Genomic DNA, 132,199 nt, shown 5'->3' with positions numbered 1-132,199 from the left:
AGGCTGCAGATGCAGATCTGTGAAGCTTTGCTTCATACTCAAACCATGGTGTTACAAAGTCAGGGTTATGTAGAGCAACCACAGAGAGAAATTTGGCCTCCTGCTCCATAATTATCTGTAATTGATAATTGCAGTTATCTGTAATTATCAAGGTTCCACCCAATCCGGACATCAGAGGCACAGCTGACACATCTGCACAAGCTGAGTATCAGGTAGACACGCTAATTGCCTGACAGAAAATAATTTATTTGCTTTTTATAAGCTGTGCTTACAACAAAGGCCTGCTGCGTAATGCCGAAATAGCTGACTCCTGGTGAGGAGAGAGGGTTTTTTAAGTTACAGGCCACAAAGGTTAGATAAGGGAAATCTTGTCCTTCAGCGATAGAACTGACCCAGACCTGGGGGTCCTTCAAGGCAGATTGAACTTTCCAGCATGTGCCACCCCTGACATTGTGCTCCGCAGATGTTCTGATCTGCGAAGGAAATGTCCTCCCTTACTGAAGGACACTGGTGCGCTGGGCTCAGAAATAAACTCCCTGCGTCTTCCCAGGAAAACGTCACCATAACAGAACTGACCCCTCTACTGTCCCATTAGGAAACAATTAGAAATTTGGTAAACTTCATTTTATGTCAAACTTTGATTTCTGCATGCTTGCACTGCCTTCCTTTGGCAGTGGTTCTGAGCGCTCTAAGCTACAGAGACAAATGACAAAGGGCTTCATCAAGCACTTCTGAGTGCATCAGCTGCCTGCTGCTGTGCTCCTGGAACTCCTTTCCAATGTCCCAGACTGCAAAGTGATTCAAAAAGCCGATGTTTAAAGAAATAACAAATCACCGGAAGGTAACTCTTCCTTCTTCCCTGAGCAGGCAACATTCGGATTCCCAGGCTCCTCTCTAAATCCTGCCAAAATTTGTGGAGAGGCACCTCTGGGCTTGGGGCTGGACAGGGGAGCAAGTAAAGGACATTTCCTGTCTCCAGAGGAAGCCAGCACTCACTTTCAGACACGTGAAATTACTGAGATATCTGGACTTGCAAGTACCATTTTAGATTGAGGAAAATGCCATATGTTATTTTTAGACGTTTTTATTGCTCCTCAGCTGTACGATGGAAATGAACTATGGCTCTTCTAGCTTAGCAGACTTTGATTCTGTAAATGAATATGAGAACTTTTCTTCAGTGTTTGATACCGAGAAAACCTGAGAGTACAACAAGTAACCCAGTAACAGACTCTTGTGTTAATAAAAGTTTTACATCATGCTGTCATGTTTTAACTGCTTTTCTAACCCCAACTTTCTTATCCATCTGTTACAAGTTAAAAGTTTGGAACTGAGTTAAATTGACTCTTGCTGGTAAAACATAATTCATATTGTTAACAGCAATCAACCAGAACAAAACGTAGATGATTGGAACATTACATTAGGGATCCCAAAGTGATGCTGATTAATTCAATAAACAAAAGTAAAATCCAATAACCAAAAAACTTATTGTGATACGTTCTTATCTCTTTTACAATCAATCACTGAATCTTTGGATTAGCTTGTATTCTTCTTGCAGCATCCATCTTGGAGAAAAACAGTGGGCAAATTTGTTAATGCTGACTTCAGGATATCTAGGATTTCACTGTGTTCACCAACAGGAAAGCTTTCCTCCTGACTAATTTGTTTTGTTTTTATTATTATTATTTTTTTCCCATTGATACGTTAAGGCTCTGCTTTTACTCCCATACATTCTTATCCTTTTTAAAGAAGCAAAAAGCCAATCCATGCTCTCAGCCCAGGTATTTTCACATCTTCTCCACGAGTTCTATCGATTTTTCTAAATTCTGTTGAAGGGATCCATTGTTTTATACTGCAGCATCTATGTAAAGATGTTAGTTATGTTAGTTTCTCTACGATGTTTAAAAACTTGCTTTTTTTGTTTCAAAATTTAAAAATGTTTCTTCACTGTAGAAAATATCCAAGTCTGAGAAGCACCTTTCCTGTTTTTGTTTGTTTTTGGATAAGGTAGAGTAGCAGACACAGAGAGTCAAGAGATGAAAAAAAAATAAAAATTAAAGTTAGGCTGTTCCTGCCCTTGTAATGAAGCGCCTTCCTTTGGGGAACGAAGACTTAAAACATGTCCTTCACTGCAACGTTTTTCCTTAGTAAAGAAGCCACTGGGCAAGAGATTTGCTTGATGTTCCTATCACTTTCAGCAGACATTGTTATTGGCGACATCACCTCATCTCACTGTTCCTCAGTTTCCCCAACCCCAAGCAGCACAATATGTTAATTATAAAGAGATAGAAACAGTGTCCATGGAGGCTACATAATTATCAGATCATGGTCTGCAGGTTTTCCCTCACACAAGCAGTAACAGACACTTGAAGCAGAATAGCACATCATCTTTCATATGCAACCTGACAATAATCCAGTAATTCAGTGCATGCAGATGTTAAATAATGATTACAACATCACTCTAAACTAACATCTTTTAGCCAGGGATAGACTGAAGAATGGCACAAAAGGGAGAAACCTTGGATTAACAAAGATCTGCATAAAACAGTCTTAGTGATCTTTTGGCAGCTTACAGGTGTTGGATTTACTTTTTTTAAGAAGCTGAATCACAGAGAAGATTGAAGGAGAATGAAAGCTGGCATCTCATTTACATGATCCTAGCTATGCTGCTGTCATGTTTTTATATTATTTTTAGTATGATTATATCCAAATATATATACCTATGAATATGATTATTCAAAAATAATACTTTACATTTAGTTAAACATCGCCATGCACTCTCAAGATGGAAGTTAAAATCTCCTGTCTAGACACAGATTTTGAAACACCTTACTAGTCTGGCTAACGAGCCATGCTGTGATCTCAAAACTCCTTCCCTCCGTACCTGCTGAGAGAGAAGGAGTGTCACGCTGGTAAAGGAATCAGAACCCTTTTGCAGTGGCTTCTGACTAGCTAGCACATGTAATGCTTTTTGCTCTTACCATTGTGGAAGTGGGTAATTTGCTCCCACAATGTCAAGGTCTTTTTGCTAATTAGGAAGAAAAATTTATCACCGATTCCTTCTGTCTCTCTGAGTTTTTGCTCTGGCTGCCATGGCTATAAGCTGAGCCTTCAGAATTATTAATACATTTAGCTTCACAAATCCTTTCTGAACTAGCAAAAGAAGAGAATTAAGGCTCAAAGAGAAGGAAGCGTCTTGCCTGAGGTCATCTGGGCTGCCTGTGGCATGGAAGAACCGGTATCTTTCACAGAGAGTAGGACTAAAGTCATTAACCTATCCTCTCTTCCTCCATTTACAGAAAATAATGCAATCATTATCATTCTCAAAATAGTCTTTTAATCTTTTTTTTTTTTTTTTTTTTTTTTTTTTTTTTGAGGGGAAGAGATATTAGAGAGATATTTTTTGCTCACTCAATAGTTCCACATCAGTCTATCCAGCTGTGGAAAGCTGCTTTGTGATGTTAAATGACATTCACATTATTCTTTTCAGTATCTCTGTTGTCTGCAGGGTATAACAAGCAGTGAAGCTCATGGGAATAGCATCGGTTTTTATTCCAAGCCTGGCAGACAAAGATATGAACACTTAATTAGGATTTCTTTCATCTCACGAAAATAGCCCTGAAGATCTGAGCCTGACATGAGAGCTGCCAGTGATACTGGTGAAGGCAAAGTGTCCATCTGGAGGATCCTCGTTCAAGAACTTGCCCTCACATACTGTAACACCTCTTTAAACTGAGAGTGGGATCTTGGTGCTTCCAAGCGAACGTCCTAACCCAAGCAAGAAACTCCTGATTTCTCTTGGGACTCGCTCTAGCCCTTGAATTCATCTTTCACGCAGGGAAAGACCAACGGGAAGCGAAGTCTCTCTTAGCTCTGCAGCAATGATGCGATCAGCTCAGACGTGAGTGCTGCAGAAATAGTCGGCTTAGGCTTCCCAACATGCCATCTGTGAGGAAAATTATTTTTAAAATGACTGATTGCAACAAAATGCACATTCTTTTTGTATTTATTTACATATGTACATGTTTATTGATTAAAATTAGTCCGGTTTTGTTACATTAAATCAGTCTGTTGATTACTAAGCATCTGTGCACAGGGAACATTAGGAACACTAAGGAAACAAACAATAGCTTGTAATAGGACCATTAGAGCAGTCTTAGCAGCACTTACAATATGTTTATTCAAAAATGAAATATGCCCTCAGGAAGAAAAACACCAATTATGGAACACAGGGGATTTAAAATAAAAAGGTCAGTTTTAAAGCCTTTAACTAAATCATTTCAAACGACTCAGCAACAGTTCATGTTTAAAAATAGACTAAGTAGCTAAAACAATAACATGCGTTAATTGTAGGATCTGGAATGTATCAATAGGACAAGCACAGTCACCCTCGTTACCTTCTCATTGTTCAGAGTGAAAAAACAGTATTAATACTGGCAGATAACATACATCTTGGTATATACACACACAGCAAATATTTATGTTCTATGAGTGTCTCAAATCAGTTGTGTGCAGCCAAGAAGGAAATACTCGCAGCTGCACCAGGGTTAAAATAAACTGTGTGCGTATCTGTATCAACAGTGCGAGGCTCCAAAACCCGCTGATGTCACTGGGTCAGGGGAAGTTTATGGGTCCCCCTCTGCATGTGAACAGGAGCTTTTGCTGCTAAATGCTGGAGCAGTCTCTTATCACGCGTACGGAGGCAGCACTCAGATTTACACACATTATTTCTCATTAACACGTGTGTCTGGTAGCACCTGCGACTTTCAGTGAGACTAAATGTTGGAATATTACTGGAATGGGCTGCCCAGGGAGGTGGTGGAGTCGCCGCCCCTGGGGGTGTTCAAGGGAGGGTTGGATGTGGTGCTTGGGGACGTGGTTTAGTGGGTGACAGTGGTGGTAGGGGATGGTTGGACTAGGTGGTCTTGGAGGTCTTTTCCAACCTTTATGATTCTGTGATTAATATTATACGCTCTGAAACAGGGAATTTGACTCACAAAAAAAAAAAAAAAAAAAAAAAGTCTCTGCGAACTAACATGTTCCTCTTCTGTTTGCGCCCTGATTCCATAGCCGCTCAGCACGTAACGCACAACACCAGTAATTTAATCCGAGGATTTCGTGAAGAAATAAAAAAAAAAAAAAAAAAAAAGGAAAAAAAGGTTTAAGCGAATTAAACTCGCTAGAATTTGGCTGAATTTCAGTGGAAGCCGCGGAACCCGCCCGGTGCGCGGGCAGCCTGGGCGCTGAGGTGCGCGCAGGGGGCGGGGGGTCCCGCCCCAAAATGGCGGCCGGGGGGCTCCCGGCCCGCCCCAAAATGGCGGACGAGGGGTGTGGGGGGGCGGGGGCGGCGCTCACCGTGCCTCAGGTAAGCCCCGCCCCGCCCCTCCGCAGGTGAACGCCAGGGCGTCGCACCCGGTGCGCGCCGATTGGCCCAGCGCGCCGCCAATCTCCCGTCGCCGAGGCAACGCGTGGGCCCTCCCGCAGGCCCCGCCCCCCGCGCCCCCTCTGCCGACTCCTGATTGGCCGGAGCGGCGGTGACGCGCGAGCGGGGGTTCTCCAGCCCCCAGCTGAGGGAGAGGAGCCCGGCCAGAGCGAGCGGCGGCGGCGGCGGGCCCGGTAGGCGGGAGGGAGCCCGGCGGTGTCGCTGCCACCATGACGTTCAAGCGGAGCCGGGACCGCTTCTACAGCACCCGCTGCTGCGGCTGCTGCCACGTGCGGACCGGCACCATCATCCTGGGCACCTGGTACATGGTGAGAGCCTGCGCCCGGCGCGGGGGGCAACGGCGGGGCGAGCGCGCATGCGCGGCGCCTCGGGTCTGGGGTGGGAGGGGGGGTGTGAGGAGGGGGCAGCGCGCATGCGCACTTGGGGGGGGGGCTCCTGAGGGGAGGGGGACATTGGGGGGGGGGGGGGTTTGGTCCCGTCAGGGCTCGGCCATGGGGAATGGGAAGGGAGGCAGAGCCCTGAGGCGTCGTGCTCGGGGTCTTGTTGCTGGTCCTGGCTCCTGTGTCCGTCCTGAGGCTGGAGGGGTGCCGCCTTGACGCGTTTCGGGCGGTGCTGAGGGTGCCCTTGGCAGGAGAGCTGATAAAGTGCTTGGGGAGGCTGGAATGTGGGGCATGTGGGGAGTGAGGCGATAAGAAACGGCCTCCCTGAGCGGCGTGTAACCCCCGGGGGGAGGTGAGGGTCCCGAGCAAGCCGGTACCGAGGTCGTCCCGAGGAGCTCGGTGGGAAAGGGGAGCTCTCCGTCCTTCCACAGGGTTGTTGGGGAGCTATAGAAACAGGTCTGTTTTTTCCAAAACACTTCCTGTTTTCTGACTCTTTCTCTAAGAGAGAACTCGGCTATTAAAGATGGTTTTGAACTAGAGTGAAATAAAAACGCAAAAGCAGTAACATTGAGTTCAGACATGGGCCAAGCAAGTTCCCCTTTATTGAAGTCCTTTCCTCATCTTTCCTTCCTGTTACCCTAGTGGGCAGTAAAAATGTGAGGATGATTTAAACATGTTGCATCAGAGCTTTTCTATTCTCCAGAGCTGTAACCAAAGCCTGTATTTTCCTTTACCCTTCCCCAGATGGTAAAAATAGCAAATGTTGCATTCTTATGCTTTGGTGTGGAGGAGCCATGCACTGAAACTACTGTTACAGTAGGAGAAATAAGTGGGGATTTAACTTTCAGAGAGCCTATGGTCTCTCTTCAGCAAGTATTGAGAGATTATCTTTTTAATTTTTACCCCTTTTGTGTTTTTTGCCCCTCTCAGTCCTTCCAGGGATAGAAGGTGGTTCTGGCAAGTGATAAAATGGCAGGAGAAAACTGTGAGAAAAGCCACAGCACGGTGTGAAAAGTATAACAAAACTCAAGGAAAGAGATATCTTAATATTTTTGAGTAAAAAATCAAGTTTGAAAAACTGGAAAGCTGACCTAGTGTTGATTAGTTTCTGTCTTACATGAACTAATATTAGAACTTAGTCCTTTGCTGTATTGAATATTGGACTTGTTTGGGAATCCTGTAAAACTTGGGGAATGCTGGTACGTCAAGGAACAGCAGAAATCCTTAACAGGCAGGAGGCAATCGTGCTTGTTATGAAACAAACGCACCTTGCTGCATTCCCCACTTTCGTTTCCTGTTAGCAGGAGTGTGTGGAAACCCAGGAACCTGGAAGGGGCATGGCTGTGCTTTCTGGCGCAGCGTACTTGGAGCTTTTGCCCTGGTTTGCTGGGAGAAGGTGACACACACCTGTCTGCCACCTGCTAGCTGTCTGAGCTGAAAGAAGGCTCCAATTCTGAAGTGGTCTTGTCTTGCCTGTTGCTTTAAATTGAAACTTAGTCAGCCTTCAAAAGGGATAAATTATAACTACAATTCAGACGGTGAAAATAAAACTAATGTTTCTGCCGATAATTTTTTCCTCAATAAATTAAACAGTTTGTGGTGTGTCAGTTTGTTCAGATGTGTTAATTAGCGAGCCGTGTATGCGTATCATTTATCACAAGGTAGCGTCTGAAACACTGAAATTAATGTTTCTATGTCAATTTAATGATCTAGACCTGTAAGTTAGGGTGGCAAGAGGTAATAACTTTTCTCGTTTCTGAGGGAGGCAGTTCTTTGTGGAGGAGAACACTTAGCTCTGCAATAGTTTTGTGTTAGTGAAGATCTTGGTCAGCCTGTATTTACTGAATGCACTGATCTCGTGCTCTGCAGTCCTGAAGGAATTTGATACCAAGCATAAAATGGAGTCCCATAGCAATCTACTCCAGATGTTTCAGTAAGATAAGGGTTCTGGCATTATACGTCTGCGTTATTCTTATGTAACTGTTTCTTTAGGCGTTTTCCTGTTCTTTGCCTATGCGTATAGTTCTAAATCTTGCATCAAATGAACTTTGCTCCTCTTTAAAAGTTCTGTATCGCTGTCTTTTCTGTCTGCTTCTGTGAGTCTAGAGAGAACAACAGCCTTATCTTCTAAAATGTCTGTTGGTGCTCTGTGATTAAACTCCCTCTTTTAAGCATGCGTCAGTTCTCTTCTGCCACTGGTTCTGATAAATAGATAAACTTTGTGAAAAAATGAGTTCAGAGTGTTCCTAGAGGACTCATACTTGAGTTTCAGGGCTAGTATAGCTCGGTTTACCCTGTAACGCTCGCTGCTGGTCTGTGTAGGAAGGGAAGGAAACCTCCTATTCCCAGCTTCGTAATTGCAAACATGTGGCTTTGAAGTTTTCTTCCTGTAAACTTTCTTATTAGGCACAGTGCTTTCCAGAAACCGGAAACGTGAACACATTGGCAAAATCAGATCAGAGCTCAATAAACAGTCTGAAAGTACGAGCATTGTTTTGGAGGGAGTGGCTGTTGCGTTCTGGCAGCAAACCTCAGGGATGGAATCAAAGTGATGCAATTGCTACTGCTTACGGGGAGGGTCAGGATGATCTCTGGAGACGTTTGTTCACCGAACAAAACTTCCAAAAGAGACGAAATAGAACTGGTTTCTATCAGATCCTGGCAGTGCTAGGAGCTCTGGAATACCCTGTTTTCGGTATACCAGCAAGAAAAACAAAACAAAGCCACTTTGGTTTGTTTCTTCAAGACTATGTTTAAAGAAAAATACTGGAAAAGTGAGAGGTGGGAAAGTGTAGTTGTTGCAAGGCTCAACTACACTTTCTTTCAACCTTTCTTGCTCATAGAAACAGGAATGTCAGTAGGAATTCTTGTTTCCATCCAAGACTTTTAGGCACTTGGACTTTAGGGTGCTTGGGGAAACTGAGGTTTCATGTTCAGGTCTCCAGAGATAGGAAGCACTTGCATGATTAGCAGGTATACGTGATTATTGGTATACATACCACGGAGATAAGAGCTTGCTAATTAAAAAGCTAATTGCTCTTTATAGTTCCATAGTGTTCTGAGTTCTGATTGTATGGAGAGCTAGTATTTCTGTATTTGTTTGTAATAAGTGTTGGCTTTTTACTTCAATACCAGCTTTTTTTTTTTTTTAAATATATAAGCTATACTGAACTTCTCTTGAGCTCAGTTATTCTGGTTTTAAAAGCAAAATATGCTTCTCCAACTGTTCAGTGTAGCGCTTTCTACAAAACTAATTGTTGTCCTCTTCATAGAACCATCTTTTGATTAAGAATTTAAACTGTATTTTTTTTGACTTCCTAACTAACAAGCCTAGCAAGGGGGCTGCTGGGATTTCTGAGGTGTCAACTCCTCAAGTCCCTATTGAGGGCTGGTTTGTCGGGACTGGTGGCTTTCTTTTTTGTTTTTATTATTTATTAATATTTAGATTGCTCTCAGGTTTCTCTGTGTTACGTGTGTTTTCAGACCACGTTTTCTATTCTGTGCAGACTGCTCATGAATGCATATTTTATTCACAGTGAGTAAATTCAGTTAAAAACTGAAGATGCCTTGCAATCCAAGCCATACTCTTGCAGTTGTTTGTGCTGACTGGGGAGTTGAAACGAGCCTTGTGGTCTTGCTGTTATCAGGCTTTTGTGAGAGAGGAATGGCTGCAGTTAGATACAAGCTCTGGCTTCTTGCTTGAAAGCACTGCTAATTTGGAGTTGTGGTACCTCCTAATTGCCATCCATATGTTGTACATGAGGAATTGCTCAGCGCTGTGATATGATTCACAAAGAGCAGCGATGGCATCCTGGCAGCCCCGGGGCATTCATCGGCAGAGGTGTTTGTTTGTTTCAAGTTAGGATCAATGAGACAGTAAAAATACTGTTCGCATAGGCTGGATTTCAAATGACTCTAATTTTGTATTTTTCCTTGCACACCATTTCCGGATGAGAAAACAAAGCTTTGATGCTCTGAACTGTGCTCATTAACTAGTGAAATTACTAAGAATTATGTATGCTAAATTGGGACCGTGGGTAGGATGAAAATAAAAACCAGTGACAGTCGTAGGATGACAGAGACACGATTCTAAGGCATGAAAGCTTACAATTTTTAAAGATGAAGCTAGCAGCTAAAGTTTCTCAACTGTTTCACTATTTAAGTTAAAAGGGTGACTGTATATAATAAGTGAACTGTCAATAACTGACCAAGTCTGTTTGTGTTTTACAAAGTAGAAATTCGTGTTTCAACAGCCAGATACCTGGACCTCGACATAAGCTGCTTAAAATAAGTAGAGACAAAAGTCATTTTCCAAAGTATAGGTTGATACTTCTGATTCATTCGCAGAGAGGAGGAAATAAAAAGCTTGAGAAGGCATTAAAAGCCAGAGTGGAGAAGCAGGAAACGAGTGGTGAGAGATCATATTCTATACCTTTGAACAATGGTGAAACAAAATAAGATTTAAGCAAAGGGCAGGTGAGCAGCTTTACAGTTTGCCCTGTGGGAAGCCTCTTGTGAGGGGAAAAATAAGCGTATTTCAAGACCGAAGATACTGGTGGCTAAATGTGATTATTTACTGCCAGCTGTACTATTTTTGTGCTACATTTGGCCTTCCACAGCACAAAATTGAGGATCCAAGTAGCTGGAGCTTCTAATAAGTTTGTCTAAAGCTGATGACATAGTGCTATTCCTACAGTTGTCAGCTTTCAATGAAGGGTTCTTTTTGGAGAAAGTGTAAGTAAACTTATCTCTAGGATATCTCAGAAACTTAAAAAAAGGGCAGGGGGAACAATAACGAAACTAGTATGAACTGTGAGTCTTAAAAGCTAATACTCCTTTAAAACATTCAAAAATGATTTTACTTAAAACTTTAGTAGCTGTGCACGGAGTTGCTGCTTTTGGTGGTGTAGACCCCTGGAACCATGGCAGTAGAAGAAATGTTTGGCAAATATTCTTACGTCATGAGAAGCTGTGAACCAATTTGTGGTGGTTTGGTGTTTTTGTTGTTTTTTCCCCCTCGGAGGCTAATTGTAAAAGATCCTGCTGGTGGTAGTGACTGTGCTGAATACTGATTGGAGAAATGACTGTGGCTTGAAAATGCTATTGTGAAGGTTTTTTTATTATGAAACCTTTTTCTTTGGCCTGTCTCTCCAGATACTAGTAACAGAAACTATGCCCCTGTAAGTCCTGAATAGGCTCTAAATGCTGCGAAGGCAGTTTTCCAGAGGTTTCAGCAGCTTTTGACTCTTTGAGCTCTTACTGTTACTGAAAGCATTTCTGGTATGTACCAAAATGGAGAAACAGAAATAGTCTTCAACAGCAGGGTAAGGAAAGGAACTGGTGTGCGTATAGCCAGTGCTGGATGCTTATGGATTTTGGAGTTCAGTCTTAGTGTGAAATTTCTTTAATTTCACCTGTGTTTGCTTAGGCAGTCTGAAGAGGTTTTTAATAAATTATCTAGGTAGGGGAGAGCCAGTTCTACACTGCTTCTATTAAATCTAACATGGGGGAGAAACAGGAAGCAAGCTACGGCTGAGGATTTGAGCTGTAACCTAACTTTTCTCTCATGGTTGGTATTTACTGTGTTGTGTTTGCACATCTCCTTGCACTGCTTGCCCCAAAGAGTAGGGTGCAGTGACTTAGTTGTGCATTAAATCAACTCTGCCTTTGAGGTTGTTGGAGGAAGCAGAAACTCTGTAAATGTGCCTTGTTCACCATTGTACGTTTTCCTTCCTGCTTCTTTTTCTGTTCCCAGTTTTCCAGTCCACATGGCTGTATATTGATCATGCAGTATCAGCTCAGGGCACTTGAATCCCTACAAACCCTATCTGTCCTCTTCATTTGCAGCATTTCTTAATTATGATTCATTGAAACTAGCATCCGTGTAGTGCATTTTTTTTGGTAGGGTTTTAACTGAATCAGCTTGAAACTTCATCTTAAATGGTTCTGTTGTCTGCTTCTCTCCCCCCCCCCCCCCCCCCCCCCGCCAGCCAAATTGCTTATTTCTAACTGAACTGAAAGATTTAATAACGTCCTTAAAATGACCGTAGCTGTAGCAGTGTGAGGAACTTCCAGGTAACTCTGATCTTTCTCAGGTGGTGAATTTGCTGATGGGCATCTTGCTGACTGTGGAAGTGACTCATCCAAACATAGTGCCAACTGTTGATATCCAGTATGAAGTCATCGGGAACTACTATGCTTCCGAGAGGATGGCTGGTAGGTGCACGGCTCGTTTGTCCCACAAAAAAACAAACCATGCAGTATCATAGCGTATGTGCCTTGCTGTAGTGTGTAATACATGCATGCAACTTTTAAATACAGTTTTCTTGCTTTCTGAATGTCTTTCCAATTATTAATGAGTTTTACTATGAATATAAAAAACTTCAATGCAATATTATTTTTACCTCATATCATTAAGCATCTTAAATGATAAGATTGCTAAAAAAAAAATTCTTGGCTTTCATCAACACTCATGTTAGTACATGTGGAACATCAACAATTCGCATTATCTACAAACATTTACTATTCTTGCTGGGTCAATAAAACCAAAAATAGAGCTTATTCTTCAGAAGTGTCTAGGTTTTATAAGTGGTTGTCACAGATCTAAGGAAAGAGCTTTACAGCTGTTGTGTGCAAGCCTGCTAAGAAAAAAGCTTGCCATCTTTCTGAGTGGAAAAATTAGAATGCCAAGTACTTGAAGAGAGCATTATGAGCAAAATTAAAATTACTTCCTGGTGTATTGTTACAGATGAAGTGTATGATGTCTACAAGTGTAGCTGGTGTCAAACCCTTGTCTTTAATGACCAGGGTTTCTAAGTGTAGTATATGATATATAATCTTGTGTACTTTCCTCTTTTTAATGTGGTTTTTACTTGTTTTTAAGTGTGCAGTCGTACGATGAGTGGTACTTCTAATATGTCTAGTCTCCTCCTGTTAAATTATACCAAAATTTAGCAAGGGTTGGAGTGAAGACGAATAGTACAGCACAGGTCTGGATTTTGAGAGTTCCAATTTACGATCTTTGTTCCTCGTTCATGATCTGACGTGAGGAACTGTCACTTCTGTAATTTTGGCTTGTGTTCATTAGTAATGAAATGAAGTGGGGACAAGGATCAAATGCTTCATAAAGCTAACGTACTAAATAAAGTTACAAGAGATAATTGTAAAAATGGTGTGTGTTTTGTAGTGAATGTTGGTATGTGTAGTAGCCGATGACTGATAGATGCTTCTGAAGGTGTTTTCACTACTTTTTAGTGTAAAATGGCTGTTGCCTGTTTCTTGGCATAGACTTCTGTTCCCTGTGTTCTGGTATGGACTGAAAGTTTTTGTGTCTATGAAAGGACTTCATCCATACTCACAATGAAAATTGTACTGTGTGGGTTTTCTTCTGAGAATCTGTCACTACTGGTATGACACTTGTTGGTTATTCACGAGTGCTTCAGGATCTCTGATCAAGGCAATGCATCTCAGACACATGAGGGCCTCCTTGATGCCATCTGTGTGTAGACCGTGTAATGAATTAGGTATGCAAATGTTTCTGTAGTGTAATTTTCAGATCAGTTGCAGATCAGCTCTTTCAAGCATGTGAACCACAAGAGTTTGGCTTCAGCTTCATTTTAAAAAAAAATGAGCTTATAGCATCTATAGACTCACAAGCTGTTTTTTTTTTTTTTCTGTTTAAAAATGTAAAGTGTGCCTGCTGTAGGAGAGTTAGTGTAATCTAACTTGTGGAAAGCAGCTGTGCTTCTGTCATCAGTGACCCTGATGCTTGAGGGGAATCTTTATCATTCAGTTTTCATGAGTGTCCTGGATTCTGCTACCACTTGGCTTCTGTTCAGCTGCTTTTTCTTGTAAATAGTAGGATACCTTCTACACAGTCATTTCCTATTTTCCTTGCTGGTACTTAAGCAGCAGTGCCGTTTCCCCTGCCAATGACCAAATTATATAATCAAACCGTTTTCAAGTAGAAAGGTTGATAGTGTGCTGACTTCACTTAAAACTCTTTCCAATTGTAAAATTAATCACCCACGTACTTTCAACACTGACATAATGCAAATAAGAGTCATTATGTTGCATTGCAGTCGAACTTTGTCAGGCTTCTAACTGATGTGTCTGAGCCTTATTCAGGCTTTCGATTAAGACGGATTTTTTTTCTGAATGCCTGCAGGTTTTCTTGAACCAGCTCTTTTTCCTTCAGTAGAAGACTGAGTTACTCAAACCCCCAACTTCCATTTTGCACAGAGGAAACAGCTGAGTGAGAACAGATCATAATAATAGATAAAACTTGTGTGCTTGTCAGGTGCAGTGTGGTAACTTTAGGAAATGACTGATACTTATCTTGGTGTCTTTTTTAATGCAGAAAATGCCTGCGTTCTGTTTGCCATCTCCCTCCTCATGTTCACAATCAGTGCAATGATGGTGTATGGTGCAATTGCTGTAAGTATACCTATAGTCTACGTTTTTTAACTTGCTACTTCATTTTTTTAACAAAATACTTCATAAGCAGCTTTTTTTTTCTTTTTTTTTTTTTTAGCATCGTGTAGGCTGGCTGATCCCGTTCTTCTGTTACCAGCTCTTTGACTTTGTGCTCAGTTGTCTGGTTGCAATCAGTTCTCTCACCTACTTGCCCAGAATCAAGGATTACCTGGATCAGTTGGTAAGTACTTGTTCAGCTTGTGCTACCACTTACGTTTCAAATTAAACTTTGGTTTGGTAAGTGCTATAAGAGCTATACTCATCCTCCTGTCCCTAAAAGAGGAGCTGGGACTGCAGCAGCCATAGACGATACCTGCTGGGGTGGTTGTGAGAACGAGAGCTTATCAGAGGTGGAAGGACAGAAGGTGGTGGTGTTCTCTAAATGGAAAGCTAGGGAGAGGAGAGAATTAGTTGTGAAAGGAAATGTTGGTTTAATCTGCCTGTAGTTAGTTTACACGTGGCGCAAGTGTGATGCGATGTATGGTCTGCAACATGATGGGGTGGAATTGGGGATTCCTTTTTACGTCCTCTGTGGCTCTTGTTTTGCAGCAAGGGCTTCTGATGAGACCGCAATGGAGTGGTCATTAATGCTGCCTATTTCTGTTTAGTTTTCTTAACTATTAGGAGACTCAGTAGATAGAATAGATATAGAATAGATAGAATAGAATAGTAGATAGAATAGTTGGCATGGATCACAAACTCTTTTCTGGCTGGTGTTTAGATCTGTGCAAGTAGATGCTGAAAAATTCTGCTGAAAACAAAAAATGGCTTGATGCTGGGGAGAGGCTTTGTTACTGTGGTCAGGGAATAAGAAGAGTCTGAAATTTGCAGAAGCTTTTTGGTGTGTTTTGGCCCCTTGTGAAGTTCAGGGGCAAATCTTGTGCTTTCTAGTTTGCATGTGTACATGTAACTGGTTGGACTGGTGAGAAGTAGAGTTGTCAGGCGGGGAGGGCAAATGTTCTGCAGCTGTTAAAAAGGGAATTTCATGGCTGTTTGTATTAGCATGAGATTGAGGAAATGACTTGTAGTATAGAAGTTACAAGGCTTCCTTACAGGTAGCCCCTTTCTGTAGTCATCTCTTTTTGCAGGACAGAGGCAGGATAAGTAGTGTGTTTTGTGGGAGGATTAAGAAGGAGCTACAGAAAACCCGAACTTTTCATTGTTTCTGAAAGAGTTGTTTACACAAGACCTCAATTCACTTGGTGTTAAAGTTTGGGTGTCTCTCATATTTGTCGATGTATGATGCTCACACTTACATTCTCCCTTTTTTCTCCCCCCACCCTATTTGTTTCAACTAGCCGGATTTCCCTTACAAAGATGACCTTCTTTCACTGGATTCCAGCTGTCTCTTGTTTATTGTTCTGGTATTCTTTGCTTTATTTATCATTCTAAAGGTAAGTTACAATTTAACTGTGTCTGTTTCATGAGTTGCTACATTAAGATGCTATTGGTATATGTGAATGTATTGAATTAAGAACTTCTTTGAGCAGAATTGCTAGGATATTCAATTACCAGTATAATTAAAATTATATTGTTTCTTCAACTAGTTTGTACGTTGTGTGCAGCACAGCATGTTTGTGCAGCTCTACTTTTTCTGAATAGAGAATAGAAATATGCAAAGACTTCAAATACCACCTTTTTGCATGTGTGGAGTTACTTTAATATTTATAAATAAGCTTGTAGTGAAACAGAGCTGAGTTATTGCATACAAGGTTTCTAAACTAAACTTAAACTTTAAAAATCTCTTAAACCAGTACACATCCTTTAGGAAGGAGATGATGGAAGGAGGAAATAGTAATTAATTCAGAGCTGCACTATCCTTCTAGAGAAGGGTGATATTACCAGTTAATACTTTTTTGAATATCTAAATAGAAATTAATTTGCATTACAAAAAATGATATGCAGGCAAAACATGCAAGTTAAACAAATGAGTTTGTGATACGCATCGGCCATTACAATATTCTTTTATTGCATTTACATTAAACTTAAAGAAAAAAAGTAATGGAAAAGAATGTTTTCTCATTTTCTCTGTTTTCTCCAAGAGGAGTGTCTGATAGGAGGAAGGGAGTGGAAGCCTAACATAGTAGATCATATTTTTATATTGATTGGGACCTTAATTTGGTACCTTGTATATTAACTAGGTACTAATTTGCCAGTGAAAACTACACTGAGCAATACTGTACAGATTAATAGCAATAAAAGTAATCATGCTCTGACTGTTAGATGGTATATCTTTGAACAGCAGCTAACATTAACCTAAAGCATGGGCTGTTCTCCTCTGCTCTCCTCTCTTGGCACCTCAGGCTGTGTGTTCTCTCCTTTGCCCATGCGTTGGACAAATAACAATGCTAATTTAGGGATGAGCGGGATTGTGCCATTGGCCTGTCCTCCTGCAAGCAAGTTTGGACTGAGATCCGCAGAAACATAAGCCAATTAGGGATTAATTTGCCTAACTCTGCTGAGGCACACAGATTAATTGGATGGATCTCTGAATTCTTGTGCTGAAATGTGTGGCGTTCATCCTCTTTGAGTCACTGTGACAGCAAGACTGAACAGCAACAATATACATGTGTGACTAAATCTGTTAATAAGCAACCATCCCTCGGATAGATATTGACTTAGTTGATTTATGCTTCTTTTTTTGTCATCGAAATGTAATCCGGCATCTAATTTCTGAATTGGCTAATGCATATGAAGTTTTTAAGAAGATAAATCTCTTTTCTTTCAGGCGTATCTAATCAACTGTGTATGGAACTGTTATAAATACATCAGCAACAGAAATTTGCCAGAGATAGCTGTGTACCCTGCATTTGAAGCTCCTCCACAGGTAAAAACCTTTTCTAGGTTGAAGGAACCAGAAGTGTTTAATTTTGAAGTAGAAAAATGCAGTATGCATGCGTGTTTACACATCTGGTCCAGTTCTGTAAACTAAGACTGGGAAGATTAACAGTAGCTGCTTTAACTTCTTTAAAATAGATTGTTTGAGTTACCTTATAACTCATAAAATATGAGTTTTTTATAGAGAAGAGACTCAGAGTGTTTTGTAACGGAGGGAAGCTTTCTGATTGCATGCATCAAAACCTGCATTTCTGTCTTGCAAAACCAAGAGACAGAGGGGTAGAGTTAATGACGTCAGGTTAGGTTCAGTGAAGCACTAAACTGTGTGCCTTTCACTTCCTCAATAGCTTACTAGAGGAATCAGTAAGTTCTTAAAAATATTTGCCTGCAACAGGGAGTTAAATTGCTGATGTGGTATGCATGTTTTTATTATGCTTTTTTCTTCAACCTTCGCCATTAATCTCCTCAAAATGTCTTCTCTCCAGTATGTTCTGCCAACCTACGAAATGGCAGTGAAGATGCCTGAGAAGGAACCTCCACCTCCCTACATACCTGCCTGAAGCAACTTTTATGTTAATTAACATCTGTACCAGCTTCTTGGGGGTTTTGTCTTTTAATCTTGCAAAACTGCTTAAGTACTAGAAATATTCAGGGCTTTAGGAGCAAACTGTTCTGTTTAAAATGTTTGATATAAACTTACTAAGTAAAACATCTGGGAGTGATTTTGTTTGCTTTAATTTTTGTTCTCCTTAATGCTCTTAAACATTTTATTGCCTGAGGGCTTTATACTGCAAGAACTTATTCATGTGACTAACTTGTGGCTTTTAATATCAACTGAGCCAATATATGATTAAAGTTAGCTACAAATATAAGTGTTTGCAGGATCGTGCCCTTAATTTATATTAATTTTTTTGTAAAGTAGTTCATAAAGACAATCTGATTGTGCAGCAGAATGACAGTTTGCCTTTATACAGTTTTTGGAGGGGGAGGGGTTTGAATGTGGTATATACGTGAATTTTTTTACTTTGCACTTTTCTCATATGTTATCTTACCTTCCTGTGTTGTTTTTTGTTTATCCCACGTCCTGAAACATAGTATTTTCAGGAAGAAGCGAGGTTGGCACAGGAGTTGTATTACAATGTGCTGTGAGTGCAAGAAAAATAAATAGAAATGTAGATGATGGTTGCATGCTTCTAATCTTATATGTATTTTCTTCTTTGTGATAAATGATACTTAAATAAATCTTTTACGAAATGTTTACCAGTAGCCTTGACTGGCCTGCCTTTTTTCCTTTTTTAAAAAAAAATTACTTTATTTGAAGTGCTTCAGTGTACTGCAGCTAATATACAGCTTTGCGAACCCTGATTTCCTACAGGGTGGTTTGGTGGTTGATCTGTGTTCTCCAGTAGAAGCAAATCCTCCTTTGGGTGGAGAGCATGGATTCCCTTTAGTGTGTAAGCTTGTTTTGCAGCTTTTGTTGCAGTTTAAGTACTGTCTTCTGATTGCTACTCACGTAAGCTTGGAAGAGGGAATTGTGAGGTGTCCAGCCCTCTGGGCAAATTTGATGTCTGATAAGCTCAGATGGTAAGAGCAGGACAGACACAAGTAGGACTAAAAAGTATTTCCACTGGAGAATGTCCAAAGTTGCTGGACATAAGCCATAGCTTCAGTAGTGTTCTTTAAAAAAAAAAAATCTTTCTACACTTCCTTCTTTGTGGTTACAGATAAAAGCTATTTTAATGATCTGCTAATATAGCTGAAGAGAAACCGGCTTCCTACTACGGCAGATGAAAGGGATATGTGATTAAACCAGGGGAAAGGATTAACACTACTGGAGCATGCAGGCTGTTGATTATTCTAGTCACCTGGAGTACGTACCTCCTCCTTGTCCCTTTGAAGTTTAAAAATGCCTTTGGTCATTACCAAATTTCAGCCATAGGTTCTTTAGTTTTCTTGTTACCAAGCTGCCATCTGTGAGAGCACCTTACACTGTGTCAGTACGTGAACGTCCTGTGCTGCTGTCCTGCACCCTGCGTTTCCAGTTACCCTGTGCACACAGGTGTCCGAACTGCACCCAGTCTCTGCGTTCTTGTGGGCCTGGGGAATCTTTAGGTGCTTGCAGACCGCTAGAATGCAGTCAGTTTTAGTTTCTGCAGGGAAACTGAAAGGATCTGTGATTTTAGGTTGGAAGAGATCTTCTAAATCATCAAGCCCAACTGTCAACCTCATCTACCGAGTCCCACCACTAAACCATTTCCCTTGGGGCTTTGTCCACATGCCTTATATAACTCCAGAGATGGAGGCTCCAACGCTTCCTTGGGCAGCCTGTTCCCGTGTGTGACAGCTCTCTCTGAGAAGAAATTCATCCTAATAACTAATCTAAGCCTCCCCTGGTACAATTTGAGACTGTGTCCTATTACTTGTCACCTGAGAAAAGAGACAGACACCTTCCTCCTTCCTTGCTCCCATCTCCTTTCCCATAGTTAAGAATATATGAAACCAAACTGGTCTAAGAATCACACAGCTGAACCTTTTATGTATTACACAGGCTCCCAATATCAATAACCTCTCAATATTGATCCCAGTGTATGCTTTCTGGTGTGGATCCATCACCACTGGGGAGAATCAGTGTGTTACAGAACAAACCCCAAAATTTCCTCCTTTGTTAGCTTTGTCCCCTGTGAATGGACAGTAAAGGGCCTTGGAGGGGCTGGATGGGGATGGAGAACTTGAGGCTGGATGTTGCAGCCCCACGGGTTGCAGGTGTGATGGTGGCCTCTCCTAGAGTGCTGCCAAGATGGCACTCGCTGGAGGGAATTAATTCTTACCAGAGACTTGATGGTGAGCTGTGAGGGTGTGGTGGCTCGTTCCTGTTCTGCATTGGAGCTTCCTGTTCCCAGCTCAGTTAAAGGAGGAAAGGGCTGGCAGCTCTGCACATGGGCTGCAGCTCAGCCCAGGCGTGTTCTGAGTGGGTTTGTGCCCTAAGCCATAGTTCTTAGGGCTAGAAGGAATTGCCTCACATTGTGCCAGGGGAGGTTCAGGCTGGAAATGAGACGTTTCTGCTCAGAAAGAGCAGTCAGGCACTGGGAGGGGTTGCCCAGGGAGGTGGTGGAGTCACCATCCCTGGGGGTGTTCAAGGCTGGATGTGGTGTTTAGGGACATGGTTTAGTGGGTGACATTGGTGGTAGGGGGATGGTTGGACCAGATGGTCTTGGAGGGTTTTGCCAACCTTAACGATTCGATGGTTCTGCCAAACCTTGCACAGCTTCCCACAGAAAACGGTAGGACTTAGGCAGCCAGGGACAGCATAACCTGGTTTAGGACTGCGAACAAAGGCATCTTTGTGTGCCTCGCTGCGAGCTTTCTCTCCCGTTCTTTGCAAATTCTGCCTTGGGGACACTCAAGCCCCAAAGCGTGAAGTTAGCAGACCCGTGCCAGAAGATTTCGGTGGCGGCCACACGGGTCCCTTTGCATCTGCACCCTCGGAGCCCTGCACCGTCTCCTCCCTGCTGGCGAGGCCGGTGCCCGCAGCCCTTCCCTTCCCTTCCCTTCCCTTCCCTTCCCTTCCCTTCCCTTCCCTTCCCTTCCCTTCCCTTCCCTTCCCTTCCCTTCCCTTCCCTTCCCTTCCCTTCCCTTCCCTTCCCTTCCCTTCCCTTCCCTTCCCTTCCCTCACGCCCCATTCGAGGCGGGGGCAGCCGCCTCCCCCCGGCTTTAAATGCGTGGCGGCGGGGCGGGCAGGGCAGGCAGGGGGGCACCATGCGGCGGCCTCTCGGCATCCTGGGCTGCTGCCCGCTGCTCCTGCTCCTCCTGCTGCTCCTGCAGCCCGGGGCACGGAGCGTCCCGCACCGCCTCCGCCGGCAGCCGCTGGGCAGCGGCTTCTCCGGGAGCCACGGCGCGGCAGGTACCGGCCCTGCTGCCCCCCGGGTCCCCCCCGGCCGGAGCTGCCTCCTCTGCTGGGGGCTGCCCTGCCCCGGGGATGATGCCTGGAGCTCACTGGCTGCCTGCTTTGCTCGCTGCTACCCGGCCTCTCCGGGTGCTGCCTGCCCTGGCTGCTCTTTGGGATTTTTTCCCTGCTTGCTTTTGCAAAGGGGGACTGGAAAGGTGTGTGTTGGGGACATCTTGCTGGAGCTGCAGAGGTCCAAGGGTGTGCTTGTAGGCAGAAGTGGCAACCACTTGGACCGGCTGACCTCCAGAGGTCCCTTCCAACCCCGGCCATTCTGTGATTCCCTTCCCTTCCCTTCCCTTCCCTTCCCTTCCCTTCCCTTCCCTTCCCTTCCCTTCCCTTCCCTTCCCTTCCCTTCCCTTCCCTTCCCTTCCCTTCCCTTCCCTTCCCTTCCCTTCCCTTCCCTTCCCTTCCCTTCCCTTCCCTTCCCTTCCCTTCCCTTCCCTTCCCCTCTTTTCTCCCTATCTACCTGTTTAATTTTCAAACCATCTCTATTTCAGACTCATAGCAACACTAGGCTCCTGAAAAGTTTTGTTCCCTAATCTAAAAAAGATATTTTTTCTACATTTTCTTTAGGATGAACATTGTGCATCTTTTTTCTTTCATCTCTTCAGATACATGTGCATGTACAAATATTTCCTCATATTCCTCCAGGCTTCACAAGAGGCACAAAGCCATTCTTCTCAATGCTTATGCAAACTCTGAGCTATGAGATGCATGTAGAATTGTGTATAATGTACCTGGATGGGATCTTAGATTCTTGCAGTCCATTTCTCTGTCCCAAAGCAAAATCAGCTCTATTGCTGTGCTTCATGGTTGAAGTAAGATGTACACTTGCAAAAGAGAAAAAAGTTCTTTAACACATTGGAAAACAAGCTTTGTTTTCATCTCTGCTTTTAAGAGACTTCTGAAAAAAATGTCTTTTTTTTTTTTTTTTTTTTTTTTTTCTTAAAGCTGGAATGGAATAATAAGTCATACTGATCGTAGCTGGGAGATGTGTATCAGGTTCCAAAAGTTACTCTTCACAGAGTATATTCAAGCTGACTGAACACTTTTTGCTAGGCAATAATACTTGAGCAGGAGCATCTTCTTTGTAGGAACACTGCTTTTGGGCAGTCTGTTTTTTCTTAAACCAGTAGTATAAATCCATACTTGATGATAGAAACTAAGTTCATGATGGCATCAAGGTCAAGCTCCCAGGACAGAGAGCGCTGAGCATTGGTTCCCTGCTGCTTCTGTCTCGATTCTTTTTAGTTTTCCTTGCAGAGATGCTTGTCCTCACTGAGCTATGGCTTTTCTGTTCAGTCTAGATTTCTATGCCAGTGAGAAACTTTAGAAGCTACAAATGTGTGTGTAAATGTTCATTTTGACATGTAAAATTGCTTCATGAATAATAACTTCTACATATAATAACTGCTATAGAAGCTTTAACGCAGTAACAACTGCTTAAGAAGCATTTATCACAGCATGGTCTGCATCATGTTCCTGTTGGTCTTTATTTCTTCTTGTTGTGTACTTTGGATTGTGAATTACAAACAAGAAATAATTTCCAGTCGTCAATCTGCTATATTGTTAACAGCTACTGCTAACAAATATTGTTAACATCTGTTCGCTATGCAATCTGTCCCATTGTTTTACTGCTTTATTTCTGTTCTCATAAAAATGAATTCAAGCTTTATCTGTAAGAAGAAAAAGTAAGTTCATTTACGTATCAATAAAACATCTCTGTGTAGGCTGCTACATGCGAACTACAACCCCTTGTTTCAAGATAGTCGGACATTATCCTGTGGGCTCAATGTGACAATCTTTTAATGCTTGAAAGTGCTCAGTCATGTTCTACTTGTCAAAAGGACTACTTAAGAATTTCTAATGAGTTGCCCCTATAATTTTAAGACTCTTCCTAAAGAATGAAGGGTGCCTGTGTTTATCTGGTGGAGGTAGTTTGCCATCACAGTCCCGTGCAGATGACTGATGTGCTTTCCTTCCCTCCTGACAGACTCTGCCTGCAAGAACCGGCCCCTAGACCTTGTCTTCATCATAGACAGCTCCCGTAGTGTCCGACCTGAAGAGTTTGAGAAAGTTAAAGTCTTTCTGTCAAAAATGATTGACACTCTGGACGTCGGTGAAAGAACAACCCGCGTGGCAGTCATGAATTATGCCAGCACTGTCAAGGTAGAGTTTCCCCTCCGGACCCACTTTGATAAAGCCTCAATGAAGGAGGCCATCTCTCACATCCAGCCTTTGTCTGCTGGCACAATGACTGGCCTTGCCATCCAAACTGCCATGGATGAAGTCTTCACCGAGGAGATGGGTACCCGGCCAGCAAGCTTCAATATCCCCAAGGTGGTCATTGTCGTGACAGATGGACGGCCGCAAGACCAGGTTCAAGACGTGGCAGCGAGCGCCCGGGCAGCTGGCATTGAGATCTATGCCGTTGGGGTAGATCGTGCCGACATGCAGTCCCTGAGGGTGATGGCCAGCGAGCCACTGGATGAACACGTCTTTTATGTGGAGACCTATGGTGTGATTGAAAAGCTGACATCCAAGTTCAGAGAGACTTTCTGCGGTAAGGTGGTCAGTCCAAGACGGTAGTGTAATTTGGCTCCTTTTGGCTCCAACTGTGGTTCCACTCCCTAAGAAAGAAGTTTTTATTTCGAGAAGTGTTATGTATTGCATTTACATATTTCCATTGCCATCGGTTGGGCAAACAAGTCAACCCTTTTATTCAGTGGAGGCCGAGTAATCGCCTTTCACTTTGAATAGTAACCTCACCGTGCAAGGAAGAGGACCGATTTCAGGGGATGTTCTTGTGTAGTTGGCATGATTTAGTGCATGAGAAGGCACTGCAGCCTGGCTGGGATTCAGCTACGTCCTGTTACTGACGTGCTGAGGGCCCACGCTGGAGCTGTGCAGGCTGCTCATTTCTGTTCCCGTCTGGATAGGAAGGAAGGAGGGTGGAAGTGTGGTTCTGAAGAGCTCCTCATAGGTTCAGAGTACAAAAATCAGGTGAACTGCCGCACTAGCTTGAGAAATTTGATGTAGGACAAAGTTTCTGAACACAATGATGTGTTCTCTCAGGATGAGCTTTCACGGGGCAGGTATTCCTGGGCTTTTTTAGTGTGCCGGATTTCCACCTTTCCCTGTTCCTATGCCACTTGATTTTTGACAGCTGCTTCAGCAGCTCCTGGGGGCTAGGCCAAATTAGCTTTGCTCTTTGAGGGCTGCATGTATGTGTGGTTTGAACTCCACTACAATGCTAGGCCAACGTGGGTTGTCATTGTCATTGGCAAAAATCTGTGGTGTACCTGGAGAATTGAGGTTTGCCTATAAACAGCTTTGCCACAGCCCTACCCACAAAGAAACAATGACTTTTTGACAATTAAAGCAACTTGTATTAAGTAGATTTTTTCCAGTAAAATTCTAAGGAAATGCCTTGTAAAATAACTCTCTGGCAAGTAACATCAGGTGTAAAGAACGTTGTGAGAGAATTCAAGTAGCAGCCATTGCCTCAGGAACTTGGCTGGCAAGAATGTGTTACTTCGTTATTTCAGAGCCTTGCTAAAAATTACCACTGTACCTTTTGAATACATTTAGAGTGAATAGACTTCTTTCTCTAGGTATGAAATAAATGTGTAGGACCATCTGTAGGCAGGACACTTTGCCCAATAATTAACATAGGAAATGCTTGAGGTCTGGCTTGACATCATGTTGTGTTGCTGGTGTGACCACATCCTCTTTCTGGTAGCTGGAAGCGGGTACAAGCTCCTACCTACCTGGACAGGTATGCAGGTATGAGCGCTGTGAAAATAGCAAGTCTAGTGAAAGCAAGTCCTTTCATAGCACCAAAGAAAAATCTCTTGTTCTGAAATGTAATACTACTGTTTATTGTGATGAGGCATAGGAATTATTCTCCCGTTAAGCTGGAGGATAAACCAAAGAGAGATCACACTTACATATTTCCAGTGTAACTCTGAGTATCCTATATGCAGTTAGCCAGAATCTGTAGGATTCATGAACAAAAACGGGGTAAAGGCCATGCTTTTTCAAAAGGCTCTTACAAACCAAACGAATCTAAGACAGTCTTGTTATATAGTGTGGGTAAACCAAGTCTTTTCCAGCTCCGAACTGCTTTTTGGACAGACAGAAATCTGGACTCACCAGTGACAATTAGGATGTTCTTTGCGTTGGCCAAGCCAAACAAGTTTGTTTGTGGGGTGAACTGAAAACAGGAAAACTAATGTTCAGGGGCAAAATAGTTGGCTAAGATCAGGTCCTTGATGCATTGAGAGCATCATTCAGTGTGAGACCATCCTGGAGATGGAAAATCTTAGCCTTGAATTGGTGTCAAAGCCTGTGGAAGCTTGCCTTTCCTACCACAAAAATCTGACCAGTTGAATCTGAGCTTCTCAGTTTGTTTGAAAATATCACCCGCAGATTTTGTTCATAAATCATTCATATGAATTTTCTTATTCCCAAGAATATAACAGAATGAAAAGACCCTGGCTTGGTTTCAGATTTTTTTTCCAATAGATGAGACGCACTTTCTGTCTTACAAGGGGATATCTAAATCTTCCATACTTCAGAAAACAAGAAATGTTGCCTCACATTCAGGAATCATGAGAACATTCAAGAACTCTTGTTCGTTATTTCTTATCTCACCACTACTGCTTTTAAGTTGATTTTACCATTATGCCAGATCCACATTGCAGCTATTCATCTCAGTAGTATCTCAGGTAATAACTCAACAGGCTTGTCTCTTCATTTTTCTTTTCTTCTTTGATTCCATCTTCCCTTTCATTCCCATTTATGCCTTCTCCCATTTTTTCAGCTTTCCCTCCATCTTCCCTTCCCCTTTTAATCTCACCTAAATTTAGTCATTTAAAAATCATCTAAGTTTAAGTGAGTATCTAGGTTTCCTTTACAGGCACAGAGGCATCATATCCAAAGCTAAATACACTTGAGAAAAACTGGACAGAGGTTAATTAATTAGGTGGTCAGACCTGTGAATGAAAAGACTGTCAGCACATGTAGCTCATTGCAGAGACAGCCCAGTGTTATCACAGGCATTTTGTCTGCCCTGTCACAACAGCAAACTTATATCCAGCTGCCATCCATCATGCTGCTTTTCATATCGCTGTTTTCTCATTCCGATGAGATAACCTTACTGTCTGCTGGGGAATTAGCCAGTCTGCTCAAATTTCATCTCATTTTGTAGCACACAGTTTCATTTTCTCTAAGCCTTGGGCATTATTTCTGTATTGTCTTTCAGCCAGGAGGTTGCCGTGCTTGTAAAGCTGCCTTACTGTAGGCTTCCCTCCATATCCTCTTTTGGACATGACTTTTTAAACCTGATGGAGCCAGGCAGCTGCAGCTCTCACATGCCCATCTTGCACTGCCTGGGTTCCTCGGTGGCTGATCCGCCTGGACCAGAGTTCCACAAACACTCTTTCTATCCTTAAGACGACAGCCTGTTATCCTAGTGCCTCTGAGTTGTTTTTCTGTTGCTCCTAGTCTTGTTGCTCTTTCTGTTGTAATTTAGTTTATTTTATTGTGCCGTCACATTTCATTTAACATGAGAGGCTTTTTACAGTACAGCAGGAATTCATAAATCAGCTTGTATGCCAGTAAGCAGAGTTTAGTAAGTTAAACCAAGTCTTTTTCATTACCTTCCCATTTCCAACTTAATGGTCCTAAATGCTTAAAATCTCTCCCTGTCTCCCTCCTTTTGCAGATCAATCTTGTCTTTCTGCCCCCTCAGATGTGGAGCTATTTTGGGGTCATTTATGACCTCTTTCTTCTGGTTACCAAATGATGCAAAAGATGACTGCAACTTCTGTGATAGCGACACAGTACTGAAATTTCCTACTACTAATCCAGCAGACAGTGCTAGATGTGAAGTACTTTTGTAAGAGTAAATTATTAATGAACATTTCTTTCCTTTGGGATGACTGAAATGCTTTTTGTGTAAACGCCCTCTGTAGCTGCGAATACGTGTGCGCTTGGGACCCATGACTGTGAGCAGGTCTGCGTGAGTAATGGTGGATCCTACCTTTGCGATTGCTTCGAAGGCTACACGCTGAATCCAGATAAGAGAACTTGCTCAGGTATTACTCCTTTTGTAAATTAAATTAAATCAGAAAACAAAAATAAATCTCTTTTTAATAACACAGTTGGATTTCAGAAGCTACTTTTGTACTTCTGTTGAAACAGCAAACGTCTGAATCCCTTTCAATAATAAATCTAATAATAAATAATAAATAAATACGTCTTCTGCAAGCAATGGTGAGAAGTAGTTCGATTGCCTCACCATCCTTTTTATTATGCCTGTAGAACCATTCATTAGGGCCAGATGCCAAAACAAAGTCTTCAGATGTGGACACCACATAGATATTTTCTCCTACCACTTACTCTAATTCCTTCAATTACTCTTGCCATTTCTGGCTGATTCCAAATTGAAATGCATTTGAAAATGTTCCTCTCGCATGCATTTTGCAGTTGTGGATGTGTGTGCACCTGGGAAACATGAATGTGATCAGATCTGCGTGAGCAACAACGGGTCCTATGTCTGTGAATGCTATGAAGGCTACACCCTAAACCCAGATAAAAAGACTTGCTCAGGTAAGAATTAAAGGCTACTTTAATATACGAAACTTATGGTGACATGGACATATTTTCCAAGTTATCTTCATGGCTTCTAGTTGAAAAACCGCTTGCAGATATCGATTCTTAAAATGAGAATTCACCTGTAGCCTTTCCCCTTGGTTCAAATACCAATAAAATTGTACTTTTATTTAAATGTCTTGAGTTAAAATAAATTGACAAATAAATAAATTGTCATTGACCTACCATTTTATGATTTTCATGGTACTTCATAAATATAGTCCCTGGGAGAGGAGAAACCTAAGCTAGAGATGCCCACCAGCACTGTGTCTCCACTGGAGACCAAGTGCCATTGGTCCATAGAGAACTTAAAACCTGATGATTTTTCCACATCCCCTCCATCTCCACTGTCAAAACTCAGTGTTTTTGTTTGCTTGATATTTTGTTTTGTTTTGTTTTACAACTTGCTGCTTCTGTTTCTAAGCTATGCAGGGCTCCACAATATAGCAACCCCAGCCTTTCACCATAAGCACTTTCATCCTTTCCTTCTCCTTGAATTGTCACCCTGAAAAGTTGGCTTATTATAAAAACTTTTTCCCCCAAGATTTTTTTTTTTTATTATTTTCTGGAGTTGTTCCTTTAAATCCAGAAGTTTTGAGCAGCACCAGCGTTGGAGTAGCTATTTTGTACCTGCCTCTCTCCCTTGGAGAACACATAAGCACACCTCTCACTGAAGTTTTCATACCTCTCATTTCTGAAGAAAGAACATAACCTCCCAGTGTTTCTGCTTTGTTTTTGGCATTGTTGTTGTTCTAACTAGGTTTCATATCTCCTTGCCATTTAACAGTACTTGTACATGACCTCCCTAGCTTTTTGTGCCGGCCTTCAGATGAGAGTATGAATTTGGGTTCATTATCCTTCCTGCTAATATTGCACGAAACAACAACATGGCAGGTTATTGCCCATCTCCGTGCAGTGCTTTAGCTTCAGCCTGCGTGGGGTTATTCGGGGCAGCCAGAACTGCAGATGGAAATCAGCCTGTGCGAGACGTGGTGTAGGGATGTCCTGGAGCCCAGATATCTGCCTCCTGCATTAAATGCTCAGTAACCGAATTCAGCTGTCTGCAGCATAATATGATAATGTAGTAAGGCACTGGTTGGATCCTATTTTGAATCCTAATTAAATTGTGTTTATAAATGTTGAAGTATTTAAAGTACTTGAGTGTCAGTGAGAGATTAATTGGTTCCTTCTCTAAAACATGGTCCTCCACAGCCATGGACTTGTGTGCATCTGGGAGGCATGACTGTGCACAAGTCTGTCGGAGAACCGATGGATCCTACAGCTGCGACTGCTTTGAAGGATTCACTCTGAATCCAGATAAGAAGACTTGCTCAGGTAGGACCTGGTCAAGGAAATATGGTGTTCAGCTAACATCAAATAACTCTTCAAAGTCAGGTCTATTTATGTTACTTTTCTAATAAGTTATGCAAGAGTTTGTAAGACTCCTGAAAGCACAGTGAACTTCAAGTTTTCTTCACGTTTCCAGTAATAATTTGAGACTTGTGACTCTTCAACAGCTGTGTGAAGCGTATAATTGCTGTAATTAAAATGCCACTTGGCATTTCCCTGGGGACTTCGCAATATTTTCACTCTCAAGGGGCATGAATTGCCTTATCCACCTGAGAGAGGAGAAGGATAATATATTTGGTGGGGATATGTCTCATGCACTACCTGTCTCAGGAAGCTCTTCAGCAAACAAGCATAACGAAGATGTGGGAATGAGAGGAAGAAGAGCAGGGGCTGTACTGGAGGACAGACTACAGCCTGTGTAATCACACCATGAGTGTAATCACTCTTCCTGGTGGATGTGTTTGGAACTTAAAAAATACTCCGGCTTTACAGCTCTAGAGGCTGGAGAGAAATGTTCTTTCCCAGTGCTGGTCTCTTGTGGAGAACAGAAGCATTGACATGGTCGGTACATAAGGATGTATATATAAATATATGGTACATATGGCTTAATATGTATTCTGTATCATTTTCACTTGATTAGCATTTGAAGTTCACCCTTCATTTCCTTGTATGTCTCACTGATGATTTATTTATATAAAACCCTTTTTTCCACTTTCATCATAATCCCTTTCCTTACTATATTTTGCGTGACAAACCCAGGCTTCCAATTCCAGGAAATTCCTACGCAAATCCCTCCAATTAATTCACAGCTCTTGCATCTCAAAGAGGCAAAAACGTTTTCTTGATATTTCTTCCTGCCTAGTTTAGGAGCTGATTTTGTAAATCAGTTCCTAAGATTAACTCTCAGCTGGTATTACATAGAGACTGTAAACATCTGTGAAGGAATGTGAATTCAGTGAGGCATCCCTTTTGTGAGTCCAGTCCTCAGTCTCCTTTCATAGCAATGATCATCCCCCTGCATACTCAAATTTCAGATTATTTCTCCAATATGCTTTTTTTTTTTTTCTTTCAACTCTCATTTTTCACTAGGCTGCTTGTGATTTCTCAGCTACCTCCAGGTCTCTGTGATATAACAAAAACAGCCTAGATCCAAGAGGGGCTCTTTTCTTTCTTGTTTACTTGCTTCTTTCTTCCTTTTTCTATTTCTTTATTACTCTCCTTTCTTTCTTCAGTTGTTTTTGCCTTACAGGACCTCCTTACAGCAAAAATATCCAAATATAGGAACTCCTCAACTTGCTTTTTTGGAGTTGATGTGTTAAATTTGGCAGAAAACCTCTGCCTCACACATAAAGTGCCCACTTTGTACTGGCAGTGGGTGCCACGTCTTTCTTTTTTTTTAGCAGCCATGTATACTCTTCTGTTTATGGTCTTTTCACTCCATAAAACAGTGTCTTATCCAACTCCATCAGAGCTGAAAAAATGCCAAATGCTCTCTTAAAACCCAGATATTTGTTCTCTGAAATTCCTTTGGATAATTATTTTGTAACTGGGTCACTGCTAGTTCAGTTCCTTCTGCAATCTGTTACAACACAAAAAAAGCGTTGCTGCAGTTCCAAAAAATCATACGAACTTCATGATGTTGACAGACAGATAAGAACACACTCTGTATACCTTACTGCAGCTAACAGCGTGCTGATGTGCAATGAGAACGTCCTGGTTTGAATCCAGATGGGAACTACTGATGCCAAATAAACAGTCTGAAGTGTGGGTATTGGTTAATATTCTTCTCCAATGCCTTCCTTAGCTGCCGACATGTGTGCACCTGGCAGGCATGACTGCGAGCAGGTCTGTGTTAGAGATGATCTCTTCTATACCTGTGACTGCTACCAGGGCTACACCCTGAACCCAGACAAGAAGACATGCTCAAGTAAGTCCAGATTGCTGCCCCCTGTTCCCCCATGCCCCCCCCCCCCCCAACCAAGCAGATGTATTGGAATCACTCTCAGTATCAGGTTAATGTATTTGTATCTATTTAAGAAACTTAAACTTGCATTTAAGCATTATAAGACAGTTTTGTGTCACTCTGCCTTTTCCTCTTCGAGCATCATGCAGGTACATCAGGTACTTCATGTGCACCAGTGCCATTAACTGTCTAGCATTTGCCCCTTCCTTATCACCCTGTCGTGAAGGCCTTCACTGTATTTCACTAGGTGCAATTATGCAACACTCAGCAAACCCAGAACCGAGAAATAATTGAAGAGACAAGAGCTGGGGTTAGTCACACAGTCACACACTTTGCAGTGCTGTGGAAACTGCATGCCATCATGCAGGAGACAACCTGAGGTGATGTCCTCCCTCCAGGCTGAATTTCATTTCGCTGTTTGTTTCTTTAGCTTCTCAGTTGCTTTACCTTATGCTAAAAATGCTATTATTATAAAAGCCTTCCTTTCCTGCTCAGCATCCTCAATGCAAAGCTACCGTGTACTGGAAAGCTTTCCTAGCATATCTTTGGAGGTGAGCTGGTGCTTCACAACTGGTTAGGTTAGAGAGCTGTGGTCAGCATCACAGGCTGTAAAAGTAAGGACCGAGAGAGACCCCAGTAAAACAACTGGTTTTAGGTCACTGCCCCAAGGCAACATCAGTTACACATCTCAGCAGCAGCTGGTGAGAGTTCATGCAGTATAAGTTCCCAGCATGGAAAAGTACTGCCATTGGGAAACGTTTTAAAAGGTTTTCATGTTTTTGGATAACTGCTTCACCAAAATGCATTTTGTAGGAATCGATGTGTGCGCACCAGGAACCCATGACTGCGAGCAGGTTTGTGTGAGTAACGAGGGGTCGTACACCTGTGACTGCTACGAAGGCTTTACCTTAAACCCAGACGAGAAAACATGCTCAAGTAATGATTTAATATTTTTATTCTGAACATGTTTATTGAAGTACCTCTCTTTAATGTGTTAAATCCTTTCAATCTCCATGAGAAACTTTTTGTCAACTCACTAACTCCCTAAAAGTATAATCCCTTTTCATTCTTTTCTATTTCCTATAATGTTTTGAGCTAGTTTGATCCTTCTTTAGTTATAGCACTTACGGTATTTAAAACTGCACTTGACTCTTACCTGTCACCACACATTTAAGGACTTCATTGTATTTTACTTTTTTTTAAATCTGTTATAATCTGCATTTCCTTATGAAACATGAGTAACTAGGAGTACTGGCAAGGTTGGGTTTTGGGGCATCTGTCTCTGAGGCATAGGACTCAATTGTGTACCAGCATAAAGAGGAGAGTGGGGGCTGGAAGGGAACACAACTGGTGTCAGAAGAACTGCAATGCTAGAGCCCATGCTCTTTTCCACTCCTCCAATTGCATGGGCTATAATGGTATAAACTATTTGCAGAGCCTCTGCAGCATTTGATGCTTAAGGTAGGTTGGAAAGGACATAAGAGGTATCTTGTCTGATCTACTACTGCTTGGAGCAGGAATGATCTGACATTACATGAAGTTGCCCTGTGTATAAGCAATGTATAAAAAGAGACATTTTATATAATGTCTATTATATAGCTAATAAGAATGTAGCTAAACACCATCTACTAAAATAGTAATTTGTGTAGGTCTGGACTTAAACATAAATACAGTGTAAAAAAACCAACTCTGTCATGTTTTGTGTGACTCACTGGGCACCCCAGTAGTAGTGGAATTGCCCAAGATTTTGCATATCAAATACTGGAAGACTCTAAATTTCACAGAAGCTCTGCAGAAGACTTCAGGATACCCTTGGACAGTTGCCGTATGTAAAAGTAATTCGGTTAAAGCAGACATAATTCAAGGAGGATCAGTATCTGTCACTGGAGAATTTAAATGCAAACATGCAAACTTCACTGGCAGTCAGTTGGAAACCAACCACGTTGGTGTGATATTTTGAACTGGCCTTCCTCCAGCTGAATCTTGAACAGCTCTTCTTTGTACATCGGCCATAAAGCCGGCAGGATGTTTCAAAATAGGGAGCTGAACAAATACAGGTTCAGTGGAATCAAAAAGACACCAGTTTCTGTGGTGAAATTCGCAAACGAATTTTTGCACTGCTTGAAATGAATCTGTTCATAGATTATTTTTTTTTCAGTGAAACATTGAATGGACAAACTTTTGAAATTCATATTTCAGTCATTTTCTGAAGCAGTCATCAGTTTCCATGCAAAATGGAAATATCAATGGCATGATAAATAAAGAGAGAAACCAAAATATTTAAGAAAAAAAAATATAAACTATCTCCAGGTATAGTATTCCTATTGTTTTACTGTTAAAATGGTCGCATAATTTGTTTAGTGATTGAAAAAAAAATTAAAAAAAAACAATTGAATAATCTTCTGCCAATGCCCTTGCAAGCAATGTAAAAAACACTTGTATAAGGAAACAGCAATTACATGCAAATTATCTCTTTTTGAAAGGGCATTTCAGAATTGTAGATCTTTTAAGGAGGTGCTGCTTTTGGAAGCTTAGTATTCTGGCCTCAAACGTACCTGGTAATCTCACTATAGTAGCAGTGCTTCAGGAGTTGTTGGTATTATTTGTTCTTAACCTGAAGCAACTGGTGTAGCTTATATATTTCCTTTATTGAGTAGGTGAAGTTAACTTGCCTTTCACAGAGATAAGAATTCGCAGTCATCAGCTGATGACATGTCGTTATGCCACTATCAAATTGTCACCTCTCTGAGCCCTTTGTTTATGAACATTGCTGGTTTTGTGGTAGATTATGGAGACAAAAGAATTCTTGAGGACAGTTGAGGCCCTGGTCCTTGATAAGCCTGCAAGTCTGAGGGCAAGAAGCAGAAACAGATTAATTGGAATCACTGCAAAGGATGGCAATGCTTGCTTCCTCTTCCCTAAGAGGCTGATTTCTCTCTTCCATACTGACTCCTCCATTAATATCGCTGTGCTTTCCTACTAGATTTTAAATTCATTTGAACCCATTTGACCATTGTTGTTCCCTCCATATTCCCTCCATTGATGTGACATTGGATGGACTCATGTCCACACCTCCTGATGAATGAGGAACGATACTCCCTGTGCACGGATATTGCCACTGTTATAAACCAAGAGTACTTGGAAGGTGAAACACGTTGATGACACAGCTGAAACTCTACTGTTTACTATTTAAAATGAATGCACGTGTTCCTGTTATTTTGCATTATTTACAAAGTGGTAAAAGTGCTTGTCCTGCTCCTGGACATAGGACACATATGCCTCCAGCTACGTGCTGGTCCCCATCTCTGCCACCTTTCCCTCCCAACTGCCCTGAGCTGCAGTCCCACAGCCTGGTTTCAGCTTCCCTTGCAGAATCTTGCATTTTCTTGGCTTTTAAACATTTTCCTAAGTATTCTAAATGCTGTTTTCTCTCTTAGGAGCCTCAACAAGCAGTCTTGTAACAACTGAGGAGGCCTGTAAGTGTGAAGCCATAGCTGCACTGCAGGACTCGGTCACTTCACGCCTCCAAGCTCTGTCCACAAAACATATCCTTTTTCTCATGTGTTCAGCGCTTCACTGGTATTTTGGAGGTAGCTGTTTTGATACAAGCCTGGGGGGGGGGGGAAACGCTTCTCAACAGAAAGTATTTTCTTGGTGATTTTATTAACATCAGGGAGTGAAATTTTGCATGTTGCCATTACTGTTACGTTTTCATATTTCCTTTTCATATCAAGGTACAGATAAGATGCACATCCTCACGTCACCAGAATAATATGTGTTACATTGAAAATCAAACATTGCTCTATTTGTAATTCTTTCAGAGGACGTTTACAGCACATGCTCACTTCTGAGCTCTGCTATTAGTAGCCTGTGTATGTCCCCACATTTTCGGACACCTTCACAAGCAGCAATGACAGTCATCTGACCAGCTGTGGTCAGGCTTCCAACTCCGCAGGCAGGCAGGGTCCCAAATAGTTTTCATGCAAGTTCTCTTGTGCAAAAAACTGCTAGCCTATTACTACTCAGCTGCTGGGATATATCAGGCAGATATCAGGAAGAGTGGGAGGGTGCTGAGTGTGGGGTACTGGGCGAGCATCCAGGCTGCAGCGCATCCCAGGCGTGGGCTGCAGGGTTCACTGGCTTCATTCATTGCACTGCGGCAGCAAGGAGAAATGTAGCTGGCCCCCGGATTAGACATTTCACAAACATGTGGGAGGAAAAATAAAAGTGGTGAATTCTGTGGTGTGGTAGCAAACCTGAATGCTGCAATAAATGTCCTCAGCTGGAATGAGAAGAACTAATAACTGGATGTTGGACAAGCTGTGATTCAGCATCAGGCACAATTTTTGAAAGTGAGAGTGGTTGATCACGGTGACCGTTTACCAAGGGTTGGGGTAGGTTTTCAGTGCTGGAAATTTCTGAGACTACATGCTTTTCTTCTGTGAAAGGTGCTCTTGTTCAAATAGGAATTAATATAGGGGAGTATTAGGTCTGTGGTTGCCATCCTGATCCCTGGGGCTACAAAATCAAGGAAGGGGGATATTTCAGATTAATCAAAGCGGGAGACTACTAAGTTTTGTATATTAACTCATCATTTATACAGATAAATGGCTTCTTCAGTTCACCAAGTTTTCTGAAAGCCATATGAAGTCTTCTACCAAATATACAACTTTCCCAGTTCTTGAATAAATTCTAAGTTATTTTTATAGGTCTAAGTGTAAATCCCTCCCTTTGTAGGGTCCCTTGAATTTGCTTTATCTGCCTGGGAAGGGTGAAGGGGAGAATCTAATTTTCCTTGGATCATACATCATTCCAGGGAGTCTAAGTAATTAAAACTGAGTGCCAAGTTAATTAACCCTGTAATGTCATCTTGGTAGTAGCACAATATCTATCTCAAAAGAACAGACTATCTCTCTGTCCCAAAGGACTAATGTTAATTGAGATGGTGGTAGTTTCAAGTTAGCAATACAATCATTACAAAAAATTGATGCTTTCTTTCAAAGTCCTTCTTTGCTGAGCAATTTGTATCCCTAGCTTCCTTTCAAACCAAACTGGAAAAAGCAGCATCACCCGCTACTCCTCAGCCCTAAATGTCACTCGCTCTAACTTCTTATAAGAAATTGGGGTTGTAGAGAAAATTTGGGAAGTTAACAAACCCTGACCTCTCTAAAATGTTTTGAAAGTTCTAGTTCAAGCATGTATTGATCTCATTTAGAATCTGATTTTCTCTGTAAAATGCAGTAATGAGAAACATAAATAAACCAAACCTCATAGCCACCTATTGTATTGCCCTTAACAACTGACCACTAGATGAAGTGTCTGAGAAGCTGCAAGCATATCAAGAGAGACAGCAGGTTGTCTGAGCTACCATTCTACTTAGATAGATCCCAAAATGATCTTTCAGAAGCAATTATTTTTTATTGTGTTCAGCAAGCTTTAATTTGTTGCACAGCTTACAGAACAGCATTTGGTTTGTTATTATTGACAAGTGTCAAGAAGACTTCGGGAAGACAACCGTCTTGAAAATATGCCCTGAGGATCTTCATGTACGGTCACTTTGTAACCATAAAGCTACCTATACCTGCTGTGCTTCAGTCTGTACTGCCAGTAGTACAGCAGGTACCATCATTCTGCAGTAACTGCATTTTTATTCTCTGATTTAAAAGTAAATACAGGAAAGAAAGGAATGGAAAAGTATTCACATCATATAAAACTGTGAAATGGCTAGGCAGAGTAAAAATCGTGCCTCTGGCATTTGTCCATTAAAATGGAAAGTACTTTGTGGTCTTGTAACTTATTTTAATAAAATAAAGTATGATCAGCACACTGATGTTCTTTTTATTAAATATATACAACTTAAAGTATGTGTGTTATGAAATAAACAGTTTAACAAAGGCAAGGAAACAAAACCTCAAAGATAGAAGAGGCACAAATGGAAGAAATCTGCATAATTAAACAGGACACTGTTCTTGAGTCACACAGTTGGAAAAAGAACAGTTTGATTTTGAAACCTACAACTCCTTGTTATTGTTGATAAGAGGGTTAATAGGTATTTCAAAGTTGTTCTACACTTGGAAGGATGAAATACACGCTGCAGTTTAAGGTTTTTATCCTGCAAGATTTACTTACGTTAGCAATCAGTCATTCCTCTTGTCATTCCACAGACTTTCCTGGTGCCAGCTGGGCTTGCAGAAGCTGACAATTTACAAATTTCACTGTTAAAGGAAATCCACTTATTTAGCACACTTGCATGTGTAATCATGCAACTAAATCACAATCACAATTTTGTACATAATCATACAAAATAAATTACACGAAATATTAAATCAGTAGATGGTATGCCAAGGACATATTGTAACAACATTTGTGCTCGTGTCATACCCTGCAGGTTGTACATACAAACTATTTCAAGGAAAATCAGGCAGGAATTCACTCAGAGAGCACGTACAATTATGAATGAATTATGCTGACATGGAGGTTCTCCTAGTTAATGCCTATTTTGTGGTATGTCTCCACTGATACTAATTTGTTGCCGTTCAGTTACAGTCAGCATGGGACAACCTAGTTGTGCTATAGATGCTTCCTCAAAGAGCTGTATGTGCATATTTTTTTCTGTAACTTGTAGAGTTTTATATCCAGCACTTGACTTTGCTTATTTTCATGTCCTCACCTTGAACACGGGTATTATATAAGGATTTATCAGACCAGAAGTATGCCTTGGCCTCCGTAATTGGTAAGAATAAACAAGTTATAAATCTAATGCAAGACTTTTCCACTTCTTGGCAACTGGGATTGTATTACATTAGTCCCATTTACACTAGGGCTGGTTGTCAAATGAGATGTATAATTTTACATGATTGTGGAAAATTGTCCTGGGGGCCAGATCTGCATTGCAAGAGCTGGACAGGCTTTGTTTCACGTGCTAGTATTCATAATGTCATTCTACCTTGCAGATGACAGTATTTAACGTTCAATTCCTCTGAGCAAGTATCTTGTCTTACTTTGTGAGCACCAGACAAAATTCCACGGTGATACAAGAATATTTTTTTAAGAACATAAGAGCACGTCCTATTAAGTGAATTTGTAATATTATTTTATTTTAAATATAGATGTACTCATTTTATGGATGAGTATTTATACTGTTTCACTTATTGAGGCAATAGAACTTGTCTAATGCAAAGAACTGTTATGAACAAGGATTAAAAATCTTTTGGATGATATTTTAAAATTATTTTTATTCTGCTTAAAACATTTTCAAACTTAACTCTAGCCATCTTATTCAGCTTTAAGATACTTTTAGGAGCTCAGCCTGATTTGTTTCATAGTTCTCTTACTTATATGCTTCTAAATTGGCACTAGTTAAAAAATTGGACGGTCAGTGCCTGAAGGTATATAAACATGTAAAAATGTACCTTCAATAAAATTATTTGATGATACCCAATGGATGGTTCTATTTCTTTACATTTTCAGATATCCTCTCAGATGATGGGTATGGCAGCAAACTTGACAATATGCACGTGTGTGAACCTGGCTTCATCAAGATCCTCCTTTATGGATGGCATTGAACATTGCTTATATTTCAGTGTTTGCATTGTGGATAATTGCAATGTGAAGTACTTAGCCACTGTGAAACTGAGGGTGATACCCTGGAGATGTGGCATTTGTACTGCCTGAAGCTGGCGAGTGTTTAGAGCGGGATGCCGAAGAGGTTGCCTGGGCTCACCTTTTCTGTCCATCACAAGACAGCTTCAGCATGAAAATGTTTCATTTCACAGACAGGTCCCATCTAACTTGCCTTCTGGCCGCACTGCTGAGGAGCCAGGCTGCTCCTGAAGCCCTCTGCAGCCCTGGAGCAGCACGGGCCTGGGCCTGATCCCACACCCTCTGCACTGCTTCTCCAAAGGTCTCCTTTACCCCCTCTAACCCATTGAGTACAGATACTAGCCCATGGAACTGCCCATTACAATAAATTAAGTGCTAAATTAAGTTGTGGGTGCATGGCAGTGCCTGTGAGGGAGTAAAATGTCATGCAACATGCGCTGCCAGCCATCATTTACTTCAACCAGCGGTGAAGCTTGGGCTAATTCTGGGGTTGGGGTAATCCTTAGCATGTACTGCTGTAAATTATGGCTTTAAACTTTTAAAATAAAATAATGGCTTTAAAAATAATGGTTTTAAACTAGAAGAGGGTAGGTTTAGATTAGATATGAGGAAGACATTATTTATTATGAGGGTGGTGAGGCACTGGAACAGGTTGCCCAGAGAGGCTGTGGATGACCCATCCCTGGAGGTGTTCAAGGCCAGGCTGGATGGGGCTTTTAGCAACCTTTGGTGGGAAGTGTCCCTGACCATGGCAGGGGCTGGAGTTTGATGGGCTCTAAGGTCCCGCACGACCCAAACTATTCTGTGATTTTAGGGCCCCTTGCTACAAGAAGAACACTGAGGTGCTCGAGCGAGTCCAGAGAAGGGCAACGAAGCTGGTGAGGGACCTGGAGAACAAGGCTTACGAGGAGCGGCTGAGGGAGCTGGGCTTGTTCAGTGTGGAGGAGGCTCAGGGGCAATCTTATCACACTCCACAGGTGTAATACACAATAAATGTTTGTTCATTGTCTTTTGTATTATAAAAACAAGGAGTTCTGTTTGAAGAGCGGGAGTTGCGAAAACTCCCTGCTGAAGTAAGGAGCTGTATAATGCTTGGCTAGACACTATGAAAATTCTTTTGCTTAATGTAACAAAAAAGAGAACTCCCTCCCCTTCTCTCCTTCTGCATCTCAGTTGCCTCTTTTGTTCAAAGACCCTGCTGCAAAGCTCATGTAACCATCTCCTGATAAGTTGCTAACCTAGTGTATCAACATCCTGCCTTCCTGTCTCATGCTGGGCCAACATGACCAAATAAAAAAAGAAGTTGAACCACAACGCTGAGGAAGACTACGGCCTTCATCTTCATGACCACCAGAGGGACAGAGACGACCCCCTAGCAACAGTGCGCGCAGTTACAGAATATACCAGGATGTGCTGCGTAATCCCGGAATTACCAAGATATAAAAAGGGACCCTGGCGGGGGTGGGGTGTGCGCTGTTGGCGGAGCCGAGACTCCCCGGCTGCCCAGTGCTGTTTTGCTTGCTGTTGCTTACTCAATAAATTCATTTCTATTATTAATGCAATGCTCTCTGAAAATTAATTAAGGGGGCAATTTATAACACAGGTACCTTAAAGGAGGCTGTAGTGAGGTGGGGGTTGGTCTGATCTCCCACGTGCCTGGTGACAGGATGAGGGGGAATGGGCTTAAGTTGCGCCAGGGGAGGTTTAGGTTAGATGTTAGGAAGAACTTCTTTACTGAAAGGGTTGTTAGGCATTGGAACAGGCTGCCCAGGGAAGTGGTGGAGTCACCATCCCTGGAAGTCTTTAAAAGACGTTTAGATGTAGAGCTTAGGGATATGGTTTAGTGGAGGACTGTTAGTGTTAGGTCAGAGGCTGGACTTGGTGATCTTTGGGGTCTATTCCAACCCAGATGATTCTGCGATTCTGTCAAACAATACCAAAACACGACGCGCAAGTAATTCACAAACACTTTTATTTTCCTTTATTTCAAAGCAGCAAGCCCTTTACCAACTGCTTACCGCCACCTCCTACCCGAAGCAGACCACCCCAAATCCTCTCCCCTGCTCCCACCCCCTTCCCCCCCCGCCATGCCAGGGGCGGGCCGCCCTCCCGGAAGCAGGGCAGCTTCTCTCCCGCGGCGCGCTTCCGGCGGCGGTTGCCAGGGCGACGGCGGCGCCGAGTGCGGGCAGGCCCCGGGAACGCCGCCGCTCGGAGCCCCTCGGCCGCCGCTCCCCCCTCACGATGTTCATCTACCTGTGCAAGAAGGTGCTGCCGGGTTGGGTTATAAGCCTGACTGCTGTTGTCGTGCCGGGTGTGCTAATGTGTCCGTAGTCAGCTGCTGCGTTCTCATAGGTGCCTCTGTTGAGGTGCTCTTGGGGGAGTTTAAAATAAAAGTTGGTTCTTAACAAGGTGCAGACGCAAAATATTTCTTTTTCAGATTGCAGTTCCTGGTAATGTTCAGTTACGATGTATTTCCTGGAATAAGAATGAAGGGTTCATAGCCTGTGGCGGAGAGGATGGATTACTGAAAGTTTTAAAGTTAGAAACACAGACAGGTAATTGAGTTTTTTTTTTCCTTTTTTTTTTTTTTTTTTTAAGAATAAAATCCACTACACTTCGGTATTCTGAAAACACAACTCCTTCCAATTCTCTAACTTAACAGCATGGCATACATCTGAAGCCTGTACACAGATCTTTATACATGTAGATTTGTATAAGTGTCAAAGGTGTTGCTGCTTTCTTAACATTGTTTTCCTCTAGCTTGTTTCACATGATATGCTTATCATTTATCTAGCTTTTATAGCTACTACTTATCTAGCTGATAAGTACTTTAATATCTACCGAACTCTTCAGTGCTTCTTCTTTCAGGGCATACAGTTCATTTTTGTTATTGCTATGTGGACTTCCTGTTTATTTTCATACTCATTTCACTATTTTTTTTTTTTTAATGTTCTCTACCATTAATCTAAGGAAAAAGTTGTATATTTCTTTGAAATAGTGTGAGTATGCTCTGAGAAAAGTGAACTCCAATAAATTTTCTAGTTCTTTTAAAACTTTTTCTAAAAGTAAATAAGCTGTGATAGCCATATGTTTTCTTTGTTGTTTTTGGTTTATTTCTGAAAAGTTGCTCAGGCTTAGTGAGCATCCGAATTTGGATGACAGATATGGGTAGCAAATGCATTGAACTGAGGAATGGAAAAATCCATCCTATAGATACACTTTCTGTCTATTTTTAGGGGAATTATTTTAACGATTAAAGCCAGTAATTAGAGCTGAAGCGTTATTACAGTAATAGGTATGCTTTATTAGTTTATTTTATAATTGTTTTTGTTATTTTTAGATGAAGCAAAAATAAAGGGACTTGCAGCTCCTAGTAATCTTTCTATGAATCAAACTCTTGAAGGTCATAGTGGTAAGTCTCCTTGAGCATTTAATGTATTTTGATTAGAATGAAAAATACAGGATTTGGGGAAGTTGATAATTTTTCTCCAATTTTTAATTAAAAGACTAAAATAAAGGATATCAGCATGAAGATCACGTATGTAACAGGTTGGATATCTACTTTTACTAAATTAGCTGATGAAAGACCTATAGTTAATCTGTCATGATTTGTGAATGAATTACGGGTTTGACTGATGTGACCTCACCCCAATTCTTCTGGCTGGTGTGGTATGCATGATGCACAATGCATGCTGCACAAATCAAGCCAGGTTCTGCCTACAACAACTTACGTTTTGCTTATGTGTTCTCCATGGTTAGGTTTATAAACTTTGACCTTTCAGCCTAATCTGTGTGACTTTCTAAATTACTTGGGCCCCATTCATTTTTCTGAAAAAGAAGAATTGATTGATACTAAAGTGGATGATACTATTGTATGTGTTCTATCACAGAGGAACTTATTTTTTTAAAATTATTTTTTGATAATATCTAAGATTTGCGTATGTTATGGCAGCTTTACATTTTCTTCTGAAGAAGTCACAATTCAGTAAATCTCATCTCTGTTTTCAAAATGTCTTTATTTTCTCTTATTGACAAATTATATATGTATGTAGACTGCAGCATGGTATACAAAGTTTACAGAGGTTAGAAAACAGGCTGAAGTATTTTTGAAAGAAAACATTGAATACAGGGAAGTCATGGAGGAATGAATACAGGGAAGTCATGGAGGAATCAAACTTTTACATGTTAAATGGTCATCATCCACAGAAAGGGAGATACAAAGAGAATGCTGAAATCCTTAGAAAATTTGAAGGAATGGTCTTTTATGATGATTTGTAGTTGAAACCTGGCAATGGATTACTTTAGGGGCCTGGTTAAACATGATGGAAGAAATTAATTTTGAAGAATTGGTTTAGTGGATATTTTGAATGGATGTCTTTGATTGTGAAATAGGTTACAGTTCCCCTCAAAAATCTCTGACATCCAGGATATCTTTGACTGTGTCTGTGCCTGGACTTGTGACTGAAATCTGGAGAAATGAAAAGGATACAGAGGAAATGCATAACCACTGGTGAAGAAGTGGAAGTGTGTGATGCTGGAAGAGGCCAAGTTCATACCCAGTATTGAACTGATGAAATAAGATGGTTGTTAAAAAACTGTTTGAAGATGTTTCAAGTCAAGTTAAATGTTCATGAGGAGGATCCCACATGAAACTTGATCTGAAGGAGCTGTGTGCAGAGTGTTCTTTTTGGTAATCAGGAGGGAGATTTTGTTTTCAAACTGCAGCTCTACTGAAGATCAAGTTATTTTTATGAAGAGGAGGAAAAAAATATCTTAAGTCAAACCCCAAAACTATGGTTTGGGTTTTGCTTACTGAAACAATATTCTGGGTAGAATTTAGAGAGGATGTTGCTCAAGTGGGTGAATAAAGGACCAGAAGGATCCAATTAGAGCAGAATTTTGGAAGAGGAAAGGAGTGGTGTAGTAAGAATGCCTAAAACTAAATCAATCTCGGCAGTGCAAATTCCTGTAAACTCCGGAGTGATAAAGTTGTGTGTGGTGGTTTTCCTTAATGTATTTAAATGGCATAAACACAAGATTTGTATAATTCTCTAGGTTCTGTGCAAGTGGTGACATGGAATGAGCAGTATCACAAACTAACAACCAGTGATCAAAATGGGCTCATCATTGTGTGGATGATGTATAAAGGTACGCTACAGGACAACTTTGAGACTGAATAATATTCCACTTGTGGGAAATCATTTACCAGTTTTAATGGTTCTTTTTCAGAGTTCTTACTTTGCAGATTTTAAAAGCTGAAATAGATATAAAACTTTTTCCAGGTTCTTAGTGTAATTGTAATCTAAATTTTTCGTAGTGTTGCTTATGAAAAGGCATCTGTCTTCCAGAGGTATCTTAGGAAAAGATACTGGTGCTTAGCCAAGTGCTTGGTAAACTGCTACAGATCTCTTATTTTAAATTTGTTACTTTATTTTTTTGGAGAAAAATAGTGTGTTGAACAATAAAAAGACGGACATAAATAATCTTTCTTAGTTTTTGAGAAGAACCTGTAAATTACTTTGTACTCTCAAACTTCGGCTCCCCTCTGTTATTTCTTGTTTGCCCATATTTTTTGGGGGAATAAGTAACTCACACCTGAACACTGGATTTCACACTGGTGTAGTCTTGCTGGAGTTTTTACAGAATGGGTGGAACAACGTTTTTTTAATTCCTTTCCAGAGCAGTTTGTTCCTATAGCTTTTTATTACATATTATACTGCAGTCATATATAACTTGTTATCCCGTCTTTGTTTTTATAAGCAGACACTTGATGTTTTTCCATTTTATTGAATACCTAGTTTAATTTGTTGGTAATTCTTATAAACTTTTTGTGGTTTTGTACTATTTTGTTTTTAACAACTTCTGGAATTTATATTAGTATCAAATGTTGTTATCATCCAATTTGCATATCTTTTTAACTGAGAGTGTTTTTTGCTCTTTGAATTCAATGATAGCGTGTTTCTTGAATCTGCTAGAGGGTTCTCAAATTAGAAGTATGACTCAGTTTTTCATTTGTTCCTAATAGGTGCTTGGTATGAAGAGATGATTAACAACAGAAATAAATCTGTTGTTCGAAGTATGAGCTGGAATGCTGACGGACAGAAGATTTGTATTGTGTATGAGGATGGAGCTGTGATTGTTGGATCTGTGGATGGTAAAACTTAAGCTCTGCTAATTGTTGTGTTATATAGCTTCCATTTTTAAGTGTCATGTATGTAGCAGCTCTGTTTATGTATATAAGTACAATTAGTAGTTACTTTAATAGTTGTTGCTTTGAACTTTAGCGGTTTCGGTTTCTATACTGCTAACATGCATCTTATTTTTAGTTTTGTGGTATGATTATTAAGTACAATAAATGTTATGTTACAGGCAATCGCATCTGGGGGAAAGACTTGAAAGGTACACACCTGTGCCATGTGACCTGGTCCTCTGATAGCAAAGTTTTACTCTTTGGAATGTCAAATGGAGAAATTCACATTTATGACAGTCAGGGAAATTTTATTGTAAGTTTATGGTTGGTATAATAAAGATAATAACTTTAACATGCATAAAAAAATACTTCCTCTTAATTTATTTCATGTGTGGTTCTTTGTACAGTATTTATATTCAAACTTGCTGCAGCAGCACTTCGTTTTTAATGAAAATATTTCAAGAAAAGAAGTACGTTATAAATATTTTATTCTCGGTAGCAAAATGATTATCATGGCAGCAAATGCCTTTTTGCTTTGCAATAGTTAGTGAAAATGTAAAAATATGTATGGTGATAGTAGCTAAATTAAATTAAGCTCATGTCAAAAGTACTAGTGTACTTTTAGAATAAAGCTTTAGTTTATTTTCCTACTGATCTTGTCATTCTTCATTATGTAAGGAATGTTGCATGCTTCAGAGGAAACCTGGTAATAAGTGGTAAAAATGGTGGAAATAACTACAATATTGCTACATTCCTGCAGTGGTTGTTTACTTATTTTTTTAATCTACTTATTTAGAATATTAGAATAACTATGATAAAACACTAAGCAGAAGTAAAACTTTCACTTTGGGAAGAGCAATGTATCTGAAACCATATTGTTCGTTTTTCAGATGCTATTATGGTGAATTTTCTTTTTTCTTTCCTTCCTTCCATGAGAAGCTGTTACCCTTCCCATGCTCTTTTCTTTAATCCGTTCTTGTTTCTTCCTGCTGTGTGTATTATGATGTTTCTGACATGTGCCATAAATTACTGAGATTCCTTAAATAAATTGTTCTCCCAGTCCTTGCTTTTCTCAACAATATTTACATTTGTCCTTTTTCCCTTAATTCTTCCCTTAAGTTACCTGGCAGCCCCCTTCAAAGTGATCTACATGCATTCTTATCTGTTCAGGGCATTCTTTGAAGGATACACACTAATTATAATTGTTACAAGAGTAAGCTTACCTTAAATAATATTTTAAAATAATTGAAACAATAATACCCAAATTAGAATATCAAGTAAGAGTCTTTTGCCTAGAAAAAAAGTAACAGGAGGGTTATTTAAAAAAATAGTCAAAAAATAACAACAACAACAGAACTTGTGGCCAGGAGTGATTTGAAATCATTTTTATATTTGGTGGAGTTCCAGTGGGGTTCCTTGCATGGTGGTGTGTGGCTTTTGTGCAAGTGCATGTTTACTTTTTAAGTTACTTTTCAAAGTGTGAAAATGCCAGAAGTTCTTCTTTCTCGTATGTCTTATCCAACCTTGAATAAGGAACTCTTTCAAACTATTAAATTTTTGATGAAGTCAAAACTTTTCTTTGTGCAGGAGAACAGTTTTGCCCATATGACTGTCTTTTGCAGTGTATCAGTTAACCTATGATTTGTTCCTCTAAATAGCATGTTATGTATGACTTTAAATAATTAACCATTCTTGCCTAGGTGAAAATGAAACTGAGTTGTTTGGCAAACTTAACTGGAGCATTCCGTATTGCTGGAATACATTGGTACCATGGTACAGAAGGCTACATTGAACCAGATTGTCCTTGTCTCGCTGTCTGTTATGATAATGGAAGATGCCAGATAATGAGAGATGAGAATGACCAGAGTAGGTGCAAAATGTGGGATGCTAATTACTGAGCTGTTCTTGACCCAAAATGTCTACATGTTTAGATTTTTGACGTTTATTTCTTTAAAAACTAGATCCTATCTTGATCGACACTGGTATGAATGTAGTATGTATTCAGTGGAACCACTGTGGAAGTGTGTTGGCAGTGGCTGGCTCCCTAAAAGCAACTTCTCAAGATAACAATGTAAATATTGTGCAGTTCTACACTCCATTTGGTGAGGTAAAAATATTTAATATGTTTATACAGCCTAATATGTTCTTTATTTTAGCATGTTTTGCCTATGTGTTCATTACTGGTGGTACTTGGATGCCAAAATGTTTAGTGGTTTTAACTTGCGCTTTAGTATCTATGACATCCACTTGGATGTGGAAACATGAAAGAGGATTGGGTCCCCTTTTAGAACAGCAAATTGCTGGCCAGATGGAAAATCCTCTCCATCCATCATCCATCTCACATAACACTAAATTGTAGGATATGTATAGTATTGGACTTTGAACACCTGACTTAGGTATCTGAATTCGCGCTACAGTTAACTTGGAATGTTTAGGCAGCAATTATGAAGCTAACGTAATGTGTGTGTATCAAACATGGAAGTGCTTGTCTTTCTCTGCCAGCTCTGTAAGAGACCCAGGCTTCTCTAGATTAGGAGCTTACAATAGGGCAGTGAAAGCTCCCTTCTGTGGAATCAGTAAAACTGAGAAAATGGCATCTGGTATCACTAAGAGCTCAGAAATCTTACAAAAAGTAAGCTGTTTCTGATCTTTGTCATGTTGAGGATCTGGTTCTCTGAAAGCTTTTGTATTTCTACCTTTTTTGTATAAGATGTTTCTCAATTGTTGAACCTTTAACAATTTTTCTATAATGCTATTTTTGCTTTAGAATGTAATTTCATTACTTTCATTTGCCCTTCTAGTACTACATTTAGAAACCACTGAGTTAGTGTTAAGTGTAAGTGTGAAGAAGCTTTGTCCCTTGCAGAGAGGAATATCTGGTCAGCCATGAGGGTAACTATGTTAAGGATAGAGCAGGGAGCTATGTTGTGAAAGGAATTAAGAAGTAGCAACCAAAGAGCTTCCCACAAACAAGTTGTCTGGGGACTATGGTTATAGTGTTTGAAAACATTAATTTCTTTCAATTCATTTGTTCAACTTCAGATACTCTAACAAAATAAAGATCTATTAAAAAAAGGGAAGTATATTTCTTTGCCATTAAATTATAAATGGGCATCAAACTACCCTTCTTAGCCTTTTTGAAGGGCAGGAGATACAGGGACAAAGAAAATGTCCATTGCCTTACTGCAAATTCCATACGTATGCAGCTGATTCAATGTATGCTCTTGACATAGATTAGGTGTATATCTCTATTTGTTTAAACTATCAGCTGTAGTTAAAGGTGTTGTACTTCAACTGACTTCATATAATTTATACACTTTTCTGCCAGTGACAGTGAAACTTCTGAGGCATGTCAGGTATCAGTACTGTTGTGTTTATTTTAATAGTAATTGAAATAATAAAGGTGGTTTAGATTACCAATCAAAGGAAAAATGTTTATACTGTCATTCTGTATTTATTTTTCTAAGTTTGAACTATGACTCAATTGGTATGCAAATTAAATGTTATCTTCCTGACAAAAAAAAAAAAAAAAGAATGATAAAGACAAATGAATGCTTATGCATATTAAATACCCTGCCTTGTTTGCATGTATATGGTAATTTGGGAGTCATTACGAGGTACTGCAAAGAAAATCTACAAGTTTGTATTTAATGAACCAGCAAAACTGTTGTGTTTTGGAGAAGTTTTCCTAGGATATGTTCAATATCTTTTTATTTTTTTTCAACAAGCATTTGCGCACACTGAAGGTTCCTGGCAAGCAGATGTCAGCCTTGTCTTGGGAGGGAAGTGGACTGAAAATTGCACTAGCTGTTGATTCTTACATATATTTTGCAAACATTCGGCCAGATTATAAGGTAAGTGGTTGTGTTGCACTTAGTAGGAAACTGGCTAGGAAATCTGACCAGGGAATTTGATTGAAAGCAAAAGAAGATGCTGCCTAACTAGAGGATAAAGGGATAGTTAGGTAATAAATAGATTTATAAGCCAATCAGATACAATGCAGAAGTCACTCGTGGAAGGCAAGTGCAAAATACAATAGTCTTTTTACTGGCAATTTTTTTCTCATTGGGCAAGAAATAGTTTTCTTGTCCTGTAATAGCTGTAATGTGGAGACCTAGGTTATTGTATTATAGACTCTTTTTTGCTATGAAATGGGTTTCTGTGTGCACGTTTACAGTTATGTGAAAAGAGGTAAGTGGATAAACTGAAGCATTGGAACCTTATCGTGTGTGCTGATCCCATTCCTGAGCTCTGTTGTGAATTACTTTGTCTAACTTTCCAAAGACAGAGCCTGGGTAGAGGCCTAGGGCTAGTCAGTGATAAGGGGAGCACTCAGAGGACAATATGAAGTCTTATTCCATCCACTAAACAGCCTTCCTTTGAGAAGACCAAGGTTCAAGGAACAGAAGTGTAGTGGCTGTGTCACAGTTCTTTCACTCTCTCCTATTGGAGTTGTTCCATGGTGTTAGCATGGTTGGGTAAATATTTACTGAAGCATACTGGAAACATTTCCTATGTACTGGGTAGGTGCCATGGTCACTGTGGAGTTGTTCATTCTTTTTATTTTTAGTTATTTATGCAAAATAGAGTGACTTTTTTCAGATCTTTAATATAAAGGCAAACTTTTTTTTTTAATCCAACAAGAAAAATAAAACTAATACTCCGGTATTTGGCTACTTGTTAGAGTTCTGGATTAAGACCACACCATAAGTTAATGTAGGGACAATGTTTCTTACATGCTCTTTTCCCTGTCTGTGACCAGTAACTTTTTCCAGATTTTGGATTTATTCAGGTCAGCTTTTAATTAAAATTTCAATGGAGTTTTTGACCAGGTCATATCATTACTGCATTTTTTTTGAAACCTAGCATATAAATTAGTGCTTAATTTATGATTTCTATTTTATCAACACTAGCGAAGCTGTAGTGAAACGTGTGTGGAGTTATTGGTGATGCAATGACTTACCAATTGTTTTTACAATGAATTGTGGTTCTATTTTCATAGTAAGGAAATGTGTGCTCTGTTAGTATTAACAGAATTGAGCATGATGCTGAATTTGGCAGTGGTTAAGGCTGTCCTGTAGGTAAGGCTACAAGGAAGGGCTCCAGTATTTTCATTGCTCTTTAGTTAAACTGATTGAGCTAGGTGACACAATAGGAATTGTTTGCACATTTACTGTCATGTTGTGGTGGTGAATTGATAATTTGAACCAGGAGGGATGTGTAGAAACTGGAACAGTGGAGATGAGTGCAACCTGATAGGTGTATTTTCTATTTATATTTAAATTCCCAATAAACTTGCAAGTCTGTATTCAGTCAAGCCTAAAGAATATTTTTATCTGTCTACCAAATCAGTGTTGGTGTTCTTCTAAACTGTAAGTAAAATAGTCCTAACTCTGTGTTTTGTTTTTTTTTAAGTGGTTACTGTTCTGTATAAAGTGTTGTATATTTCTTTTTGTCCCAGCACAGAGTATGTTCTTTAATCATCAGTGCATAACCACTGTGATTAAAGAGAGAGAGAATTATGTGAGGGACATAATGCACCTGTATTGAAATGTATTGTTCCACGTGGTAGTGGAACATCACTGGTCAGTGAGTTTTAAAAACAAAGCTGCCAGGAAGCAATCCAGGAAGCAAATAGTTTGTTGCAAGTCTGCTGGAAGAAGCTTTGGAAATTTGAGGTGGAAGATAGTCTTGCAGGAAATGCTACTTGATGCTTGCACTGGGACGTGTATAACACACGTCTGGAACACATATACTGCTTTTCCTAAACACTTTGGTATCTGCGAGACCATGTGTATTTCCAAATCAGGCATGGTTTTCAAATTAATAATAATTTGGAACCTCAGTTTTAGAAATAGCGTTTGTAAGCTGGTGGCTTTTTTCCTTTTTATTATTACATTAAAGTGAAAAAAAGATGTGTTCAAATGATTGCTGTAGCAAATAAACTCTAATCTGTTGGTAATATACCCAGCTTCAATGTTAAATACTTTTATGGTGAAAGATGCATGCCATCCTCCAATGAATAATACACTTTTCTACTGTTATGCTCTTAGCTGATTATATTGATAACTGTTTTACGAACTGTTTCTTATATGTTGGAAATGTTTTTTATTATTAATTTCTATAATTTAGTTGAATGCAATCAAATACATCTTCATAGTTTTTTTATAGTGTTTGAATGTTCTATTTTTCATTTTGCCTTTTTTTTCCCTCCTTGCAATATAAATAGTTCTGTTCTTCTAGGGGGGAGGGGAGGATTTTTTCTCATGTTGTTAATATGGAAGAAATGATGTGAGTTATTTTAGTGCTCTAATATAATTGCTTATTTGGTCTGCTTCAGAAATTGCACTGTTTGAGGTGTTTGCTATCTTCCCCCGGGAAATGAATGTTGATTTTCCAAATCACTTGTCAGAGTAAACATTTTCATGACAAAGCCCTCATCACAGTGGGTATTTCTGTGTTGTTCTGAACAAGGAAGAAACAAGGGAAAGTGGAGTCTTCTAAATTTGAGAATGATCTTCCAATTCTGATTGGGACAGGTTATTTTGTGTGATAGGAATGTTTCTTTTCCCAAATTATGCAAATAAATTATTACCAGGACTGTATTCATATACTCTAAATATCAGGTCATCACATGACAGGTAAAGAGCATGAAATGCTGATCATGTATATTAAACAAACACTTTCTCGTAGCTGTGAACAATGTATGATTGAACTAGTGGAATTTCTTGCAGGATTTATCAAAGTTGTCTCTCTTTGGCAGTGGGGTTACTGCTCCAATACGGTGGTTTATGCATACACCCGACCCGATCGTCCAGAGTACTGTGTAGTTTTCTGGGATACAAAAAACAATGAGAAATACGTGAAATATGTCAAGAGCCTGATTTCCATAACAACTTATGGAGACTTCTGTGTTTTAGCAACTAAAGCGGATGAAGATCAACCTCAGGTATAATCTTTCTTTTAAATTTCACTTGAAACACCCTGTTGCACATGGCAGTGTTTTACAGCTAGAATAAGGTGGTATGTAACATTCTGAATCTGTCTCAGTGTGTGTCACTAGTTGTCATTTGACAGAAAGGCAATTGAACAGGTTCCATGTCTAAAACAAAGAACCCCAGCAAGCAACAAAATAATAGCAAAAATGTGCAGAACCTGTTAACTACCATTTTTTTTGCCTCCTTGTAGTCACTAGTAAATTAATGAAAAGTGCGGCCTTCAGGATGGCTGTTTCTTTAGACATAGTTTAAAAATAATAAATTCGCTAGAAGTAGGAAAACATTGGGATGTTAAGAAATATTTAATAGTTGGAACTGGAAAAATGAAATTAAGAAAGGGACAACTCTTAGGCGATATAAATGCTTGTTACAACAAATTGCTTTTTTTAAAAAAAATCTAGTGACAGATTATAGGATGGAGATATCCTTTGGATAATGTATATTCAGTTAACATTAACTGTCACAGATTTTCTTACTGGGTTCATTTCTGAATTATTTTCTATATTGCTTACAAAGGAGGAGCATGAGATGGAGTCAATTGGCGCCACGGTAAAAAGTGTTTTAGTGCTGCTTTGCTTGATTGTGTAATAAATGGCATGCTATGATAAGGTCTGAAAATATGGTACACATGGACAAGGCCTTTTGGTGAAATTGAGTGCAATGAAATGGGATTTTCGGGGTTGCATTTTTAAATTATGAAGCAAAGAATGGTGGGATTTAGTGTAACTTTCTTGAAAATAAATAAGAGATTTAATTTTACTATCTGAAAATTACATGATAATTACCATGTTTAAATTCTTTTGAAATGGCTCCAGACGGCTTTAATGCTATGGGGATCAGCTTTTAGGAACTGAAGTAAACGAACTTACCCTTTTGGTAGTAGTTCATTAGAGTTGCTTTCTGAAAAAACAGATGTGTTTTGCAACAAGTTTCAGTCATTAGGGTTGTGATTTCAAGAGGGCAAACTGTGCAATAGCTGATGGAGCAAAAAAGACTAATTTTGGCAGGAACTGTTTAAAGGCATTGCAGGAAGAAGTGAGTATTGGTAAGTTACAGAGAACTCAGTTTTGATACCCACAGTGAGGCTTCAGCTTTGAGCAGATCAGACAGTGCGAACTGCTTGGTCCTAACGCCACCTGGTGTAGCTCATGCAGTCTCTGTCACTCCATCACTCCTTAGTCATCTCTGATCTGCTGACCTCGAGTCTCAGAAATAAGTAAAGTGGGCATAAAAGATTAATTCTTCTCCAATATTCACTCTTTATTCAATTTATGTTAATGTAGTAGAAACAAGCAGTAAGCAGTTAAAAAGCCAGTTGTGGCCTCCTACAGAGGTGGAGCCTCAATATATTTTTTCAGAAAAGGGAAAACAGAATGCTGGCTGAAAGTTTAACTTGACAAAGGAATAAAAAATATTTTTGAGGGATATTTCTGGTTTTGTTATCAGGAAAAAAATAGAATTTAATGAAAATAATTCCCTGTTTAGATCTTTTTCTCTGAAAAAATATAGTTTATATAGTAGACAAAACCCTAAATTCTATAAAGTCTGCTATTCTCTTATTATTGATAGCTTTTAATCTGGCAGTTTAAAGGGTAAACTGTACAGCAATTACACAATTACATGAATTGGCCAGATAGCAAAGGAGCTAATGAACAGCTAATTATCTTCCTTTTCCTGGAGAGTCAGAGTGGCAGCTCTTAGGTGATTCAAGTTCTGGCAGCACTGTTTTTTGAATTTAGAGTCTGCAGTAGAAATTGCTACTTAATTTCCACGTTTCTCTTTCAAAATGTTTGTATTTCCCATTGTGATGATGATAAAGCTATTTATCCCTTGATTCATGTCTGGAAAAATGCATGCACAGGCACACTGAAGCAACCAACGAGTGTTGGTGTCTAAGCACTTTTTGTATTTTCATCCTCCTGGATTTAACAGGCCAGTCTGAGATATCTGTGCTGACTTAAAGCTTTCCAAAGCAGGACTACATGAGGGGCAAAACTAACAAAACCAGTCGGTTTTCAGCACCTCTGTTACATTTTGGTGGAGGGGTAGCCCTACTCACTGTTCTTATGATCCAGCCCTCTGGAGGTTCAACATCAAGTTCTACTAAGACTAGAACAAGAGCCCTTACTTCTGTAGGCTGGCGAGATGGCCTGTTACAGTTTGTCAGATTATTCTTTGCATACACAGCTAGGCAAGAGTTGAGTTGCTGAATAACTGCTAGTGTATTGCTCATGCTAGTAAATAATGTCAGTGCAGTGTGTGCTCCACAGAGCAGGGGACTGAGGCTGGCTGTGTCACCAGCACGTTGTCTGTGGACCCCACTGGCGGTACATCCTACCTAGTGTATGTTGTCTGATTGACTTGCTCCTATGCTTAAAACAGCTGGTTGTTTTCCTGCTTCGTGCTTGGCTTTGTTTATAGTGTTAATTGGCAAATACCACGTTACTATCATGTAAGCATCTTTGTATTTACTGCAGCCATAGTCCTTCTGTTTTGTGTTGCTGATCACTGTTAGGTTGTGTGAAATGTGGGCTATGAGATATGCCTTCGCAGACAGCCTTGTACAGCTTACTAATTTACAGAAACATGTGCTGTTAATAATACTTATGTTTATTTCCCTACAGTATGTGCTGGTTCTCTGCAATTCTATTGGTACTCCCTTGGACCCAAAATATATTGATATTGGTAAGCAATTTGCAACACTCACTGTTCATTTTTTTGGTAATAGCAGGAGGAAATCAGCCTTGAGTCAAATACACATATTGCAAAATTCATGTCCTATATTGTAGACTGTAATTAAAATGTAAAGTATTCTGCTCTGATAAATGACTTCCTTGTCCTATGGAATGGGTATGAAATGCTGTGGTGTTTTTTAGTCTCATAATTGAGATGACACTAAATGAGAAGATAATTTTAGTCACATCAATTTGATTCCCTCTTGCCACCTTTTACAAGTGTGGTGTTACATCAGAATCTTCAGGAATAAAATGCTCAGGAAATTCAATACACAAATTTTACAGTGGATGGATTGGAAAAAAATAAACAACCGAGGACTGAAGTTAGTGGATATGGTGGTGATGTGCATGGGTTGTTGTGTGGTGTCTCCCCACCCTTGCGCCCCATAAGATGTCTGTATTGCTTACTAGTCTCCTGGACTTCCTTGACAGGTGGGATTGGGCTGAGGGGAGGAGGAATTAGGGACTCATAGGGCACATTTTAACTCATTTTACAGCTGTCATCTAAAATAAGTTGCATGAATCATTCCTGAAAGAGGCCTGTTCCCTCTGCATTGGATACAAAGAAGCCCAGGGCAACCAGCTCTTCTCTGTCAGAGATATCTAAAATTAGATGAGATGATCCCACTCAAACAGTTAAAATTAGCTTTGTGTGTACATCTCTAACTCTGCTTTTAAACTTTCAATTTTCTTGTGTTCTGTTTATGTGAGCTTTCTAAATCTATCTGTGATTGTTTATAATGTCAATAAATAAAATTAAGGTAGCAGTTTCTTTGTTTTCCCCCATTACTACCTGTCTCCTACAACCATCTCTACAAAAGAATCTTTTCCAGTGGCTGAAAACAGTTAGAGAAATGACACTTAATTAAGAGTTACAGTTGTTGCAACAGCATTTGAATTTTCCTGAGGAGATGCAGCAATCTGGAAGAAGCTTCTCTCTTTCCTTTAGCTTAATTAAGTTGTCCATAATCTGCTACCGTTCCCTCTGGTGTTAGACGATTTAGTACATAGGCTGACAACGCTCTCTGCTAGTGTGAGTTCATGTGTGAAAATCCTTACAGTCTTCATCCTCACAGAAGGATAAATACTTGAGGTTAGGACTATTTGCATTCTTGAGGAATCCTGAAGAATTTTTATAGTTTCAGTAGTTCAGATGTAACAAGCAAGTCTTTCATTTGCATATAGCAACCACAGCCAAAGATTCAACTTTATTTTTAATACATACATCCTGTAAGACTTTAAAAGTAAGCCCACCAAACTTAGAGAAGGGATTGAAGGTAAAGTGAAAAGCCAAAGTGTAAGTTCAAACGCTTTCAGAAGACATTGCGTTGGTTTTATCATAGTTGCTTTCCTTTGTTGTTCCATTATGGAACAACTTGAAATATTTTCCTGGCACAAACTGACCTTATGCGATATAGGTATTTGTATGCAGTCCAAGTCTGCATATACAGTATACTGCACTGTTTGTCACAGTGCTTCTTGGTAGCAGAAGGTATAATTGTTCCAGTTGGACAGGGTGCTGAACTTAAGCAGCTGGCTTGCCTTGTTAAGGACAGTATAGAGCAGAGACCTTGCACAACTTTGAAGGCTGTAACTTAACTCCCTGTTTTTTTTCCCACTTTGTTCATAACTTATAAGAAAATAATTATAACCTTGTCGATAAATGAAGAAAATCAGCTTTTACATTAATTATAATTATTTTATCAGGTGAGAATAATTACTCATAAGATATAAGCGCTATGAAAACAAAATTAACATATCTCTTACCCATGATTATTGGAGAGATGGTTTTGACTTGTGAAAAATATGCTGTCTGTGAAAATCTTGTTTCTTTTCTTTCCAAAACAATTTTTCATTTTTTAATGAAGGAATAAATCTCTGCCTTTAGTTCAGAAAATAATTTGTTAACTTGTTTTGAGCTCTTCTTTAAAAATTATAAGTACCATCTTTCATATATGTTTAAAAATGCTGATATTGACACTTTATTTAATTTGATTTATTTGATCTTTTACAAATGTTTGTGAAAAATGCCTTCCCATGTGATAGGAAGTTCCTTAACAGACCACTTGGTATTTCTGTGCTCCTGCTTACTTACTGCTCCTCTTAAGTGAGTGCTCTTGACTCCTGTGAGTCTGAACTATATTTTATGATTGTGTTGATTATTGCATACTGAACAGAAAGTATCTTTGGCTTTTCCAGACTGCCTCTTGTTGAAATAGTGAACACCTGATGCTCTACTGAGCATAAAGATTTTACTTCTCCTTGAGTCTTCAGTGTCCTGCAGGACTCTTGGGCTGCAACTTGGTAGGAAATTGATAGTGGAGAAAAAAAAGACTGCTAATCAAGGGATGTTAAGTAGCTGACAAAGCATTTGAATTATGTGTCTGAGAATGTGTGTTAAAACACAATTTGTATGCATTGTTAATTCTTATAATATCTTATTAAATTGTTTCAAAAAGTGATCTCCTAGTGATAAGGTAACTGACAGTGTGTAATGTTTGATTTGTCCTCAGGAGATGCAAATCTTACATTGTTTGGCTCAAAACCCAGTAGTTTAAGAAGGACTAACAAAAACTCGGATTATTCCCTTTATTCTGCTAAATTATTAATTATGTCATTACCTTCCTAATGTTTACTTTTGCTAATGGTGGCTAAAAGGGATTAATCGGTCATTATGTGGTGGAAGGTTATCACTTTGTCCTTATTCTTTCTGTAGACACTGATTGATGGTTACACCTTAAAGCCCTACCTCATTTTCCTCTTTATTTTGTCCAAAGCATCTTTCTTCCTTTGTTTGCCGTGCTGTGTTAATAGCGTCCTCCAGAATAGCTAGTGTTTGCTAGCCTATAAATTAAACCTTTTTTAATTGTCTAGCATAATATCCCATCCTACAAAGGTACAAAAATTAACCAACACTTCCTTCTGTGCTTGTTTCACAGGCTTACAGACCTTTTGTCAAAGTCCTTTCACGAGTAACTAAACATAAATTACAGGAGGTTAAATATCTTCTTATATAATATATTTTTAACGGAAACAACAGATGGTATCTGCTAAGAAAATGTCACTCGGGCTGGATTATGTCATCTTACACATGCTTAGGAGCATTGACAGTTAAATGTTATCTTTCACACATGTATTAGTGCCCAGTGAAATGAATAAAACGGGCTTCTCAGCATATGGGCAGACTAGAGGCAGAGAGCTGAAGGAGACATGGCCTTGCTGTGATAGAACAGAATAGTTCACTTGGAAGGGACCTTCAAAGATCCAGTCCAACTGCTGGGCCACTTCAGGGCTAACCAGAAGTTAAACAATCTTAATGAGGGCATCATCCAAATGCCTTCTGAACGCTGGGTGTCAACCACCTCTGTCTTGCCTCCCTCCTAGCCACTTTAACAAGGGTGGCTGAGCTACATGTGAAACAGCACTTGAGTTGCTTTCACTTACAGTTGGTCATTTTAAAGTTGATCATTTTTGCAAGTGAATTGTAGAATTTCTTAGCATTCTGTAAACTGTGGTAATTCAGGAGTTGTTCTGTGTGCAGTTCAGTTGTCCCTGCTGTTGCCCGATATTTTCTTCTCTACGTGTCTCTCCTCTAGAGACATTTGAATGAAGCTCTAAAATTAGGTAGATCTTACTGTTTGGCCTGAGTTGGTTCCAGATTTCAGGATTTTGCAGCTATAACAGAGGCTTGTGTGAAAACATAGTTTACTCTTGTGTGTCGCTGTCAGATCACTTCCTTTCCATCAGATTTAGGTGGGATTACTTGTCTCTCTCATGTTTGTATATCCTATTCCATACAATAAAAAGTATCTCGGCTTTTTCATGCAGTAAAGTACTATAGTCACAGATAGTGTATTTTCCCTCTACTATTTTTTAAGAAGATTAGACATGAAAGTGGGTGTTCTCTCACTGTTTCTTGGATATCTAAGAAAATAAAGCTGCTTTCTTTGAGGGAAGAGGTGTTGTGATGGAACAGTGAAGAGAAATGAGTGTTAAAGAGAATCATAAGGGCCCTAGAAAATGTAGAGTGCAGTTGTTTCACATGCTGCCATTGTTTTAGTGGCATAGTGTAGTTAATTGGATCACTGAAAAATACAACACCTGTTTAAATGTATTTCATACATATTTTGAAAATCTGAAAAATAAGACCTTAATACTGAAGTTAGCTATGCCCAGTATCAATGGAAAGAACTACAGAACTGAAGTCCATGTTTACCATGGAAGCTGCTATGCAGTAGAAATGCTGAGCAGAGAAGTTTCCAGATGTCTTGCCGCCTTCTGACTTAATGTGCTTGCTTTTCTGTCTGCTTGAGTAAGAGTACAAATTCTTTGAAGAGCACTGATGCCTAACTTCCAAAGATTAACTGCTGTTAAAGTTGACGCCACTGTAAGACAAGATAATACTTTCCTACTCTTAGGAATAATACTTAGGAAACTAAGTACATCAGCTGCCTAGAAAGGGATTCTAGGTCTTTCTCAGTCCATGGAAGGACTGAAATGAGCATCTTTCCATTTCCATAAAGGATGTGAGCCATTCCTTCCTTCCCTGCCCAGCAGCAACCCAAATGTGGGGTGACTTGGACATTCTTTCCTTCTGAAGCTAGGCTGTTACGCAGCCAAGATAGAAAGTTTTTCAGGAGCAGTGTAGCCCAATGATTAAGGCTGTGAGGTGGGAAGGGAGAAATTTGTGCTCTAATTCCCTACTCCCAGGTATTTGTACATGGGTTGTTGTCTCTTTGGTTTGGTGTTTGGCTGTTCAGTGATTGTCCAGTATAAAGCATCTAATCAATTCTAGAAAAAAAAAAATCCTGCGTCCCACCATTGTGCAATTTCTTCTGTTGTGTAGGTAATTTTGCAAAACGGTCACTTCCCACAGACAGATGCTTCTCTTCCAGATGTGTGTTTGAATGGATCTGATCCCGATGGTTGTGTCTGTGCTGGGTGAAATGTTCATATTTGGCTTCAACCCAGCCATAATTTGGCCTGCTGTTGCAAAGAAGAGGGCGGTCCTTACCATTTTTGCTAGGTTCTTTTTCCTGCCCTCTCTTTTATGTTAGCTCCAGTATTTGTGGTTCTCTCTTTAATCCAATGTAAACTAATCTTATTTATTTAATTCTTGGTTTAGCTTTCAGTCAAATCAATTAACAAATGGATCCAATTTACTCTGTGGCTAAGTTACTGCTAAAGCTGATGTAAAAGAAGTGGTAGTGAAGTGGGAGGTGGGAAAGCAGCTGCATTTTGATAGCAACCATCAGTTTAAGTCTTAGGCACGTTCATAAAATGCTTCACTCATCTGACTCCTGGACACACATTTGTGTGTCTCCATCTTATTTCTGGATGGCAGTATAGCTTGTGTGAATATCCTTTTTTCCAGGGTGGGGGTACTCTGGGATATGCACAAATAAGTAAGTTAAGGCTCTGTGTAAGTTGTAGGTCTAGTGGGGAATCATCTGGTGTGTCTGAGGAATGCCCATAGCCTTCAGATGTGGGCTTGGTTTAACATTGTCGTGGAGGAAGATGTTCAAGTCTTGACTAAGCTGAGCGCAAATATGAGGTTTAGTACTACAATTTTGTGATTTGAACAAAGGGAAAAGTTAGTCCTTCAAAGATCAGAAAACCCTCCTGTTTTGAAAGATAAAGGTATTGTTTTTGTTACGACAGGTGTAGCAGCAGGGTAATAGAACATAGCAAATATGTAAAACTTACGAATTTAATAAAAGAATCTGAGGGGACCGTATCCTTCAGGTGTTAAATACAAGACTAATTATTGGAATGTATTATATGCAACCAATTCATTTACTTATAATGCAAACAACTGTTGTATCTATACTAGTGCTCACATGCTAAGCATCATCACTAAACCTCCTCATCCAGTATTTACATTTATACTAAAAATTATTCTACAGCTGCTAGGTAGCTTACTATAAACCTCTTGTTTTCAGAAAAATGAAATCTGTTCGACCAGTCATTCCCCATCTGCCTGTCACAGGACTGTTCTACCTTACAGCAGGCTTATAGCTCCCTCCAGAGTTCCGCGTTGTGCTAAAATACAGAAAAATTTAGGAGATTTGTTGTGAAAGAGTCAAGTTTCGTGCTCACAGCATGTTCTCTGTGACATGTTTAGCTGACAGGCTGTGTTACAAGCTTGAATTTTCCTGTTCATCTGGTGGCATAGTGATTTACTTGTGAAATTTGGAGGTGTCGAGGGATTTACTTAATAGGTTTCTGAGGTGTTTTTTCTTTGCCATGTGTTTTCTATGCATTTGCTGGTATTGAGGAAGATAGAACAAAATTCTGAAAGAAAAAATGCCATAATACGGCCAAGACAGTATTATTATAGTTATATATAAATAATAACGTAATGGTTTATGGCCTATATGGTTTTAGGGATAAAATAAAGAACTTGTCTTGCCTTCCTGCACAGTGATATTTGGATGCTATAAAGTAAGCATCCTTTTATAAAGTAAATATTTAGTAAGTATTTAATTTACTGCAATGCAAGTGAATAATTGCTCTTTGGCCCAGCTATTAACTACGATACAAATAGTATTTTTGGGTCTTGACTAACTTGAAATTTACTAACTGTTTTAAAGTTGTGTTAATCAAAGAATATTTTCTCTATTGTCAACTTTGTAGTCTTTTTTTTTTATTTGTATATGAGTAATTACAAATACTTAAAATAGTTCCACATTATACAGGTCTTGTTAGACACTTGCGAAATCCCTGAATTGAACATTATCCTAAAAAAAAATTACATATTTTATACAGTTGTTGAAATAATAAGGAGAAAAGTATTGATTTTAAAAATGAGCCTTGAAGTACTTTCTTCAGTCCTCTGAACAAGGCAACAGTGAAATTTCTTTTCAATTAATGAGAACTTTTGTCCTTTAACTTATGGAGATATGGTTTCATCCATCTGGGAGAAATTTTACAAATTAGCATATAGTCCAATACTTGCTGCTCTAATTTCACAACCATTTGGGTTTTGTAACAGGGCCGTTATTTGTCACCATGACCAAAACACATGTGATAGCAGCTTCAAAAGAAGCGTTCTACGTCTGGCAATATCGTGTCGCCAAGAAGCTCACAGCAATGGAAATTAATCAGGTAGCACGGACCAGAAAAGAAGGCAGGGAAAGGTTTGTCTTCAAGCTTTTTCATTTTCCTTCTTTTACATAAATACCGTTTTTGATAAAGGTTGGACTATCCCACACATTAAAATATGAACTCCTCATTATTTTTTCTACTCAGATTTGTTGACTTGCAAGCCTATAGTTTTTCGTGACAAGTGTGTGGTTGTTATCCAAGTCTCTCAGATAACACGCTAGCTGCATGTCTAATGCTTTTTTAAATTCTATTTCTTACTCTATGTCCTTAGTTTCTAGGCAGCTATATTCACTCTGATAACTTTAACTGCTGCTTGTGTATCAGTGGCTGTTAAGGCATATTTTATCCAGCTAGTTCTTTAAATACGGTCTTGTCTGACTGCATCTTTGACCTGTGATTCTGTATGGGCTGTTGTTCTCTGACTAAACAAGTCAAAACTGTCTTCATCCATCCTCCAAAAGTTTTTCTTCCCATGCGCTCATTAGTGGCATTAACATTTGTCACCTCCACAAGCTTGCAACTTTGATTTTTTAAAAATATTTTCTTTCATAGAGATGCTGTTGCGTCCTTTTATAAATCTTCTATCTCCTGTGACCATATTTTATAGAATCATTAAGGTTGGAAAAGACCTTCAAGATCATCTGGTCCAACTATCACCCTACTGCCAATGTCACCCGCTAAACAATTTTTTTTTTGTTTCTACAGGATTTATCATATTGATGACACACCTTCAGGATCTGCAGATAGACAACTTGATTACAGCAAAGCTGTTGAAGTGAGCACTGTTTTTTAGCTAGCTTATTATTGTATCACTGGTAGCTTGAAAGACTAGTAGGTAGCATTTCTTTATGCATTTGCATAGGTTTTCATTATTAGCAGCAGTCACTTTATGTCAACTTTCTTTTACTTCTACCTTTTGTATGTAAGTGTTAGTTTTCTACCTTCTGGTTAGTATGTTGTTGTTTTATCATTATGTACTGCTGGAAATGTACGCTAAACTTTATGGAACTTAGGAACAAGTTTATACTGTACTGTGGAGAGTTAATGGACCCCTGCTGTTTTCTTGGTGAGAAGCTGAGAAGCAGCTTGCTTCAACAAAATGTAAGCTTGTTGAAACTCCAATGCTTGTAATCTATTCTAGTATTTTTGGCCTTTTTCACTTTCTGAAAGCATACACACACACATCATTATATTTCTGAAATTAAGTACAGGTCTCAAGTCAGGGATTGTTGCCTTCTTGTGTTTTATGTTAAATATCTCTTCTATTGTTTTTTTTTTTTTGTTTTTTTTTTTTTTTCCTGGTGGAGGGGCAGGAGAAGAAAGGAAGCTATTACTACTACTGTTGTTATGTTTCCTATACCAAAGGTTACTAATATTATAAGCAATCCATTTACTGTACAGTGATTAAGTTTGATAGCCCCATTTTGTGTGAGTATTTGGCAACATTCTTGTATACTTAAATATGACTTTTCTTTAGAGGTACATTCGTATTGTGGTATTAAAACTGCTGTTGTTGTTGCTTGTATACTTTCAGGGAACAAGAGATCCAATTTGTGCAATAACAGCATCTGATAAGATACTACTTGTGGTAAGTTACAGGATTAAAATAGCTTCTTCTGACCGCAACCCTGGCTCCCCTGTGCTGCTTCTGGGGAGAAGATGGAAGAGGGTGGATGGGGGAGGGTGTTTTTGGTTTTTCTTTGTTTCTCAATTTTCTAGCTTGTTAGTAATAGGCAATGAATTTGTCTAATCTCCCTACACTGAGTCGGTTTTGCCCATCACGATGTTAATTGTTGAGTGATCTCCCTGTCCTTACCTCAACCCTTGAGCCCTCTTCATTGTATTTTCTCCCCCTTTCCCTTTGAGGAGGGAGAGTGAGAGAGTTGTTCTGGAGCTTGGCTGCACAGTTGAGTAAAACCATCACATAATTGCCACATGCTCTTGTAGGCAGGACACTCTCCTGCAATTAACACATAAACAGTCATAATTTCAAATGTTTTTTTGAATTCAGAGTGGGTTAGTCTGTATGATTTAGGTAACAGACTTGTACTTGGGTTTTAGATGGAGTGGTCCTCCTTACTAAGTGCTTAAACTTCTGTTTAGGCTGGACATGCTGCTTTTATTGGCTTTCAGAATGCATTTAGATACCTAAACTTACCTAGATGAAATCTCTTTCTAGATGTCTGCAAAGATAACTCTACAGGTTCTTCCATTAACCTGGACTCTTTCTTTAGGAGGGCTAATTTCCTAACTACTTGTAATTTAAGTATAGACTAGTTGCCTAATTTAGTACTTAAAGGTAGGGTTTAATTTACCATTCTTACAATAAAGTCCAGGTCAGGATTTATTTCTGTGACTGGAGTTCTGGAAAGTCTCTTTTAGGCTGTATATAATGCCCAAAGATTTACAAAGTTTTTCTATTTACATATTAATGATATTATGTATGATGGTGTGAATTTTTGTTACCTATCGTGGTGATAAGACTCTCATGGGCCATCAGATGAATTTCTAGGCAGCTGCTGGCCTCTTCTGTGAACAGTTGATGCAGTTAATGGCATTGTTGTGTTCTGTTTCTTCATGTGGGCTTGTAGGTAGGAGATACAAGAAATCTCCCAGACTTTGATTGCAAAAAAAGCTCCCATCTAATGTAAAAATGGGCAGTCTGTGCTAGGTGTCAGATAACCTGCAGAGGTCCCTTCCAACCTCATCCATTCTGTGTGATTCTGTAAATATTTCATTTATATATTTTGCTATATATATTAATGCATTTATGTATTATACATTTGTAATTAGTGAGGTATTGTATTATGCCATACAGCTGATGTGGTTTTTTTTCTGATCTGAGAGGAGTGATTCCATTAGATGAACAGACATACTGGGTGGGCTGTAAAGCAAACTAACCTAGGAAAACAAAAATATGAAGAGAACATTGTCTCTTCATCTTATCCACCCCCCAAAGAAAAATCTCAGTGTTTTCCTATGCTCCTACTCCAGTGATTTTTATGACATCTTTTGAATGGCTTCAACAAAATCAGTGAGTGATTGGAAAGAAAACAAATGAAGAAAGTATAAGGGTCAGTAGTTGACTGTAGGATTCTGTTTGTGCTTTAAGAGTAAGAGTGAGAAAGACAAATGAAAAGAGTAGTTAATCAGTGACTTTGGTTAAAAAGAAGGGAATGAGAGGAAATACATATGAGACCAGATCTGGATAGCATGTTAAAGTTGAATGAGTATTACAGTGGTCAAAATTTTATGACTCTCCTGGCCAAATCTGCTTTTTGTTTTATCGAGTATATGTCAAACGTGAAGGGCAATTTACATGAGGATTTTAGAAAATCCTCTTGTATGCAAGGAAAAAAAGAAAAGGAATGAAGTTTGGACTACCTTAAAGTAGTCCTAGACTCAACTCTTTAGTCTAGGACAGCATATAAATAAAATCTTGTTAAGCTATGTATTTGTAGAAAAATAAGCAAGCATTGCTTTTCTCTAGGGCAGAGAGTCTGGCACTATTCAGAGGTACAGTCTTCCTACTGTTGGCATAGTTCAGAAGTACACCCTGAACTGCTGCCCTTATCAGCTGTCTTTGAACTGCAACTCCAGGTAAGTCACAGGCAACATCACATCTATCATCACAGCTAACAGATTTTGGTGAAAATGCTAGTAATTAGGCAACAGCTTTTCTTCAGTATAAATTACTTATTTTGTTAGGCATTAATGATTGCTTAACGATGTACTAGTAATCAGTCTGGCCAGTCATCAGATTGCTGTGACAGACTGAGCAACTAGAGCTTCCTTGTGTATGAAACTCCTTAAGGTGTATGTAGGAGGTTTAAGGAAACATACAGGAAAATATCTTTGTATTGCATGAACCAAACATAACCATTTTGTGATCATGAATTGATAAAGACTTTTTTTTTTTTTATCTCTCAGGCTTCTTTCTATTTCTCTTTCCTTCTAATGCCTGGAAAGTTTGTTCATCCCATGTTAATTTTTCCACTGCTACAAGCTGTAGCTGATGGTAAAGGTTCTACCAAGACTAGTTTCCTTAAGCTTCAGCTGTGCCAATACTGAAGATGCTTTCTACATAGTAGATAACCACTAAGATTTAACTTTTTTTTTTTTGTATGAGAGTGTGAGTCTTGGCAGAAAAGGCAAAAGTACGCTGAATAAAGAGCACTCATAAGACAATTTTAATCACTTCAGAAAAAAAAAAATACAATTTCAAGCAAAATTTGTAATGAGCATGTAGATTGTTCACCTCTTCAGGTATAGACCAAAAATAGATTACTTGAAAGGCAATGCGATCTAGTCATAGATGCATTAGTCTTGTTTTGAACCCAAGCTGTCACCTTCCTCAATGGTTTTGTGTTAATAGAAAAGGTTCAGATCCACAAGTGTTTTGAAGTTAATTGTATGAGTTGTTTTTGAGATCTTAATAAGATTTAGGGTGTCTTAAATACCTTCCACTATTTAAAAATGCTTTTAAATGGCATTGTCGTAAATTACTAACAGTAAATCCAGGCTGCTATAAGCCCCTGACAACGTATGTAATTAGAAACTTTCAAATGTAACACATTAAAATATGTGGAAAATTCAATTTCTAAATGCCTTAAAAGATTAATTGGATTATACTTCTTATTGTCTAGAAAAAAGAAATTAAGAACACTGTTTGTAGAAATATCAGAAATCCTGTTTTAGAGATGAACACACTATATTTTAATTTAAGAATCTTCCTCCTAGTAATGAAAAGCACATAGGTTCAATTTTTAATTTTAGTCTCTTTAAAGAAAGCAGTTTGAAGGGCTGAACCTGTAGTTTACTCAACTTTTTGTCTGCAGTACTAAACATCTTCAAAATGATGGATAAAAAACAGGTACTTTTCAGAACCTTCCAGGGCCAGATCCTTAGAGCAGATGAAAACCTTGGTTTTGAGAATATCTTTCTTCTGTGTCTGTTCTCTCTCTGCTGTATGAAAGCCATATGCATCTGAATGCATCAAATTAGATTAGAGGGGAAACTTAATTCAAGTGTGCCAGCTCAAAAAACTATTTCAGATTTATAGCTTTGAATAGTATTATTTAGCAGTCTTTTTTTTTTTTTTTTTTTTTCTTTCCTTCCCCTGCTCCCCCAGTCGTGTTGCTATCATCGACCTTTCAGGTGTTTTGACTTTCTTTGACTTGGATGCACGGGTAGTAGACAGTACAGGGCAGCAAGTCATAGGTGAACAGCTGAAACTGGAACGCAAAGATGTCTGGGATATGAAATGGGCCAAAGATAATCCAGATTTGTTTGCAATGATGGAGAAAACGAGAATGTATGTCTTCAGAAACTTGGATCCGGAGGTAAATATGAACAAAACTACTCATATTATAAATTCACTTACAAGTTAATGGCTCTATGTTGAATAGTGTTGTTCTTGTGTTTACAATTTAATTAGGTAAATGTTCATGTATATGAACTTCATATAAATAGGTAACTTGAAATCTCAGAATCTAATCAACTCTAATGTGAGGGTGTTGTTTAGGATGAAAAATCTATAAAAATGAACTATTGCACTTACAAAGATTAAAAAAATGCTGTCATTTTTCTTGCATTTATGACATTTTCAGTAGCATAATTCATACATGCTTTGGAAAATATAAACTGATTTTAGTAAAGTTACTTTTAGATCAATGTTTTGTTGAATCTATATATTGGCAGGCATTCCTTTATCTTTTTCTCATAATCTAGTTACAGAAAACAAGGATTTTTAATTAGTTCACATGGAATTACCAGTTTCGCTAAGAATTTTAGTATTCATGTCCTGTTGGAAATGCAATTAAATCCTACTTTGGACAAGAAGGAAGTCTTTTTACATATACCTAACAGGTTTGTTTAGAATTTAATTGAAATACAGGTTAATTCCCTTTTAATTTATTTACTTTAAGGAACCTATACAAACTTCTGGATATATTTGCAACTTTGAAGACTTAGAAATCAAATCTGTTCTTCTGGACGAAATACTAAAGGTAAGTATAATTATTTTTATTTTTGCAGGAACGGTGTTTGTTTTAATGATTTGAACAGTAGATATTAACAGGTGAAAATAAATGCAACATAAAATAAAATTGTGTTTCTTTATTAATTGTGTTAGAATCCTGAACGTCCTAACAAAGATTACATCATCAATTTCGAGATTCGGTCGTTGCGAGACAGTCGAGCACTGATTGAAGAAGTTGGGATTGAGGAATCTTCCCAATTCATAGAAGATAATCCACATCCCAGGCTTTGGTAAAAATCTCTTAATAAACCACCTTTCTTTGTTTAAATTTATTTTCTTTTCTATTTTTTTTTTCTATTCAGACAGAACTAGCTGTTCAGGTAAAAAACAAACAAACAAAAAAACTTCAGACTAAGAACAGCCAACCAGTATACACTTTAAGAAAAATCTTTTTTTTTTTTTTTTAAATAACAGTGCTCAGCTGCAATCTGAAGGGCTGTTATTCTCGATGAAAATATGTCTTCATGTTGAGGCTGAATCACCTAGAAAGAGTATTTTAGTGTTTATGTAAGGCCTAAAGAGAATCTTGCAGTCCCCTGCTAGCCTGGCTCCCTACATCTTTTGGAACTGGTGTGTTTGGACAGTTTCAGGTTATGTGGTGTGTTTCTCCAGAAAGTGAGTTTTTCTTCCTAGTCATGTATAATTAACCATGCATCGTTTTGGACAGGTCATGAAGGGGAGGGTACATCAATCATGATTTGATACAGGCTTTCAGAAGGAAATAATCTGTGGAAAGGAGCTGTGAGACTCAACTCTTAAGCTAAACTTAATTTCTGTACAGCAAATTTGAAAGAGTAAATGTGAAAAACAGAGTTCTGGAAGTCTACTTAATGTCCCATATTGTAGGTGCTAGAAGAATAAATGCCACAATATCTAATTAAAGGGTAAGTCAATAATTTGAAGAAAAAAGAGTAATAGAAGCTAAAACTCACTCCGAAGTTAACTGTGGCATGATGCCAGTTCTCTTTAACTCTTTGGAGATTGTTTTTGTATCTGCGCCTTTCTGTAGTAATTTTGGCTCTTCCTTGAAGTTAACAATTGTATTTAAATCCTGGACATTTGGCTTGAGTTGGGGAAGTTTGAGAGCTTGATTAATTAAAACTGTTTGGAGGGGAATTTGGCCAGTGTTTCAGTAATTTTAAGACAACTTGCTTTAAGGGTCTGTCCACAAAAGCATTCCTTAGCTATCTTCTTGTGTTTTGCCTTCAGAATGTACTTTCTGAAAATCAGGATTTGATAGCTACGTATTTGATAGCTTCTGTAATGCTATTGTAATTCTGTTAGCTTGAGGATGTATGATCAAGTGTTATTTTTGTTAGTCCTCATTTTTGCTAATATTTTGAACTAGCTGAAAAGTTCTGGAATTTTTAAGTTGTTCATGCTTTTTGCTAGTACCATCCACTTACTAAATATAAAACAAAACTCTGTTTACCTTGCTCCAAAATTGCCATTAGCTTTGACCTTCAGTATGCAAGGAAACATAGGATGTCACATGTATACAGAGCTGATTACAGAATCATAAAATGGTGTGGGTTGGAAAGGACCTTAAAGATTCATCCAGTTCCGACTCCCCTGCCCTGGGCAGGGACACCTGCCACCAGACCAGTTTGCCCAAAGCCCCATCCAGCCTGGCCTTGGTGCAGCCCAGGATGTGGTTGGCTTTCTGGGCTGCAAGTGCACATCGCTGGCTCATGTTGAGCTTCTCATCAACCACTACCCCCAGGGTCTTCTCAGGGCTGCTCACAATCCATTCTCTGCCCAGCCTGTGTTTGTACTTGGGATTGCCCCAGCCCAGATGCAGGGCCTTGTACTTGGCCTTATTGAAATCTTGTTCTAGAAATGCTGACTGTATGGAAGATATATTCCACATGAAAACAGGATGGTACCCTTATTGCTGCAGCTCAATAAAAAGGCTGAATTGTATTGCACATTGATTAAATTTGTGTATAATTTTTTCACTGATGTCAGTGATGAGCATTTGAGTTGCAGTGATATTAACCTTCTCAAATTGATGCAAAACTACTTAGTTAATGCTGCCAAAGCATGGCTTACATCACTGAGTACAGCAATAACATTGGATTTATTAGTTTTCTGCTGTATTAACTTCATTTTAAGATGTCAAGCAGATAATCTAAATTTACCTAGTCTTATTTTTGCAGAAAATTCTAGGAACTTGCAAACCACTTGATGGGTATAGGTTAGTCCGAAGGTAGAAATTTTCTGTTTGCAGAACTCAACCAGTTAGGCAGTACTAGTACATTTCCTGAACTGTTCTGCTCTCCCAAACTGCTATGCTAACTGGACAAAGAACATCCAGATGGATTAGAAATATAATTTATTCTTCACAGCCAATTTAGTTAGAGCCTGTGTACTGAAGTTGCCATCAAGGTTTAAAGTTATGATATGCATAGGCAGAAAAATCTAAACTGCTGCATTGAGACTACCCACAGATTTCACACAGACAAATTGTAACACTCAAATACCGTCCTTTCTTACCAATCCAGTGTCATACTGTCTGCTGAACAAAAGAATATTAGCAATTTGAATATCTTTCCTTGAATCAGTACGGGGTAAGTACAGATGGCATATTAGATCACAGAACGTACTGGGGAAAAAAAATTAGCTAGCAATACAACTGAGTATTACTGGAGCTCTAGCTTCAATGTTTTCTTTAAATAATGACTGGTTAAATGGATTGTCATTTAATTTTATAGTTGATTTTGTATGTATTATGTTTGTTTTTCACACAGGCGTCTTCTGGCTGAAGCTGCTCTTCAGAAGCTAGATCTGCAGACCGCAGAACAAGCTTTTGTGCGCTGCAAGGATTATCAAGGTATTAAATTTGTAAAGCGTCTAGGCAACCTGCAGAGCGAGTCAATGAAGCAAGCAGAAGTGGCGGCCTATTTTAGCAGATTTGAAGAAGCTGAAAGAATGTATTTGAATATGGACAGAAGGTAATTGCATGTAGTCATCTCAGCAGCGTGTAAAATAAAAATGTCTGGAAAAAAAAAAAGGCTGCACTAATAAGGAATAGCTGATTTAGCACTGAGGATTCTTCACCAGTTTCTGGAAAGAAAGAACAAGATCAGACAGAACTTTGTTGTATCCATAGATAAGCAATTTGATATGTAAATCAGTGCATTACAAACTGCAAAATCTCAGCTGCTCTAGGTTTTGCTGTGTTTCGTAGATGTTTCTAGCAAATATTTTGTAGGTATTTCATCTGGGAGTCCAAAAATACAAACTAATGTTTAATTTAAGTACTGTTTGCGCTTAGTTACCTAGTTGCCAAGTACACATTCTTTCCAATTACATATCCAAACAATGGAGCTTTTAATTAACTGTAATCTCTGGAGAAACAGAAAGGACTGAGGATGAAATTGTGGACTCGTGGAGGTTTTTGCTCACTAATGAAAGCAAAGCAAAACGACAGTAATACTGAAAATTATAAGCTAGCTAGCTAGAGCACTGTGTATTTCTCATTGTCCTTTTTCAGTAATAAGCAGCAATTGTTGGATGCAGCCTGTAGGAGGTGGTCAAACATGAAGAGCACGAATCACTTCTACATACATGAAATGTTTAGGCTTTGGTTAATGTGGTCATGCAAAAAAGTAGGGAATGTTGGAGAAAAAAATAATTTTCTTTCATGCTGTAAAAATGAGGAGTGTCCCCCTTCCACAGTGTGCAGCAGAAGGCAGGAAGAAGGCAGGAGCTGGGGGAAGATTCATACTAGATCCTGGTAATGGGAAGAATTTGCACATAATTAGCCTGTGGGAGTATGCTGTTTTGAAGAGGTGGAATGTCTCATAAACACTTGAGTTGCACAGAAACTGATTATTTTTTTTTTTTTTTAGATATGACACATTCCTCACCACATAGCTGAAGAGAAGTTTGGCCATTATAGGACTGTAGAATACAAAGATTGATTTATTTTTTTTACTAGTCTCTTCAACAGTAGAACATCTTATTCTCCAGCTACAAAAATAGGATTCTGTAATTGACCTTGTGTGCTTTTTCACCACTAGAAAACACTCGAGAAGGACCTACCATAAATAGGGCTGAAACATGTTTTTCAAATACAATTTAAAATTTTTTTGTAAATGTCTTTATTTGGCTGACTGCACTGACTTGCTATTGCATTCCTCAGCTCACTTTAAGTTTAGAGCATTTTAAAACGAGGTTTGTATATTTTTCCCACTTATTTCCTATCCATGTGTGGAATTGCAGTCTTTTCACACACAAAATTCCAGTATTACGTGGTAGGAAATTTGTGAATAATAAAAAGGAAGGATTACTCCCAAGTCTTTCTCCTTCATCCATAGTCAGCTTGAATCTGAAAGAGAAATCTCTGAAATTAATTTTATTATGTATCATCTTTATCCTTCATTATTCATATTCCTTGCCTCTTGGCCTTTCCCCTTACTTCTAAGTATTTACTTACATGGAATATTGTTTAAGCTCTACAAGTTATCACTGTGATACCTGTTTGTACTTTATTCGCTTTATGAATGTGAAAATGTTTTTGTATACTTTCCTCAATATTTTTGTTCGATATTTTATTGTCTTGGGCTTTCTCCTGCTATCTTCTGTTTATATTAGAGATCTTGCAATTGGACTACGGATAAAACTAGGAGACTGGTTTCGAGTACTGCAGCTATTGAAAACTGGCTCGGGTGATTCAGATGATGCCCTTCTTGAACAAGCACACAATGCTATCGGAGATTATTTTGCAGACCGTCAGAAATGGTATGTTCTGTAAAGGAGGCAGTAAGCAGGAAAATTTGAAGGAATCAATAAAACTGCTTACAGGACTTGTTATGAGGAGGCAGAGATGTCAGGAAAGACAGGATAATACATAATTTTAGAATTCTGAAATTTAGCACAGCCATTTATGGTTCCATCATGGCCTGTACCTTTGAACAGACAGTTGTTGATCAACTGTCTAAAGAATTAAGGAAATAAATAAATCAATCTGTGTTGTCAGAAGTCTGGTCCCTTCAAAGAAGGGGGGGGGCAAGAAATACCTATACAAACAGTTATACTCTCTGTATCTAGGCTAGTATTAAAAAAAAGAAAATAATCTTAAAAAGAAAAAAGTAGAAGAAAAGTATTTAAATACCAGTTTCAAAACTAACCATAGATTTTTCTAGAATGCTAAAACTACTTACTAGACTTACCGAACTAGAAGTGGTGTGTTAGTGGTTAATGACCTGCAAGGAGATTTTCCTTCATACAATTTTATTGTTGCTTTTTAAGCCTATGTAAATTTTTAGCATCCAGAACTTTCTGCCTGATAAGTGTTTCACAGCTCCATACCACAATTACCTGAATTGTACTATCACAGAGTTTGGGTCCCAGAGTAGGTGAAAACTTTTGAGTAGATTCTGTAAACAGATTTTTTAGATGCTTTAGGGAACTTAAGTGGATGAACTTGGAGATCTTACTACTTGTGTTTTAGAGTGCAGAGGCACGAACAAAGCTTTCAGTTTTGCTACAAGTTGCTGTTGACTCTCAGCCATGATCTGTGCAGGTGTGGGAATATGGTTTTGATTCCTTGACGTATGCTAGTCAGAAAATCAATCTTGCTACTACTTCAGTATAATGATCTCTGAAAGTAAAACTTTCAGTGCATTTTAGGAAAGCTGTGAAATTCTAGCTACAAAACCTTACCTATTTAAAATGGCACTTTTAAATTTACAAATGAAGAAGGCTTACCCAGTTGGAAGTTTTACTTGTGTCTATATGTCAGATAGCACCACACTTAATGTTTTTTTTTCTTTACTAGGTTAAATGCTGTACAATATTATGTACAAGGACAAAACCAGGAACGTTTAGCTGAGTGTTACTACATGCTGGAAGACTACCAGGGACTAGAGAATCTTGCTAACTCGCTTCCGGAGAATAATAAATTACTCCCTGTAAGCAAGAAGCACCTTTATTTTTCATTGACTTGTGCAGAACTATTTATTTAAAGTATCCCATCTTGGTAGGGTTAAGAGAAAAACAAAGGAAGAATGCAGCATATGACCTACTTACTTAAGCATAATGGTGCTACTTTGGTGTTGATCCTAAAATAATACTGTTGTTTTCATTCTCCATCATTCTTCCTTTCCCTTATTGGCCAGTTCCCCAGATGTGGTTATTTGTCATGTTCTGTGGTCAAGTTGGCTAAGATGTAACTCACTGCTTCCCTCTCCACCTGTGGCTTTGTCTTTAAAATAACTGTGCTTCACTGAGTCACTCCTCATGGCTGGATACTTACTTTAGCTTTCATTTTGTTGTCTAATTTACACGATTTTTTTTTTCCTCCAAAAATTCTTCCTGGTTTCTATCACTGGTTTAATGTCTTACATAATAGCTCTGGTGGGAATGTTAATGGGCAGTGAAAATTAGAGATCTTCTGCTGAAAGGAGGGAAAGCTGGTAAGCTGGTGGTATTGCCTGAAATGACCTATTGTCATGACTAATTTAAGCCTGTGATATGATTGATTACTCCAAAATGCTTGAAGAATGCAAAGCATGCTAACTTGGTTTGTTTTTAGTTGTTTGAACAAAGAAAGATGTAGCACTTTTTTTTTTTTTAATCTCTGTAATTGCAAAGTTTCATGAGATGGATAGTAAATAATAACACAGTACTTCTGGTATGATTTGATTTGAAAGAAAACTTTTAAGGTAGCATTTCCTTTAAATTCAGAAGCAGTGTACATTCCAGAAGTGAGTGTGTGAAGTAGCATACCATTCAGAAGATTGGCAACAGTGCACATTATCTTCAGAGTCCATAAAACAAACAGCCCCTTTCTCCAGCTTTTTGGAATTAAAAATACAATGGTGTTGTGGTTACTATTCAATATAGTAAAAATTTGAAAGTGAATTTAACGTGGTGCTGATGCTTTTTTCAGGATATAGCTTATATGTTTGTAAGAGTGGGAATGTGTGAACAAGCTGTTTCAGCCTTTCTGAAATGCAATCGACCAAAGGATGCAGTGGATACCTGTGTACACCTCAACCAGGTAGGACAACAAGAGATAACCTGCTTTAGCCGTAAGTTAGCAGTTAAGGCTTTTATTCTACCACCCAGTTAAATACAATTCCTTGTTTTTGTAATTGTCTGATTCTTCAGGACTTGTAGAAAACTTATACTTCCGTTCTTAAGCCAGTTATCTGAAATGAGTGCTAGATCAGTGAAAGGACAAATCCATATGAATTTACAGCAATGCTACTTCTGTGTGTGTGGTAAGCATGCTCAGCATACAGAAATATGTGGCCACGTGGCCTCTGTAGGGCTAGGCTATAGTTAGCTCCGTGTCAGCAGAAGGCAGCCATGCCTCTTGATGGAGTGAGGGGAAGACCAGAGAGCTTCTGGCTGCTTGGTTTCTGTATTCTCCCTCCTTCCTTATACAGTTGCAAACGTATTTGTGGCTGCACTGGCCTGTAGCTGGAAGAGAACTACTCTGAGAAATGATCAGCATGTTACAGCTAGCGCTGTTCCCAAGTATGATCCACCTGCACAGACGTTTGCATCAACACAAATAGGAGAGAAAGTGAGAATGGCAATGAGGAGCTTGATGTACAAGGCTGGTTAATGCTGGCGTTGTGTACAGTTTCCTAGCTGATGGATCTGAAAGGCTGTTGGGTATGAGATTCAGTCAAGAGTCTCGAACTTCTCAGCGTAAAAACAGTAGCTAAACTGTTGAAGATAAGAAAATTCATGGACCAAAAATTAGGTGTGTAAAAGGATAGGTGAAGTTTAATTGTTTATGCTGCAAGCTCATGGGTTGATGTCCTCTTTTAGACGTGCTTTTGAGAGTCTGGGTTTCAGTAATACAAGTGTTGAAATCCACATGTCCCACAGAGCAGCAATGAAGTGATTTTGCTTTTACCAAAGCAGAAGCAATTTCTTTCTCTGTGGTTTTGGACGAAGGTCCAGCATTTGTTTCACAGGCATGCTGTATCAAATGATTGGCAGTGATGTTAGCATTGGTATTCTCTTGTTTTTTACTTTTTGTATAGTAGCCTCATTCTAAATAGTGATGAAATACTGTGTGCAAATGTTGCAGATTATTCATGGCAAAGCTTGTTCTGACAATGTAATTGGAAAATTAAGGTTGATTTCTGTTTTATTTCTAGTGGAATAAAGCTGTGGAGCTGGCTAAAAATCACAATATGAAAGAGATTGGATCCTTGTTAGCCCGATATGCAAGTCATTTACTGGAAAAGAATAAAATCCTTGATGCTATAGAACTCTATCGTAAAGCCAATTATTTCTTTGAAGCTGCTAATCTCATGTTCAAGGTATTGTAGGTTTTATTTTTATATCAAATAATAAGCTAGTCCAAAATCCCAGTTATTTCCATGCTGTCTTTATTTTCTTGGTGTTATCTTGGTGCTAACCATGTGCAGGTGGTAAGCATGTGCCATTATACAGGATACTGCCAAGATTAATCCAGTTCTAAGTTCAAGGAATCTCTATCTGAAATAGTTATCCTGGATGTTCTCTTTAGCCAGTGGTGAGGAGACTTTCAGGATATGAGCCATCTGATTAATCCTTCATAGTTGTGTTTGCAGTCCAAATTATTGCATTCAAATACAACATCCATCAATTTTGGCATAATTTCCTAGGTTTGTACAACTGTGTAACTGTCCAAGAGAATTAAGTGACTTTTATCTATATCTGTATCTATCTACAGTAAATTGCTCGGTGTTGTTTTTTCAGATTGCGGATGAAGAGGCAAAGAAAAGAACAAAGCCTTTGCGAGTTAAAAAGCTTTATGTATTATCAGCTTTACTTATAGAGCAAGGCCACAAACAAATGCAAAATAAACAAAGGGGAAAAGTAAAAGGAAAAAGCTCAGAGGTAGAGTCTTTTTTTCCTGACTTTTACAAGCTTACTGTTATATTCTACCTAGTGAGAATAAATAAAACTGAGGATTTTCTTTTTAAATAAGGCCTTTCCTTTCAAGATAAAAGCTTTTATTTCTTTACTTAAAGCTAGTCTTCCATGAAGGCATATTGTTTAAAATAATATTTTAAACACATCATTTGTATTAGTAGATAGTTCGCTGCCTATGTTTAATGTGTTCTTGTAATGGAAGAATCTTTCTTTCACTGTAACAACAAAAAATATACTAAGAAACACAGATATTTTTTTTTCCTGTGAGACTCTCACTTTACTAACATTTAGGAGTAAGTATCAGTCCCAAAGTGAGATTTTGTGATTAGATGAAGCTAAGTTGGCTATAATTTAGGAGAGATACTGCTCCAGGTATAGGGGAAGCAATTGGATGACTTTTTTTCTGCTTGCACTTACATCTTCATATGCATAAATGAAAGAGGTTAAACAAAGTTTTAAGAGATTTGGTGTTGAAATGGAATATTAATCCAACCTGTGAACTAGTCTGCGGATATGCGCAGAATATATTTGTACAAGTTTATGATATTTATCTTAGAAAATCTGCACCGTATGTTCCTTTTAGGCACTGTGTAAAATGCCTATCAACATGCATTTTAGGTCCATGTATTTATATTTTTCCCTAGCTAACACAAACAGTTGGTATGATCACCAAGATCCCCGTTTCCTCCTGTATCTGTTTCATATAAAAAATTACTTGGTATACTGCTTGTTTTCAGGCTGCTTCAGTGTTGGCTGGTTTGCTAGAAGAAGATGTTCTTTCTTCAACTAATCGCTTTGCAGACAATGCTTGGCGAGGAGCTGAGGCTTACCACTTTTTCATACTTGCACAAAGACAGCTTTACAAAGGTTCTGTAGATGCAGCCCTTAAAACAGGTAGGATATTGTTTTTAAGCATGTAAAGAAACTGTTCTAATTTTACAGGCTTGCGCAGCACGTAATTTCATTTATAGCTGACATTTTCCTATTGTTGCTAGATCCTTTGAATTTAAAACAAAGCCATGTAATGAACTGAGAATAGCTGTAGTCAAGATACCTGGAAAGTACATTATTGGTTACAATGGAAATTCAACTTGCCAAATATTACCTGTTAAATTGGGCAGCTTTTTTATCTGTTCTGTTAACTTTTTTATTTCTATCTTTAAGTTTATTCTTTAATTCACATCAGACCTCACTGTAGAGCTCCTGAAAGAATCTGTGGGAGTTAGAGAAGCAAATAGTGCCCTCTACTTTCTCCAAGTAAAATGGAGGTCCATTTCAAATACTTCTAGCATGTTTAAAAAAAAAAAAAAAAAGAAAAAGTCAGGGAGAGAAGTGTCGCAGCATCAATAAAACTCCTTCAGTTGTCATTCAAGTCCCCTTGTTTTTTTTTTTTTTTTTTTAATTGATTTTGGAAATGCGTTGAGCCATTCATGCTTCATAACCATGTCAATGAAGAGACTTTGGTTTGTATTGTCCAATGGAATTACTGGCAAGACTAATGCTATATACTCATAGCAACTATTTCTTATAGAAGCTTGCATTTCTCAGAAAGCATGTAATGATATCCTTGTTTTTTTCTTTTCTATTTCTTAGCTCTTCATTTGCGAGATTATGAAGACATTATTCCTGCAGTTGAGATCTATTCTCTTTTGGCTCTCTGTGCATGTGCAAATAGAGCTTTTGATACGTGTTCAAAAGCCTTTGTTAAACTAGAATCCTTGGAAACTCTTAGCTCAGACCAGAGACAACAATATGAAGATCTTGCTCTAGAGATATTCACTAGACATTGTCCTAAGAATAACAAAAAATCTGATCTGGATGATGTTCTTGAGAGGTGGGTTATATATATATGATACAATAACAAATCACCTTTTTGTTGTTTTGTTTGCTTTGCTGCTGTGATCTGTATTTGTGTTTGAGCAGTTTTTGTGTGACCAAGTTAGGTGCTTTGCTGCTTGAACCAAATACTGAGCAAGAATGAGGCCAGTGTTAGCCCTTTCACAGAAAGGATAATACAACATTACCTAATCTGGGAGAATAGAGATTGTCTGTATTCAAGGACCTTGTCAGGTTATAACTTAATTTAAAGTACATGTGAAGCACAAGAGTTTTAGGACCTTCACTTTAGCGGCACGTGATACCTTAGCAATCATGTTACTGTGTTTGCATTACTGTTGTGATATGATGCAAATAGGAATGAGTGAATGTTTAACTAATATAATCCCTACAGTGTCTTGTGAATTACTTAAATCTATACAGTGTAAGAAGGTGAATATATCAAGTGAAAGAATCAAAGTAAAGGTCAGGTGTAACTGGTAGTTCTTTGGAGTGGCTGTACCCAAAATGGTGTCTTTGACATCTTTTTCTGCTAAAAGCATTAAACATATGAGTATGGAAACTGTGAATCAGATTTATTTTTAATGAACAGGAATTTAACTTGTTTGATTTTTACTTCACAAAAACTCACTAATAACTTTTGTTGACCCTTCAGAAGAATAAATGCAGTAGAAGTGCAGGTGCCAATTGAGCCTTACCTTTGTATATCCTTCACTGTTTTTCACTTGATCTTTGGATCTGCTTGTCCTAATTTGTTGACTATATGGTTCTCTGTTGTGTGAAAATTTACATAGTTGTCTCTTTTAACTGTGCAATTATTATAATGTAATAACTTATAAGGAATTAGCACACATCTGATTAGAGAAGCCAGGATTTTACAGACAAACATCACCAGTTTTGTAAGTAGTTGTAAGCACACAATTAGGATATAGTTAAATGTGTTATGTGGTTTGCAGATGTCTACAAAATAAGTTTTTGTTGCTACTTAAAAACTGTGTTTTTATACTTTTATTTACTCTCTAAACAGTGGAGATGAGAAACTTCCTATATGTGTTGCAACAGGAGACCCTATCCTGGAGTATCAATTCTGGATGTGCAGTGTGTGTAAGCACTGTATGAAAGCCAAAGAAAGAAACAATTATGACTTCTGCCCTCTGTGCCACAGTTCAGCATAGCAGAGAAGAGAGGTCTCTGTATCCTTGTATCTCTTACGTGTCCAAACATACTGTCTAAAATGTTATTCACATACGATTTTTTATACTGATTGTCACAGATAATGCTACTATTACAGAAATGTTTCCAAAAAAAAGAACTTTAATGGTTCCATTTATGTGAAAAAATTTAACTTTTTTTTTTTACAAAGTTTTGACAGCAGCATTGTTCCTGAATTGTAAATTGAGCCTAATTTCTAAACCATGCAAACTGAATGTAGGCTTGTTTTAACACATCTTACTTTGAGTGAACTCCACTTCTTTCATTTTTATAATTACATAGGAAATAATTGGCTTTACCTAAAATTCACAAATCACAGCTGTTTTATTAGAGCGACACTACTAGTTTAGTTACATGCCTGTGCTATGTTCTTTTGCCAAGTGAAATTAAATCCAGAGCTGTAATAAAGGACTTGCTTATGTTTAGAAATCAGTGCTTTCAGTTTGCATTTGGGTTCACGAGCTTTCTCTGGTGCTGTGTTTAATCAGTGCAGCAAACCGATGTGAACCTTGAAACTGGAATCTGGTAATGAGCTGCATTGTACCTGCAGGTACCTTGGAGGGAGCAGCTGACATCTGTTAAACCTTCATCTCCAAGGAGTGTGACAGTTCAGCTCTTGAAATCTGTTCAAGGAACATAGCTTTACATAGACCTGAGCTGTTCTCTTTTATTGCTAGCTTTGAGCCACGGCTTTGGTAGTGCCGTATGGAAATGTTGCAGGCCCTTTCTCCACTTGACGAGCTTTCTCCACGAGTCAGCACTTTGCAGGGTGAAAGCATTAAAATTCACCTCTGGTCCCCGTGTTTTTGATAAAAGGGGATGAGGACTCACTAAAAGACACCTGGGGAAAAAATGTCTTTCAGTTAACACTATGCTATGTAAGAATAAATCCCATTTTGTATTTTAGAATATGCTTTATTAAATATTTTTTTTTACATCTTGGTCTGTGAGGTCCTTTTTTCTTGCTCGGCCTGAGGTAAAATGTCTTCGGCTAACATCACGCTACGTCAGAGTAAACCCCATTTTCTATTTAAAATACGCTTTATTAAACGTTTTCATATTCTGATCTGTGGGGTTGTGTCTCTCGCTGTCCCTGAGGGCTGCCCTGGGGCTTCCTCCACAGCTGACGGCGCCTTCCGCCGGCTGCCGGCCGGGCTCCTCCTCCCCTCAGCGCCGCCATCCCCGGTCCTCCCCTCCCTTCCCTTCCCTCCCTCCGTTCCCCCTCAGCCCCGCTCGGCTCCCGGCCGGCCCCGGCAGCCTCTGAGGCGGCCTCGGGCCCCGGCGGCCCCTCGACCATGCAGCGGGAGGCGGCGGCGCTGCTGGCGGCAGCGCACACGGAGCTGGCGGCGCGGCAGCTGGCGGCGGCCGAGGAGCTGTACGGCCGCTACATCGCCTGCTGCGCCCGGGCTGCCCCCCAGGGGTAACGGGGGTGGGTTTCATGAGGGGGGCACACACGGCACACGCCGCGCTTCACGGCTTCTCCGCCTCTTCTCTCTCTCTCTCTCTCCCCTCCAGCAGCGCCAGCCGAGACCTCGCCACCGCCTTCAACAACCGCGGGCACATCAGGTACCTGCGGGTGGAGTTCGCCGCCGCCATGGAGGACTACGCGGCCGCCATCGAGAGCCAGCCCGGCTTCGAGGTGCCCTACTACAACAGGGGCCTGGTGCTCTACCGCCTGGGTACGGCAGCACCCGGCCGGGCTGACCCGGGGCAGGGCGACACGGCCCCGAGGGAGGGGGCAGGGTGCTGACACCGCTGCCTTGTGGCTGGCTCCCAACGCTGTGCAAAGTGCAGCCCTCGGTTCTGCAGGCAGCTCCTGGCACCGCCTGGGGACGGGTGTCACACCAGGAGGGGGGCAGAGGCACCTGCTTTATCCCCAGGCAGCGTAGGGTGTGTTAGCTGGAAGTCCCCTCTGTACGCTCACACGTAGTGTCTGCATCATTTAAAGTTATGCTATTCAGGGAACCATGAGGTAAAAATGCAGTTTTAGTGTTTTTTTTTTTTTTTTTGGAATATTTTCATTAGTGGTCATTAGCCAGTCAGTTCCCAACATTTCTGTTAAACCTACAGCATATCTCGAGTTGGTACAATCATAGCGAGTGCACCCATCAATTTGCAGTGGGCTGTCGGTCAGCTGTCATTGGGGGAATTGATGCCCCTCAATTTTAAATATGCTGTAAGAAGATATACTCCCCCGTCATTTTTGTTGGAGCTTGGCATTGCATTATCAGGATGTAGAAACTTCAGGACCTAAGGGAGGATGGAGCCTGGCCTCAGCTGGGAAACAGTACGCCTGTGTCCCAGCATTAACACAGCCTGGCTATTAGTTAGCTGCCTGAGCGTGGGCCTTGTGGCTCCTTCTCTTGGAATAAACTGCCTAAATTAATCCTTAAGCCCATTTTGGGTTGAGAAATAGGCACTTGGGCTTTTGCTCTGAAGACCTTTGGCTCCTACTTGGACCTCTGGACCATCCAAATGTAGTGCACCCATTAGGTACAGTTGATACATTGTGTTAGTGAAAGCACTAAGAGCCCTTCTGTTTTATTTTATGAGTGAGTAGTTAACAGAAAGGTAATTCTTTTTTCTTTTCTTTGGTACAGGATGCTTTGATGAGGCCATAAAAGATTTCAGGAAAGTTTTAGAGTTAAACCCTCAGTTTGAAGATGCTGCACTAAGTCTAAGACAGGCTATTCTTGACAAAGAAGAAAAACAAAAGCGAGGTTATTGAAAATGCAGCTAATGGTGTGAAAATGTTTTACTGCACACTGATGTGATTTTTTGTCATTGATGGATGAAACAAGAACACTTACATCTGTTATACCCTACTGAAGAAAACTCATTCTGGGGTAAATAAGTTAAAAATGTATTATAATTGCAAAAAATACATATATTTTTATATTGTCAGTGTTGAAGAAAGGCCTGATTTTAGATCCATGTGAGATACTTGTCATTTTGCACAGAAGCAGTTCATAAAAAGCTGTTGGAAGGTCAGTAACAGCTAATGAAATCTGTAGTTCTCTCATTAAAGCTGTGTTTCAGTACTCTTTCACAGATTAATTCAAACATCCTTCACAGAGAAAAATCAAACTAAAACATTTAAGTACTTAAGACTGGCATTTGTGAAAGACACTGTGATTTAATAATGATGATCTTAGTGTTTGACCGGATTTAAATGTAAGTTTGATTTAAGCTAAAAGTGTGCAATTGTTAATTACAAGGTGTTATCCTTGAAATGTGATAGTAAATTATTTTCTTTTCACTTCAGAGTGTTCCTGAATACAGAAAAAAAAATCTTAAAAAAAGAAGACCTTTTTAGGTGACAGCAGCTGTCCTTATATGAGGAATGTGATACAAGAATTCCGTCCTTTTTAAATTCATTCTAGAGGTAGTTTAAGGAATACCAAAACAGGTATGAACAGGATATACCTGTTTTTTGTAATCCCATTGTAAAGGTATTGAACAGTCAGAAAATAATAACTGAATTAATAAAGCAATTATGTACTTTTTATCTCAATATCTTTAAAGACCTTATTGGTAAAGAATGTAGTTGAGCTATTCACAACAGGAATTATGGCTTTCTCCTTTTTATTAAAAAAGGTCAATGGCACAAAGTGCACAATGTGAAAGTTATATGATTCAACTGGCTATGAATACCCAGGTAGATTCATTTGTTACGTGGATGGTTGCTGAAATCAAAAAAGGTTTTATGAGGAACATGGAAATAAAAGTTTTAATAAAAGAAATAGTCCTGGATTGCCTCAATTAGCATTAGGCTATATATATATATATTTAACAAATAATGCTGATGATGATTCTGCTGCTTATGGTGTCTTTTTCCACGTATGATCCAGGAGCTCGCATAGTTGATGGTGTAAACATTTGGAAAGTAGGTTCTGAGACATTTATGACCAGGTTTTACAAAGATGAATTCTGGATTTCTCCGGATATACAAAGTACATGCTCATCTTCCATTGTTATATCTTGATGCTCTGTCTCCAAAATAACATTGAAGGATTTGCATTTTTCATGCCACCTCAGTCTCAAAACCAACATGATACCAGCTCTTGTTTGATGGTGAGAAAGGTGAGCTTGAGGTTTAAGACTAAACCTGTTCTTGATATACCAGGCCATGAAAATTATTAAAACACAATATAGACAATTGAATATGATCTGAACTTTTTATCTGAGAGAGATCATGTGTGGTCCTGCACAGAACAGTTTGAGGATACAGATAAAAATCAGAAGATTAATAGTAAATACATATTTTGGAAAACAAATCAAAGACAGTAGTAATAATATCCCCTTATGTTTCCCACCTCCTGTTGCTTTGTGAATGTTGTTCAATTACTTCTAATGTATTTCTGTGCTATTGTTGGCACAGAAATACTTCACTGAACTGGAAGCAATTGTGTAGCAGATTCTCCACAGTTTTCCTCGTTTCTCTGGTTAAAGGATGAACTGTTGTGGTACATTTTGGCATAATTTGGAATCCTTTCAAGGTAGTTTCAGCCACAAAGATTCTCACACACATTTTCCCCTTCACAAGCATGCACTTGGCTCTCTGTCTTTCCTTCACATTTAAGGTTAATCAGAGTGTTCATTCCAAAATTATTAAACAGTCCTGTGTGGTGGTCTGTTGCTCAGGACTGTTGAAATGGTATCTTAAAACATTAATACCAGAAAACTTGATGTGATTTTCCTTGACCTGTGAAGTTTCTTGTTCATAATCTTTTAAGAATTAAAAGTCTAATTGAGAGCAGTATTTTTTTTTTTTATATAATGTTCCATATGAAATTCAGAGAAAGCTTGTAAAAGAAGCATAGGCTGTGTGCTTTGGATGCTTCACAATACAGAGGTACTGTGGCTTTACACCTTCACCAGGCTTTAGGGGCTGTTTCTGCTTGAAAATTGCAAACCTCTGCAGTGTCTGGGTCACTCCTGGCTGCCCACTCCATCACCCTTGTGAAGTGATCGCAAGTCACGGCCATGGTGCAGTACTGGTAGGTCCAACGGGAAGCTGCTGCTTATTTATATTGACTGGCTCTTCACTCTGGCCAGAGATGTTTCAGACATGAATAATTCACAGCCAGTTGCACAAGGTTTCCTACCTATAAACCCACTCTCACTTCTCACCCAGTGATTTGCTATCTCTAAGCTTAAAAAAATGACTTGGTTTCCTTGATGTGTTACAGGCTGTTTTTTTCCTTTAGCACCTGGAACAGCCTCTAAGATCTTACTTGCTTGGAGAACGTGGGAAAGAATAGCATCATCATCCCATGCTTTTTCCTAGTACCCTATTTTTCCTTCTCGTGGTACACTGGAGGAGACACAAATCTCGCCTGTTTTGTAGTGGTGCACGGCCTTTCCCTTGCGTTTGCAGACAAGTAGGAAAAGATGACCACAGCCCAGGCTAACGGGCCAAAAGCAGGGCACAGAACAATCTGGGAAGTGTTTCGGATACAGTTAGCATGAGAGGTGCAGCATGGAGAAAATGAGAGTTGTTCTGAAGGGGAAGTGATGGCCCATTGAGGGGAAAAGGGATAGGTTGTCAAGGGGCAAGAAATACATTTCATTTTTCACATGCTTTACCTCTGCGTGGACAGCCCAGCTCAGCTGCACAGCACTGCTGGCCCCTTTCAGAAAGGCCGAGGTTCAGGAGGAGGCAAAAACAGCATCCAAAACGTAAAAATACTAATAGAAAAATAACATTTTGTGAGTGTGTGTCCGTGTTAGTAGATTATTGTAGGTCTGAGGCAGAAGATGGGTCTGCAGAAAAGGTTCAACCTCAGCCTTTGGCTTCCGTGCGTGATGGAAGGGCTGGTTGCTTTTGATGGAAAAGTTTGCTGTGGGATCGGGTCGAGGTGGAGGCCCACCTAGGAGCACATTGTAGTCATTTTGGCTGAAATCCGATCCGTTTCTGAAGATTTTCATGGAGGAACCGTTTTGTCCATGAGCAGGGATTGGATGCAGTCCATGGCATCACTCCCTACAGCCCATGGCCAACAGCTTTTTCATCATTCCTGTCTTTGTGTTGTACGTGAAAAGCACCTGAAGGATATCTTCATATCCCAGTGAGGAAAAGCTGTTCCATCCCTGCCATGGACACCACAACAGTAGATTTCAAGTAAGGTTCCCCTTTTTTCTATGAAAAAAGCTGATCAGTGCTTTCCAGGCTTGTACTGTTGCTCCCGTGTGCGTGTTACTGCACATTTAACATGTTTCACACTTCCCTAATGCCTTTTCTCTGCACTGGTTGAATAATGAAAGCTTGCTCAACCACAACAGTGTGAACAAAATAATTTTTGAGGGCTTAGCCTAAAAAAGAGTTTAAGTCCATAGGCCTGAAAACCAAAATCTAGAAGTGAGATGTTGAAGTTCCATCTTCAGTGCCTGAGGAGAGGGAGTGAGCTCAGGATAACCTGGATGTAAAACAATCACAATGCGCCATGCAACTGTGTGACCAAGTCCTGGTGTGGGCAAGATGCACTCTGACCATCAAAGAGTTTGTATGTCAAGAAGAGCAACCAAGCTAGGAGGAGGCAACCAAGCACATGGACTTTGGCTGATCTGTGAGCATGTGGGAGCCTGAAATGCTTGTGGAAATGGCAGTGCAGGTGTGTCTCACCTCCTCCCTTCATCTCCCAACCTGCCAGGAGGGAATTGTCTCCCCATTTGTCAGGTGGTGGGTGGGTAGGGAACCCTGCTGGACCCCTTCCTGGCTTCTCAGGGTGACAGGGAAAGATCTGGGATATTCTACTTGCTGCAGAGGAGTTTTCAGGAAATCTCTGCAGGGTGCAAAGTGAGTGAACTTCAGCGATGCCACAGGGACTGGATGCGCACCTGTGTCGAATAAGAGAGCCTCCCGTGAGGACTGGGAAAAGGAGAGCCTGGATTTAGTCATCAGTATTTAACCTTCATCCTAGTTTACAGATTGCAGAACGCTTTTTAGGTTAACAGAAAGCAGTGAGTGTGTTAGCATCAGTACTGGGGAAAGCATTTCCTTGGAAAAGAAGCGGGAGCGGTGCGGCTGCTGGGCTGTGCAGTGCTGGCTGCGGACAGCAGAGCGCACTGCTCATACAGCGGAGGGGAGGGGAGGGGAGGTGAGGGGAGGGGAGGGGAGGGGAGGGCATCGCCCCGCCGCTCTGTCGGGTCCTGGGAGCTCAGCACCGCCCGCATCCTTTCGACAACACTTAGTCCTTCATACATGGAGCTTTAAGATGACATTTATTCAGCAATCGCAGGCAGAACTGCAGATTTTGGGAAGCTAATCAGTCTGTGCAATCTGAACTCAGGCTGCACGAGCTGTGCAAACCCATCAGACACAGCACACATTCGCCCAAATTAGCACGGGTGTAACTGCCCCATCTTCGCTGCTGTTGGATGCTGATAGACGCTGCAGTCACACCTTCAGCTGGCATAGGAAAATCCCAAGAGTGATTTACAGGTGGTCATGTATCTGGTTTGTCCTTCCCCTCTGGAAAGCAACCCTTCTAATTTTTAGTCTCTTAAACAAGATGTTTTCTGTGAACACACAAAAATATACATCAGGTGAAATGTTCGTTTTACCGATGTGAGAGCATCTGGCTTCTCCCATTTTGTAGAGTTAGGCTTTTTCCACACATGGGCAGGTGAGAAGAAAGCAGAGAGCTAACACTTTTCCAAGAAGCTCAGGTCAATGCAACGTTTTAACAAAAATTCTGCACTAATGGAAAAAAAATGTACGAGTATGACATTGTGGAAGAGGCCCTAAGTAGCAGATTGCTTGACGTTTTGGAGCCAATGTTAGAACACCAGATGGTTGCTGTTGCAGGCTAGCAAGGAGATGTTCTGTGCTTACATTGCTTTGTATGTATTTTTATTTGACTTTTCAGATTTGCACTTGACATTCATATGGGGGGATTGGCAGTCACTTTATGAAGTATTACAAGAAGCAGCCATAATCAGGATTGGAATAATTTTAGTGATCTGCAAGTCCATATTTCAACAGCTGGAAGAAACAAGAAGTGTTATTTTGAAGCTTTGGGTTATTTTCTGGCAAGTTTTCTTGTGTAGCCACTTCAGAAAGGCAACAGGTTACAACATCGGCTAATCCTGTTGGCAGACCCTCACACTTTCCAGTGTTGTAGAGCTGTCCTGAGTCCCACAGTCTGGACTTTTCACTTCAAGCAAGATAATCCTAGTGATCACTGTAAAAGGTAATTCCCATGTCTAGCTGCACATTTATAAAGCAGCCAGCACAGCAGAGCCTTCAGGTGCTGTTGGGGACACAGACGGTGAAGAGAGGAGTGAGGCTGGAGTACACAGCTGAATAGCTCTGGTCCTCCAAAGACTGATGAAGCTATAGGGTAAACCCTAACAGGCTGTGGGATTTGGACCCTTGGAAAGAATTTGGGATATGACAGCAATCTGTGCTTATTTCTAAATTTTTGAATCCATTTTCTTTCAGCTGAATCGTGATGACTGCTGGGGGCAGTCCAGTTGAAAATCTGATGAAATAACATCTTCCAAGTTTCCAAGACTGCCTTCTATAGCCCAACTCCAGCTTGCACTGCTCCACTGCTGGCACCTTCTCCAGAGCCATACCACCTGTGTTTGACTTGGCAGGTAGCTAGCTCTCCTCTTTCCCTCTCCTAGGGGTCAATCTTAGACCAGGAGACTGCAAACCCTGCCTGTTCCCTAGTTCTTGCCTCTGCCCCTAAATGCTTTTGAAAAGAGAGGAGATCAAAATGGAGGCAGTGTCCCAGAACCTAAGGTCTCAAAGGACAGGCTATGTATTGCTTGTGCCACAAAACATAGCCACCTGTCTAGGCGAATTCACAGGGCCTGGTGTTCTTACCAAATTCAGTTTATGTGCCTCATCTTAGATCTGGATCGACAATCTGGACTGGTCCAGCGAGTACATAACCCTGGAGGCTGGCTGAACGGTGACCTGGAAAGGATGAGAATGACACACAAGGTATCTGTGGTTTTTCAAGAACACGTAAATGTTGCACTTTAAGTGTTAATGTGTTAAAGTATGAGCTAAAGGTAATGTTACCAAGTCTGTTTTCAAGGCATTTTAGATGCCAAAATGAGGAGTCCTAAATCCCTTAAAGACATCATGCTTTAAGACATCAGGAGTGCTTTGGAGTGGCTCCTCCTGAGCACTTACCCTTCCTCTCCTTGCCTGGGCTACACTGTCCTCTGCAGGGGCTGCCAGGAGAGCAGACGGCCACCAAACAGTGCACATACACCTGAGAAGGAGGAAAAGTACCACTTGGTCCATATCAAGTCCCCCTTTGCAGAGCAAAGTTTTGTCTTTCGTTCCCCTTTTGCAGAAGTTGCAGCTGATTAGACTCAGGCCTGGCTGAATGCTTGCATATGGTGCATTCTGCACACATTCTAGCTGAACCTGCCTTGAATTTCGACTTTGGTGTCAAAGAAGCCCTCAGGCAGTTTGGTAACTGAGCGGCTGAGACAGGAGGAACGAAAACCTCACAAGCTGCAGCGAGGCTGTGTATCAAAGCTAGACAGAAACTCAATCTCGTGCTAGATGCAGCTGCCCATTTAGGAAGTTGCACATGCCAGAATTGCATCATATTCATTTCTAGCAAGTTCACAAGTTGAACTGCTCATGAAAGGCCAAGTCAAAAAATCATGGTTACTTAAGCTGCCTGGGCAGGGGTACTGCCATGGCTTGTTTCAGTACGTGTGCTAGAATTGGCTCAACTGGGTGCACCAGGAGCACAGCACCCTCAGGTGACTGTCCGGTGCTTTCTTTGCTCTTCTTAGACCTGTTAAAGGAAGACAGAACCTCAAAAGTGTAAGGCCAGACCCACATGTCTTTGTTTCCCTGCCCGCTGGGCTGCTGTCTGAGGAGACGGCTAAGTGGCTGGGCAGATGGGAGACAACAGAGCTGAACTTCATGTGGATGCTATGGTGCATAAGTTGACTTTTCTGTTCTAGACATTTTGAGCTGAAGTGCTATGAATATGCCCCTATAAAAAGTCAGAAACACCATATAAAATCATGTTTATATACCAGAATTTCATTTTGTTTCCTCCAGCCAGTCCACTTTCAAGTCACTGAAATCATATTGCAGAGTAGATCTGGGAAGAGAACTAAATTAAAGCTGCACACCAGTCAGGCTACTTGGGCTGGATGCTGGCTAGGTCTTAAGCCTGTGAGGTGTTTACATTGGCTGGTTTTTTAAGTGATCTTAAGAAGAGTACATAGAGTAGGGTCCATAAATGGTGGGTGAGCCTTGCACTAAATCTTACCTGTTCCAGCTGACGTGTCAGGGTCCTCACTGCTAGCCTTTTAAAATGAGAAGGGTGTCTCACTCTGGGGCTAGCAGCTACTGAGAGGAAATCTGCAACATACTCACTGCTTTTAATCTCACACCTATTTGAGAGAACAGACCAAAAGCTTTATAGAAGATCAGGGTTTCTCTGATAAAAACATTGTTTTTTCAATAACTACTTGCCCATCCATGGTGATGTTCCATCTTGGGGCGCTGTTGAAGTCCAGAGACCCCGTCACCCAGCAGTTGTCCAGGTATAACTCAGCATCAGGGCTCTCATCTTTCAGCTCCACCTCGAGAAACACAGACTCCATGGGTCGCTTGAGTATCGCCTCATCAGGCTCATAGAAATCCATGAAAGACTCATCTCAAGAAAACATCAGGGGATTTTGTTATTGGTTAAAGTTTGACTTAAATCACAGCATGTTTGGAAATGTTATGATTTTCTTTGAAGAACACCTACTTTTGGACACTCTTGAAACTACATTCAGGGCTTTTCTTATCCTTCTGTATACTGCAGAAAAGGAAATGTTGGTGAGGTTCTTTAGCAGGAGGCAGCTTACAACTGAAAAAGTCACAGGAGTCTTGAAATGAAGGAAGAGAATTGCCTACCTGCAATATTTGATCTTGGCACCATTGTACCGGAGCCAAAAGGACGTGATGTGGATGGCTCACTAACGAAGGCACCTAGCATCACGGTCTCTTTTGCTCGGTAGTAGCACGAGACTGTTAATCTATAATAGGAAAAAGGCAATTTTTGTGTTCACTTTCCAGCACCAAAGTGAGTGCCGTCAGTGAGCAGAAGCTGCTCCTACCTGTAGTCTGGATCTCTTGTGATTTTTGGCTGGCTCCGGCCTGGAAGAGTCTCTCTCTCGTAAGAGATTTCATTTTCATAAACAATGTGATCACCTTCAAACTGTGCATATGGGAAGCTCATTAAAAACTGAATCTTCTCAGGAGCTGGGGCAGGGCAACAAATGAGAAAATGCAGGAGAGACAGAGACTTCCAGCAGGTGTATTTGCTCTGGCCATGGGCTTACCCTTACTGAAGTGCCACAGGTGGTGACATGGAACATGAAGAAGGCATGTCCTTTGTTATACTCTTTAGGCTTGCATGAGCTATCCCTTAGTTTGGTTTTACTCATATCAATGGCAGGAACTGTCTTCATCTGAGCAGATATCATTATAGTACCATCTGGGTGGCATACTGAGGAAATCAGAGAGCTGGTTATAAACTCAAGGGAAGACTTACAGATCTTTTTGTTGACTGATTGTCTGTATAACTTACTTATAAATGCTGAGGAATTAAAATTGCAGCTAACGGAGAATATCTGTAAGGTCTCCATAGTTCTCACTTTCCTTAGGGCAACATCGAACCTTGCTTTAATTTTCTGAAAGGACACTTCCTGTGAAGGAGGGGTTGGAAGAGATCTCCTGTTAAACCACATGATCAATAAATACAAAATTCTGCTCTTCAGCTTGTGCCACTTGAACACCAACAAGTCACGAGAGTTAAGGCAATGTAACAACTCAAACCTCATGCAGCACGGGAACACGAGTTTTCTGGTATGAATTAATTGGTTACTGTCACAGAGAGATAAATTTTGGCTGATTATTGTAGAATGCTTCAGATATTTATTACTACATCAATTTTCTCTGCCGTAATTTAACATTTCTACAAAACGTTCCTTTAAAAGAGTTTCTTTCATAAAAGCTGTATTGAAATACTGTTTCTGGCTCTGTTTGGGACATTTTGCCTCATCTTACTAAAAATACAGAGGAATTTGTTGTTGAAGACTTGGTGCGTATCTTTTAGAGACAACTCAGCACTGCAGATTACATAATATATGACATTACCAGAAGGGTCTGTGTCTGTTATGTCTTGTCCTTCTTGCACTGGCTTAGAGTCATTCCCCCTAGAGGTTTTCCAGCACACGTAATACTGCAGCACTACAATCTGACTGCAGGGCTGTGCCTTTATGAGCAGAGTCCTACGTGCTTTAAAGAAGGCTGTTAAGCAGTTCACGTACCTCATAGATAACTCCCACAGCAAAGAGAGGTATTTGCAGGACCAGGTGGGTCGAGTTGCTAGCTGCAAGGTACCCATTTGTGAGTGCCATGTGCCGGTTCAGAAGCTTGGCACCAAGATACAGGTTCCAGTACTGGTGCAGGCCAAAAACGGGAATGGCTAGGTACAGGTTTTCTTCATCGCAGTAGCCAGTTGCTTCTGGTATTACTGTGGCAAGAAGGTGGGATGAGGAGTTAGCAATGAAGGAGGGTTTGGCATGGGTTTCCATCATGGGTAAATGTTGCACTGGCACCACAGCAGTGCCGCTACGCGCGTACTGGCATCTCCTGTGCTCCGTTGGCCACGATGTGGGTGGAACAGCCCGCACTCGGCAGGATTGGGAATCCTCATGCTTTAGCAGTGGCCTGCCAGCTTGCTTCCAGGATTGCTCCCTGTTTCTGTAATGCAAGCTGAACCATGTATGTAATTTTTATTTTTATTTTTTTGTCAGCCTCCTCTGGGTTGAACCCAGAGCTACTTCCAAGATAAAAACAGGACAGTGAGCAGTCTCTGTCACCTTTGTGGCATCCAAAATCTCAGATGTTTGACGAAATACCAACTGGACCTCACAGCAGTTTCAATAACCTGTTAAGTGCAGCTCTTAGCAGATAATTTTCTCTTTATGGAAACACTGCCTTTGGAGTTCACAGTGATTTGAGTCAGTTGAGTTTTGCCCTGGACGCGGAGGCAGAATTGCATTTGAGGACAAACTGAAACTCATAGCAATGTCTGAAAGCTTTGCCAGTAGATATATGTTCAAGTTATGAGGCATCTTGTTCACTGAGTTTGCTAGCCAACTTCTTTTACACGCTGGTTTTTATTGCTCTCAGTGTCTCGAGGGCAGACTGTCTTGCCAGTATGCAGAAGAGCTGCCATCAGAAAAGCAGCAAGTTGGCTATGGTACCAATAATGAGCTATCGAAGGGTGGGGTTTTCCCAAAAGCTCTCATCCTCTGCCTAACTCCATTCTCACTGAATTCAATGAAATCCACGCTGTTGATGCAAAACAGTTAATACCGGGGCAAAGCTTACCAATATCAGCAATCACGCATTCCACCTCTGCAGAATGGTAATAGAGCACCATCTCTGGACCCACGCTTAGGGTGTAGTTAACAAGGAGGGTATATTTTGTTTCATTTCTATTCACGTACTGAAAGAGAGAGAAAATGTAAGGCTGCAGTAGCAATGGATTCCAGCACAGACAGGAATGTATATCCCGAGCAGCACTAAATAATTATTCCAGCACCCTCTGCTCCCTAGCAAATAACTCTGTCTCCAAAAACATCGCTTCAGTTGGCCTAAAACTACTCAGAAAGCTGGACTGGATTCAACAGCTCTTTTGGCTAAACATAAATGTGGAGAATGTAGTGCCTGTTCAGAAAATGGAGGCAGAAGTGAACACGGTGCTGTTTCCTCTGTAGTCCACTGGTGAAAGAGCCCGAAAAGGGAGGTCTGGATCCAAATCCTTACTCAGAGTGGGGTCTGAACCCAGGACAAGGAGTAATCAGTAAGACGGAAGGTATGAGGAGCCGCTACAAGAGATCTCTCAGTATCCTTATTTACTTCAGTAAAAGTGCTCTCAAAGCAAAACTTGGTACCCAACCTGAAAGGAATACTTAGCTTTGCTGAACATTTTTGGCTTGCTTTGATCCTTAATGCAATTTAATTGTGGTTTGACTGCTGTCTGAAAATTATTTGTGCAAGTCCTGATCCTGTGTGTTCACAGTGTTGTTCCTTGTAACAGAAAATAGCATTGAAGCTCTGTGTGATTTAGCTGAAACAGGGGTAGAGGACTTGCAGTTAAGTGCCCTCCTGCTAAAATGAGAGGCTGAATTTCCTCAGTGAGTTTATACTTTTCACAAATATTTAGATTGAAAAGGGTCTGTGGCTTAACAAAATATGTTCAGAATAACCTAAGTCAGCCTGTACCTGCTTGTGAGGTGCATGGCCTGTGCCAGCGATCAAATGGCTCTGCATAAACAGTAGGTTCTGGAACTACTGGATGGTGGAAACTGCTGTTTGCAGGATTGCAGTAATTGATTTATTTTTCCAAGGCTCTTCTGTTTCAAGGGACATTTAACAGAGATTTCTTCCTGCTGGGCGTTGCTCTTGAAAATTAGCCATGCTGACAGAGACTAAAGGAAGTCATACTTCATACTATCTTATCACACTGGATGCTGCATTTCTCCTAGAGGCCTAGGGAGAGCAAGGTGGGGACATACAAACCTCTTATCTTAACTCAGATGAGTTCAGGCTTATTGACACCTTTACGATCGAGGAACAGTTGTTGGTTAATAAAAGCCAGGCAGATGTTCTGAAAAGGAACTGCTCTACCTCCTCCACTCAGCTGCTGAAGTGGCCTGCTGTACCTTACCTCCTTTAGAACATATGGGTCATCAAAAGAGACTTCCAGGATAAATCCTTTTGTTCCATTTGAAAAAGAAGTTTCATAAATCTTATACCCATGGTGCTGTGCTTCTCTGAGGGTAAATGGCACATTTCCTATTGTGATTGACACCAGGGAGACATCAGGAAGAAAGTGTCCAAATGCAATATTAAATATCCTTTCCTCTGGCAGAGTATCTGTAGGGAGAGAACATCAAATTACTGCTGATGTGGATCAAGTAACTAAGACAGTTGGGGTGGCCTCCCATTCATGTTCCAGGAAACTTCGCCAACAGCCATCTCCTTAATGGCTCTGATTAATGACTGTTTGTGTTCTAGTCAGATCTGAAATACTCTGAGTACATGAGAATTGCTTCAAGCTGCAGGAGATTAACAACAAATACATACAACATCACAGAAAGTGGGTTCAGTAACTTTCTAGAGGTGCACTACCACATGCAGTGCCTTCACTATAGTGAAATCTAGGATCTAGTTCAGCCACATAAAATATGGGAAAACTATAAACTAATACTAGGAGTTTTTTTTTTTTTTTTTTTTTTTTTTTTTTCCCCATATCAGTTATCCAGTTAGCTCCAAAGATGACTAGTGTCTTAATGCATTGGAAAATGTCATTAAAAGCAAACAATGCAGCATCTTTATTCTAGTGCCCAGTGTCTACTGGAAAAATATGTTGGCTAGAGTGACAGAAACGTTCATGTTTTTATCAGAAACTCATAATTTTCATTTTATCTCATAAAGACAGGTGATAGATGGTACATCCATTCAGGCTAAACATTTATTTTGTTTTATAATACCTTGAATCTTGATGTTGGCTAAAAAATTGGAAGCGGAAGTTGAGAACATTATGGTGAATAAAGGTATATGGCAGAGGTCAAATGGACCAGGGTATATTGCAGCACAAGGAAGAGACTGGGAAAAGTCAATGAGAAAAATGACTTACTGTTGATAACAGTTGGTATTTGTGGCATGAAAGGGGTAGTGATGGATTTGATGATGGTATATTTAGTGGTTTGCCAGTCTGCATCTGTCCATGTGTGCTCCAAGAACAAGTCAATACTGTAAATGATTCCATATACACCACAAGATACAGAGCTCTAGGAGGTAAAATTTGTGTTAAGCTTTAAAACTCAGTGTCTTGATGGAGGAAAGAGTGAATAAGGTTAAAATTCGTACACTAGAAAGAGCAAATGGTATTTTAGGACAATTTGGGATGTATTTTGCTAGGTGGGGAGCTTGTTTGTTTCTCTGCCTGATCCATTTGTCTGGTCCATGTTTGACTCAGATACTGCTGTGATTCTCAGTAAGGAGGTATTGGGGTTGGGAGGTCCTCCGTAAGTTTAGTAAGTAACCATATTTGCATGTGTTTTTTTGCAGTCACTGGGCTACCAGTCACGTCTCAGTTCACTTGGACAGTTTGTCAGTGCTTCCAGCCGTTCTTCAGACTGTGTGTGTCTGGTATTTCTGTGCACACTGTGGTGTAAGTGCCCACTGGTGTATCAAAAAGTGAACTTCTGAAGGGGACAAGTCAAAGTCACATCAATGTCACCTTCGTAACTGTAACTGGTAAAGAGCCTTCTGTGAATCCTGCCAGCTCCTTTCTACTTGAACATTTCTTTGGACATTGTCTCTGTGCTCGTAAACTACAGATTGACATAGATTATACTGTGTTGAAAGCAGGTGGCTGCGTCCAAACTACGTTCTGGAAGTAAATCCTGTCCCTTGCTAACTCGTACTGTCTGCATGGAAATTGTCTGGGAAGTTGCTCATTAACCCTGGCCAGACGTATGCCAGCACCAGTTTCATAATGTAAGAGCATGCATGACTGATCAGTGGTGCCCAGGAATCCCTTCCCTCCTATCTTAGTGTAGTTAGTATAGATTATCAAGAAACAAAACAAAACAAAACAGTCTAGCATGTTTTGTGATTAGAGATACTTAATTTCTGCTTAAGTGCTTTTGAGATACAGAGAAGGGAGCATGTAGGTCTTCTGATATTTCTTGCATGTAAGAATTTTAAGCACCAATTGCTATTTGGAACACTGTTTGGAAACGTCTTCCATGGTGCATCCCCTAAAATATGTTAGTCAGAGACAGGTTCATACTAACCTTTAGTTTGCCTCCTTCTGCTCCAATAGGGATTGTTATTCCAATGTGTGTCTTGTTGTGCTCCAGTAAGTAGTTGTTCTCCTCTGGGTTTACTATGACTTGGCCATCGACTCCCATTACAATGTTTTTTGACAAAAAGGTGGATTCTTGAAGCACTAACGTTGGGATAACACTTGGCACAGTCCATGTTAGCGTAGTGTCAGTGAAACTGATACCATCTGTTGAGTTAGACAGACAGTCCCACAAGGCCCCCAGGCAGTTGGAGTTCCCCGTGAGTTCACCCTGCAATGGTTGTCTTTCCCTGACTCCTTTCCACCACAGAACCTGTACAGTTTTCACTAATGAAACACTTTGTAGTCTATTAACCAACTGGTGGCTGTGCTGTCACAGGAACCCTGACACTCAAAGTAGGCTTGAATCACCAGTTTCAGATGAGTAATTAATATATTAGAAGAACTGACAGTTGGGCTCCCCCTTACCTGTTGTACTGTCTTTCTGGTCATAGGAATTTTGTCTTGTTGGCAAAGGAATGAGACATGAAGCCACTTATTTGGAATTTTTTTTCCTTGAAATAACAGTTTCAAGATTGTGACAGCTTATGACCTCCTCCTCCCTCATCAGTTAATCAAATTAATTGATGAAATTAATTGTTCAAATTGATCTGAGAATTTTTTTCTGCAAAAAGCTGGGCTAGTTCCACATCTCCACAGAAGAGGACTATGTGAGTTCCAAGGATACAGAGCTGCACCCCTGTGCGGAGTTATGTGACAGTAGAGAAACAAAGCAGTGGGGTTAGACCAGGGGAGGCTCCCTGGCCCTTCTGCATGTAACTTGGGGGTTTGAGAAAGCAGAGAAAGGCACAACTGCACCATGAACACAAGTAATGTAGTGTCACAGCAAGGAACCTATTTGTCTGGCACTAAAGCCATGGGCTGTTAGCTTGTGTGGCTTGGAGGGCAGCTTGTAAAACTCTTACAGGGTAAGTCATAGGGAAATAGGGAGACTGTCTTTCCTACTAGCTCCTTCAGTAGTTAATTTTGATGAACAAGGAAGAAGTCCTTACCAAGAGGACAGGAGACAGTTGTGTCAATCAGCATAAGCAGCCACCGCTGCCTGTACATGGAAGTGGAGGTGACCAAGTTCATATTTACACCATTTACCTTTTGGGATGCAGGAAAAAAAAAAAAGGCAAACTGATGTTCTAGGGAGGTAGTGGAAGCAGTAGAGTTTTGTGTCCAATTGAGAACAACTTACCGTGCTGATGTCAGACTCATTGCTGTGGTAGGGCGCACGGAGGTACACGCGGTACAGCGTGTTATTGAAGCTGTAGCCCAGTTTTGCTGCATCGCTTACCATTATTCTCTTTCTCCCTGATGGAGAAACAAACATCAGTTGCCATAGCTGGTATGCAACATTTTGAGTCTGCAAGAGAGAGATGAGCTGCATCAGATCAAAATCTACCAAAATCCCTTTAAAACTGTGATGTTGTATCATCTATTTCCTACTAGGATCTTTAGTAGGTGGTGTTGCACTGGGCAGTACTATTCCACCCAGGCAAGAAACACTATCAATATATAAAAAACTAAGGAATTCTATAGCTTTTTAAAGTGTTTTTAGAGATAGCCTTATAACTGCCCTGGAAGAAACGTAGATTGGTGGTCTTGATCAAGATCCAACAATCCTCAAGATCCATCAATCGTAGATTGGTGGTCTTGTCCAAGGATCACTCCTTGGACAAAATGCCTATATTGTTAATAAAATGATTGCCTTTGTGTGTGTCAATTTCTAGAACAGTCCAGTGTCCAAATGACAGACCACCTTTTATCATATGGAGCCATACTGTGTCAAAGATGAGATGAGAGAAATGTCTGTACAGGTCTAGAACAGTCTTCTTCTCAAATGATAACTATATGAGTGGATAACCAAAAGGAAAAATGGGCATAAGAAGAAACATAACATGGGACTAAACATGGGCAAGACATGAGAAAAATAGGATAAGCATATGTATTTCCCCCAAGTGTATGTATTTCCCCTCTAGCCTCAAATAATCTTCAGCTCAGACTCCTAAGCGATCTGTAGCTTCTTTCTATTTTGCATGGATTATTTTGCAGTGGATTTCTCTTCTGTGAACTTTTCCAGACTAACCTTGGGACCAAGCAAGATTTTAGCAGCCACATCTTTTGACAAGGCATTTGACTGATTTGCTACCCATTGTGAGAAGAACCACCTACCTTTGTTGGTTTTGTACTCAACTTCCACCAACATAAGAAGCATATGGCTCTACTCTCCCACCTAAATGTCTTTCTGCAGTCTAGAGCTCTAAGAAAACTGGAGAGGTTTTTCAGTACTTGATGACAACTTTTCTGTATCCCATTTATGACAGAGGTGGAGCTATTCCCCAAGGTTAAGGACTCATGAGGTTAGCAAGAAGAGGCAGGCTGGGAGCTGCTAGGAAAGACTCCCCTTCATACCTCTGGCAGGGCTGACATCCATGCGACGGTGTAGTCATTTGAAACTGCAGGGACATCAGTCTTCACGGACACCTGGAAACACAGATGAGATTGTCTGGGAACAGACAAATCTTCAGCTTTACTACAGGCATGGGGAGCAGAGAGAGAGATTCAGAGAGAGGCAGAGAGAGGCTTTCAGATTTCTTCTCCAGTGTCTGTCAGGATTTAGCAAGTTGCATTCACTGGAAGTAATAAAGTGTTTCCAGACAGGTTCTTCACTGTGGTAAGTTCTGTGACCTTACACTGGAAGTTAAAGCCATGGCATCTGCAGCAATGTATGTACAGAAGAGGGAATGTCTTTGTGCATGACCAGGTCCTGTTTCTTATCTGGGAAGTTCTAGACTAGATCACACTCTGGAGACTTTCAGGGGCATCAGGATATCTCTGTAGAAGTTATAGGGAAACAGGCTTTAACAGAACTGGTTCCCTCTTCCCATGCAGACTAGATACCCTAAAATGTAGGACCTCCATATCTGCTGGCAGCAGGTTGAGCCTTCAACTAGTACCACCCAGTGGGAGGCAGGTTCTGTCTCACTCCTCTGAGTTGTCTGATGCTGCAGGGGTGCAGCTCTGCCAACTCCAGTTTTTGTTATTTCAAATAGAATGATAATGCTCTCGTGGGTGCTGCAGTACTTCATAACACAGAAGTATTCTCCTGAGCTAAACAGGTTGGCTGCTGGTCTGCCTGGCTGCTTATTTGCTTGCAGTGGCTTGACTTACAGCACCTGTACACTTAACTGAATTTAACTGCATGCAAAATACCTGGGTTCACAGGTAAGTGTATTATTAATAAATCTACTGTTGTACCCTATGCTGAATAGCTGCATGCACGCCTGGTACATGGTGTAAAAACAGCTTCTGATGGGAGTTTGTGGAGGTTGCTGTGCTTGGCAGGGAGCTTAGATGGAGCTTAGCCTTCAGTGGGAAAACTTTTACCTCCATGTAGTTTTCTTCACACACAATTTCTCTTGGAGCCCAGGAGGAGTAAGAGCAGTACATAGGGTAGGTGTAGGTCACAGCTGCCCTCATGCTTGCAAATGAGGAGACCTTGATGTTCACAGTCAGTGAAAACAGCTCATCTGCCTGGGAAGGAAAGTAGGAAATTCAGCAGATCATGTGGAAGGTCCAGCTCATACACAGCCAGGAGCAGCTGCACGGGACCATCCAGCCCAGTGTCCTGTTTCCAAGAGGGCTTGGAGGAGGTTAAAGTGGTTGGAGGAGCACTGAGGGCATGTTTACAAGGATGAGAACAAAGCTGTTGTGAAAGTTCCTCCAAAATATGAGCATGTCTTATGTGGTTTATGCACAGGGGCTTTCTGAGCCAGAGACATTGCCTCAGTACTTAGAGCCTTTGCCTCATGTCAAATCCCTGCAATATTCTTGCCACAGCATTCAGGTGCAGCTAATCAAGGGAAGGTACTTTATTTTACATTATCTGACCTTCCTCACTGTATGGTTTGTGTTTTTCCCATTCATGACTGCTGTGTGCCTCTTCATGGAGGCAAAGTACCAGAGATTTTGGTTTGGTGTAGGTAGTTCAGGTCTGTCTTAAAAATGCTGTTTAGTGTCCATCTTGACTGACTCCACTAAGAGCTCTTCTTGGTCCTTCGGCTCTACAGGAGCCAAATGTGAAGCCATGGACTGTGCTTCTATCTGACATAGAAGTGTTTTTATCTACAGAAAAGCAAACAAAGGCAAAACTTTTCCAGAGAAATGTCTAGTCTGGAAATTCTGGTTGTTGCATAGCACTGCGTACTCCCTGGGTTCATGTCAGCATAAGATTTACCCATACAGCTTCACCTTTTTTTTTTTTTTCTTTTTTTTTTTTTTTCTTTTTTTTTTTTTTCCTTTTTCTTCTGTGGGGCTTCCAGGATCAACCAGACTAAACATGGACAACAGATGAAAGTTCTGCTCTGATATATTCTGTTTCTAGGTTCATTTCATCTCAACTAATATTTAGAAATTAGAAATCCAGGCTAAACTTTTACATGTATTTTAGGAAGGAGTGAATCACCTTCCGGTAGATGCCTGTTTCTCTCCATTGACTATTGTGGAAGCATAAACAACCAGTTTAGACCAGACATTATCTTTCAGATGGCTAAAGTTACATGAGGCAAATTTGGGCCTAATAGATGTGTGTGATCTACGTTCCTAGGCATGTGTTAACAGGAACATTACCACACAAATTAAGCCAGGAAAAGATCTGCCAGAATCACATTGCAAATGTTGCTTTTTCAAGCAGATGCCTACTTCTTTCCAGAGAGGCTTTCAAGAAACTCTCTGGCAAAGCAGCAGCAATAAGGATATGCTTGAGAGCTGGCAGCTAGTCAGCAGCATTAGGCTAAGTGTCATTTCATGGAGAGAGGAAATCCCATGTCAGTCACACTGAACAAACCACATACCGAAGAGCCATTGCCTATTCGTTTCTACACACCATCATCAACGCTAACTCAAGTTCACTGTTTCTTGGGTTCTCAAAACATGCCATTGGAATGCCATCTAATATCTCTATCTGGCCTTGTTGAAGGAGCTGTACCATCTGATGTGGATTTTGGGCCATTTCTAGGTCTTACCTCATTGGCCACGTGGCAGCCAAGCACTGATGCACGGAAGACGGGGTTGCCCCACACATCTTCTGAGAGGACATAGCCACAGCGAGATGCCAGTTTCTCATCCAGCAGAACAGGGCCAGCATAAGGATCTGCAGAAACAGGGCATTGAGGAACAGTGTGTGGGATGGACAGCTTGGGGCAAGTCGGCCTGCAGAGCAGTACTGAGGCCTCCTCACCTTGCTCTCATCAGAAAAGAGGTCCAGCTGGGTTGGGTGTTCTCCAACAACATGTGTTGTTAAGGAGCTGGCGAAGCTGTGCTGGTATGTGTTAGAGTGAATGTGATGGTCTGTCATGTCTCAAGCTCACCCACATCACGTTCACTTTAATGCCCATTTCACTGTGTCCAGGAGCTTGTGCCACAGCCACCTCGAAGTACTGTTACAGAGAGTTCCTCCGAGGCATCACATATGTGTCTCCTCCCCTGAGTTTACTCTCTAAAAAAAGAGTTATGGGCCATCCATTTCTAAAAATCCTCAAGTTGTGGTAATCGGCTGCTCACTCTGATCAAAGGATTCACTTTGGACGGGCAATTCCACAAATTGGTCAGGTTTGCTCATCTTGGCAGGGTGCTGTGTGCTGTTAAGCCTATGGGGAAGCCAAGTAACAGGCACATTGGGAGCTGGCTGTGCTCAGCTCTTGGTGCTGGTAGAATTAATAACATTGTATTCTGTTAATTATCTGCTCTTCTGATTAAGGAGCTATTTTGGTCTTGGGTTAGACACAAGAATCTGTACAAACAGATAGGGTTTAACTAGCTGCCTTTGTAATTTCAAGATTTATCTGTCATCTTTATATGTCGAACAGTACTAATAACTGCTGTTTCAGTAGATGTATTATTGCAGCCAGGATAGACTAAGGAGATAAGTGAGAGGAATTTTGGAAGAAGAGAGAATAGCTTTTATGAGACCAACTGATAGAGCTGGAAGAAACAAACAACCTTTTTATGCCTGAAGGCTTGTCTGCTTTTTCCAGCAATATCAGTTGCTCTCATAAAAGCTATCACTTCTCTCCACACCCTTGCTGTACTTGACTTTTCAGTTCTGCCTCCAAATCAATTGAAAAAAAAAAAACATGAAACCCAGAAAAAGTGGACTGATCTCAACAGAAAGAAATCTGTTTTGGGGTCAAATCACATACTTTGTTCAATTTGATGTGAACATTTGCTGTTTTTCATTTTGGTTAAATAGGTTTTTGTTTTTCTCAGCAAAATGGAGACCCTTTGTTCAATCTGATATAGGGCATTTTGTGACCATTGTGATGTTAAATAAGAAAAGAAAAGAAAAGAAAAGAAAAGAAAAGAAAAGAAAAGAAAAGAAAAGAAAAGAAAAGAAAAGAAAAGAAAAGAAAAGAAAAGAAAAGAGAAAAGAAAAGAAAAGAAAAGAAAAGAAAAGAAAAGAAAAGAAAAGAAAAGAAAAAAGAAAAGAAAAGAAAAGAAAAGAAAAGAAAAGAAAAGAAAAGAAAAGAAAAGAAAAGAAAAGAAAAGAAAAGAAAAGAAAAGAAAAGAAAAGAAAAGAAAAGAAAAGAAAAGAAAAGAAAAAAGAAGTCCTTTAATTGCTCAAGCAACTCATGGAAAGTGTGTTCTGTGGGTATTAACCAGCCTCCAGAGTGTTGTTTTCGGGACAATGAAAGCCAAATGTCAGCCCTTCCTTATCTGACCATCCTTTCTCCTTTCCCCTGGCACATCAGACGTAAGAAGCAAAGGGGACTGTGGCTGTAGACACAAGCTTTGCTCATCAGTAGGGATATTGGCCAAACTGAGGTGCCAGAGGCTGGATGTAGGCAGCAAAGATGTTCTGCTGGTTATTTGGGATAAGTGACCAATTATCACGTAGATAACAGCATCCAGATCACACACACTGTGGTCATGTAGGTGATTCCCCAAACTTCATGGTGCTCGGGGCAGACACTTGTGACTCACCATTGATTTCCAGCTGGAAGAACTTTCCCTGGAGCAAGAGTTTATTCAGTTTCATCCAAAAAATCCTGGAATGGCAACTGCTCTGCACAAAACCTGGTGAGAGCACATACAGAGCAGATAAGCTAGTGGGTCTGGAGGGCAGTGAAGAGGCACGTCTCATTACAAGCGAAATAACAAGTTCTCATCCTTGCCTCTCCCACTATCCTTTTATCTCATTTCACCAACCTGGGGGAGCCATCTGCCTGCCGTGTCCCAGCAAGAACAGCAAGAAAAGCATCCAGATCCTGCAGCATAAACACACATACAGATGATGGGGTGAACAAAGAAGAAAAAAAGATCAGGATGGAAAATGAAAGAAGCAGCAACCGAGGTTCTCGTTACCTGGATAGCGAGTAACCCACAGACTCCATCTGTCCCCAGGGACCTGTGCATGGGCGGCAAAGACTTTGAAGTAAAGTTCACCCAGCTGTGGAATTCAGTCAGACTCAGGAGAAAAGGTACAGCTGACCTTTTACAACAGAGATGTTGCTCTTTCTTCTCCAGGCCCTGTGTGTGGATCAGGAGAGGCCAGTGGTTTCGATTGCATGGGAAGCCTGGGCTGAGTCCTGCAGTGCCCTCCAAAGTTATCTGAGCTCTCGGCAGTGGGAGGCTGTGTCTCTCTTGCTCAGCCCCCGGGAGGGCACAGCACCCTCCTGCCAGGTATTTGCAAGGTCAGAAGCAGCTGCTGAGCCTGATTTTACTGAGTGCAGCAGGGGGTGCTCTGAGCTTTCCATCAGCCCCTGGGAAGCAATCTCATTCCCTGTAAGCCAGTGGGGTAGCTTTGGCTTCAGGTCTCAAGTGCACATGAAACATTTCTCCGGAGGTATTTTAATTGGGTCTATACAGGAAATACATTTTTGTTTCTGTGAAATGTCCCAATGACCCAGCCATGCCAGAGATAACAGCAGTTCTTTGGCAGCGATGCATTTCACTTTTATGGATCCAGTTAGCTCGCCCTTTGATTTGTTTGATTATTGGAGAGTGTTTTTGTGAAAGCATCTTGTTTTCAGAAGTGCTCTGATATCACTGGTTTGGTCGGACCATGTGCAGGTCTGTGCTTGGCCCAACGTGCTGCCTGGGAAGAGGGAGCCACTGGAGCTGGTGGGAGCTGTGGCCTGCGACTGGCAGTGCCCCAAAGGGAGCAGAAAGGCTGAGAGACCTGGTGAGCCACAAGCACACCTTGTGTGGCATGGATGAGATAGGATGGGGTGAGAGGTACAGGACATTCAGGCTGCCATTTTAGCCACTGGAACCCAGAGTTCAATCTCCTTTTGGTCCCCTTTTAGGGGTGTTACCCAACCATTGGCATGTGTGAGCACAGCTGGGCAGCAGAAACAAGATTGACCCCCACACTGATTTAGGGTCAACAAAAGCCAGTGCCCACTCACAGACATTGAGCAGTCTGTGTTGTTTTCTCCTCGGTCCCCCTTGCTCAGAGGACCTCTGCAGCAATAGCAGAACCCATGAAAAACCCAATACAACCATCCTGCAATAGACACACTCACTTTATACAGCAGGGACCGATGGCACGCTTATATAAGTACTCTGGAGCACAGCCTCGGGGCTTGAGAAATCTAATTTTTGTCTGCTGGTCACAAGACCCTTTCCCATTCGGCAGGAGCCGAGGTCCAACTTCTGCAACAAACTTCTCATAAGCCCACACAGAACTCGCCGCATGATCCTCGCCTGCGGTAACTCTGCGTCCCCGGACTCGGAGTGACTCTTCATTGAATCCAGCTGTGGCTGGAATTCGGCTGGAAATGGTGGTGCTCAGATACCACAGTGATGAGTGTGGTGTAACAATGAGATTTTGATTTTTGAGTGAAAACTTCAGTATATTTGGACAGCAAGCTGTTCCAATTCTGATAAGCCACTTCCAAGAGCCATGTAGCATCTCTCCGAGATACTGGGAGTCAAGGTCTGAGGGAGCCGTGTTTGAAACAGTGTGATTGCAATTTATTAATGAACAGCCAGCCAGCACGACAGGTACACAACAGCAGCTAGCATGCACTCCTTGCACAAGCAACGGGGAGATGAATTTCCATGTACAACTTTGTGCAACTCGGACCACCGCGATTACTTTGTTTCTGGCATTAATCACGGCTCTAAATATGGCAGACACGACTTTGGATGGGATATAGCAGTTGCGGTCAGTGTGTGATAGCCAGCTGTTGGCCTCGTTGTCAACCAAGCAAAGCAAAGCAAGTCCAGGTCAAATGGTCTTGGCTTGCAAAGATCACTTAAGTGCTGCGGGAAGCATTGTTAGCATAGGGTGGCTGGAGGCATCGGCTGCTTGTGGTCCCTAAAGTCCCTTTTGTACTTGTTATAAAGGTAGGGAGGATAAACTTGTGCATTACAGGTGGTTGTATTTTGTCTGCTCAGTTTTCCTTGCTATTCTGGCTGAATAAGAGCACCCATCATAATGTTCTTGTAGGGTAATAAACAGCTGTTGTGTTTTGACATTGAGGTGATGGTATTCTGTGGTGGATAAGATGATTCATGGCTTGGGTTCTTTTGAGCTGAAAGGTACTGTATGAATGTAATGTTTTCTTTTCTTTCTCTCTCTCTTTTTTTTTTTTTTTTTTTTTTTCTTTCATGGGTTTGGAACTGGGTTTTGCATTATATGATGTGATTGAAAGTTTAAAAACGGCCACTTGGAGCAGCATACGTATAGCACCTCTCCCCGCAAGGCTTGCTTTTGGTGGTTGAAAAAGGCTCCAACCCTTTGAATCACAGTGTTAGTCTTTCTGTTGTTCTGTGGCACTGAAATCCCCAGGTTACTTAAATCCTACAGAAAGAGACTTTTTCATTTTTCACTTTTTTTGTTTATGAAGTCAATTATAACTTTATTTCCAACTGGTTAAAATGGAAGATTTTTTTTTTTTCACTAGATCCCGTATGATGATTTTAAGTAAGCCTTACAGTTTGATATTGGAGTGTAGAATGGAATAAAATGGGACCCATTGTAGGGCAAAAAGAAATCAATGAACAATAAATGGGAAAGTCTGGCTTTAATGTACCAAAAGCAGAATATTTTTTTTCAGAAATGGGAGAAGCCAAGAGAGGAGATCCTGCCCTCCTTGTCCTCTTGCAGCTGCAGGACTGGTAAATCTGAAATAGAGACAGAAATATTGCTATTTCTGTGTTTCTAAACCTAGAAATAGCTGCCCAAAAGGGTGACCTAAGACTTGACAACCAATTAGAGACACAAAGAAAATCTTCAAGAAGGAGGTGCTAGATCTTTTTTGATTGGAAGATCTGAGCCGTGGAGTAAGCTGAGAATTAGGCATCCAGGCTGCAGGTTCAGTGGATGAGAAACGGGAATGATGCTAAGCTTTATTGCCGAGACATGTTTTCTCAGGCTGTGCCTCTGTGAGACACAGAGAAGTGCCAGCGACCTTCAACTGCAGGGGAGCATTCCTGCTCTGGAAGGGGCTCGACCACCAGAGCAGGGGCATGTGCCCAAGCTCTGCCCTGTATGCTCTTTGCGTACACCAGGAGCTTGTAAGTGCAAAGGGCTTTTAAGTCCCAGGGGAAAAGGAGCATAGTTCTGTTTTAACTTCATACGGTACCTCAAGGTAACCTTGTTGATGCAACTAAAACACTCCATCCCATATGCATGCATAAGGCTGAGGCCTTACTGTTGTGTGCAGATGTTACAGACAAAAAAATACCCTGTAAGGAACAATTACAGAATAATCGGCTGAAAGAGGTAATTTCTTCCTATCCCCATGAGCTAGTAGTTGGCTTATACCCTGGACTATGAGGGTTTACATTCCTCGTTTGTTATTATAAAGCTATTACTATTATTATTGTCTGTATAATGTGTGTTTAGAAAGTGCCCTTGTGTTTTTGTCATTTTTAACCTTTAAAGTATGCCACACTTAAGTTCGTATGCACTCCAAAAAACAACACTTGTTATCATTGCATGCCACTAAATTGTTTAAGTGGTGGAAAAAGCACAAACAAGCAGACCTGTATAATGGTGGGCTTTCAATTTTATTATTATTTTTTTTTAACGTGCTATTGGTGTTAATTTCTGTGTGCCTGTAATGTTTGTGTTCACTGTAACTGAACAATAGAACTTTGTTTTTGTTCTTTGTGTAAATTAAAAACATCTGTTCTCTTTATACGAAAAGTTGTTTTTTAAAAGAAGCTGGTCTGATCTAACTAAATACCAATGCTGTGTCCACAATGAGTTACTATTAATATTTGGGAAAGGCAACCATCCAAAGCAAGTGTAATGTCAAATCACTGGCGGGAGTGCATATTTATTGCTAGAAGTGACAGATAAAAATGCAGAGGTTACAAAAACAAAATTCTTGTGGATGACTAATGATGCGTATATATGCCCCCAATGCCCCATCACCACATTTGCAATTGGCAGGGTGTTCTCCACAGCCTCCCGCTCCCCAGGATTAATCGACAGGAGACTGGTAGCTTGGCACCCTCCCTGGAGGATCGACGCTGCTCCCACCTTCCCTCCAGCAAGCCCTGAATGGAGTGACCTTCACGGCGTGCAGGAATCTGATCTAATTCATTCGCCTGACTTTCCCCCCCACCTAGCTCTGGTATTTGATTGCAGGGGTTTATGTTCCATCAAGGGCATGTGGCTTTTTTTTCCATGCAGGTGGAGGAGGTGGAGCACCCAATGCATGCTCTTGCAGCGCCTGTGATGCCGGCTCGATGGATGTCTTCAGAGCTGTCTGCGAAGTCTTGATATGAACGAGCTGGCAGCCTAAGTCTGGAGCCTGTCATCTTCCTCCCGAGGAGCAGTGCTGCACTCAGCAGTAGCCTTTGCTGGAATAGCTGGAGGTTATTTCAGGGAAATAAATGCACTGTTTGTGGCAGAACGGAGGTCTCAGAGGTTCAGAGCTGTCTGCCTAAATGCACAGCCTTGTCACTAAAGTATTTGAGTACCTTGGAGACTATGAAATTATCCTCACAGACAGACATCTTGGGAAGGAAATACAGATAATTAACATTTATTGAGATCTAAAGGGCACTTCTGTTTAGCACAGCTATTAAGCTCTTGCTTAAATCTCATTTATTTCAGTAAGATTTAAATGTATGAGTAAAGGCTTTCCAGATCCAGGGCCTACAGGGCCCAGATCTGCTTCTTCCCTTCTTGCTACCCACAGTGCCCCATGCCAAGTGTGTGCTGCCTCTCACCAGTGAGAACCGGGAAGAAAAAGGGGCTGTGTTAAAGAATTAGATGCTTCATTGAAATTATTCATTCCCACCTCTTTTCACAATATCTCTGTGCTTCCTACTGCAGTGCCGCCCTGCCCCGTACCTCATCCCCTCTACCTGCCCTCGCTGCAGCTCATGGGGCCGGGGAAGCTGCCTCCCGTGGAGGCCAGCTACCATCAGCCGGTCGGTGGTATTTCGCCTCCGTGTCAGGCACCATCGGCCGTCTCCAGGATCCAGCTGAGTTCAGAACTTGCTGAGTCACATTTTCACCACGAAGCACTGATGTGCTTCCCGAGAGTCACACTGTTATAGGCACGGCTTGGCCGGAGAGGAGCAGACAGTTCTCACCCTGAAGCGCATCCAGGAATGCTGGCAAGAAGTTGCTTTTTATTTCCTATCTCGAGTTACCGCAACATGGGTTAGGACTACAAAAGCTTGAAATCCCTGGCAAGCTAACACTGTACATCTGTCTAAGATGACGGCCAGCATGGACAACTGCGGGCTTCAGCCCATGACCAGTATGAAGCACTTTGCTCCTTGCTGAGCAGCTGTCATTAACAGTGATCTGTGGGGTTTCTTCCTGATTTCACTTCATGATTTGCATGGCTGCTTTCCCCTCTAGCGAGATCTTCACACTTGTCTCTTTGGCTGTAGAGGTGATCCACCAGCTGGAGCCGCTTGTTAATTGTTCTCATTGTTTTGCTCTTGGCTGTTGTGTCTGTCTGCTTGACGAGCCACAACCTCGTGAGTCCCCTCAGATGGATAGGGACAGAAAGACAACCTCAGTTCTTTCAGCTGCAAACTGGGGATAGTGTTTGCTCCCCAGGGTGGCTGTGATGGATTAGCAGCTTTCCTAATGACAGAAATTGGAGAGCTGAAATTTGGTGCCCCACTAGAGCAATTGGATATTTGCCTGCATTTCATGAGGGACCTGTCAGACTTCCCATCCTCTCAGCAGGACCTGGGGAACAAGAAGCTGTCTTTATGGTCCACTGTGAGGACACAGTGAGATACAATGCCACCTGTGTTGCACTCTTTTGTTCCCTTATGAGTTTAGTTGCTCTTCAAAACTATTTTAGCACTGACTATCCCCAGTTATCCAGATTGAGTTATGGGTGGTACTGCTGTCACCTGCAAGCGTGACACGTTATTTCCTGGGATATGGCTAGGACAACAGCTGTCTCAGCTGGCCATATTTTGAAGATCTGTGCTAAAAAAAAGCAGCTGCAGGGGCTTTGCAGGGTCCTCTGCCCTGTCTATGCTCTCGTGTCAGTGCAGCCCTAACATGGCCGGGGACACTGGGCAGAGTGACGGTGCCACTGCAGTAGCCACTGACGGTGCCACCACAGTGACGGTGCCACTGCAGCAGCGCTGCCCACAGATCCCTCTGCGTGTGGAGCCTGTGCCTGCTGGTCAGAGCATCCCCATGCAGCTGGGTATAGGAAGACTTCTCGGTTTCATGCAGAATTGTCTCCCTGTGTGGGTGGCAGGTTTGCCACAGAAATGCCGTCTGTGCCCCCCACAACCTGTCCTCAGCGTGGGTTCAGGGCTGACAGCAGCACGCTCTGCAGACACTGCTGCCCAGCCCCGCTTCGCTGACAGACCCCTTCCCAAATGTCCTTACACCTCTGGGCCCCACTGGGGAGAAACCTGCAGGGCTCACCAGGACTTTCCTGTTGCTGGTGCACTTTTGCTGTGAGTGCTTTTTTTGCCTTTTCCCATTAGGTGTCTCCCTTTTCCTCCTTTTGAACGAGCTGGAGCTGTGTGTATTCTGTGGGATGATCAGCTCTTGCAGCACTGGTCCAAACTGGGACACCTGGTGAGCTGCTGGGGTCAGAGATCCCTCCCAGGCTGTTTCTCTGTGTTACAGACACATGAAGGAAACAAATGCCAAGATATTCACAAAGCTGCCTATCCCCTCCCCAGATCCTAATGCGAAATTATGGCAATGATGTTCCTGAGCCGTTATCTATGGGGAGAATGACCATTTTGGGCTCTTGTGCCAATGGGATGAAAAATTCTGCCTGAGCCAACATCAATGCCTGTTAATGCTGCTTTACTGGGAGGCTTTTGACTGTCTTTTCTGCAGCTGATTTCTGCAGAAACTTACCTCTCTGTGTAGGTCCCTGTGTAGCCCCTGTGACATTTCATGGAGCTGTCTAAAATAATTCAGGTTTTGTGCATCTTGATGCTGGGCACACATTTCTGCTGACCCAATATTATTTGGTGCTCAAAATATAGCAGATTGTGAAGACAACAGCAAGGACAGCATCCTGAATGCTGCACCATTCAGAGATCATCCAGTCTCTGCCATGGCTTGCTTCTCGTCTACAAAGCACCTTGCACGTGGATTTATATGGCACTAAACCTTTTATGGCTGACTACTTTATTTTATTCTTAATTTACATAAAACACTGAAGACACTGAAGAGCTGCCACAGGCACTCCTGTAGTGTACACGTCTAGGTCATCTTGTCATCATTTTGTAGAGAAGAGGACTTAATATTCTAAGACTTAGGTGCTGGAGTGGGACTTGTTCTTTTTTTTTTTTTTTTTTCCTTTTTTTTTTTTTTTTTTTTTTGTTCTGGGCATGGGTTCCTGTTGTTGGCAGTGGTGTTAGCACAGCTGTCACACGAGCAGAGGCTGGTTGGCCCCAGATGCAGCTGCATCTATAATCTTTTGGATAGGTTGACTTATTTAAACATCATGTAGCATCTGGTCTGTGTGGCTGGGGTGACTTACCAGAGGTCACACAGCAGAGACTGGGATGCAGCCCAGCTCTCCTGCCTCTGATCCGCTGTGCTCAAACTTTTACAACTGGCTTCTCCACCATGGAGTGACATTAGTGTCACTCTAGGCAAGAGAGGTGACGTAGCTGTAGCCAGGATGGGGAGATGTGGAATACAAGGTGATTGGAAAATTGTCTGGACTGCCGTGATTGAAGGTGAGAGGTCAGTGAGCTGAAGTCTGACACTCCTTGGCTGTTGGTAATAAGGTGGATAGGGCTCAACAGCTTCATCAGTGCCCTGGGTGGTGGGATGGGAGGCACCCCAGTGATGTGTGGATGATACCCAACTGAGGGGAGCATTGGGTGCACTGGAGCTTTCACTGCTATGCAGGGAGACATGACAGAGCTGAAGAAGTTGGTCAATGGGAGCCTCAGGAAGCACAACAAAAGAAAATCCAAAGTCCTGCATCTGGGATGGAGTAACCAGCACAGGCTCCAGTACAGACTGATGACCGGCTGCTGGGATGCAGCTTTGCAGAAAAGGACCTGGGGTTCCTGGTGGACACCAAGTGGACCAGAAGTCCATAGGGTGCCAACGTGGCAGTGAAGCTCCTGTGCACCCTGCTTCAACAAAAATGTAGCCAGCAGCTTCAGAGAAATGATTATTCCTTTCCATCTGTTGCTTGCTGGGTCTGGAGCACTGTGGCCAGTTTTGGGCCCCTTGGTACAAGAATTACATGGACAAACCCACGTGAGTTCAGCCAAGGTCACTGATCTGGCTGGAGGCTGGAATACATGGTATATAAGATGAGGCTGAGAGAGGCAGGCTTAGTCAACCTGGAGAACAGGGGCTAAGGGAATAGTTGACTGTTGTGTCCAACTGCCCAAAGGAAGGTTGCAGAGAAGGTAGAACTGGCCTCTGCTCAGGTATTCACGGCAAGAGGGCAAGAAACAATAGTCATAATATGCAGCAAGGGAAATCCTGATTGACTATAAAGAAAAAAAAATCATAATCAGTGGTTAACCACAGCCATAATTGCCCTGAGAAGCTGTACAATCTCCATCCCTGTAGATTTTCAGAACATGACTGAACAAAGCCCTGGGCAACCTGATCTAACTTTGAAGCTTTCAGCATGAGTTCTGACCAGATGACTTCCAGAGGTCCCATCCAACCCAATTTATTCCATGACTCTACAATAGCTGGATACCTTCAGTATAATTCGTGCCGTATTCCCCAGTGAACTGGACCGAATCCGTAGTCAGTACTGTTTTCACAGGCACACCTTTCATTACCACCAAATATATCACAAAGGAGAAAAAAAAAATCCAACACCGAGAGGAAAAATTGAAGCAAAATAGTGTGCAAGAGCTAGACAAAAACTCCAGTGTTTCAAAGCTGCTGGTTGCTGCTAGTGTTGGCATGAGAGGAAGCATAAAGTGGATTAAGTGCAAGGGCAAACAATCTGCGGCATTCTGCTAGCAGAGTCTCCTGTCATCCTCCCGCTTTTCAACATGATGGTGATCCAAGCTGTGCGGAGTCTTGGATGCGGCTCCAAGCGCTGAATCATTTTGACTCCCCTCCCTCCCCTGCAATGATCACACATAGAAAACAGACATGACTGAGAGAGACTCGGGCCAGTTTATAAAAGGAAAGTCACTTTTCAGCACAGTCCTCCATGGAAAAGGATTGTTTGGTTTTGTTGCTTAACAAACACCCTGATGGCCTGATGAGAAACATTTGTCAAGCTGAGTTTCCTTTCTTGGACTTGAGGAAGGTAGGGTTAGGGAACTCGTTGCTGCAAAAAGGTGTTTGTAGGCTTGAGGTGGGATCTGCCCCTTGGTGGCCTTCCTCTCCCACAGCCTCCAGTCTTGTTTCAGTACCAAGATGCTGCAAATGAGTAATTTACCTTCCGTTATGCCAGAAGAGTGCATTGGCAAGGTAGTTTTAATGTGGCGTGAAACCTTTATTAGAAAAACGTTTAAGCTACAAATTGAAACTCTCAAAATGATGTAATACTAGCTCTGCTCTTGTAGTAGTATGAGTGAGGATATGAAGTTGTAACAAGCTACTGGCATTGGCTTCTGTATACATGGGAAACGGACCCTGTTCTAGATCAAACTGGTAGCACAGAAAATGGTCATTCAATGGGTGTTTGGTTGCAGAGTATCTGAACATATCTGTGTTGGTATTTTAAACTGTGCCAGGGTACGGACACAGGTTGCTTGCACACTTCTGCCCTGGACAAATCTGTGCTCTTTAAATTTCCCAGAGGCAGCCTGGCTGTTAGCACAGGCAGGTAGGAAGGAGATCTGAAGTGAGAGGTTATGGGTGTGGATACAACAAAAGAAAGCTTACGTTTACCATCATAAATACTTTGCTGTGCTTGGCTCCTAGCCCTACTTATCTCTCCAGACCTTAGTCTTCACCCTTTCTTGACCTCTACTTTCTTGACCTCTACTTTCTCACTAACCTGCATCAGACCTGCCCTTCCCACAGCATAGCCATGTCCTGTGCATCCTGCATTAATCCTACTTTCCTTTAGATCCCTGACTTTGCCCCATCCTGTATCTTGGATGTGGTTAAGATCATGTACTGAACTTGCAGTCTTCTTTCATATTCTACAGGGCATGATCTTTCTTCACCTCTTACTACACTCATGACTCCTGTGGTGTCTGACCTCATTTTGCCTTAATTTTCATCACTAATTCCAGACTGGCCAAACTAGTAGGCAGGTCCATGTTGCTACGGCAAAGCTGTTTTCCTCAGGCTGCAAATCAGAAAATCAGAGAGACACTTCAGTATGTCCTTAAATCAATCCATTCAGTGTGCTTACGCATGTTCTGTTGCCCCGAGTAAGGAGGATGCCTTGTGTGGAGTGAGGCAGGATTGCCTAGTGAGTTGATTTAGGCTCCTGAGCAATGTGAAACAATTCAGAGAATCTGGGCAGGACTGATGCTAAATCACAGATGAAAACAGCAATCTGTCATCAGCATGCTTCCTGTTGTTGTTGAGGCCTAGACAGTATTGCTGTTGAAAGGCCATAAGTGACACATATGAAGAAAAGATACCAATAAATACAGGTCAAGGGGAATATACAGTGTACTGTAATCTGTACTGTAAAACAAAGGAAAAAAAAAAAGGGAGCAGCCTTTACTAGGTTAAGCTTGGTCTATGCTTTGATAATTCACTCTAGAAATTGGTGATATGGTATAATCTGCAGAAAATGAGTTCGGAATAAATTAAGCTAACGGCGATCCCTAAAGCTGGAATTAGCACTTTGCCCTTACTTGCACTTAGTATCATACTTAATCCAAGATCTGCATCAGAACTGTTTCAGCTGTGTTGGCCAGACTTTGAGACCTTGATAATCATTGTTTCCTTCTTTGCACCTCTGGTGTTGGGCTATTATTGTTTAAGTTTGTTTTTCTTTGTTCTTGCACAATTTGACCTTTCCTCCCCCTAAAACCAGCCTTAAAATATTTTTTTAAAGCAATATTCCTGAGTTTTTTTGCCAAGTTTGAGCAGATTCTCTCCATTGGAGTAAGCCCATGTGAAGCTGCCTCAGCTCAGTTCCTTTGGCAAGGGAGAAATCACTACAATTACAGGCTGGAGTCCACCCTACCTAGGGAATATGGGCAGCTTCGGGCAGTGAAAGGTAGTTAGCAGCTCTGTGGTTAGCCAGAACAATTTCAAGCAGTAATTACAACCATTTCTTACCTGTCTTACCTAGAGGGCTGCTGTGGCCTGCTGCCTCACTACCTTCAAAACCTTTGGCCTTCATTTGAGCATCACCATGTGGGTGTTCTGCTCCAGTGTGCTCATTGCACATGGCCAAGTAATCCCAATTTAACAAGCCTGTTGACTCCAGGAGGACTTGCTCAATGTGCTTCAACTTATGTGTGTTTACATGCAGTGCTTGACTGGGCTTTACCATGGCTTACCACCAAGGAGACCGATGGGAAAGCTATTCAGAGGGTAAAAGAAATAACGAAGCATTGTCTATCAAGATTTCATTCCAAGCTTAAATCATATAAACACTCTTGTAATAAGCATCCTTGGCAAAATCTGTGACCCAGCTGTGCCACTTTTCTTGTAGTACTTCTGTGCCTGGATCCACCCTGCCTAGCCGGAGGAAATGTGAAGTGCTTAAGTAAGCACCTCCTCAGGTTGCACTACGGCGACAGTCGGTAGAGAGAGGTCAGGTCCTCCAGACATTGTGCCCAGTCTCAGCTCAGCTCTGCTCTGGAAATGGAGACGAAGAGATGAAGCCTCTTCTGGGACCATACTTGGAATTTACTAGTCTCTGACACCTGGTGCCTTGGCTAGGGATTTACCCTAACGCTGAGGGCAGAAGGGGATGGTTTCAGGTCTCCAAGTCGAAGAGCCGCCTATTTGGTTATTAGTAAACCTCCCTCACCCAAAACTCCCCCCGACCTTGATCTGTTTGTTCAAGGTTTCTGAACTGGTCCTTACCCTGATGCAGCTCCTTGCGTGGGTCCTGAACCAGAGCCATGGGCTTGAGTGGGGCTGTGGGTGACTGCAGCCGTCTGTCCTCTGTGCCCAGAGCTGTGAGATCAGAGTCTGAGCATCCACATTCTCCACGCAGATGATTTTGCACTACACGTACGAACCAGATTATTGTCAGTGAAGAATCATGTATCACACAGCAAGTTAAAAAGGCAAAAATCTTGCCCTTCAGGAATTAATTTCTAGCTATGGAAAATAACAGATAACGTGTATCCACAACAAAATATGAGAAAATACCTCAAGAGTTAAATCTGATGAATACAAAATATTGCATGAACTATAGCTCAAGATATTCACTACGTTTGTTGAAATCTCTCTCACGCAGCATTTTAAAAGACATTAACATTTTTTAAAGCAATCTTTTCCCAGCTATTCTGTATTAATAACTATTTACATAATAAGTTATTGTAAAAGATATATGCATAACATATTTCTTTGAAGATATGCATTGGATAACTTGGAATAAATCCTACCTCATTTAATACAGATTTTCTGAGACAAGTAGAAAAATGAGAGTCCTAAAAAACCTGGAAAGAATTCAAATCTGATGAAAAACAAAAATATTATATATGATTAAATTTTCCAACCAGCTTTAATAAATACACCGATATTTAAAACAGAGCAAAACAGAACAGTGAGGTATGTCAACATTTTTCAAGGCTTCTAATCATTTTGCAGAACATGAATACTGCAAATTTATACCCAGTTGTTACTGTTCCTCTTTCTTCTAAAAATGGCTCTGAAGTAATCAAACAGGTAAAATAGTATTAGAATGTGCTGTTAAAAGGTAAGAGAACACCTAAATGCTTTCAACTATAAACAAAATAAAATAAGGATCACTAGTACTAAAATGATTTAAAATGAAACTAAAGTTAACATGTTAAGAAAAATAGTCTTTTCTATAGAAGAGAAGTGAAAAACTGGAAAGAATAACATTTGTCATATTGATTGATGTTTGTTAATAAAATCATTAATATTTTTGCCTTTTAAGTCTATATCACATGTAAGCCATTTTCAAATTCCCATTTTTTTAATCATGATTTTTCATGTATCAAAACAGTCAAATATATTTTCTGAATATAAAATTCAGTTTTTCATTCACTGAATGCAAGTTTTTAAGATGCAGTACCTGAGGTAATAATTTCGTTATCTATTTCAGAGCATTCTTTCTAGACTGTCACTTGTGCACTTCTAATTTAAACAGAGTTAAAAGGGGGAAATTAAAGCAAAACAAAGAAGAAAATGAAACATGAGTCTGTTCAGCTGCAGCACAGCCTGTCTGTTAGAGCAGATCCGAACACTAATCTCATTGTTGATTTACATCAAATTCCTTTAACTTTTGTCTGAGTCTATAGTAAAGCTGTTTGAATCAGTTTGTAAATGTAGATTGAAGGAGCAATTTATACCATTATCTTGACAGGCAGCTAAATCAGGATAATTCATTGAAAATATCTAGTTAAAACTCATCAGAGGCAGAGCATTTTAATGCTTTCCTTTTTCAAATAAGTAAGGATCATTTACTAAGGAAATGGGAAATTGAAACACTTTTTTTTTTTTTAATTTTATTTTCTAGAAAACAGATGTACTTATGGTCTTAGCTTTCTTTACATTGATGTGATAATTCATGATGCTTTCCAAGTCATGAATGAGCCTTTATAAGGCATCTATAAAAATTGCTTGCAAATTGTAAAGTTCAGATTTTTAATAAATAAATGTTTACCAAACTATAACAAGAGAAACGGTATCCAGACTAATAGACATTTATTAAGACTTTAAAACACAGGCTCTGATTCAGCCAGTAAGTTTAGCATGTAGTTAAATAGATGAACAATTCCCCTAAATTAAATGTATAATGAACTCCGTCACTGCAATGAAGTTCGGGCATCTAAATCAGGAAACTTTCCAGTGATTAACAAGTAAAGCACTCACTTTCAAAGACCTGCTTTCCCACATGCTTCAGATCTAGGTCCTGGATAGGAGCGCAGGTTATCTAAATGTCAGGGATAGATTTTTCCTGATGATTTCACTGCTCAGGAGACCTTATTTGTGATTCTCAGTCAGGTGGATCTTCTCATCACCTTGTAATGTAAAGGAGGGCTAGCAGGCTTGCAGCCTCAGATATGGCATGGCAGGATCCCTAAACTCTATGCAAATGGACCTTCTGCAGGGATGCAGCTTCTGCCAGACTTTGAAGGCTGCTCTGTGTCAAAATATGAGGGGCTGGCAGTGAGATGCAGGAAGGATTTCCACGAAAGATGCTAGGGAAGAGCAGAAGACTGCTAAAAGGGACTTCTATATATTGGTACAAAAGGTAACCCCCTTGATTGACTTAGAGGGCATAGTTCTTTGTAGAAAATGCTCAAACGTTTTGCAGACAACAATCCTGTGAAGGAGTTAATATGTTCTTACTTCAATAAGAACAAATCTAAGACACAGAAAACTTCTTTCTTTTTTTCTCCAGTATCGCAGAGGCAGCCAGTGGTGAAGAAAGTTGAGCTCTGGTTTCATAATGCAGCCACTAGGACATGTGTTTGCATTGCTTCTTCTTTTCTTGTGGAGTTATTAGCATATTTATATCTTGTAATAAGTAGAGACTTACGATATTTTAAAATATACTGGGGAGGAAAATGGGAACAGAATGTGTTAGTCTGGAACTGCTGTTTCAGTGAAAACATCTACATCTTTTTGGTTTACATGTGAAAACAGTGGAAATAATGAAAAAAAAAGTGAAACTGCAAGTAAAAAAGTTTTTAATATTTAAGAGAGTGGACATTTTCAGAAACACATAGACAACTGACAGATGGAAGAAGTGGAGGGTTTTGGGGGGCAGGAAGCTCTCCTTGTGTCCAGTCAAGCATCTGGTTCCAGCAGGTTTGCCTGGGGGTGCATGGAACGCCCTTACTCTGGAAGCTCAGGCTATTTTTGGAGGAAGTTTTAAGCAGATAAGGGCTGTTTAAAACTTTTTCTATTTAAATGGCTGCTATTCAGCATGGAATGAAAATGATGAGTTTTCCAAACAGCGAGATACAATGACAGAAATTGCACAGCAGCACTGGAGAATAAATGCACGCGTTTCAGGCTGATAAGCATCGGGGTACAAACTGAGTATGAAGATAATTTATATTTGTTTTTCTTTGGCTATTATGAACTTTGATGATTTTCATCCTAATTTAATAGCACAATAAATCATTTTTATGAACGTCATGCTCTTTAATTGCTTCCTTGTTAAAATGTGAGCTAATTGTCCTTGGTCTTGGAATAAAACTTCAGGGAAAATAAAATACATTTCTGAAGAATAACCCCAGTCTCTTAAATTCAACAAAGTTGCAGCAAAGTGCAAATGTCAGAACAGCCTGTTGTTGTGTTCCCCTCTGGAAATGATAAAAATGAAATACACTGCTGCGCATTAGTCAGTGCTGTTGGGTAGACGGCTCTGTCTGAAGAAATTCTAGCACTAAGACTTAGTCTGTGACCACTGCTGCCTTTTCAGACCATCACAATGAGTAATGCCAAAAACACACTTATCTAGGCAGGCCTGAGCACCCAAGTTGAACATGGTAGTGCTACCCTCTCTCAAATGTAGTGCTTTCTGTAGAGAAAGAGCTCTGCTGCTCAAAAACTTGTATGCCTGCTCCTTGGGAATGACACCAAAGAATACCTTATAAATGAAGTATGCTTCCCATTAGGGATTACAGCATCACTTGATCAAAGTCCACTGGAAATAGCTCTTGGCAGCATAGACATTCTCTGTAACTCTTCACTCGCTTGAGTCTGATTGGCAAAGTTGGGATAGCAAAGATGGTTTGAAGGCTAGAGGAGAGAAGAACACAACAGGGGTTTTATTGTTGTTTTTGTTGTTTTTCTCCTTGTTTTAAGGAACGGCTGTGTGAAATTGTTTTTTCGGATGCAAAGAAAACATTGGCAATGGGCTTATTCTTCTACAGAGTCGATCATGCCTACATGCTGGCTCAACTTCTAAAAAGTAATGCAATACAGGCATCGCTTAAAATTAAACAATTTTTTGGCAACTCTGGTGAAATATATTGTCATCGGCTGTAGAGTACCGACACACTTGATAGAGTTAAAGAATGTTTGGAAGACTTCTAGCTCTCTCTGGTTTGAGTTTAATGAAATCTGGGCAATCAAATTGTCTACCTGGCAGCTCACAAGAGACACTTCATGTTCGTTATTTTGTAGTTAAACTATTTATCTGCCCTGATGTGCAAGGCTACAAATTTGTATACATTTTTATATAGTCTATTTCCATTGTAAATTACCCATAAATTAGATACAGACTTTTAGGCACCTCAGTAGGTTTTTTTTTTTTTTTTTTTTTTTCAATCTCTATTTTGGTATTAGCAATAGATATTGTAGAGTTTTGTACATTGGTTCCTCTCTTGAGAAAATCAGGGCTTGCAGTTGGGAGACAAATACATCACTCCACTGCCTCTTCTTCCCATTCTATGAACTGTAAATCATAACATTAAAAAAGATAAAATACTGGTGCAGTGCTATTATTTATGGCTTTTGTCAGAAGACTGCAGAGCATCTGACAAATGTAAATTGATCTTGACAAAACCTCAATGAGTTATTATGCAGCAAAACATGTCCTCTACAGAGACAGCAAAACATAAGTGACATGATTTATAAAAACCTCCATACCCCACATTACCCCCTCCTCAAATGAATTGTAAGCATAGTACTATTTAAATAAGTTTAAGTCAGTTTTCATGTTGCAAATAAATCTACAATGATTTTAAGGCCAAAGGCAGATGAAAAAAAGAGCAGATCACTCTGTTCTTCCATATTCTGTGTATCACTTCAGTGTTTGCACTTAGGTGAAAGAAAAATAAAGACCAGTTTATTGACTTGACTGGACTTTGTCTTGATCCTGGGTGATTGGACCTAGCTAGTGCGGACACAAAGATGCATATGCATTTGGTTTTCTCCTGTCAGTGGAGAAGGTGAAGTCCTGCTCCCAGCTTCCTCTCCTTCCTTGAAAAGTCTGCTGAGCTATATTCAGCTACTAGCTATTAAGCAAAATGTCCCATTGTTAGTTTATGGGCCATTCCATTACACACACACACACACACAAAAAAAAAAAAAAAAAAAAAAAAAGCTGTAAACATATAGTTCCTACAAAGCACCAAAGAGAATGGAGGATAGGAGTGCTCTCCTGCTGAAGCAAGTCCTAGAAGAATTTCTCTGAAAGGTCTTCAGGCCTCTCTCTCTCCAGACACACATGTTCCAGTTCATTTTACTTTTATTTCCTTTTTGTGAGTGTAATGTGCAGATTACGCATCTGTCTTTTTGGTTATTAATTTTTTTTATAGTTAAATATATCTCATGTCTGTGTCTATAATGGTCCCAACATGTTTATGACAGGTTATGTCATTGGTTCCCTTGTTAGGGAGACTAACAAAGCTCCATTAGCTTAAGAGGCCTGGGAATTTTGTGCATCCTGTTCTTGTTGCTGTATGTCAGTGTTGGGCAGAATGCCATTATACCTCTGTGCATAATTCACTGGTTAAGAACATGTGAATATGTCTCCCTCTAATGTGTGGCTCCAACAACAACCTGCTCATTCCCCAAAGCCAACGAAGGCGGTCTTGCCAATTCTTGTGATTTTATTGTGAGTCTCTTGACATTTGGTGTGTGCCTTAAAAAACACAGCTCCTGGAGTTAAGATGAATGCATAAGAACCTCAGCTTTCATTTGAAAAATAACATAAAATAACATATTCTGAGCCTTCCTGTTGTGAAAATGTTTAGAAGTGGACCCCAGTGGTTAAAACCCCTGAAAGTAAATGCAACCAACCCCAAATGTGTTATTAAAATCATATCTCATGGTGTGATTTTTATTTAAAGACAAGCTCATGACTATGGGAACCTGTCTGTAACATTTGGATGGCTCAAGCTGGCAATGTAAGAGGCTCTGTTCCTGTTCAAGTGCTGGGCTTTTGTACTTTTGATGCTAAAATTCCCATGCTTGATTCCCAATGACAAATATAGTGCTGATCTGTGTGCTGCTAGGGATTTGTCTCATCCTCAGCCAACAGCCTCAGGCCAGCCTGTGGATCTGAAATCCAGGTATGTTGCACTTAGTCAAGAACAACTCTGCTTTAGTTCACTTGCTTGGAAGAAAGATCAGACCTGTGCAGGTGCTAAGTGAATTCCTCCCTGGTTACATCTGCATGGTTCAGAGAGACCTTAGCTCCTCTGCTCTCAGCTCCAGAAGCCACACAACAATGAGCTCTGGTTAATATATCCTGCTTTTCAGCATGGTAGTTAGTTTGGGCACTCCGCTGCACTAATACATTTATACAACTTCCTGACGGGAGCTGGGTTGCAGCTTGAAATTTGGGGTACAGCACACTGGCCTGTCCACACCACTATAAGTAGACTTATCTTAACAGAACTTTGGGAATTGCTTCTTTGTGGGAAACTGCCAAAGGGAGGCCCTTTGCAACCAAAGCTGAAGGCTGTACTTTCTTGTGCTTTGTTTCTGCAATTTTTTGAGAAGTGTCATGTTCATACCTGTTCAAAAATGGAACATCCATGGCTGAATTTACAGGTTATATGTTGGGTTTTTTAATATACACCCATGCATGTGTCTATATGGTCTCTCTTACCTGGGCTAGGCTTCATAGAGATCACAGTCCTTCCATCAGAAATTGGCACTTAGAGCAACTTCAGCACTGGCCTGATGATGCTTACTGCCACAGCTCCTGATATTCTTCATCTTGCTGTCTTTTTCCGTCCTTTTCCTCTGTGGGTTGAGCCAACACCTGTGGTCCCATATGGGCAACTTTGGCAGCTGCAGGCGATGGATAACAAGCTCTGGAATATATTTTTCCAACTGTGTCATCTGGCTTATAGGAGAACTCTGGCTTAGCTGTACTGCCAGTACTGGAACGACTCTGGAGCTGTCTCCTAGTCAAACGGTTGTAGAGCTGGCTGGCTTGCTTTGTTTTCCTGGACAGTGTATTGTCTTTTTTTTCTTCATTTTTTTTTCTTTTTTATTTTTTTTTCTTAAATATGTATGTGTATATATATATATTATTCCCTTTTCACTGTGAGAAATGTGGTCCATATAAAACATCTGACATTAAAGTCTTGTTTTAAATTCCTTCTGCAATCTGTGTGTTAGGTCTATCAAGATAAAAGAAAGTCTTTTTCCAGTGTCCATGTATGTTCGCATTATAGCTGGGAAGGGTATTCTAGGAACTACCTATGTCTCTGTGAACATCCAAATCTGAGCTCTAAGAATGAAAGTAGGCTGCCTCACTTGCAAAACCACAGCTGTGGTTAATGACTGTAATGGAGATGAAACAGCACATTTTCTTGTGAACATTAATAACTCCCGTGCACATTGTCCACATTTTGCAACCACATTTTCAAACCACTGCATGTTTTTGAGAGGAAAACTGCTTGAGGGAAGCCTCTCTTGCTACCAAATGCTCTGCACTCCATTTAAAGAGTAGAAATACAACAGAATTGGTGGCCTGGTACTAGAAAATCAACAATCAAATAAACCAACTAACTGCTATTGATCTCAATTTCCCCAAAAATGGTATTGGACTTCAGCATTCCTCAGACTGAAGGGAATGAAGAGTTCATTTTTGAGTTCTTGCCATGGTGCATATGTCAGTATTTGCCACTGACTTTCCCTCAACACAGCCATCTGCAGCCGTCCCGAACAAAATCATGTGCAGCATTGTGTTTAATGTTCCTGAAAGAAAAGGGAACATGTAATAATTATTTTAAAATAAACACCAAAGGGACAAGTACTGTGTTCTTTGGCTTAATTCGTACATGGATGAAATCATTTCTCTACACGGGCCTGCCAATGTCTTGTTGCAAAGTCTGAGCCTCGGAGGAGGCCTGTGATCACTGAATGAAGTGTCGGCCATGCCTCCCTCCTCCCCTCTCTGCCTCAGCCCAGCGAGCTGTAAACCACAGCCACCACAGCACGATGACCACAGCTAAGAGGCATGAAATATCAGCTCCATCGAGAAATATAGCATGGGCAATAAAGGCAAGAGGGCTGGCTTCAGCTGCCCCCGTGCTGGGTGCAGCCCTGCCTCCATTTTGACACGCAGTCATGGCGGTGCGAGTCCACATGCCACTGCTGGGCTGTTCACAGTCAGGAAATGCTGCTGCTTTGGCTACATGGCTCTAACATGTGTGAAGAACCTGCTGCTCCCCAAGGGGAGCCTGGGGGTGTGTGGGTGCTCCGTGGGTCTTCTGCAAGCCGGTGGAGTGAGGCACAGCCCATGCCGCGTGGTGCTTCGGCTGCTGGCATGGACATTTGCCAAATGTGTGGGTGGAAAATCTGTGTGTGTATTTGTGTCAGTTCTTTCTCCTTTCTACCCTTCTTCCCTTCATCCCTCCCTCCATCCCTCTTTCCCTCCCTCTCTTTCTCCCTTCTTCCCTTCCTCCCTCCCTCTTCTGTTAGTACTTTTTTATTTCTTATCTCTTTCTTCTGTCTATATTTCTCCCCTCACCTTCCTCCCCACTTCCCATCCTTCCTCACTTTTCTGTGGCCTCCCCTGTGCACCCAGTGAGATCCCCAAAAGCCCCCAGGGGAAGGTGCTCTCAGTCACAGCACACCTGAGACACACCTGAGACTCTCAGTCTGTCACCACTCCATGGCAGGTCCCCAGGACAGCCCGGCAGCTGCCCCAGTCCAACCAGGTGACCATGGCTGTTCTTTCCTTCTTGTCCATGCCACTGTGGCCACCACAGTGGAGTGGTGGTGGTATGGAGAAAAGGGCCCAAGGTGGGTACGCAGCACAGGCAATGCTGAAGGACACATAAGACTGTCTGGCTCTCAGCCCACACAAGAAGGAGCCATTAGGCAGAACGTAGAAAGACACTATGTCTGTGTGTTACCATCACCATCTGAAGTTTGGCATGGAGAATTCCAGGATACTGTCTGACTCACGTGTATTTGAAATGTATTTTTTTAAAGCTGATTGACACAGGAAAAAATGGCATTTGTGAATGTACTTGTGCACAGTTGCAAGAGTCCGGACATGATGACCTCTGTAGTGTCCTTTCCAGGCCTGTACTCCTGTGCTGCCAACATGTGGGGACAGAGGATCAGGGCATCTACCACCTCTTGGCAGTCACTGTCCAGTTTAATTTTTAATTACCTTCGAGGCCAATCTCAAAATATTACAAATGCCCTCAGCAGGAGTTGTGTCAGCCTGTATTCAAAGATCACTGTGAAAGCTCAAACTTTGCTTTGGCATTCATTCTGAGGAACATTTTAAAATTTTAGTATAACTTAGGTACTCACTTATGTTGTTTCCTCTTTCTTTCTTTCTTTCTTTCTTTCTTTCTTTCTTTCTTTCTTTCTTTCTTTCTTTCTTTCTTTCTTTCTTTCTTTCTTTCTTTCTTTCTTTCTTTCCTTTCTTTCCTCTCTCCTCTCCTCTCCTCTCCTCTCCTCTCTCTCCTCTCCTCTCCTCTCCTCTCCTCTCCTCTCCTCTCCTCTCCTCTCCTCTCCTCTCCTCTCCTCTCCTCCCTCTCCTCTCCTCTCTCTCCTCTCCTCTCCTCTCCTCTCCTCTCCTCTCCTCTCCTCTCCTCTCCTCTCCTCTCCTCTCCTCTCCTCTCCTCTCTCTCCTCTCCTCTCCCTCTTTCTTTCTTTCTTTTCTTTTCTTTTCTTTTCTTTTCTTTTCTTTTCTTTTCTTTTCTTTTCTTTTCTTTCTTCTTTTCTTTCTTTTCCTTTTCTTTTCTTTTCTTTTCTTTTCTTTTTTCTTTTCTTTTCTTTTCTTTTCTTTTCTTTCTTCTCTCTCTTCTCTTCTCTTCCTCTTCTCTTCTCTTCTTTCTCTTCTCTTCTCTTCTCTTCTCTTCCTCCTTCTCTTCTCTTCTCTTCTCTTCTCTTCTCTTCTCTTCTCTTCTCTTCTCTTCTCTTCTCTTCTCTTCTCTTCTCTCTCTTCTCTTCTCTTCTCTCTCTCTCTTCTCTTCTCTTCTCTCTCTTCTCTTCTCTCTTCTCTTCTCTTCTCTTCTCTTCTCTCTTCTTTCTTTCTCTTCTCTTCTCTTCTCTTCTTTTCATTTCTTTTTCTTTTCTTTTCTTTCTCTTTTCTTTTCTTTTCTTTTCTTTCTTTTCTTTTTCTTTTCTTTTCTTTTCTTTTCTTTTCTTTTCTTTTCTTTTCTTTTCTTTTCTTTTCTTTTCTTTTCTTTTCTTTTTCTTTTCTTTTCTTTTCTTTTCTTTTCTTTTCTTTTCTTTTTCTTTCTTTTCTTTTCTTTTCTTTTTTTCTTTTCTTTTCTTTCAAATCATTATTTGAATTCTTTGAAATGGTCACCATCTTGACAAAGAGAAGATGATACATATACTGTTTATCCATTGTTTATAGTAATCAGCAAAATCTTCTCCCATGCAGGGGACCCATGTAAAACTACATAATCCCCACAAAACAATAATTTAGAGCAGTATGTGTTGTCTTGTCTGTCTGTGCAAGGTCAACCTTCCCTGGCTACCTACCCTACTTTCCCCTATTGAGAGCAGCCCTGAGGAGAAGGACCTGGGGGTGGTGGTTGATGGAAGCTCAACATGAGCCGGCAATGTGCACCTTGCAGCCCAGAAAGCCAATCATATCCTGGGCTGCATCAAAAGCAGCATGGCCAGCAGGGCAAGGTAGGTGATTGTCCCTCTCTGTTCTGCTCTTGTGAGACCCCACCTGGAGCCCCTGCGTTCAGCTCTGGGACCCCCAGCACAAGAAGGAAATGGACCTATTATGGTGAGTCCAGAGGAGGCCATGAGGATGATCAGAGGGGTTGGTGCACTTCTCTGAAGACAGGCTCCCTCAGGTGGGGTTGTTTCAGCCTGGAGAAGGCCAAAGAAGATCTTACAGCGACCTTCCAGTAGGGGGGCCTACAGGAAAGCTGTGAGGGACTCTGTGTCCGGGAGTCTGGTGATAGGACAAGGGCTCTAAACTAAAATAGGGTAGGTTTAGATTATATATAAGGAGGAAGTTCTTTACTATGAGGGTGGTGAGGCACTGGAACAAGTTGCCCAGAGAAGCTTTTTGATGCCCCATCCCTGAAGTGTTCAAGGCCAGGCTAGGCAGGGCTTTGGGCAACTTGGTCTGGTGGGAGGAGTCCCTGCCCAGGGCAGGGGGTTTGCAATGAGATGATCTTTAAGGTCCCTTTCTATGATTCTATCTGCGTCATTGCTTTAGTGCAGAACCAGAACAATTAATGCCAATGAATGCTGCACCAGCATAAGGAATTTTTACAGACAAATCATTCTGCAGCAGTAGACAGCACATAGAATATAAATGCTTCAAAGACTTGCAGACATCTCTATGAAGATGCTGATCAAATGAGCAACATCCTGAACAGATGTCTGCTCTGTAATGTTTGCGTGCATGTTAACACAAGCAGGTGATGATCTGACCTTGAGGCTGCACGTGCACATATGTGTGTGGGTGTGTGGGTTCGTGTACAAAAGAGGGTGATTTTCTGATGACGACAGTTTGATGCACAGTAGCATTTGATGAAATGCATTGTTTCCCCTACAGAGGAACAGATCAATCACAACGAGTTGAGCTATATCTACCTAGTCTTAGTTGTGTTACTCAGTGGCTAGGGAGGAAATTGTTACTCCCCAGCCCAAGTGAAATGAGTCATGAAAGAAGCCAAGATGCTGGCTAGAGATCCTGCGTGAGTTTGATACAATGTTCACTATGTCTTGGAAGAGCTATTTTAAGAAGAATTTGGCCGGAATCCTTGACTTTTGATTATTCTTTTTTACTTCTCCTTGAATTTTGCTGTTTCCCTGTAGCATGTTCTAATGTTGTGTTTTGATTTATATCTGTAAATAAATCTCCTTATTTATGAAGATGTAATGTCCCTGGGTCCAGGAGGCCCCAGCCATTCATGTAACTGAAAGAGACGTTACCTAAGTGGACCATGAATCAGAAGTGGGGCAGACAGGAGAATTATTTTTACCGACCCGCTTGACTTGTGAGAGGTCTGCCCAAAAGGCAAGTGGGGGAAGATGGTGGGGGGGACTGAGAAGGTGCTAGTAATTATGCCTTGGGGTATCAGTTTGAGCATTACAAGGTGCTTGGGCTGTGCTGAATTATGCAAAAAGGGAAGGAAACAGAGAGATGGTGGAAAGCTTTTAGGACTCACATGCTGTCTAAGCAATAGCCAGGGCATTCTTGTCAGAGGAAGAAAGGTAGAAACTGGTTGAAGCTGATAAAACGGATAAGTTACTTTCTGCCTGCTCTCTTGCCAGCAGCAACCTGATGAAAAACGCACAGCAGTTTAAGTTAGGGTTGGTCACTGTGGAATTACAGTGCAGTCTTTCCCTGAAAAGAGTTCCCTTGTAGGCGTTGCTACCATTCGTCCACTGCACTTCTAATGCCATGAAATAAAGCCTAGTGTTTATAGTTCCACTTCTGGCTAACAGCTATGGAGATATTTCCTTTTCAGTCCACCTGTTTGGGAGAAAATGTACAGAAGATTTGTGCTACTCTTGGGAGGAAAACATCCTTCCACCTTCTTCTGGGCAGGTTCTGTTTGGAGAGGTGTGATGTGATCCGCAGCAACTTCAGCTTGTGGAGTGGAAGTATGTCACCCAATTTTGCTCTGTATTTATGGCCATTTTTGTAGGGTAGAAACCTTATCCTAATAAGACTATAATTGCTTTTGCCGTCACTGGAGATTTCACAGACTAAGGATCAAAATCTTTTCTTGCTTATTTATTTATTTATTTTAAATTGGGATTTGGAGATTTCACAGACTAAGGATCAAAATCTTTTCTTGCTTATTTATTTATTTATTTTAAATTGGGATTTATTTTTCAGGAATTTGTTTAGTCATTTATCTTGGTAATAATACTCTGCTAGCTGTTCTCAGTGAACTGGAGATGAAGGATAGCTTTAAGTACTTCAGCAGATAGTTTTCAGAGTCTGTTGTTGATTGTATGGTGCTGAGCAGTGGTTGGAAAAGTGACTGTCTTGGAAACGCCATCTTCTCACTCAAAATATCTGCTCTGGATTGTTTTTGAGTCTAAGTTATTACTCTCGGTCATTACTGAAGATAATATGATTATTTTAGTGAACTAAAAAATGTTCTACTAGCATTTTTGTTTGAAAATATTTTGAGTTTTTCCTTAAAAGGCCCTAATTTCATGCAAAGATTTGGTCTTCCATATTAAAAAAAAACATCACAGGAATTTGAGTAAAACCAGGAAATACTGCAGGTGTAAACCATCATCACACAGTGCCATTTCAGGCTTATGTCCTCACTTTCTCACAGGGACCTGACTGCCATCTCTGTGTCCTGTTGGAGCCACCATGTTCCCATGTCATACTGCTTCACTATGACCTGGGAGGACATCATGGTGTGACAGGAGATGCAATCCAAACAGCCATTACCATTAAACAATCATCATGGCATTTCAAAATTAAAATGTTTGTTTGTCAGTTATTCCCCCAAAAGACAACACTTTTCCAACAAGGGGGAAAACATTGGCGTAGGTAGGAGGCTGACCAAATTCCTTGACATGTCGCTTCAACACAGTTATCAGCTTAGTAATGATGACAATGTCTTGTTACTAGTAATGAGGTAAGTGGCAGAAAGCAGCCAATGTGATTATCAACTCCCTTGAGGAGTTTGGAGAGTGATGAAGAAGAAAAATTGTCTTTTCGTCTTGCAAATAGACCAAATACGATATGTAATCACAGAAAAAGAGCACACACCGAGCCAGTCTTTGTCAGCTGTCTAATTATAGCTAGAGCCAGCTAAATAGCCAGCAACATGCAGTCCTCATTAAATTGGTTGCTCACGCAAATTATTGCTAGAGTCCAGAGAAGCTGGGACGGTGAGGGTTTGGACTGAAGCCATGCAGGGGGAAACCGATTTGAAAAGAGGAGCCACTCTGTGGTCCCCCACCACCAGGGATCAAGGAACTGCAATGTTAATACCGCTAAGTCTTGTCTTTTTCTTTTTTTTTTTTTTTTTTTTTTTTTAATATTTCAGCTTGTGAATCACCCTGGGATGCTAAGGACGATTACTCAGCCACTCTCCGTGATACTTCTGAAGTTCTCTCCTGCTGAAAACTTTCCTACCCACCTTTTTAAGATCATGTTTTCCCTTGCTCTGGCCTCTTTTATGTTGTTTTGCTCGCTGGTAGGAGATGGAGCTGCAACTCTTGTCAAAACAGATGAATAAATAAATAAATAAACCTATTTAAACAGGGCAGCTGCTGTCAGAGTAACAGCACTGAAAACAGCAGGTAAACACATGGCAAAACTGTCTAAAATGTTTGGGAGGTGTTCAGGTGGCAATATTAACACAATGCCTCAGAGACTCTTTGAAAATACCTTTAAATGCAAGGTACAGAACGTTTTGACAGCTACTTTTTAAACATACTGGCAGTACATTTGCTTTTCCTTCTCTCCACTTATCCTTTCCCTTTTAGGATTTTACTGTGGAGGAAATCCCTTCTTGAACTTTTGCTATAGTTATCTGTCTTCTGCTTCACTTAGATCATGTGCAAACCAGATCCTCCAGCTATATTAATGGTTTGATTCGGTAGCCATAGCTCAACGAGATGGGAATAGATCAGATCAGCAGTTTTCTCCTGAGACAGTTCTCCAGGGAGATAAAAGTTTAAAATGTAATGAAAACATCTGCAGAAACAAACAAACCAACCAACAAACATATTTTGGGGATGCTCAAAAGCAACCTGAAAAATCCCTTGAATTTTTCTACAAAATGCAAATGCCTGCTTGCAGGCAGCTGCTGCCATGACAGACAGCTCTTGCTGTGTAGCCGGGAGCAGGCAGCACAGGGGGGCTGCTGTCAAGACGGGAAGAGAAACAAGCTCCTGGCTGCTTCTGCCTCCCTCACCTCCACCTCCCTCCTGCCTCCGCTGGTGTCAGCAGTTAGGAATGAAGGGAAGGTCTCTGTGGCCTTTCCCTTTTCGTTAGGAGCTTGATAACCGTTGCTTCTAGACCTAAATGCTTTCAGCTTTAAATTGACAGTCTCTGACGTACTAAATACATACCTCTGAGTGGAAAGGTAGTATACACAAGCCAGTCACTGAGAAGTATAGGGTATCTGCTAAGAGCTTTTGGGTCTAAAAAGGCAAGGATGCACAAAATACACGATATCTTACTGATGACTTTGCTTCTATTTAGTCTTAAAGAACAATGTGAAAGAGTTTAAGGGCCAAATTCATTCTTAGTTGTGCACTGAAGTCAACGGAGTTAGACCAGGACTGCATTTGGCAGTATTTCTATATCCTGCAATTCAGCATGGAATATGTAATCATCTGACAGAGGGTTCAGTATGTTTAGTTGTATAACTGCTAGAACAGATAAAGGATCAGCCAGGCAAACAGTGAAATATGAAAACGGTTCTCGTAAAAACATCCCAGCCTTGGGGCATGCATCTGCCAAGACTACTCCGTGGTGACATGAATGGACATAGCATTTAACTACTCTCCAAGAAGAGAGAGGATTACAAGGAGGTGGGGAAAGCAGAAGAAGCCAGTGCAACCCTGCCAACAATAGCAGGTTGCAATACTTAATCTCAGTGCTTGTGCCAATGCGCTTCGAAGCTGCTGTTGTTTTTATGAGGAAAAATGCAGAAAAGACTAATCTGTGTATTTATGTCTGTCTGGAAATGTTATAAGTGCCGTGTGGTCATTCTGATTCCAGAACCAATGGGGTCGGTATTCCCAGGATGGGGAGACTTGGCCAGAGTGCCAGAACTCAGCAGCTACACGTGAGACCGAAAGCAGAGATTGAGTATATGGAGGGATTCACTAAAGTGGGAGACCTAGGCAAAGCAGGAACTTTATCGACATGTCCAAACAGCAGGATTTTTTGGGGCTGTTTCAGCTCAATGCTACAAATCATATGACCTTGAGAAGGTCTACAGCATCATCTTCAACCCTTTCAACCATTCCCTATTATGCGATTAATTTACTCACTTATTTTCTGGTGTGACTGCAATCGCTAGTGTTATTTGGGGGGAGTTTATGCTACAGAAAGCACCCTGTGTGCTGTAAGCTTTAATTAATACACACAGCAAGTGCAATAAAGGGTCAGTGTTAGCATGAGCTTCCTTCTATACCAATATTTTCCTGTGTTTGTCAGCAAAAAGTTATTTAGCTTAAGTGGCTGCAGC

At 40.7% G+C, this 132,199-nt stretch overlaps 5 protein-coding genes and 1 long non-coding RNA gene across 10 annotated transcripts; 5 read left to right on the top strand and 1 right to left on the bottom strand.

The window, feature by feature from the left end:
• Nucleotides 1-5,535: 5,535 nt before the first annotated feature.
• On the top strand, nt 5,536-18,399 carry LAPTM4A (lysosomal protein transmembrane 4 alpha). Its single transcript, XM_068678688.1, has 7 exons — nt 5,536-5,748; nt 11,916-12,036; nt 14,180-14,256; nt 14,354-14,476; nt 15,594-15,689; nt 17,024-17,122; nt 17,619-18,399. Exons 1-7 carry the CDS (start codon nt 5,650-5,652, stop codon nt 17,691-17,693), a joined length of 690 nt encoding a protein of 229 aa, XP_068534789.1. The 5' UTR covers nt 5,536-5,649; the 3' UTR covers nt 17,694-18,399.
• Nucleotides 18,400-20,850: 2,451 nt separating this feature from the next.
• MATN3 (matrilin 3) lies at nt 20,851-36,873 on the top strand. Of its 2 annotated transcripts, XM_068678681.1 has the most exons (9): nt 20,851-21,034; nt 23,073-23,642; nt 27,058-27,180; nt 27,572-27,694; nt 28,949-29,071; nt 30,891-31,013; nt 31,863-31,985; nt 34,487-34,594; nt 36,357-36,873. In XM_068678681.1, the coding sequence occupies exons 1-9, from the start codon at nt 20,890-20,892 to the stop codon at nt 36,410-36,412; spliced, it is 1,494 nt and encodes a 497-aa protein (XP_068534782.1). In that variant the 5' UTR covers nt 20,851-20,889; the 3' UTR covers nt 36,413-36,873. The 2 variants fall into 2 exon arrangements, with proteins under 2 accessions (XP_068534782.1, XP_068534783.1); XM_068678682.1 differs by lacking the exon at nt 31,863-31,985.
• Nucleotides 36,874-40,768: 3,895 nt separating this feature from the next.
• Nucleotides 40,769-80,591, top strand: WDR35 (WD repeat domain 35). 2 transcript variants are annotated; one of them, XM_068678674.1, is made up of 28 exons: nt 40,769-40,916; nt 41,089-41,206; nt 41,992-42,063; nt 43,707-43,799; nt 44,677-44,805; nt 45,021-45,154; nt 46,542-46,707; nt 46,803-46,948; nt 48,570-48,695; nt 51,605-51,790; nt 52,356-52,388; nt 54,464-54,524; nt 61,569-61,713; nt 62,387-62,456; nt 63,216-63,269; nt 65,172-65,281; nt 66,813-67,023; nt 67,609-67,689; nt 67,815-67,951; nt 70,472-70,675; nt 72,321-72,467; nt 73,507-73,639; nt 74,620-74,730; nt 75,848-76,012; nt 76,434-76,574; nt 77,348-77,504; nt 78,204-78,444; nt 79,474-80,591. In XM_068678674.1, exons 1-28 carry the CDS (start codon nt 40,893-40,895, stop codon nt 79,619-79,621), a joined length of 3,543 nt encoding a protein of 1,180 aa, XP_068534775.1. In that variant the 5' UTR covers nt 40,769-40,892; the 3' UTR covers nt 79,622-80,591. The 2 variants fall into 2 exon arrangements, with proteins under 2 accessions (XP_068534775.1, XP_068534776.1); XM_068678675.1 differs by lacking the exon at nt 52,356-52,388.
• A 197-nt stretch (nt 80,592-80,788) lies between these two features.
• Nucleotides 80,789-83,401, top strand: TTC32 (tetratricopeptide repeat domain 32). Of its 2 annotated transcripts, none has more exons than XM_068678680.1 (3): nt 80,789-81,078; nt 81,177-81,337; nt 82,259-83,401. In XM_068678680.1, exons 1-3 carry the CDS (start codon nt 80,954-80,956, stop codon nt 82,384-82,386), a joined length of 414 nt encoding a protein of 137 aa, XP_068534781.1. In that variant the 5' UTR covers nt 80,789-80,953; the 3' UTR covers nt 82,387-83,401. The 2 variants fall into 2 exon arrangements, with proteins under 2 accessions (XP_068534781.1, XP_068534780.1); XM_068678679.1 differs by having other exon boundaries at nt 80,798-81,078; nt 81,174-81,337.
• Nucleotides 83,402-88,494: 5,093 nt separating this feature from the next.
• LOC137854803 (uncharacterized) lies at nt 88,495-104,259 on the bottom strand. Of its 2 annotated transcripts, XM_068678676.1 has the most exons (22): nt 104,067-104,259; nt 103,940-103,982; nt 103,784-103,842; nt 103,559-103,651; nt 101,602-101,729; nt 99,965-100,111; nt 98,990-99,061; nt 97,773-97,940; nt 97,582-97,678; nt 96,519-96,736; nt 95,354-95,507; nt 94,382-94,590; nt 93,040-93,157; nt 91,971-92,176; nt 91,229-91,346; nt 90,981-91,147; nt 90,756-90,856; nt 90,553-90,674; nt 90,404-90,454; nt 89,918-90,307; nt 88,810-88,891; nt 88,495-88,587 (listed from the first exon to the last, which is right to left on the bottom strand). In XM_068678676.1, the coding sequence occupies exons 2-20, from the start codon at nt 103,966-103,968 to the stop codon at nt 90,078-90,080; spliced, it is 2,487 nt and encodes an 828-aa protein (XP_068534777.1). In that variant the 5' UTR covers nt 103,969-103,982; nt 104,067-104,259; the 3' UTR covers nt 88,495-88,587; nt 88,810-88,891; nt 89,918-90,077. The 2 variants fall into 2 exon arrangements, with proteins under 2 accessions (XP_068534777.1, XP_068534779.1); XM_068678678.1 differs by lacking the exons at nt 88,495-88,587; nt 88,810-88,891; nt 89,918-90,307; nt 90,404-90,454; nt 90,553-90,674 and having other exon boundaries at nt 90,771-90,900; nt 103,940-104,257.
• Nucleotides 104,260-104,520: 261 nt separating this feature from the next.
• LOC137854805 (uncharacterized) lies at nt 104,521-108,590 on the top strand. The gene is made up of 3 exons (XR_011095404.1): nt 104,521-105,928; nt 106,642-106,702; nt 108,228-108,590. It is a non-coding gene; the product is annotated as an uncharacterized lncRNA (long non-coding RNA).
• Nucleotides 108,591-132,199: the final 23,609 nt, after the last annotated feature.

The sequence above is a fragment of the Anas acuta genome, chromosome 3 (genome assembly GCF_963932015.1).
Source record: "Anas acuta chromosome 3, bAnaAcu1.1, whole genome shotgun sequence".
Lineage (NCBI taxonomy): Eukaryota > Metazoa > Chordata > Aves > Anseriformes > Anatidae > Anas > Anas acuta.
This window is presented reverse-complemented; position numbering and strand designations above follow the sequence as displayed.

Excerpts from the sequence above, each read along its gene's own strand:
- LAPTM4A (XM_068678688.1), top strand. The coding sequence starts at position 5,650 with ATGACGTTCAAGCGGAGCCGGGACCGCTTCTACAGCACCCGCTGCTGC. Across the intron at positions 12,037-14,179 it reads TGCTTCCGAGAGGATGGCTG|AAAATGCCTGCGTTCTGTTT; the intron begins GTAGGTGCACGG and ends TTTTTAATGCAG. Across the intron at positions 15,690-17,023 it reads CTTTATTTATCATTCTAAAG|GCGTATCTAATCAACTGTGT; the intron begins GTAAGTTACAAT and ends CTTTTCTTTCAG.
- LOC137854803 (XM_068678676.1), bottom strand. The coding sequence starts at position 103,968 with ATGGAGTCTGTGGGTTACTCGCTATCCAG. Across the intron at positions 97,941-98,989 it reads GGATGTCAGCCCTGCCAGAG|ACTCAAAATGTTGCATACCA; the intron begins GTATGAAGGGGA and ends TCTCTCTTGCAG. Across the intron at positions 92,177-93,039 it reads ATGCGTGATTGCTGATATTG|TAATACCAGAAGCAACTGGC; the intron begins GTAAGCTTTGCC and ends TTCTTGCCACAG.
- MATN3 (XM_068678681.1), top strand. The coding sequence starts at position 20,890 with ATGCGGCGGCCTCTCGGCATCCTGGGCTGCTGCCCGCTGCTCCTGCTC. Across the intron at positions 27,181-27,571 it reads AGATAAGAGAACTTGCTCAG|TTGTGGATGTGTGTGCACCT; the intron begins GTATTACTCCTT and ends TGCATTTTGCAG. Across the intron at positions 31,986-34,486 it reads AGACGAGAAAACATGCTCAA|GAGCCTCAACAAGCAGTCTT; the intron begins GTAATGATTTAA and ends TTTCTCTCTTAG.
- TTC32 (XM_068678679.1), top strand. The coding sequence starts at position 80,954 with ATGCAGCGGGAGGCGGCGGCGCTGCTGGCGGCAGCGCACACGGAGCTG. Across the intron at positions 81,079-81,173 it reads GCCCGGGCTGCCCCCCAGGG|CAGCGCCAGCCGAGACCTCG; the intron begins GTAACGGGGGTG and ends TCTCCCCTCCAG. Across the intron at positions 81,338-82,258 it reads CCTGGTGCTCTACCGCCTGG|GATGCTTTGATGAGGCCATA; the intron begins GTACGGCAGCAC and ends TCTTTGGTACAG.
- WDR35 (XM_068678674.1), top strand. The coding sequence starts at position 40,893 with ATGTTCATCTACCTGTGCAAGAAG. Across the intron at positions 46,949-48,569 it reads TCTACACTCCATTTGGTGAG|CATTTGCGCACACTGAAGGT; the intron begins GTAAAAATATTT and ends TTTTTCAACAAG. Across the intron at positions 67,690-67,814 it reads TTCTGGACGAAATACTAAAG|AATCCTGAACGTCCTAACAA; the intron begins GTAAGTATAATT and ends TAATTGTGTTAG.